The sequence below is a fragment of the Acomys russatus genome, chromosome X (assembly GCF_903995435.1).
Source record: "Acomys russatus chromosome X, mAcoRus1.1, whole genome shotgun sequence".
In the NCBI taxonomy this organism is placed as follows: Eukaryota; Metazoa; Chordata; class Mammalia; order Rodentia; family Muridae; genus Acomys; species Acomys russatus.
Window position 1 is genome coordinate 9658371 of NC_067169.1, and position 144179 is coordinate 9802549.

A 144179-nucleotide genomic window follows, 5' to 3' on the forward strand; every position below is an offset into this window, starting at 1 on the left:
TGGGGGAACTTCATCTATGTGGCTATGATGAAGCCACCATTCACAAGTGAAGACTTTCCTGTGCAGCAGCTGTAGCAGACCTTTAGCCAAGGTCTTTTTTAAAAAATCCAGTAAGTGTATAGGTTTCCCAGAGTGAACTTTGGTGAGACCTACTTTGATTTGTCATTGGGATCTTATAAAGAAGAAGACAGACATAGGAAAGGGCTTCTTGAAATAATGTCAGAGCTAGAAGCAACAGTAAGTTCACAGCCAGGAACCTAAGAAACAAAGAGATAGGTAGTATTGGAAACAGATGGGAAATATTAAATATTAAATAGTCTGAGGCAAATTCCCAGAACAAGAGCTATCATTATCTATGGCTTGCTTATAACTGGGGTCAAGTTCCATGCATGATGTACGGTTTGAGTTATTGTTCAACTTTTGTGAATACTCCCTTGTTAATATTCAGAATTCCATCCACCTATGTCTTCTGCTTCCTGGTACTAAAACTCCAAGTGATAGTCAGTGAGCTGAATGTTTTCTACACTTGGTGAAAGTTCTAAACATTTCTCAATGGTGTATATTGTTTATATACTATGGCCTAGTATGCAAACAGTGTTCTTTGTCATAAGTCACCCTATTGTATAAAGCTTGTCATTCAGGAAGAAATGTTTTGTATCTGCCTTTAGCGGCTTATAATCTTCCAAGATGACTATAGCTACTGAGCATACAAAATTCTAAAACACTGTTGTCTTATTCAGTGTTCTGTTGTTGGGAAGAGAAACCATAACCACGTCAATACTTATAAAAGAAAGCATTTAATTGCGGCTGGCATGGTGCTGGAGAGATAGTTATTCTACATCCAGATGGGCAGAAAGAGAGAGACACTGGCCCTGGTTTGAACATTTAGACCCTCCCAAAGTCCACCCCCAGTGTCACATTCCCTCCAACAGGGCCATACTTCTTAATCCTTGTCAAGTAACTCCTCTCCTTAATGACCTGGCATTCAAAGTTATGAGCCTGTGGGAGCCATTGTTATTTAACGCACCACAACCATGAAGAAATTGTGTGATTCACTTAGTGCTCAAGACACATTCTGTACTAGAAACATGAGGAAAGAATCACTTCTATTGATCTATTATCGTTCTATGACTTTTGAAACTTGGGCATCATTTTTCCTCCTCCACAGACTATGCTAAGACTCTCCTTCCTTTATCAGTATTGTTGTACCGTCATCACATAAGTCTTTTCTGAATCAGGCCTTATGTCTTATGTCATGTTCTTCAAAGCATGGGCTAGAAGGAAGACTAATTTTGGTACATGCTAATCACAAAGGAATGCTTACAGAAGAAACCAGTAAGATGGTCCAGGGAAGCCAAAGCTGGGGAGTTCAGGTGGTGTATGAATCCCTACCTCATTTCCTGGTGTATTAGCTTTCTAGTTGCAGTGCCAAAATCGCCAACAGGAGTAATTCAAGGAAGGAAAAGCTTATTTTGACTTACATTTTCAGAAAGACTTCAATCTATCACAGCAAGAAAGTCCTGGTGGAACAGAGCATGGCAGTAGGAGCCTGAAGATCCTCACACTTTGCTTGACTAGGAAACAGATATCAGACTAAAACCAGGCCTGGGTATAACCCTCAAGGTTTGGCCATCTCCTAGTGGCTTACTACCTACATTTAGGCTCCACCTCCTAAAGGCTTCACAGCCTCCCAAAATAGTACCACCATCTAGAGAAGAAGCATTCACACATGAGCCTATAAGGAACATTTCAAAGTGAAACCATAGTATACAATTAGATTAGGACTGTTAATTTTACCTGAGATTTTTTTCTCTTGGGATAAGGGTTTGGAGCTTTCATAATTCTGTAGCAGCTACTTATTTCTTAAAAGCTTCCAAGGATGGGAGGGGGCATGGGTATGGACATACACCCATCTTGAACTGAACACACAGGTTCAGTGAAATGAAATAGTTCAGCAACCCAAAGGTAGTTCTCCAAAGAAAGCTATAGGTGTGAGGCATTAGAAGCAAAGCACAGGTGCACAGAACACAATAAAGAGAGTCAAGGGCAGTGTTTCTCAACCTCTGAAGGCAGGATGACTCTTTCACAGGGGTCTCATATTAGATAATTACATTATGATTCATAACAGTAGCAACATTACAGTTATGAAGTATCAATGGAAGTAGTTTATGTTTGGAGTTATCACAACATAAGGAACCGTATTAAAGGGACACAGCCTTAGGAAGGTTGAGAACCACTGGGCTGGGGAATCTGGCTAGAGCAACAGCAGTACCCTCTATGCAGCCCTTACTAGAAGCACACTAAAACCCCGAGAAAAAGAAGCACGTAATGCTTTCTACAAATATCTGACTTCATATGCAGGATGTGGCTGCAAGTGAAATCCAATGTCAAAGATGAGTGATAATATTCCAAGAAGCTGGGTTTTCAGATGGTCCTAGTCAATTTCACTTCTTGTATTGGAAAGACCACACCGTAAACAACTGATCAGATAGTTTCATGGAAGATCTAGGTCAAGCAGAACCTACCAGCTGAGACTATAGAAACATGGCAAACTTTCCCTGACTTAGTGTCTACTGGTTTCCAGGAATTTGAATCCTTATCTGGGAAGAAACTGAGTCTCCATAAGAGAGAAAGGAGAGAAGAAAAGGGGGCTTCAATGATCCAGGCATAACCATGGCCTTCATAACTCAGGGCAGTATGGAACAACTGAAGATCTTAGGTACTACAAAGTGAGTGGGTAGACAGGTTCTCTAAGATGTAATGAGTGTCAATTGTGAGACTTTCTTTCAGGTAAGATTGCCAAAAAGTGTACTTGATTTTTTTTTTCTCTACTGCTTAGGAGAAGAGGAAGCAGGTTGACAGTAGTTTAATTTTTCAGGTATCGTCATGAATTCTATTGATGTGATAATAAATTTACATTTAGAAATAATTCTGTTTAGCTCTATTTCCAGTTTCATGTCGATGATGACTAATAAAACTTCAAATTATGTCAATTTTCTATATGTGAAAATATGCCACTTTCATGACATTTTTGTTTTTTAAAAAGAGAACCAAATGGTGATTCATGACTACATTTTATAACTTATGTATGGGTTGAAAAATTTTCTAAAGAATGTTGTCATGATGATTTCACCCTGGGGAGGCTGAAAATGTTTCAAAGTGAGGGATCTGAGTTATTGCACTAGAGTTAAGTTTGGATGCAGATGTCAATTGCAATTGTAAGAAGCTTTTGTATTATATTTTTCCCTGTGCTAAAATCAAGATTTTGAAAACTAACTGTATTAAAAAATATTTAGTGAACCTTAACCATAGTCATGACCAATACATATTGAATTGGGGGAGGGGCGGGCATGCAGGGCTGGTTTCACAGGCCAGAAGCCTGTGCCAGGGTCCAATTACAAGGGGCTCTTCACTTGATTTAATATTCTTGTGTCTTGAAATTCCCAGTGATTTTTCAGCAAACAACCCCACCTTTCCATTTTGCACTGGTCTACTTAGGAAATTGTGGGTCTGTTAGGCATTTTTGTTTTGCTTTGTTTTATATTTATTTTTTGTTTCTTTCTTTGCTCCTTTCTTTGTTTCTTTGTTCTTTTCTTTCTTTCTTTCTTTCTTTCTTTCTTTCTTTCTTTCTTTCTTTCTTTCTTTCTTTCCAGAGACAAGCTGGTGTTGAACATGCTTTGTAGCTCAGAGATAACCTTGAAACTCAGGACATCCTGTCTCCACCTTCCAAGCACTGAGATTGCAAACATAAACCACCATGCCTTTAAAAAAATAGTTGTGACTCTTCATTCTGGGCAGTTCTAAACTCACTATGTAGCCCAGGTTAACCCCAAACTTGCTTTGATCTCGCAAGCATGCTTGTTTCTTAAAGCATCTCAGGTAATTTTTGTGTAGGTAGCATTAATAAAGAGCTAAGGTTGAGTCCTTGGATAAGGCTACTAGTGAATGACAGAGGATGTCTGTGGATAAGAAGACCCAGAGTTTCCAAAGTCTAGAAGATTCCTGTCCTCAGTGATGTTGGGCTCCACTTTCCTAGAAGATCCTCTTGCCCTGTAAACCTGCCATTTCAATAGAGATTTGCCAAGGGCCTAGGTAGTGGGAGCCTTAATGAAGGCTGTACCTACCACCACATCTGCAATATAGATCCAAGGTTAGAGAAGCAGATGTTCACTGCCTTTTCCTGATTTGGTGTTATGTAGTACCTAGGCCAAGGGGCCAGGTGATCTTGTCTCTGCATAAGTGAGGGAGTTCTCCTAGTTGAGTGCTTAAAGCTAGGAACTAGGTGTTTGTTCTCTCCTCTGGGGGGGGGGATGGCAGCTTCTCCCATGTTCTTTGAGTCAAAGACTTCCTTCCCAATCTCTGTCATTGAATCATCTGGGTTACTTCACGGAGCTGGGAGCTCAGAGTATATAGACACTGCTTATCATTTGGACATTATCAGGTAGATCTCACATTAACATATTCTTAAATAAGAGCTAGTTGTGCTTGCCAAATTGCCTATGATCCCAGAATTTGAGAGGTAGAAGTAGGAGAATCAGAAGTTCAAGTCCTTCGTCAATATAGTCTGGGCCACATGAGTCTCTCTCTCTCTCTCTCTCTCTCTGTGTGTGTGTGTGTGTGTGTGTGTGTGTGTGTGTGTGTGTGTGTGTCTGTATCTCTCTTTCTCTTTCTCTCTCTCCCCCTCTCTCTGTATCTGTATCTCTCTGTCTCTTTCTCTCTCTCTCTCCTCTCCTCTCTATCTATATACGTATATATGTGGCAAATAAATGAACATGTAAAGAGAAAGAGAACACAAAGTGATCATGAATTTTTATTCTTTATTATCAAGTCTTTGTTTTGATAAGAAAATTAGACAAATTTATGACTAATTAAAATTAATCAAAAAATAAATTTGCTTTCCTTTCCATAAGTGGATGAAGTTTGAACATTCTTTGGCTCTACTAACTGTAAAATATGAACTTACTATATTTGTATCAGGACTAGTGAGGTAGTTCAGTGGGATAAAGTTGCTGTCACCAACCCTGACAATCTTGGTTTGATTGATGAAACCCATGGTGTGGAGGGAGAGAACGGAATCCCATAAGTTCCCACTGACCTGCACATGTGTATACCCACATATATACATTCACTAAACAAACAAACAAACAAACAAATAAATAAATATTTGTTCCACCAACACTTCAACAAATATTTATAAATCATCTAGAATGTATCAGCTACAATTCTAGGTGCCAGGTCATAATTGTAAACAAAATACACAAAATCCCTGCTCTGAGGGAATGGTTATTCTGCTGGGGAGAAATGGATGATTAATAGGAATAAGATAAAGGGCATTTGACGGAGATTCATACCACCAAGAAATAGAAAGCAATGAATGCATCTATTGGATATTGGAGGTTGGTGGATGTGGTGGTTTGAATGAGAAATATGCCTGAGAGTCTCCAACATTTGACTGCTTGGTCCCTAGTTGTTGGTGCTGTTTGGGGGCATTCTGGAACCTTTTGGAGGGCAAACCTTGCTGGAGGAAGTATATCAATGGGGAAGGGTGTTACTAGTCTCACATCACTTCCTGTTCAGTTTCTCTGCCTAGTGCTTGCATTTGAATATATGAACTCTCATCTTCCTGCTGTCATTCCTGCTGAATATATGAACTCTCATCTTCCTGCTGTCATTCCTGCTGCTTGCTGCCATGCTTGCCTGCTATGATGGAATCTTTTCCCTCTGGAATAGTAAACCTAAACCAGCTCTACCTTCTATAAGTTTTCTTGGTCATGATGTTTTATCACTGCAACAGAAAAGTGACTGATAGAGTAGGGTTTGGTATTGCAGACCAGCAACATCTAAGGATTGCTGTACTCTTGGGTGGTGGAGAAACTTTCTTCTGTCTCTTATCTGATATTGGCTATCATTACCCTAAGGCTATGGGAAATTTTATGAACTGGGACTCAATTGCTGGGTAACATCTTTACAGATGGAGTCAACGTCCCTACTGCGACTCTGATTGGTTGGTTGAATGGTTGGTGAAATTCATGTGCTTGGTAAAGGAGAGTTTTATAGTAAAGATGCCATATCAAAAGCACTGATCATATCCACACACAGTGGAACTTGCCCGTAATCTTAGCCCTTAGGAGATGGAGGCAGGAGGATCAGAAGTTCAAGATCATCCTTAAATTACATAGCAAGTTTGAGGCCAGTCTTGACTATAGGAGACGGTATCTGAAAAAACAAACAACCCTAAACAACACAAGCTTTAGCACCATGAGCAGACCACAATGTTTTGAATTTTGGACACTTTTCAAGATATTATTTGGGGGAAACCCCCCGATAAGCTAATATCAAATTTATTTTCATTGTATTATAACACTTTCGTGTGTGATAGCTTGAATACTTTGTACATTTTTGTGAGAGTACATCTGGTGAAGTTCTAAATGGCTCCTGACTCAAAGACTTTTCAAAAGTTTTGAAGAGTCTAGGTCCTAAGATCTAACAATGGACAGACAGAGAATTACTTCCAGCTTCTCTTTCTTCAGTGAATTGACACTTTCTAGTTTTCTGGTCACTTTGGTCTGAAAAGCCACACTATTCATCTTCAAGAGGTGCAGACTCCTTGCAAAAAGCATTTGGTTCTCTTTATGGGTAATAGACAAAGGAAATGGGTTTCAGATATTGCTTTGTGGATTATATTGGGGTTTATCCAAGGCATACATTTGAAAATAAATTCTCAAGTTGGGTGGTGGTGGCACACATATTTAATCCCAGCACTTGGGAGGCAGAGACAGGCAGAATGCTGTGAATTTGAGGCCAGCCTGGTCTACAAAGTGAGTCCAGGAAAGTCAAGGCTACACAGAGAGACTCTATCTCAAAAAACAAACAAACAAACAAACAAACAAACAAAAACAAAAAACAAAAAAAGAAAAAAAGAAAGAAAAAGAAAAGAAAATGAATTCTCACTAGCAATGGCAGCCCTAGCATTTTCTATTAAAGAAGAACATAGGACATAGGAGCTGCAGTGATTGAAGCTAAGAGGTTGGGGCTAACACAAGAAAGTGTGCTTCAAGTTGCATTTATATATCCTGCACAGGTACCCAACTAGATATTTTAGGAGGATGGCTGGAGAGGGGCTGGTGGAGATTCGAAGAGAGGGTAAAAGGCCCCTCGCTGATTCCTACACTATCATATCCACAAATGCTAACTAGACTGGGAGGAGTAAAGAGAATGACACTCCTAAGAGACCTGTTGCTCCCAATTCAGAGTCCCATGTTTCTATCAAAATCAGGTAGAATGTCACCTTTCTGGGGCTTCTTTTATATAAAGCTCTAGGACCAAGTCTGCCTTGGGTTTTCCTATTTTCCCATTTCTTTGTCTTCTACCCATGCATCTTCTATGGCTAAAATGCTGTCTCCTCCAAAATTCCTGTTGAATCCTAATATCCAGAGCAACACTATTAAGAGAGGAGACCTTTAAGAGGTAGTTAAGCCAGAATAGCTCTGCTTTCATGGGTCAGTGTAGTGTCTTATAAAAGGATTGGAGAGGGCTGGAGTTGTTCCTTAGTTGCTAGAGTACCTAGCATTCATGATGCTTGATCCCCAACACCACACCACACCACACCACACCACACCACACCACACACACACACACACACACACACACACACACACACACACACACACACACACACACGAGGGAAGGAGGGAGGGAGGGAGAGAGTGAGAGAGTGTGTGTGTGTGTGTGAGAGAGAGAGGGGGGGGGAGGGAGGGAGGGAGAGAGGGAGGGAGAGAGATGATGGTACACATTTGAAATCCCAGCATTTTGGAAGTACAGGCATGGGGATCGGAAGATCAAAGTCATCCATGGCTTAGTTGGGAGTTCAAGGCCAGCCTGAGCTAGAGTCCACATCTCAACGGAAATTAAAAGGGCAAGGGGGTTCTAGAGAGCTAGTTCATTTCCTCCCTTTGGCATTTCATCATGAAAAAGCACACAAAGTTTTGAATGAGGAACAGACCCTCACTAGATCCCTAATTTCTCAGCACGTTGATTTTAGGTGTTTTAACTTCCAAGAAAAATAAATTCAGGTTCTTATAAATGACCTAGGCTCGAGTATTTAGTTATTGCAGCATCAACAGACTACGGCATTGCTTACTCCACCCTTTAATCTAGCACTTGCTAGTCTTACTCCTCAGCTACTCTGGCAAATATTCATGGACTAGACAATATGTGCTAGACCACTTTCCTTATGTATTGAGAACCTTTGGGCTTCAGTAGTCTCAAATTGAAATACAAACGACTCTTGAAGACTTCCAAGACTAAACTAACATCAGTTCTCAATAAGAACAGTCCTCAGTTCATTGTTATATCTCTTATTACCTAAGAAAGAGGCTATCAGTGGGTGTAGTGATGCACACCTGTAATCCCAGCACTTGAGGAGGCAGGAGCAGGAGGATCTGTGTGAGATTGAGGCCAGCCTGGTCTAAAAACTCTGTGTAGACAAGGCTACACAGAAACTCTGTCCCAAACAAACAAACAAAATAAAAGAAAGGAAGGAAGGAAGGAAGAAAGAAAGAAAGAAAGAAAGAAAGAAAGAAAGAAAGAAAGAAAAGCAGAAAGAGGCTATCACAACCCAATAACTACAAATCAAATAGAATCAGTGAAGCAAACTTGGGATATTACACACTCTGTGAAAAGAACTTCATTCTACATCTTTTAAAGTCATAAGTCCCACCATGTGTCTCTAAAGAACACTCCAAAATCTTTGAAACATGTTAAGATTCTATGATTCTAAAATTCTAGCAGAGTCATATTTTGGTTTTGGTTTTTTTTTTTGTTTGTTTGTTTGTTTGTTTTGTTTTTCAAGACAAGGCTTCTCTGTGTATCCTTGGCTGTCCTGGACTCGCTTTGTAGACCAGGCTGGCCTCAAACTCACATTGATCTGCCTGCCTCTGCCTCCCAAGTGCTGGGATTAAAGGCATGTGTCACCAAGCCTAGCTCAGCAACATCTTTTGAAGGAGCCACTAGATTAAATACATTCTCAAGACTCTTTCCAAGTTCTAGATGATTTTGCCCTGCTGCTGTTCTTTGTGAACAAAATTGACACTGTCCCTCATTCTCTCTCTGTCTCTCTGTCTCTCTGTCTGTCTGTCTGTCTGTCTCTGTCTCTGTCTCTCTGTCTCTGTCTCTGTCTCTCTCTCTTTTATACACGTGGTCTGTGCGTATACATGTATGTGTGTGCATATGAAGGCCAGGCTCACCAACAGCTGTCTTCTTCTATTGCTCTCTACATTTTCTTTTTAAATATCCATTTCATCATTCACTAATTTATTCAATCATTTGTGTGTTTATGTATCTGTGCAAGTATACATGCACATGCATACAAAATCTGTATGCTCATAATAAGGTGTCCTCCTTTATCACTCTTTGCTTATTTTTATTTAGGAAAGGTCTCTCCTTCAGCCTCAGGCTCTCATTTGACTAGGCTGGAAACTAGCAAGCCTCCCTTACAGATAGTCACAGGATTTTCAGGGATTCCATTCTTATTCCATGTTTGTGGGGATGCTCATAATCATGGAACCTTCTCTATAACGCTTTTATTTTTGAGAAAGGGTTTTTCAATGAACCTAGAGCTCAACACCTCAGAAAGACTAGCTGTCCGATAAGTTCCAAGAATTCATGTCTCTGCATTCTGAGCCCTGGAATTATAGGTGCAGTCATGCCCCAACATTTTTTATGTTAGTGCTGTGGATTCACATTCAAGTTCATAAGTACTTCACTAACTGAGCCATCCTTCTAGTAGTTTACCTATAATTCTTGAATGTGATGCCCTTAAACACTTACTGCAAACTGGATATAAAGAGATGGACATGCATCACCAAAAGGTGATAATGATTCACTGATGTACTAGTTTCCAAGGGCTACGAAGTATCTCAGATTGGGAGGCTCAACTTAGTAGAAATGTATTGTTCTACAGTTCTAGAGACTGGAAGTCCCAAATCAAGTTTCTATCAGAGTTGTGTCCCTGTAAAGGCTCTAGAACAAGAGAATCATTTCTTGTCTCTCTAATTTCTGGTTATCAGGGATGTTTCTTGACTTGGGGCAGCTTAACCCCAATCTCTAATACTCCTCTGACTAGATATGGGCAACTTCATTTTGTTGCTTCTTCTTGGAAGACTCACAAGTAAAACTGAAGTAAGGCACATTTTATACCAGTGTGACTTCATTTTAATTTATGTTATAATTATAGTGATTATGTTATAATCATATCTTTAAAGATCCTCTTTTTGAATAGTCACAACTCTAATGTACCATAGAAATCAATTTCAGTGTATCTGAAAGAATACATACCATAGAATACAATTTCAGCTACTGAGAGACACAATTAGAAACTCAACACCTAGAGACCAGCAATACATTTGTCAACCATGGAAAAGAGTAAAGCAAAACTGTCCACGATGGAAAGAAATCATGAATGCACTAAATTGATAGGCTTCTCATTTGTCCCAAGGAGCCATATATGTAACCACAGTATTGCAGGACTTTTCCTAGGAAACATGAATAAACATGAATAAATGCCTATTCACCTTGGAGAGGACACCCTCTTGTTTCTCACAACTGACAAGAGATACAGTTACAACGAAATCTACCTTGCTGAATCAATGGATTGATTGGCGTTACTCATTAGTAGCATGTATGAGGGGTTAATTACAGGGGCATGGATGACTCAAAGGAAGCTTCATCACCAAAAAGGTCACCTAAGCCACTAAGAACCCCCATAAGATCTACCCTTCGGTAGCAGGGTCCAGCAGGAGTTAATATAACTTTGGGGAGGTTTATCTCATTCTTACTTTCTTTTTCTTCATTTAAAAAAACAATACAGGCGGTAAACTTTAAACCCCTTCCCAGATCTAGCCAATGGTCAGAACATTCTCCACAATTGAGTGGAGAATGTGATATGACTTTCTCACCTACTCTGGTGCCTCACATTTGACCATGTCCCCTGGAGGGGGAGACCTGGTGGCACTCAGAGGAAGGACAGCAGGTTGCCAAGAAGAGACTTGATACCCTATGAGCATATGCAGGGGGAGGTAATCCCCCTCAGGAACAGTCATAGGGGAGGGGAATAATGGGAAAATGGGGGGAGGGAGGGAGGAATGGGAGGATACAAGGGATGGGATAAACATTGAGATGTAACAAGAATAAATTAAAAAAAATTTAATATAAAAATTTTGTACATTTATTTTGTTATACATGTATAAAACAAACTACATACAGCAGGGAGAAAATTCACAGTGAACTGGCCATCTGCATTCGTCCAGTTTGAAGTAAGTTCTTTCCTGTCTTGTTGGGTCTAAACTTCTAAAGGAAATTCAATATCTATCCTATCTCTACTCTAATAGCTTAACTTCTTTTTCTTGATCTAAAACGACCTTATCCCCTAACCAACTAAACTTGGTTGTAAAACTATACTATCTTGTCTTCAATGCCCCCCAGAGACTTGAGAAGGAATAAAACTTAAATTCCTGAGTGAACCAGCAGTGTGAGTTAGCAGCTTCCAAAATGTACAAATTGACTTAAGACAGTTTACTGCCCGACCAGTCACCCAAAACACTTTATAGCATTGGAGCCTCATCTTCAGCTATCTGGCTTAATATCTCTGCCAGACTTGTTTGCAGGGCCGGAACTATTGAGGACTTGCTTACCCTGACTTGGCAGAGTGTGGCTGTCTACTCTGCCTGCATCTAAGTTGCCCATTTTTAGGCAGATTCTGTTTGTGGCAGGAACGAGGACATTTTGCCTTGTGGCTGGTTTGCCACCTTTGAAGCCATCTCCATCACCTTCTTTGAGGTCGGCTGGGTGTTGTCAGGACTTAACTTGTCTTGTTGTCAAAGAAATTTAGGATTTTAAGAACAACTTTAAATGTCATACTCTGTGTCTCTGAGGCTTTTGAAGACCTTATTCAACTATTTTTACCACATATATCGATAGAGTCATATTTATCTGTTAGACTTGGGATATATATTCTTGTGTTAAAATCTGCCAAGTATTTGACATGCCCATGTTTTGTATCGATATACTAAATTCTATAGCAATGACTTAGACATAACCTTCATTATAAGTAACAATTAAGGCCTTGAGTTGAAGAATAGGTTCAATCATGTAGCTTTTGTTCTATCCTCCCTCTATGTTCCTAAATCTTCCTTTCTTTCTTTTCAGCTCCCATCTCCTTGCCTACATATGCAAGATAAAGGCAAAGAGAGTCGTTCTTGCATTTCCCCTAATTTTTTTCTCTGTATAAGACCAATAATGACTTATGTCCACCTCCTGATGAGAATAAGCATCTGTAGATCAAGCGAGCAGACAGCAACCTATACAAGGCCTGCCCCCCCTTTGAGGGAATGGGGCATCGTTCTCTTAAGGTTTCTTCAGGTTCAACTGGGGCAAATAATACCTTGGAAAAGGCCCCCCAAAATTGAAGAGAATGGTTAAGCAATCTAGTGATTGCATATGTGGTTCAGTTTCTAAATATTGAGAGATTCCAGGCTTAGTAGGAGATTGAAATGGTGGTCCAAATTAGATCAGAAGTTTTCTACAATGTTGTCTGAGATGCTGTCCAAATCTGATGGGTAACAGCAACAGAATCATCCGGGCCTGGAACTAGGAGGATACAGGATATCAGTGTCCATTGTGCTAGGAGGAATGATTCCTCTCAGGTCTGACCCAGCTGGTTATTTTGTTCTGAAAACATAATTTCTCACAAGCATTATACACTTCTAACATTATAATTGTATGAGGTGTGTGAGATGCACAGAACAATTAAAGCTAGTTTTCTGGTCATTATATGGGTCGACGTAAGGCGTTTGCAAATCTTCCTTCCTGCCTTACTAGTAGTGGGCTCTAATACTAAGTCACAGAGAATCTGTGGTCAACATGAGACCTCTCTGTGCCTTTACATTCATAGCTCTGCCAGTCTCAGAACTATTCCCATGTAGTGGGATTAGGAATATAAATTACCTGCTTGTTCTGCAGTTTGAATTCTTTACATCTCAGTTGTAGCCCCCTCTCTCATCCTTTCCCATTTCCACCCCCTCCCTCATCTACCCCCAATCCTATCCCCTCTCTCATCCCCTTCCCTCCCTCTCCTATCCCTTAGAAAGGGGATCCCTCCTCCCCTAACGTCTGACCTTAATTTATCTAGTGTCCCCTGTAGTACATACGTCTTCTTCCTCTGTGACCTGACATGGCCACCTTACACTCTTAGGACTCTATCCAGTGTCCAGCTTTAAGTCTTTGTAAGTGTCCCTATACCCTGCTGGGTGGAGTCTCTCCTAGGATGCCTATGTTGGATTAAAATCCACATATGATTGAGTCATTCTTACTTTCTGAGCTTCTAAATTGTAAGTTTCCCTAACTCCGTGAGCATTTCGACTTTCTGATCTCCTTCCAGGAGATGACGTTTTAATTTGTAACAAATTGCTATACAATGCATACTAGTTCTTATTGGTCTCTTTCATTTTCTTTGGTCCCTTTTTCTTCTCTCTCTCTCTCTCTCTCTCTCTCTCTCTCTCTCTCTCTCTCTCTCTCTCTCTCATTTTCTTCAAAGCCATGGAATAATACATTAAATGGTTGTGGGTATTTATGGGATCTAGATTTTAAGGAATACTTTCATGTGAATAAGATAAATAGTGGCATATTATTTAATTTACAATGTGCCTCAGAAACAGCCCTCAACAAAGAGAAGGAGGAAAAGGAGGAGGAAGAGGACAAAGCAGTAGAAGGGAGAAAGAAAGCACTTACCAAGGGTTTTATAGGTGAAGTATTTCTCACAAGTTTTAAGGTTTACATTTAGCTATTATGTATGTATGTATGTATGTATGTATGTATGTATGTATGTATGTATATTCACTCATAGGCGCACATTCATTTTGTCCTTTAAAGTTTTTAACTTATTTTTTGAGAAATTTATGTGAGTATTATATTTACATTATTTTCACCACTCCATCCTCTTTGTGTCCAGCTCTTCTCATGCCTCCCTCATGCCTTTCAAATTCATTAACCCAAGCTGACCATGACAAAACCATACTTTAATTCTAGCATTAGGGAAGCAGAGGCAAGAGAATCTTTATGATTTTGAAGCAGGTCACATCTACAAGTTGAGTTCAAGGTGGGTCAAACTACACAAAGTGAAACCCTGTCCTCAAACCAAACAAAACTATGGTGGGTGCAGTGGCACATTCCTGTAATCTCAGCACTTGGGAGGCAGAGGCAGGTGGGTCTCTGTGAGTTTGAGACCAGCCTGGTCTACAAAGTGAGTCCAGGACAGCGAAGGCTACAGAGAGAAACCCTGTCTCAAAAAAACTCTAAAAAATTAAATTAAAAATCACGACCTCGACACACACACACACACACACACACACACACACACACACACTGATCATCTGTAGCTCTTCATCTAGAGGTGGGATCTTGTGAGATTTCTTCTATCTATCCATGTTTGAATGGCAACTGGTGCCATCATTGTGCAGGTCTTGCTTGGGAGACTATATTGTTGAGACTTATGGGTGTAGCTTCCCTATCACATATAGAAGACACTCTCTGGCAATAGAGTTCCCAGTCCTTTGGGCTTTATTCTCATTCTACCCCCACCATACAAGAGGCTTAAATACAGGGGTTGTAGGGTAAATGTATCAACTGGAGACTTGTTTCTCCATGGTCAGTTGTTCTCCACATTTTGACCAGTTGTGGATCTCTGCAGTAGTCTCCATCTGCTGCTAAAAGAAGCTTCTTTGATGAGAGGTGAAAGCTACAGTTATCAGTGAGGATAAGAATATGTATTTAGAATTTAGGTAGAGAGAGTCTACTGGCTTAGGAAATGGCCATGCTAAGTAGGTCCTACTCTAGGGTTCATGACCTTAGCAACCATTAGCAATTGGCTGGGTTTACAGTGACAGGCATGAATTCCTTCCTGTTGAGTGGGCTTTAAATTCAACTGCTGGCTGTTGGATATTTTAAAGTTACTTTAAAAGCGGTAACATTTCAATTTGAGAATTAGATGGGTGGTATTGTCTCTATCCTCATTGTCTTCTGTGATAACAGCTGACTTATTTCCCTAACACAAGGAGGAGACCAATTAAAGTAATTGACATTCTGCAAGTGTAAATCAACGACATTGCCCACTAATCTTAATCAGCCAAAGTAAAGAAATTTAGTGATTTAGTGCTTTCCTCAGAGACAGAGTGGCAAATGGCAAACAAACAAACAAACAAAAAAACTGTGCCACTATGGCTTAGTAAATCAATTCTCAATTATAGAGGAAAAAAGAGGGAAATTTTTACTATGCTCAGGCTCACAGCCTAAAAGGTAAATGGAGAAAATTTACTAAAATAATTGTCGTTTGACATCTTCTCAAGTAGGGAAAGCTAACATACTTAACAACCGTTTTGCTGGCATGAGAACGAGAATGAGAAGACATCAGGGGGATTGATCTGTCAGCACAACAGCTCATGCCTTGTTTTAACCCACTGTTTTGAACAGGGACTTCAAGAAGAATGCTCTTTCCAGGGCTTTAAGAGGGATGCTCACATTTGTCCTCACCTATGTTGCAGGTATGTCAAGAACACTTCTGAAACCAAGTGGAGGATGGAATAGGATTCCTGGAGAACAGAGGAGGTGAGTGTCTAATACATACTCTTATTTGAAAGTCAACACAAAAGATTTCAACTGCACAGGGACTAAATAAGAGACAGAATGGTGCTCGGTTAATGGGGGCAAAGGATTCATCCCAGTGAAAGAAAACACAGGAAAACCTATTTGAATTGTAGTCTTTACATATCATGAGGTCTGAAGCTTAATTTTGGACAGAACACAATGGATCTGCTGGTTTGTTTTGTTCAAGTGAGTCACGCCCTCCTGGTTTTGAGAAATTCAACTGTTATTTCTGAGAACTATGCTTAAAGTACTCTTTCCAAATTTCGATGCTTAATCATTCCATTTTTTTTTTAAATCACAGAACTCAGGGGAGACTCAACCTAAAGGACAAAGATGACCTTCAAGTGAGCTATATAGAACAGGGGATGATGCTTGGAAATTCCATGGAAAGAGTGGAGACAAAGATAGATTCAATAACGTAGACAGAAAGAAATGAAATGCTTTTCTGGAGACTAGACAGAGCCACACTGGAACTCATTATAGAAGCAGCCAGAACAAGTATCTGATATATTACTTAAGATACAAAGGTCACTTAACATTAACTTTCACCAAGCCACATCCAACCAAAGAATCTATCTGGCTTGCAATTGCTTTTAGTTTTACCTTAGCTGTTTAGCTGTTTATATTTCTTGAAGGGTTTTTTTTTTTTTAAGTGGGGGCAGAAATAAATGTTAGAATAAAACTGAATTTATTGGAGGCATTTATGTGGATTAATTAGGTAATAAAAGCATTTTCAAATTGCTAATTTACTAAGCAATGTCACTGGAATGCTGAATTACTTTGTTTTTATTATGATGATCAAAAGAGATAAATGAGAGCCTAGCCACAACTGGAAGAGAGAAGAGGCGGCAGTCACTCTTGATATAATTACTGGCATTTGTCACGCTTTCCACAAAAAGCGTATCATCAGTTTTTCTAAAGACCATTTTCTTCACTTCAGAGTCTCTTCTTTAGGACTGTTTATCACTCATATTGTCCTGATTTACCCAGAAACATGTATAATACTAATATACTTTTCATTAGTCAATTTAATGAATTTAATTTTGGTTCATAGTGTTAATTAAAAGTGTACAGTTTATTCTTATAAGAAGAAAACTTAAACAAACAAACAAACAAACAAACAAAAAACAAAGCCAATTTTTGGTTCTCCCAGGAGTAGGAGAAGCCAGAGTTCAAACTCAGGCAGAGCTACATAGTCAAAACCTGTCTCAAAACAATTATAACAGAAAAACCTCGGTTCCCAATAAGCAGGTTAAATGAATGACTAAACTCAAAGTTAAAAATTTAGCACCATGAGATTCAGATGGATTTTTGATAATGCATGATAATGAGTTTTCTTATTCTGTGTAAGAAGAAAATGCTCAAAAATCATGTTATGTTTGGGGAGACATTTCGGAAGGAAAATGTAAGAGAAAAAGAAATGAAGTTTACCTGAAAGGGAAAGAATTACAGAAAAACTACCAGATCAGATATTCCATCACTAGAAAATGAGTAGGCATTGTATTTTTTCTTGGCTTTAAAAATAATCTGTTCTTTGCCAGATATAAACATACCATTAACCTGAAAGAAAAATAATTCATTTTTCTTTATAACTACATTCAGTAATCTCCATGAAACTGGCATTTTTTAGAACTAATTCCAAAATTCTGACTCTGTTTAAGAAAATACTTAAAATATAATTAATATAATTATAGTGGGTTTAAATAACACATATACACTGGCTCTGTTTCTGTAAAACAACTGTTCTGTTTTGCTTTTTTTTTAATGAGAAACGTGGCATATATAATGCATATAAGAAATTCAACTTTTTTAAACGAGGGAGGCTGTTGTCTTCTGCCATTTCGCGTGCAGACACACACACAGACACACATACATGCATGCATATGAGCACACACAGAGCCAACAACCCAATGCCAATTAGCATGTAAATCTTTAGATTGAAGCCTCTGAACATTACTGTGGTGTAACAAGGACAGCAGCATATCCAGGTAGTTAATGTAGCAGAAATAGGGCGCAGGCAGCAACTTGTATCCTTTCCCTGGCAGTTGACATGGATATTTCTTTGCCTCCTCTCACTGGCTTATTCTACTCCACTTTACTTGATCCACCTCCCCCTCCGCCCCCCAACCACACACCCAGCGCCCTCCTTCCTACGAAGCGTGAGGCAGTCACCCTTCTGGGCGGTAGAAGGTGCCTGGCTGGGAATGAAGAGATAGCTGAAGAACAGAGCAGAGAGTGCGGGCGCCCTCAGCCTTGGAGGCAAATGAGTGCGGGAGGGTTAGTAGGGCAAGGGTCCAGGAGGGTCCCGGGGCTGCCCTGAGTCTTCCCGGGTGCCCCGGACCCAGGAAAGGCCGCACAGAGGCACTGGCCAGGCTGCCCCGGGCTGGGCCCTAGCAGCTTTGGGTGGGCGGCCAGGGGGCGGAGCGCAGCGCAGCGCGGGTGGCGGGAAAGGGGCGGGGATGAAGGCTCGGGTTGGGCTGGTCTGGTCTGGGGACTCAGCCACAGAACCTGCGGGCTAGGTGAGCTGCTGCTCCTCCAGGCTCTAGGGAAGCTCTGCTGGCTTCTGTGAGGGAGCGAGGCCATGTGTGGGGTCCTGCGGTCCGTTCGTGGTCGCCTTCTCAGGCAGCTTGGAGACCGCGCAACGAAGGGTGCACCCTGCGTTCAGGTGGGTCCCCCGAGCAACAGTGGTGCCTTGCCCGCTTCTGGGGTCGCCGGGGCCTGGGAAGAAGGGATACTGTGACCCCGTAGGGGCAAGGGCTGGCCAGGTCCCATTGCCAGAGGAAGGTGCTGGGACCCGTAGGGTGCGCGCTTACACGCGCGTTCCGGCTAGGTGGGGGAGATCTGTGGGAGGACTGCCTTCTGTAGGATTCGCTCCTTTTAGTCCCTTGGGGGCTGTCCTCACCTTATCTCCTTCAGAGGAGCTGAGCACTCATGCGACTTCTGGGGACTGCGACTCTTTTACCCACTAGCGATCTGGATGGTGGTTGCTTGTGGCCCCAACCTTCCTGATCCCCACCCAACAGCCACCAGGACTCTCCCTGCTCCCGGCCCGCAGGGACTGGAGGGACTGGGTGAGGAGAAACTGGTGGCACCATAGGCCAGGGAATGTGCAGGGGAGGGCTGGAGTTGCTAGAGTATTGTGTGCCAGAGCGTCGTCGCCACACCCGGGGGCTCCCTCTTGCTGTCCGAGCTGGGGTGGGGGCTGGGGCGATGGGTGTGCACAACTTCCCTCAGAGGGCTGGCCGTGCACACAATCCTTGGGCGCTCTTGCACGTTTGCAGAAGGGCTTCTTGGAGGCACGTGGGAGCAGTATTGGTCATTGGCGGGTACTCAAAGACCTTCTTTGGGATGGCCCAGCGCACAATTTGGCTTGTGAAAGGAAGGGAACGGTGGGTTTTTTTTTTTGTTTGTTTGTTTGTTTGTTTTGTTTTGTTTTGTTTTTTTAATCTTGGGTGAGTGAAGTCCTAGGAAGGAGGAGGCAAGTGTCTCAAGGAGACTTGGTTTTCCAGGATTTGCGCAGTTTCATAAAACAAAACAAGCTTTCGGGCTTTAAAGTAAATTATTGGTAAGTGGGATGCGTCTCTGGTATGGGCAAAGAAGCAAGGGCTTGGCCAGGTAGCGAGCAATCCTGGTTCTATGGAGTCTTCTTCTGTCTCAACAAGGGGTGGGAGCGGGAAGTGCTTCTTGTGTCTTAGGCTTAACACGTTGGAGCCAAGGGGTGGGGGAAGGATGTGGCCACTTATCCAGCTAAGACTGTGGCATTCCCTCAGAAGAGGCGCAGATCTGGGATTCAGCAGCAGGAGCAGCCAGGCAAGGTGCGTCTTCTTATTTTCAATTAACCAACAGAATTCCGAGGTTTTCTTTCTCTTTTCCTCCGACAGACACAAACCCTTCTTTTATCTTATGGCTGCTTGGACTCTGGCAATTGCTTTTGTATATTTTATTTCCGTGTTCGTTCTTTTTTTTTTTTTTTTTTTTTTTTTTTTTTTAAGAAAAAAGGATCTACCTGGATTTTAATCAATAGGCTCTAGGGAAGATCTTTTAGGATTTGTGTTCTGAGCAGAGCACCATGATGAAGACAACCCACCGAAAATCTGTATAGATTTAACTAAGCTCTGTTCCTACTGGAATTATAATTTTAAATAGACATTTTATGACCTTGTGATAAAGTAACCTTAGCATGGATCCCTTATTTCTTTTTATCTAGTTAATTTGTGGAATTCTTTACACTGGGCAAGTTGTTTTCTCATTTTAAATGGTAGGTCTTGAAATGGCTGTAAGTTACACTGGCACATTCTCTCTCTCTCTCTCTCTCTCTCTCTCTCTCTCTCTCTCTCTCTCTCTCTCTCTCCTCCCCTCCCTTTCTTTGGCCCTCTCCCTTTGATCTCCTTCTCTCTACTTTTTCCTCTCCTTTCCTCCCTAGGCTACCCTGGAACCCAGTAGGTAGCCCAGAATGGTCTGGAATACAGAGTACTTTTCCTTTTCAACCTTCCTGTGTGCTGGACTCTCATCTCTCTTTTTTTATTAAACTGATGAGACGGCCATTTGGTTGATGACCTGGGACTTAGGTATATTTTAGTTTCTGAGCAACTACTTTATCAACTCACTGTGGAAGGAGATGCCTTAGGTATGTTCCTTTGGGAGAAAGAACACTTTGGTCTTTTGGAACAAACATTCTTGTCACTTTTCCTCTTGTTTCCTCTGTTAGATGCCTAGGAAAGATGCATTGCTGATGAATAATACATGATTTATTTCTCTTTTATGTCTACAGGTGGCAGTGTTGAAGCCAAAAGCTTCCAGAAGTGGTTTCTGAAAAATAAAGGAGTTGAATGTACGTGAGTAAGCAAACACAGGAATCCGAAAAACCACAGGTATGTAGTACAATTAATCCATCTATCTGGCTTTATAATGATTTCATTCCAGTAGTGCTAACCATTTGCTCTTCTGTTATATATTTTGGCATTTCTATAGCCTTAGGAAGTGAAGCATATTTGAGGTCCTCTCAGAGGAGAAAGCAAGACTAATAAAATCTATTTCAGATAGTGCCTTTAAATGAAAATACGCAGCATGCCATATTACTCCAGTTTACTGTTCTAAAAGAGAAGTATTGTTTTTCTACTCTGTCCACATGGTATAATTTTAGGAGGGGTCTGAGCCTTTAAAAAATTTTTTTTTCCTGAAATTCTCAATCTGCCAGCTACTCCACTTTTTTTTTTTTAAAGTTGCATTTCTGACTTGTCTTGTTGAGCACATATAAAAACTGCTGCTGTTCCATATCACATTGGCCAGAATACAACTGCTTCAGGAAGCTTCCTTGTGCTTCCGATCCAGCTGCCTCTGCCTCCCAAGTGCTGACATGATAGGCATGTACAACCACTACTGGTTTATGCTGGGGCATTGTGCTTGCGAGGCAAGCACTCTACCAGTTATCCTGGGCCAGGGGGTTTCTTTTATGCCAGCCTTTCTGTGTTTAATATTTTCTCATTGCTTTGCAATTATTACCTGACTGCTTTTCCAGCCCAACAATTTGCCTGTTTGACTAAAGTAAGGACATGTTATGTGCAATGTAGAGGCAAGCTTATAAAATTATGACAGCAAAAGGATTTGACTCTGATTATTATTACAATGTAAGATTTTGCATATTAAGGTATTTAATATTCACATTATCACTAATGGCAGGAGCTGGGGAAAGACACTACGCTTTTTTTTTCTGTCCTGAAAGAAAAGCTGATGTTACCTGTGCTAATTGAATGTTTAGAGCTAGGCAGTAAAATATCCTTTTATAAAAGAATGAGTGTTTCTCTTCTTAGAGTAAGTAATGGTAGGAGGAAAGGATAGGTATGGCAGAGGTGCCACACATTTATTTAATGCTAACACTGAAACCTTCCTGGCAGAATTGAAGATATTCTAAAGAGACATGTGTGTCTCAATCTGATTATGAGAAAATTAAAACAATGGACCTCAAAGAAATGGGAACTTCCCCCAGGAATCTCATGCTGGGAGAAAAAAAAGCCATCAGTGAGAGGGAGAGCTTATTTCTGTGAAAGAGATGTCATACAGTTATAACAACTTGTCAGAACACCTCACAGTCTAGATAATGATGAGTCATTGGTAGGTGGGACCATACCTTGACTAGGACTGTTCAGATATGCAAATTCTTGGCCAGGTATTGAAACTTTGATCTCACATCAACATCCTGACTGGCTCTGGGATACTAGATCTCTGTGCCCCTCTTCCTACTGTGGCCACATTGAATAAAATTCCCCTTTTCTGCTTTCCATTCTTCATTTGACTCTTTTAAGTTGGCTTTTTGAAGGTAGGTGGCAAGACCTGACTTAGCACAGGTATGACCCCCCCCTCAAGCTTGAAAACACCTTATGATACACACACACAGTTTTTTGGGGGTGGGCTGGAGGATCTTCTGGAAATGAAACCCAGGACCTTGAATCCATACCAGGTAAGTGTTCTAACACTGACGATTGCCAGTCCAACATTGGGATTTTTGATGGTCTGTCTTTATAGCCGGGGGAGGCAGGGCATGAACTAACAAAAATCTAAACTAAAATTCCATGGTGTTCTTGAAAATGTGAAAGGTCATAACTATCATGGTGGTGCATGCTTTTACTCCTAGGTCTTGGGAAGCAGTAGCAGGTGGAATCTGTGGTATGTACTGAAACCTTGTCACAAAACAACCAACCAGCAGGGCAGGATGTAGTGGCTCACATCTTTAGTTCTAGCACTTGAGAGGCAGAGGCAGGCAGATCTCTGAGTTCAACGTCACCCTGGTCTACAGAGCAAGTTCCAGGACAGCTAGGGCTACCCAGAGAAAGCCCCAAACCCAACCAAAATCCCAAAAGATAAACAATGTAAAGGTGGGCATTTGACCAGTAGAAAGCAAATAGGAGATGTAGATTCCAAGTATAGACTAAATTAAGTAAAAACAGGTTATTATAAAAACCCAAATCGATAAGGAGTGAGCGGTTTTAGGAAAGGGAACACCGACAGAGGAACTTGCTCTGAGGGCGACTTCAGATTCGTCAGGTGTACCAGGAAACTGGGAGGTCTGGGTAGAAGAGGGTTCAAACTTCTAAGTCAGAAAATAAAAAAAATAAAACTAAAAGAGCAAGATTGCAATTTGTTAACTTTTGGATTAGAGATTCCCAAATGAAAGACCTGAGGTGCTTTGCATATACTTTACCTTTCTGTGAGTATTCAGGCCATGACAGATTAAGCCTAGTGCATTTCCAGCACTTCAGATGTATTCTTGCCTCGTTTGTTTACTATTCATCTGAACTTCATCATGAAGATAAATTAAATTGCCATTAAAACAACAAAACTTAACCCACTGCTTTGATCTGGTTTTAAGATTCTTAGAAATAATTTCACACAATGGAAAGTCTCTGGTATATATTTTCTTTCACAGGTTGTGGGATCAGTAATTCCCTTGAATATATTGAGTGATAATTTACTTGTTTCCTGTCACATCTTTGGATGGTGTCCAGGATTTGGCTAAAATGAATAAAGCATCTTTGAACATTCTTGCTTGTGTCCTTTGGTGCACATTTCCACTCGGTTCTCCAGAAATACACTTAGGAAAGAGTGTGGTACTCATGGCATTGAGTTTTAGTAGAAGCTGCCAACAGTTTTCCAAAGTGGTTGTACTATAATGTATATTATACCAGTGGTGTGTCAGAATTCTGGTTCCTCTGGTACATTTTAAGTGACACTTTTTTTTTTCATTTAAATTAAAATTTATTTTTTATACACAAACTTACAAGTGGTATGAATATTTTAGGAAGTTACTTTTTTGTTTTCTTCAGCTTTTCTTAAAATTTATTTTTAATTTATATATTCCCTTTACATCTTTTTTTTATTAATTTATTCTTGTTACATCTCAATGGTTATCCCATCCCTTGTATCCTCCCATTCCTCCCTCCCTCCCATTTTCCCATTATTCCCCTCCCCTATGACTGTTCCTGAGGGGGATTACCTCCCCCTATATATTCTCATAGGGTATCAAGTCTCTTCTTGGCAACCTGCTGTCCTTTCCACGAAAGCCTTCACTTACCAGGAAACTGGGACAGAGGGGAGGGCATCCTATTGGGACTCTAAATGAGAGACGCATGGGAGAACAGCAAAATAAAAGGATCCAGAGGGTCCTAGAAATCTACAAGTAGAACAATATGATAGGCAGATTTGGGCCCAGGGGTCCCGCTCAAACTAAGGCACCAGCCAAGGACAATACAGGAGGTAAACTTTAAACCCCTTCCCAGATCTAGCCAATGGTCAGAATATTCTCCACAGTTGAGTGGAGAGTGTGATATGACTTTCTCACGTACTCTGGTGCCTCACATTTGACCATGTCCCCTGGAGGGGGAGACCTGGTGGCACTCAGAGGAAGGACAGCAGGTTGCCAAGAAGAGACTTAAGTGACACTTTTTTGATGCACGCTCTTACTGTATTCTTTGTTGCTGAGGCTAGTCTATAATAACTGAGCTAAAGTGATCCTTGGCTCCTCAAGCCAAAGACTATAGTCACACATCATTTTTATTTGATTTTTACCTATTTTTTTTAATGAGGGCACACAATAGTATTTTTGAATTGTGATAAAAAATACATCCATGCAATTTATTATTTAAGCTATTTTCCAGTATATAGTTAGTGACATTAATCACATCAACATTGTTACACATAACTATTTCTACTATTCATCACAAGACTTCTTAAAAAACCAAAGCTTTAATAAACTATAATGCCTTAGTCCCCCATGTTGTCATGGCAAGTAATAGTCTAGTTTCTGTCTATGAATTTTATGCTGTAGGTACTTCATGAGTGGAATCTTTTTTTTCCAAGCTAGTATAGCTATTTTAATATCTGATAAAATATATTTCAAACCAATACTAATCCAAAGAGATGTGGAAGGAAACTATGTAACCATCAAAGAAAAAATCCAATGAGAAGATATTGCAACATTAATATAAATTTGAATTTAAAAGACCATAAACTTCAGAGTATCTTTAGAAATTTTTAAATGTTGGTATACAGTTATTCATGAGTAGAATCATGCAGTGCTCTAGACTGTTTTCTTTTTTTTTCTTTTTCCTCCTCTTTCTCCTCCTCCCCCTCCTCCTTTTTATAATAGTTTATTTCAGTTAGAGTACTTCCTCGAGGTCTGCCCATATTGTAACTCTTGCTTTATATATATATATATTGTGTGTATGTAATATCATGGCATCCATTCACTTGTCCATAGACCTTTTTTTAATTAATTAATTTTATTTATTTATTCACTTTACATCCCAATTGTTGCCCCCTCCCTCCTCTCCTCCTATAGACTCTTGAATGGTTTCACCTTTTGGCTGTTGTGAATAATGCTGCTGTACACATAAGGGCACAGATAGCTTTTTAAAACTCTATTTTCAGGCTGTGTGTGGTGGCGCACACTTTTAATGTCAGCATTAGGGTGGCAGAGGCAGGTGGATCTCTGAGTTCAAGGCCAGCCTGTTCTACAAAGTGAGTCCAGGACAGCTAGGGCTACACAGAGAAACTCTGTCTCAAAAAAAAAAAAAAAAAAAAAAAAAAGAGTCTCAGTTGTTGCAGTGTATATAGACACAAAGTAGAGTATCTGGAAAAATGGCATTTTTACTGTTTTATGGAACAGTCATACAGTTTGTATAGTGTTTAGGCCATTTTATACAACTAAGAGTAGTGTGAATGTTTTGATTTCTTGACAGCCTTACCAAAGCTTATTAATTTATGTCTACTCCCCAGTAGTGCCCATTGTAATTAATGTGAGGGGACCCTTGTGGTTTACAAGCCATTCTAGTGGAGTAGTGATGCTGAATGCTATAGATGCCATTGACATGTATATATCTTTTGTGAGTGCCTCTTCAAATATTTTGCTCCTGTTTTGTTTTTTTAAGACAGTAGCTAAGGCTGGCCCTGTATTTGGTATATAGCTCAGGCTGGCCTCTAACTATCCAACTGGTGATTCTATTGCCCCAGGCTCTCAAGTGCTGGGATTAAAGGCATGAAGCACCATGCCCACCTTTTTACTTACTTTAGAGCTTTCCTTTGTAAGAGAGATCATATTCTGCATGTAAGCCCTTTATCAGGTAGGTACTGATACAGATATGTATCAATAATTATGGGTTTAGTGGCATTCATCTACAGTCCTATCACTCAGGAGCTAGAGGTTGGAAGATTGTTAGTTCAAAGACACCTGCTTCAGAAAAAAAAAAAGAAAAAAAAAACAAAAAAAACAAACAAACAAACAAACAAAAAACCAACCCAAAAACCAAAGAACAAGCACTCTTTCTTTTAACCCATGCTTTGCCTTTTGGTTTTTAACATGTCTTTTGATATGATTAATAAAGCCCATTACCTTTTTCATTTTTTTCTATTATGACTATTGTTTTTTTCTCTATGTAGGAAATCTCTGTGGATTTCAGAGTTTTTACTCTTATTTTTATTTATTTTTTTTGTAATGGGCACTGATGGTATAGTCCTGAGTTGAGTTCTAACTTGAGCTGATCCTTTTGCCCTAGCTTACTTAATGCTAGATTTACAAGCAAAGACTTCTGTGGTGGCTGTGTATTGTTTGTAAAGCATCTCATTAGCTATGGCTACTTGTGGTAGGAGGAGCTGGATGCCAGCTGCCGGGGTCAGCTGGCAGACCATTAGGAAGAAGTCTCTGTTTAGTTTTGAGGTTCCTACACATAGAGTGGAGTTCTTTGATGATCAGGTGACAATCCTCTCATGTGACAAGCTTGTTCCAGCACATTCTGCCCCCATTACTAGTTCCTGGTTCATAGAAGCTGTACCCCTAAGCACCTGTTTTTGTTGTTTTGTTTGGTTTTTTTCTACTGCTGTCACCAGGGTCTGGCTACTGGCCTGAAACCCTCAGGGCTGTTTTTCTTTTTTAATTGCTAAGGTATATGAAAATAATTTATTTGGTAGATGTCTTCTTCAGCCAGCAACAGAGTTAAGTTGACCTTTATCTGAAACGCCTGAGTATACTTTGGATATTTTGAGTTTTAAAATATCTGCCTCTACCTAATGGGACCTGAGTTTAAGCATGACTCTCATTTATATTTATATAAATTATTCATACTTCTTGGTTGCAATTTTGGCTGGGTCACAATGTGAGCTGAAGCATGAACTTTTTCAGATTTTGGAGCATTCTGGTTATGGATCGGAGCTGATGAAGTTATATAAGCACATTTCCAATATGTGCTCCAAGAATCAAAGCTAATATCCATATCTGTAGTAGGTGGGATAAAAGTGTTTTTTAATGTTTAAACCCCTCCCTTTTTTCTTTTTGGTTAATTGAGTTTATTTATAATCCCAGTGCTCATGAGGTGGAAACAGGAGGATTAGCCCAAGCTCCAGACCAGCCTGGTCTAATGCGTGAAGCTCTATCTCAAAAACCAAAGTAAAGTAATTGAAAATGATCAGTGTTTTTCCCTGGATATAGCCACTGTTACTCATGTAGTCCCCATTACTGTTACTGATTTCTTCAGGTTCTGGTTAGAGTGGAATCCACCGGTAAGACTGATAGCTACAGAAGAGAATGGGCCAAATGGATGATTCAAGGCTTCTCTCTGTCCCCACTCACTACCACTGATGTTTAGAGCTATTTTCCTTTAGCCCCTGAGATTTTAATTGCCCCACCCCCACCCAAGGATTTTGTCATCTATTAGCTTTTTGTTTTCTGTATCTTTATCATATTTTCCTTGAACGTTCTACATTCACATCTTCACTCTCATGTTTTGAGCTGTCCTTTCCCAGTACGTTCCCCCAAAGCCCAATGCTAAAGAGGCTGAGGCAGGCAGAAGAGAAGTTTGAGGCCAGCCTAGGCTGTGTAAGAAGTCTCAGTCTCTCTCTCTGTTTCTCTGTGTCTGTCTGTCTGTCTGTCTGTCTGTCTGTCTGTCTGTCTCTCTCTCTCTCTCTCTCTCTCTCTCTCTCTCTCTCTCTCACACACACACACACACACACACACACCTACACACATTTAAATTTTGTTTTTTTGAAACAAGGTTTCTATGTGTAACAGTTCTGGCTCTATTGCATCTCAGTCTATAGACCAGGCTGGCCTCAAACCCACAGAGACCCACCAGCTTCTGCCTCCCAAGTGCTGTAATTAAAGGCATGAGTCACCAATGCCCAGCTGAGACCCCATCTTTAAAACAAAACAATAAAATTCAACCAAGCAACATAACAGAAACCCTAAGTATTTTCTACTATCTGTTTTCCTACTCAGGGTCTGGACCACTCATTAATGGCCTCTTTTCTATCTCCCTGAGGATGTGTCACACATAAGTGCCTTGGTATGAAACATGGGCATTCCTTTCTAGTCTACTCCTTCTGCTCTTCCTTAATTAATCTACTTGCCATGCTTCTAAGGTTCCAAAGTAGAGACTTCCCACACAAGTTTTCTCACCCTCACAGCCCATATAATCTTGAACTTTGCTCTTGTCTCTGAAGCATCTTTCAGAGACATCTTCGCCCTGCCCACCCCTTGTTCACTGCCACTTGAAAATATAGTAATGGCTTTCCAACTGGTTTCCTTAAATTGGACTCAGGCCTCTAATCTGTCTTCCACTTATCATCAGCTTTCTTGAAACAGATCTAATGCTTCCATCCATTCTTTTAGGACAGTTTGTAGCATGCGATTTTATAAGAGGGATTCAAATTCCACAGCAAGATGTACAATATGAGTCCCTTAAGTATTTGCCTTCCATCTGTTTTCCTGCTCCATCATCTGCCATCTCCTCCCTACACTCCATCTGTCCTAAACAATTTGCCATTTCTAGAACATTCCTTGAGTTCTTTCCTGTATCTCTGTTTTGTATCTCTGTTTTTGCTCTCACTCTTTATTCTACTTTGTCTTCCTTTCCATATGCTGGGGAAGTAACCCATGTTGTGTATGCTAGGCAAGTGCTCTACCCCTGAGCTACTTCCCAGTACAAATTTCCTTTTCAAAATGGTATTTGGCTTTTTAAAACCAGCTCAAATGTAGCCTCTTTTTAAAAGTCAAAGAAGGTCTCACCTGAAACTAGTTATGTAGCTCTAGCTAAGTAGCCATCATCTTCCTGCCTCTACCAAGTGCTATAATTATAGGTGTATAATACTATATCTATTTTAATATGATTTTTTGGGACCATTTAGTCCTCCAAAGTAGATCATGTTACTGCTACCTCTTTGTGTGGTTGGAGGAAATGACTGGAATTGCAAGCACTGTTGTATGTTAGTCTTTGTATCTCCAGTAACCACCTTATCAGTCCTTGAAATATTGAGGACTTAGTTCATGTTTATAATACGACTTGATGAAGAATCCATCCTTTATGATCTGAGTTAGATTTTACTGCTTAACAAACCACCAGACTACCAAGTTTAGGATGTGATTTTGAAACCACAACCCCTTAGTAAGATCTTGATTTTAGGAGTAGGCAAGTTGAGTAGGCTGCAGAGGCTGAGGGTTTCTTTGGAGCTAGGCTTATCTTCTGATGTTCACTTGTGACTAGGATGGTTTGGATGATGGCTCTTCTGGCATCAACTACTTGTGCCACATGCTCTCCAGTCTGTAACCAGGCATCTCAGGCTGTCTTCACACTTTGTGTGGTGGGCAGGGTTTTATGATAGTACCAAGGCATACAAGGCTTCCTGTACATGAGGTCTAGACTTGAAAGAGATTACTGCTGTCTGAATGAAGTCTGTTAGCCAAAGATAGTACTGATAAAAAAGGTGAGAAAATAGATCGCATCTCCTGATGAAGGGAATTGTGGTCCTGTTGCAATCAATCTGATTAAAGAGGGAATAGTGATGGAAGCTACTTATTGTAATCAATCTCAGGAATAAGATTAAAAGGTTAGATCAGGCTGGTGCCAGATGTTGTATTTCACTGCATGGTGGGCAGTTTGACCTGATTCATGGGCCTAATTTTGCCTAAAGTGAGCCCAACATGGCCTCATGGTGGGCACTCCTTTCAAATTCTCATCTTTTGATGTGAATCTTCCACAAAAACAACTCCAGTCTCATTTGGCCTTGATATCCTAGGCTGAAGTGGAAGTGCCATTGATGCTATGGTGTGAGGAAGGAGTTCCTTAGTGATGCAGAAAGGAACATCAACTTTTTTCTTGCCTCTACATTCTGGAAGCTACTGTGCAGTCTCAGGTAAAAAGAACTTTGCTCTGGTGGGTTGTCCTCTAATACTGACCCTGGATTTGTTTTGTTGACTTTGATGTAAAGGTCGTTCCCTGGGAAAATGTCAGAAAAACTTTACTTGTATGAAAATATCTGCTGATTTTATTAGTTTATTAGTCTTAAACTGTTGTGTGTTTTCCAGCCACTAGAAACTGTTGGAAATTGAAAATGTGAATTTAAATGTTTCTGATTTGCCTGATACTCATCCAAGAATCCATTCGAGGTCTAGGATAAGTCTGTATAGAGCTACAATAGGAGCCTTATATGATAAAGTATACATGAAGTTACTCTAGTTTTGCAGAGAGTAAACTGGCCCTAGATAGTTTCTTCTAGGACTTGGCTTCAGTACTCAGAGTTTAATTCCCAGCAACTACATGGTGGCTCATAACTAACTATAGTAAGATCTGGTGCTCTCTTCTGGCATGCAAGTGTACATGCAAGCAAAATACTGTATACTTAAATAAATAAATAAATCTTTTTTTAAATTTTTATTAATTTATTCTTGTTACATCTCAATGTTTATCCCATCCCTTGTATCCTCCCATTCCCCCCCCCCATTTTCTCATTATTCCCCTCCCCTATGACTGTTCCTGAGGGAGATTACCTCCCCCTATATATTCTCATAGGGTATCAAGTCTCTTCTTGGCTACCTGCTGTCCTTCCTCTGAGTGCCACCAGGTCTCCCCCTCCAGGGGACATGGTCAAATGTGAGGCACCAGAGTACATGAGAAAGTCATATCACACTCTCTACTCAACTGTGGAGAATGTTCTGACCATTGGCTAGATCTGGGAAGGGGTTTAAAGTTTACCTCCTGTATTGTCCTTGGCTGGTGAAAAATTATTGGACATAGTTAAAAGAAAGAAGATGCTGGACTGGGATGTAGCTCAATGGTACAGGACCCTGGATTCAACCTGTTTTACAGATAAAAGGCTGGGCATGTTGGTACATGAAAATAATCCAAGCAATTGGGTGGAAAACATGCAAGAATAATAGGCTTGTGGTCAGCCTCAGCTGTATAGAGAGGACCTATTTCAGAAAAATGAAAACAAAATCCATATGAAAATTTACCTCATCCACACCCATGGAAGTCATCACAAGGCATATAGCAATGAGAGCCACAAAAAGGGAGGGCAATTAGATCCTCCATCAGATGTTGACCTCACCACTCTCCACTGCCATAGTGGGAGCCGAAACAATCCGTAGCCTGTGTATTCTACCCAAATCCAAATGGTGTTGCTTATGAATACATGTAAAATTTTAGTCATGGCACCTGAGTATACATGATTAATCCCAGCACTGTGGAGATGGAGGCAGGAGAGTGATACATCCAGTTTATGTTAAGGTGAGACTTTGTCCCAAAAAGCAAAAAAAAAAAAAAAAAAAAAAAAAAAAAAAAAAAAAAAAAAAAAAAAAAAAAAAAAAAAGTAACTTATATTAACAACATCAGTTCTCAACATTTATTTTGCTTTTCAGGCAGGAGCTCAGATCTCGGCTGGCTTCTGACTTGCTATATAACTGAGGATGACTTTCAACTGCTCCTCTCGTGTCCATCTCCTGAGTACTGAGAGTCTAGACAGGTATCACTATCCTTATTTTCTGTGATTCTGGATATCTGAGCCAGGGCTTTGTCCATGCTAGTTAGGCAAGCAGTCTATTAGATGAACTGCACCCCCAACCCTAAACAGTTTTTTTCTTTTTTTAAACATAAAATATGCTTTTAATTTTATTTTTTCAGAGAACAAAAATTTACTACTTAAATCGCCCTGTGCCCATTTACAGATCAGTTTTGATTGGACCTCTCATTAGCTTTTTTTAAGATTATAAACTCACATGAGCATGATTCAGTATTTCTAGAGGACCACAATAATTCAGTTAAAAGATCACTATTTTAGTTGATAACTAATAACAAGTAAAATCAAAGTCCTTTAACAGACAGGAAAATAGGATACTAACTAAGATAGTATTTGTAGGTACCCATCCTTTCTTTTTCTGAAAGAACACTTAACATGTTGCTTAATAAGAACTCTTAAGTTATTTACTGACATGAGTACATAGTGTATATGTACCTGTTGATACTCACTTGTGTGGTCTATTGGTACACATATATTATATGTACAGTACACACATGATTGTGTCTGTGTACAGTTTCATGTCTAGGTCATTCTTTGTAATTGTTGGCTTATTTTTCTGTGGTGGGTAATGTAAAGAAATGTTTGTTCACCATGGAAAGGGCACCAATGTTTTGCATGACTTAGAAAAAAATAGCTACATCATAGGTAACCACTCACAGGAAAAAAATGTATGTAGTCGCACCCTCAGTTAATCTTCTATCCCATATATAGTCCTATACATCTCTAAGATCAGACACAGCTTGGGTGGTTTAATGGAGTCTTAGTTGATGGCCAGGTTATTCCATTATCATTACCTTAGCCATGGATGTCATTGTAGTCTATTGGTTTTATTCTCATGTGTTTGAGGCCAAGCCATTTTGTAGGTTACTACAATAGTCTCTTCCTGCTTAATGACAGTCGGCATGTAATGTCTTGAAGATAGCTATAGCACAATAGTAACCTTATCATTCTAGCAGTAGCTATGAGAAGACAGATGGAGAGCTGTTTGTTAATATACACATAGAGGCTCAGGACTGAGTTCTATCAGATAGAGGGGAGGGCATCCTATTCGAACTCTAGGTGAGAGAAGCATGGGAGAATGGGGAAATAGAAGGATCCAGAGGGTCCTAGAAACCTATAAGAAGAACATTATGATGGGCAGATCTGGGCCCAGGGGTCCTGCTCAAACTATGGCACCAGCCAAGGACAATACGTGCAGAAAAACTTCAAACCCCTACCCAGATCTAGCCAATGGACAGGACATTCTCCATAGTTGAGTGGAGAGTGGGATCTGACTTTCACCTGAACTCTGGTGCCCCATATTTGACCACGTCCCCTGGATGGGGAGGCCTGGTGGCACTCAGAGGAAGGATAGCTGGCTACCAAGAAGAGACTTGATACCCTATGAGCATATACAGGGGAAGGAGGTCCCCCAGAGTCACAGTCATAGGGCAGGGGAGTAAGGGGAAAGCGGGTGGGAGGGAGGAATGTGAGGATACAAGGGATGAGATAACAATTGAGATGTAATATGAATAAATTTATAAAATATATTTTTGAAAAAATTTAGTTTTATAATTAGTTGTCTCTTATGTACCACAGCCTTCCTTAAAGGTAAATATAAGAGACAATTAATGAGTTTACTGAATGAAGGTGGTAGTTTCAGAAGGCACCTTTGTTAATACTGAGGAAAGTTAACGGACATAGTGTTGGTTTTTACATAGAGATTCAAAAATACATATTTAAGATGGACTGTATGGTAATTGCTCTTCTATAATTACAACATTACATTAGACAACATTAAGGATGATTCACATGTTCGGTGCTCCTGTTCCTGATTAATGATGCCTACAGTGAATTGTACTCCTTCCATAGTGCTGTGCCTTTGTCAGTGTGGTGGGTTTCTGGGCAGAGGTTTAGGCCTAAGGCTGTCATCTGTGGCTATTGAGCTGGCTTGTCTACCCAGCAGCCCAGCTGTGTGTGTGTGCAGAAAGTTCTTATATTGTATTTTGGCAATAATGGCAAAACCAAAAACGAGCAGATATTTGGCCTGGAAAACAATAGTGGAGGAAAGACAATGGAGTCTTAATGAATTTGCTCTAGAGGAAGGGATTGGTGGTTTCAGCCAAAGCCAAAGCTTCAGGCTTGGGTAGGATAGAAAGAGAAGATGCTATCTCTTCTGGCAACAGCTGTGTAAGGTCAATTGCTATGTGCATGAAGGAAACAGCTTGTGTCCTAATGACCGGATCCATGCAAAAACTAGGTCATTGGTTGTCTTTTCCTTCCATGATGGCAGAAATAATTTGACTATTGGAGCTCATATGATAGTCCCAGACCCCACCTTTGTCTGCGTCTTGCCGCAGGTTTCTTGGCCTGTGAAAACCACATGTAGTCTTCTATGTTTATATGCATTTCGTAGCTAAACAAATCACACACACACACACACACACACGAGAAAGGAAGGTCATAGGAATTAAAGATCTGGGGCTTTCTGCTCTCCTTTCCTCCAGGAAAAGTGTCACGCTGTGCGTGTGTGGTCACATGCATTCTCTTAGTGACAAAGGAAGATACTTATGTGACTAGGGCGAACACATCAGTGGAAGAACATCCACATTTGTTGAAATGCTTCATTGAGAACTTGGATCCTGGGAGAGATATGATCATGGATTTGTCTGCTGCTTTCTTTGGTTCCCAGTCAGGTTTCTATGTGGCTCTGGTGGCTTAGCACATCATTTTTATCGCTTTAGGCTTTGGTATTACCATTTCTGACACAGAGTTATATGCTCATCTCCAAGGGCTCTTCTAATTCTAAAAAATGCCAGTTTTAATGCTGTTTTTAACGTGTCAGCAGAAAACTGTTACTGGGATTCAAAACATGGTTGTGGAATAGATAACCTCAGTCAGTAAAGTGCTTGTTGTGCTAACATAAGGACTGGAGTTTGATCACTAGGACTCATGTAAAACAAAAAAAGCTTGTCTCAAAGTTTAATCTCTGTGTCAGCACCACAGATATTAGTTATCTTTTGTTCTATTTCTGGTGCATCTTATACTAACACTAACATTATTAGCTTCAAATTATGTTATCTAGCATGTCCTCCATTTCCTCTGTTAGGTGAATGCAGTGAACCTTGCAGCGTTGGACTTTTGATGCCATTAATACACTGGGGGAGATTCATTGCTACATTTTTGTAGCTTCCTGCCCACTTAAGTATTTGATTCTTTCAATCGGTCATGGGCTTGGGCGAACACTCTTAGTAAAACCTTTCCTTGGAAATATTGTGCAGCTGTTAAGAGACTTCACATTGCCTTCCAGAAACCCTTAACCTAATATAGATCACACTTTTAGGGCAAAGGATTCTCCACTTTTCTTTTTTTGAGACAGGTCACTTCTCTCTCTCTCTCTTTTTCTCTCTGTCTGTCTCTGTCCCTGTCTGTCTCTCTCTCTCTGTGTCTCTTGTCTGTCTGTCTGTCTCTCTCTCTCTCTGCAGTTTCCTCTCCCTTCACTCCTCCCAGTCCCTTCCCCTACTTCCCCTCTCTTCCCCCAGATCAACACCTCTTCTGTTTCTCTTCAAAAAGAAAATCAAGCCCCCCAGGGAAATTCAGCGAGCATGACCTAACAATGTACAGTAGGACTGGACACAAATCCTCATATCACGGTTGGACTTGGCAACCCAGTAGGAGGAAATAGGACCCAAATACAGGCAAAATAGTCAAAAACATTTCCCTTTTCTCCACTCCTACAAGAACACCAAGATCTCAAGCCATAAGGTATATGCAGAGGACCTAGCTTAAACCCCTATAGGGTGTCACTTGCCACTTCAGTCTATGAGCCCCTATGAGCCATGATTAGTTTATTAATGGGCCATGTTCTCATCATATTCTCCTCCCTCTGGCTCCTGCCATCCTTCTTTCACCTGTTCTGCAGGGTTCTCCTGGTTACGCCCTCTGTTTGGCTGTGGGAGACAGGGTCTCTTACTGGCCTACAACTTGCTAGGTAAGCTAAGTTGGCTAGCTAGCGAGTCCCAGGGATCTTCCCATTTCCACATACTATAATACCTGTTGTTTTTAAAACTGGGTTCTAAGGGTTGAATTCAGGTCCTCATGCTTGCAAAACAGTACTTTTGCTAACAGTAAACTGTCTCCCTAACCCTTCACTTTAGCCTCTGTGTACTATAAAGTTTCACTCATTCTTTTCCTTGCTGTATGTCTTCCCTTTTTTTGGCAGACAGCAGTGGGAGCCTGGAGTTCCCATATGCTCCGAAGGAAGGAGATGGAATCATCCGGTAGTCCCCGGAGGGCTTCCTTTTTCTGATAGTTGTGCCTTTGAGTCCCTCAATAGTCTTATGTCAACCTCAGGATTTTCCTGCATAATTTTTCAGATGGGATGTGCAGTTTCCTAATAGACATCATTTGTATGTTCTTATCCATCCCTGAATCTTATGTTTAAACATTAAGCCATTTCCAGCTCCGTAATATCAAGTAATTTTGGTGGTAAGCACCTGCTTGACTCATTACAGTATTTCCAAAGGAGGAAAATGGGAATAGCTAGATGGTATGGCTCACTTCAAAATATTTTCTTTACATGTTTTTCAGTTTCTCAGTTTTAATTTGTTTAGAAAAGCCAGCTGATGAATTCCTTATTGCACACATTTACTTCTCCTTGTAGGAAAGCGAGTCATGATTGTCATTACAAGTGCTCCCATTTGGGAGGGGAATTTGCTCTTGGCAATTTGAATACTACTAACAGGCAATATACCTGGTTTGCATACATGTAAAGCCAAGCACAGTCCCCTCAGATTACTTAAATCTGAACCACTTCATTGTTGAGGAACAATTATTCTTTTCTGTCCGGAGACAGGGTCTTGCTGTGCAGTCCTAGCTGGCCTCAAACTGGAGAGCTGTCTTTCTTAGCTTCTGGAACACATAGTACCACATCTGGATGTTAAGGAGCATCTCAGTTATTTTATTTGAGACTAGGTAAGAGTTGGCCAGGCTAAGAAATGTTTAGGATTGGTGCGGGTTCTGTGTTCTGGCTTTTGGCTGTTTCCCATAAGCCTTTTTTCCCTGAAAGGAGCTCCTGCTGTTTCAAGACTATATACATTCATACATTTATTGCTCTATAAGTAAGTTCTAAGAGATATGTCATTAGGTTACTTTCATTCTTTTTAAAAACATTATGTTACTTTACATAAAGCAAGGTAATCTAGTTAAGTATGGTATCATACATGGATGTATGCACTGTACTTTTAGACTGGCAGCCAGTGGTTTGCTTACAGTAGCATTGCCACACATGTGAGTAATGCTTTCTGTTAAATGGAAGACTGGGAGGAATTTTTGGCTCCATTTCTTTGATACAAACTTCCTTGTAGGTCAAGTGATTGCTTGATTCCTAATCTTGTCTTAGTCCTTCAGATTTCAGTGAACATGAAAATTATCACTTGGAAATTAAGGCTGTTCTTGGATTTCAATAAAATATATGGTGAGTATCAAATCACAGAGTATTAGTACACAAATTTCTTTAATTCATTTAAATTTTGTGTGACACTCATGGGAAACAGGACAACTTAGGTCAGGGTCTTAAGAAACAACATGAGCCTGAATAAAGTTTAGTCGCACCAAGATAGGAAAGATGTTTTCTTCAAAGTTGTCAAATACAAATAGCTTAAACACTAAGAATGTAACATTTATATAATTTCTGATTGTGTCATGGTTATTCTTCCTATAGGTAGTTTATTGTATATATGTGGAATAATGTATATGTAAAAATATATTAAAAAGGAAAAAAAGAAATAGTAATGAATTTTCCATACTTGGATTTAAGTCCTGGCCTTCTTATATTCATCTGCTGTGGGATCTTGGGCAAATCTTCCACTTTTTAATTTTATTTTCTGTGTTTGGGTGTTTTACCTGCATGTATGTCTATGCACTACATGTATGTCTGGTGCCTACAGAGGCCAGAAGAGGGGGTTGGAGTTTCTGGAATTGGAATTACAGACATCTGTGAGCTGCCATGTGGGTGCTGGGAATCAAACCCATGCCCTGGAAGAGCACCAAGTGCTCTTAACTGAGGACCCAACTCACCAGGCCCTATTCTCCATTTCTAAAAGCCTTAGTTTCTTCAACTGGATGAGGGATGGACTAGTTATAACCGTCTTTTGTTTCAGTGCTGCTGTGGGGATCAAGTGGAACCTTCTCATGTGTGAAGTCTCTTTAGAAGCAGAAAGCTGTAAAAACATCAATTATCATTAGGAATAATGATGCAGTCCTTGTCAGCAGCAGCCATCTGTTTGTTGTGGCTGTCACTGTCAAAAGCAAGATGTGAAAATGGCCCATGGGTATTTCAATTATATACACCTTGACTTTCATTCACACCTCAAGTTTTTTGTTATTTTGTTTTGGTAATCCAACTGACATGATTCAAATTGTGAGCTGTCTCCTGGAAACCACTGAATTAGAGGGCCAGACCGGAGAGTGAAATCATACTTCCCGTTTTTTTTCTCTTCAAAGATGAAACTTACGAAGTCTAACTGACTTCTTTTAACATGTTGCAAGGCTTCCTGATACCAGGTAGCAAAGGGCTGTTCAATGCAAGGCCACCACTAAGGCTCCAGTAGCTTCTGTTCTTAGTGGAAACCCTGATTTGTGTAGTTACTTAATAGTTTTGTGTTGTTTAATAGAGCATCTCTTTAGGACTCATGGTCCTCTTGCCTCAGCATCCCAAGAGTGTTAGGACTTATAGAGATATACAGCACTTACACAATTTTGATCAAGACCTTCTTGCTCCCCCCTCAATTCTTTGGTGTTGAAATAGTAAGGTCCTCTGTCCTTCTCTTCCTTTCTACTTCACAGCACTCCTCCTATTCTGATAACAACACTTTTCTCCAAAGAAGATTGTCCTCTTCTTTTAAAAGACATTATCCTATATACACTAGGTGGGACCAGTGTAATCATGGGGGTCTTTAAAGATGGTCTGTGCTTTCACAGCTCTCCTGTCTAAGAACTGCTGAGAATCTTAAATTGCCTTGACTATTATCTCTAGTTAATGAATGCCTTATTGATGTCCTTCCTCGAAGTGATATGATTACACCTGCTTTCTCTGATATTAGCTATAATGAAAGAAAGCTTATATGAGTCAGGTGCTCTCACTATATTGCCCTGTTTAATGTGCTAAATGGGTCAAGAAGTAGATAGTAAATCCTTTTATGGATGAAGAAACAATACAGAGTAGTTGGCTTCCACAAGGTCATGCTGCTAGTAACCAATGACCCTGAAGCTTTATTGCACAATAAAGAGGAAGGTTCTGAGGTGTGGTATTTGCACTTTTGTCAAGGCATGCTCACAGTTTGTATGGTCTAAAGCTGTATTTTACAAAGTGACCCACAATGACTGCATTTCAAAAGTTGAAGACAAACGTGTATATAGTTGAAACAGTATGACTCTAATACGCTTATAAGAGAGAAGAAAAACCTTGTTTCTTTTACTTGTATGTGCATATGTGTGTTGCAGTTGCCCATAGCTATAAGCACAGTGGCCTGCTTTTTAAATCTTACATTGTGTATTTTCTCATGTTGCTACATGTCTCTGTAATTATTTTCATAAGTAGCCCATAGGTTATTTCAGTTTTATCTTGTTAAAATAACGCTGAACAAACAGCTTCTTTCTGGGATTTGCCATTTGGCAAAGAAAAGAGGGTGTCAGGAAGAGTCAATTCAAGTCAGGAAACTCAGTAATGAAATGAATAATTTCATCTGCTACCTGGCGGGGATAAGATAATCAGAGACAGAAAATAACAATATAATTGAGTGATGCCTGAGAGTGTAGTGGCATGCTATCAACCCTTGGGATGATTAAGCAGGAGGATGGTGAGCTTGTGGCTAATCTGAGCTACAATAGCAAAACTTGTCTCAAAAGCTAGTAAGAGTAGGGAGCCAGCAAAATGACTTAGCAGTAAGCCTGGAGACTTACATTTGACCCCCTGAACCCTTGTAAAGGAAAAAGGAAGGAACTGACTCCCCAAGGTTATCCTCCTGCCTCTACACACATCATGACCTCACATACACAGGCACAAATAATAATAAATAAAACAAAGTGCTTAGGAGGTGCCTAGGAGGTGTCTCATCAGTAAAATGATTGCTGTGTAACCCTGAGGACTGATTTCTGTCTCTGGTACCCTCATAACAAGCTGAGTGTGCAGACACGTCTGGTATCCCAATGTCAGGGAGGCAGATTTAAGACGATTAATCCCTGGCGGCATGCTAGTCAACCAGTGTACCTTAATCAAGTTCCCATGTTGAGAGAGACCGTATCTGAAAATACAAGATGGAAAGGGACTGAAGAAAACACATTCATTTGAGTGTGCAAGTATACCCACTTATGAATAGGCACGCACACACACACACACACACACACACACACACACACACACACACACACACACACTAACCAATACAAATAAACTGTGTTTGTGTTTTGAGGCAAGGTCTCAATGTGTCACCCCAAGTTTCTGGGCTTGGGGCAATGCTTCTGCCTCAGCTGTCTGTTCAGTAACCTGGAGTATAGATGCTCACATCACACCTGGTTTGGGCTAGTTGGTTTTGAATCCAGATTCTGACCTTGAAACAGGGCTCTCTGTCCACAGGCACTTGCTCCCTCTGAGATGGAGGAAACACTGTGTGGGAAATGTGCTCTTTGCCTCACACACTGTGATAGACAGACTGCCACCAAATGCTGGTTCCCTCCAGAGATGTGATTTTGCCATGGAATTGAGTGTGCTATTTTGGTACTGCTGTTTGGATGAAACTAGGCTTTCTTAGATTTTTAGTGCTGTGGATTTTGTAATAGTGAAAGAAAAGATAGGATGAATTTGTGGATTATACTCATTAAACCCTTTTATCATATTTTATTTTGCTGTGTTTTTGGAAATGACCTAGTGTCTCACACACACTGCTAGTCAAGCCCTCAACCATTGAACTATACTCTCAGCATAAACTCTTCTACAAAGTGCGTAATAACTATTTGGGAACTTATCTGAAATCTCTGGCCCTAAGTTCCAAGAACTGCTAACAAAATCCTGAATGTTGGGATAGCAGAGACAGGTAGCTCCCTGGAACTCATTGGCCAGACAGCCAAGCTGGTTTGGAGTACTCCAGGTTCAGTGAGAGACCCCATCTCAAAAAATACAGTGAAAACAATTGAGAAGGATACCTGGCATTTTGTCTTCATTCCACATGCACACTCACAGACTTACATACATACACACACACACACACACACACAAGAATACTGGGAATTTATAAATAATAAAAAATGACAGAAGTCTAAAATCAAGGTACTGATTGATCATCTTGTAAAATTCTCTCTCTCTCTCTCTCTCTCTCTCTCTCTCTCTCTCTCTCTCTCTCTCTCTCTCTCTCTCTCTCTCTCTCTCACTCTCCCCCTCCCTCCCTCCCTCCCCACCCCACCCCAAGACAGGATTTCTTTGTGTAGCACTCCCTATCCTAGACTTGCTTTGTAGACAAGAGATCCACCCGCCTCTGCCTCCTGAGTGCTGTGGTTAAGGGCAAGTGCTGAGGTTAGCTGGGCTTAAAAGCGTGAGCCACCATGCCTGGCAAAGCATGCTGTCTTTCTCCTTAGTTGGTGCTCTCCCTCTTCATCTCAACATGGCTAAAGACAAAAAGAGACAACTGATAGTATACGTGATGACAGTCTTATCAATGGTTTCGTCATTTTAAAACTGTCCACTCTGAATTCTATTTTCATTTGGATCAAAGTTTGGAGGAGCACAGCATTGAAACAATCTCAGATAATTATTAGAGTCTTTGTTATTTAAAAGGTGGTCTAGGAATCTGATTTTCCCAGGAACTTGTTAGGTTATATTTGTTGTTGTTGTTAGATTATTTTTGTGTATGGCCCCCCATCTCAGAATTCAATTTTCTGCATCTAAATAACAACCAGAAGAGCATCATATGCATATTAAGTTTGAGTAGCATGGTTGTAGGAAACATTTTAATTTTTTTGGTGTAGGAATTTGAACCTTGGCCTTGGATGAACTCCAACATTTTGGTTTGAGTATATTGCATCTTTGCCTTTTATAAACTTGTCTCTTGCTGTTTTGCCTTGACTGGCTTGGGATTTGCTGTGTAGCCTAAGCAGATCTTAGAGTCACTCTCCTGCTTAGGCACTCACATGTGGGATATGTCATCACCTGCCTCATTAAATATGACTGTAGTAAATGATCTAGTTACTACTGTAAAAACGTGATATCGCCAATATTTAGAATCAGGCAGTTAGAACAGTAAGAATTTAGAAGCATTTTTAAAGAAAGTTATAAGAAAGTGTTACTTAGAAGGTTTAATGTAGAATTCATACTGGTAGTCTGTGGTAGTGTTTAGTTTACTGGATCTTCACTTTTATAAGAATAGAGTTATCAGTCGAAGTAGATTAACTCAGAATACTCTGGGCCTTTGAAACAGATCTAATCGTAATCTTTTTTTTTTTTTTTTTTTTTTCGAGACAGGGTTTCTCTGTGTAGCCTTGACTGTCCTGGACTCACTTTCTAGACCAGGCTGGCCTCAAACTCATGGCAATCCACCTGCCTCTGCCTCCCGAATGCTGGGATTAAAGGTGTGTGCCACCATGCCTGGCCATCTGATAGTAATCTTGTTCTTGTTTTCTCTGTATTGATCTGTGCCAGGGGACCTGAGCTCACAGAGGACAGTATGAACACTGAATAAAGTAAAATTTGAAAATTCCTTGAAATTTTTCAGATATGTAACCAACAACAACCTAAAGTGTTTGCTTGGGTTTAAGGCCAAATCAGTATGTGTTTGGAAGCAGCAGCCCACAGGTAGTTTTGTGTTATAAACACAGAGCTCCCAAGGTACCAATAACAATGACAGGAAGCTTTTTGTAGGTGTACTGGTATAGTTTAGAAAGAACTCTCTACATCTTGGGTCTTTTCTTTCTTTCTTTCTTTCTTTCTTTCTTTCTTTCTTTCTTTCTTTCTTCTCTCTCTCTCTCTCTCTCTCTCTCTCTCTCTCTCTCTCTCTCTCTCTCTCTCTCTCTCTCTCTCTCTCTCTCTCTTTCTTTCAAAAGGAGTCCATCTAACATTTTGCCAAGTTAAGTCCTTTGCCATTGGTTAAGTGACTTTCACTGCTTTGTGCATCAGTTTCGATTCTTCCAACCAGCCAATCCTTTTTAAAGTTCTGAAGGTGATGATGCTCTTACCAGATACTGATTTTATCGGACAAATGTGTAATTTTATCAGGCAGATGTGTATTGTTTTCCTTTTTAAATCCAAGTCACTAGGAATTGAACCTGGGGGCCTCGTGTATGCTAGGGGTGTACTCTATTCATGAATTGTGCCCCATTCCCAGGGCATATTTTTCTATATCTCATAGATACATGATACTTCCCTGTAACCCAGCCTAATGAGTATTTCCTAGAGAACTCTCCAAACCTCACACTCTTCCTTGGAGTGCCTCCTTGTGGTGGGTTGTGAGCACTTCACAGAAAAACAGCACAGGTTCCATACTGAAATCCATGCTGAATACTGACCCTGCCCAGAAGAAACCCTGTCATATAAGTTAAGAGCTCATGGGTCCTTATACTGGGAACCTGTTGATGGATGCAACTTGGGAAACGGCTGTTCTCATACTGGTTGGCAGCCTTCCTTTTTACGCTTCACTGTCAATAGACCCTAGTGACCATTAAAACATGAAGAAATAAGTCATAAAAGTTTGGGAGACAGTCTTAAGTTACAGTTTGGGTCATTCACTATTCAGGTTGTATGTCTGTATATGTTTTAGGATATATGAATGTATCTGTGTGTCTAATGTGCTCACACATATTAAGACATTGTAACTCATTTCTCGGGTCATTCCAGGAGTTCATGAGCAGGAACTACTATTGTTTCTTTATTAGCACTTTCTATATTTGAATCTCTCATCAAACTGATAGTTTTCTCTGGATAGGCATTAATCCATTACTTAAGAATTAGGTTATCTTGCTGGGCACGGTGGTGCACGCTTTTAATCCCAGCACTTGGGAGGCAGAGAGAGGTGGATATATGAGTTCAAGACCAGCCTGGTCTACAAAGAGAGTCTAGGATAGCCAAGACTAAAAGAGAAACCCTGTTTCAAAAAACAAAACAAACAAAACCCAAAACTACAAAAATAGAATTGGGTTATAAGCAGAATTTATAGACAAGAAAACCTTTATATAAAGAGTCACATATATTTTCTTGATTTTCCACTTACGTTATTTCTATGTAGAATATGCCAATAAAGCATACTCATCTACCAAAAGTCCATTGATTGGAGTAGCTGTTACAGTAATAGTGAGTTTTTTTTTAAAGATACTCTTAAGATCCAAGTAAGGAATATACTGTTTATTTGTAACTGTTGTCAGGAGACAAAAACAGAGGCACTTTAGGTATATAAGCAGGGAATTAATAATGTTAGCTTCAAAATCCAGGGATAACAAGCCCATTTAACAAGCTAAATGCTGAAGCTTTCTGTAGTCTGTTTGGATGAGGATGAAGAGATGTATTACTCTTTGTGAATTGACAGATATGGGATACAGGAAGCATTAATAGTACTTAGAGACATTCAGAACTGTGCTATTCAGCTAACTGTTCGCATAGCTTTAAAATATGTTCATTCTCTAGATGTTGCCAAGGATCCTGCTGCTTTGAGCAGCTTGGAACAGATTTGTGTAGTTGCTATGTGCAAAAACCCCTAGAACAAATGAGTGGGAAATGATACCAGGGTAGGAAAATATTACTATAGTAACAACTTATTCTATAGGAAAAAAATGGAAAATAAAGCAAGAAGAAATGAGATTGAGAAGAAATGTTTGTTTTTTTTTTTTTCAAAAAAAAAAGGGGGAATGGAGAATAAGGAAAACAAAAATTACGTGTTTGATTCCTTTCTTTCTTTCTTTCCTTCTTTCATTCTGAGAGAGTGTCTTGTAGCCTAGGCTAGCCTCAAACTCACTAGGTAGCCAAGGATGCCTTTAAACTTCCAGAGTGATAGGATTATAGACATGCACCTCCATGGCTGTCTTACATGGCACTGGGATAAGATCCAGGCTTTAATATACTCTAGATCAGTACTCTACCAAGTAAGTTTTGAGCCTCAGCCCCTGATACTGCTGTTCCTTAAGGGTAATTTAAAATGTTATGTCTTGAGTAATTTTTGCCTTAGGAAGTTTGGATAAAATCACTAAAGAAGTTGTAAATCTCAGAGGAAGCAATGGCATTCTGTTTCTCCTATAACATGTCATTTCCGTAGTATATTCTTTAGATGAAATATAGCATTAATTGTATTCTTTTTTTTCACTTATATTAAATAACATTTTTGAGTACTAGAGATTTGAATCCAGGGCCTCAAATATGCAAGACAAGTGGCACTAAGTTACAACCTCAGCCCTCAACTAGCTCTAGATCATGATAGTCTTTAAAACAAACAAACCAACATCAAACTGAATCTTGGGTTGTCTTTCACTTGAGTTTTCTTTCTCTTTTTAATAGACTTGGGGAGAGGCTGCATAATCACTTTTGATTATACAGCATTATGTTTTTGTTTGTATGTGTATGTATGTGTGTGTGTGTGTGTGTGTTGCTAATGATTGAACTCTGATCTTCATACCATGTAAGCAAGGGATTGGGATCACCACTGGAACCACATGCATGCTCCTTCCCCCCAACACCATCCACGCCTAATGTGCTAGTATCAAATAACTGTACATTAGCATCACCTAGAGATTTTGTAGCCTACTAAAATACAGATACCAGTGCTGCTTTTTGCAATTCTGATAATGTTATCACCAAGATAAGACATAGAATGTGTGCTTCATAGTGCACTAAAAATTGCCTGTGTCTTTATAGTGTACAGTTAAGATTAAGACTCCATCTGTACTCTTGCTACTTAGTCTTAAGTCACTGTACTCTTCTAAGAGGCATACTCCATGTGGTGTGCTATAGGTGCGTTCTGGTCCCCAGCACCCACATAAAAAGATTAACATGGCACCAGGAAAATATAATACCAGCAACTGAGGAGGCTTACTGGGGCTTCCTGGCTAGCTGGTTTAGCTGAATCACCCAAGTTCTTTAAAGTTAGCAGAGACATTTGGTTAGAGGTAGTTTGTATGGATTCTAGTTGGAAACCACAGAAGAACATGAATACAAGGAATCCTAGAGTAGTATGGCTGCCTTTGGAGGTAAGCTCCTTTCCTTTTTTTTCTCCTTTTTTCCTGCTCTTTTGTTTAATTCCTATGTTTCCTTCTAACTTATTCTGAATATATTTTCTTCTTGACTTATCCAGTACTTTTTCATCCATTGAGTTTCTGAAGTTTTTTTTTTCATTTGTTATGTTTATTTTTAAACATACACATTTATATTTTTACACATGAATAAAATAAACTACATACAGTGAAAGAACAACAAGACAGTCAGGAATTATATAAATGTTACATTCATAGTGATTTGGCTATTTGTATTTGACTACCTTGAAGTAAATATCTTTCCTATTTCTGAAGAAAATAGATATCTATCATATCTCATCTCTATTAACTTAAAACATCTATCTTGTTTAAAAACATCTTAACCCCTAACCAACTAAGTTTAATGGTAAGACTAAACTCTCTGGTCTTCAACCCCATCAGAGACTTGAGAAGGAATAAAACTTAAATACCTGAGTGAACCAGAAGTGCAGGTTAGCAGCTTCCAAAATGAAAAAAAAAAAAAAAAAAAAGACAGACACAGTTTACTGCCTGAACAGTCACCCAACACTCTCTGTAACATTGGAGCATCATCTTTGGCCTTCCAGCCCAATACCTCTGCCAGACATATTTGTGAGGCAGAAACTATTGAGTTTCTGAAGTTTTAAAAAATTATTTTTGGTTGATGTATCTGGCTAAGAAAAGGAAGCTGCCAGGCTGAGAGTGATAGATGTTTGAGCTGTGAACAGAGAGAAGTTTCATAGTTCAGCCAGTAAAACATAGGGTTGTCTGGTCAACACCTAGTTGACCAGTTGGCTCATTTGAGGCCATAAATATAAGCAGTAATTGAAGTGGCAGTGTTGGTCCCTCACTGTCCACAATGCTGACTTGGTACCAAATAACTGGATTTCAGTAAGGATTGGGTATTAGCCAGCATGGCTTAAAAAGCGAGAGAAGCCAGTTTGACATTGAGAACTGAGAGGTGCAGGAAAAGGTCCCACTGTATCAAACAGTGGGTGCTTTAAGGTTTTTAAAATCACTTTCACATGTAGAAGAAGCAGAGAAAAGACAGATGGCAAGTAGAGTTGAACACAAGACAGACCAGCTCATCTCTTCTTCAACATGAGAAGGTTTCTTGTATACATCCATGTTTATATCCTATGTCTGTTTAGTCTTTGTTCTGATGACCTTCTTTTACTTTTCCTCCTTTCCTTTCTTCCCCTCAGGTACTTCCTTCGAAATGGTTGGTCCCTGCTGTCAGTGGTTAATTTGATCATGATCCCTTTGGTGCATTCTTGATTTTCCTTCTCTTTTTAAATCATAGTTGGGTTAGCTCTTCCCAGAAGGTGAGAAGGGAAGAGACAATGAGTGGGAGTAGGTTAGTCACCACATCCAAGTTGGCTTGGGATTTAGATCTGTAAATCCTAAGTCACCCAGCAGGAAAAGTAGCCCTCACTGAAGCGGAAAATACTGATGGATGGCCCTGGGCTGGTTGGGGACTTGTAGTGATGATCAAGGATATATGATTAGATAGGAGGAATAAGGTAAGAGGGTCTATTGTAGATGGGATATTGTATTGCAGAATTCAAACAGCATGGATGTTAATTAAGTGCTCTCACCACAAAAGTGCTACTAGCTGCATGAAGTAAGGCATTTAGTAACTAGCTATACAGTTAACCATTCCACAGGATGTGTACTTTAAAACACATGATAGATAACATCATGATAGATAACATTAAGAGAAATAAAACATATGCATTATCCCCCAGATAAACTGTAGATGCTCTAAGCTTTAAGTGAGGGAACTGGAGGTTTTTTGACAGGAAAATGAAGAATTGTCTCCAACTCCTTATCCCCATTAGCTTTTGCTTTTTCTTTTTTTTTCTTTTTTTTTTTTTTGAGACAGATTCTTAGGCTATAATTACATATATATATATAATTATATCTCTAGACCAGTATATAATGGCTCAGGCTGATCTTGACTTCTGTAGTTTTTCTACCTCAGCCTCCCAAGTGCCAGGATTATACCACAGCAGACTTTGCTCTTTCCCTTTTCAGAGCTTTAGTCCTCATTTCACACATTTCCCTTGCTTTAAGCAGCAGGGATTGTCGCAAACCCTTCTAGTCAATTTTATGTGCATAGTATGTTCTTGAGTAGTGTCTCTAGGGACACAAACTCAAAGCACCTTCCTCTATGCCACTTCAAGATACACATAACTCGCTCTTCTTAATTCTTGCACTGTTTATCATAAGGTTTTACTTGTATGATGTACTTTGTGGTGCTCGAGAGTGAACCATGTGCATGCCATGAAAATGCTTGCCCACTCACCCACATCTTCAGCCCAAATTTAGGGACTTTAAGAGGCTTGCTCACTTCATCTTGCATCCCTAAGCCTTGTTCTCTATGCCTTTGTTCTTTATTCTTCAAAGCCCTGACACTGTGATCCATGATAGATAGCCTCTGTAGCCTTTCCTAGGCCATTGTCCCCACTGAAGGCTTGCCAGGGTCACACCATCTGACACTTCTCTTTTTTCCCCTCTCTTGTACCTCTGGGGCAGTGCTCCATATGTGTGATAGTGGAACCATTTATCCCTTTACTGACATTGAAGCAGAGCCTGAAGCAGGAAGAACACAGACACACACACACACACACACACACACACACACACACACACACACACACACACACACATCAGAAGCAAACTTTGCTTTGTTTTATGTTTTTACAACAGAGTGTAGTTTATGGAGAGATGTGGAGATCACAAACTAAGCAAATGCATTTTCTGCCTTGTTGTTCATGGCTTTACATACATGAATAATACACCTGGAGAAACATGCTGGGGAGTGTGTTTGTGATTCAGAGGCCTCCAAAGCCAAGGAGTCCCGAGCTACTGGGAAACTGACTTATATAGCACTTGTTTTATGATCTCTAGACCAGTATATAAAAATATACAGCACATTGTTGTTACAGGAGCAACAACGTTAAGCAGTCCAGTATATCCACCTATGTATTTTTTTTTCTGGTGGAAGGTTGAAATTAGGAGCTCTAGCAAACAACTTGAAGTCTCTTAGAAGGAAGGATTGGGTGAATTTGCTCTACTTTTTTTGCTCCATGAGCCCAAATGCATTGTTCTTACTGACCTTTTCTTAGAGTGACTGGTATAATTCAGAGGAATGGATGTTGGTTCAGAATTGACAGTAATTAATAGAGAAAGGTGTAGTAGAGGGGAAACCCAAACTGAAAGCAATAAAATAGTAAGACTGTGGCTAATAATGTTTGATACACCCTCCCTCTCTCCACCCATAAATGAATGAATGAATCACTCTGCTGCCTTCATTATAATAGACACAGTGTTCAGTTTCTAAGACTGTCTTGTTATATATCCTTTTGCTAAAAGCCACACTTGATTTAGAAGCCAATTTCAGCATACCATGCATACCATTTGAAAAGGATGTCAGGATCCTTCTTGAATATGTGAAAATGTCATGCATGCTTAAAATTGCAAAGTTTGTCCCAAGCAGTAGTTTCATGTGTTTCATAATGATTTGTTTTGAGTCTTCAAAGCAACTTAATTCTCACTGTTTCATTTTCAAAAGTCATAACTAAATATCTGTTTTATTTTTAAACATCAAAATGTTGAACTGCAGGTTTAGTCAATCTATAATGGAGAACAAAGATGGTACTTTATTTTTCCCCCATGACATAAAAATAAAAGGTTCAAGTTCTCATTTAAACCAGAGTGAATGCATGCTATAGTAATATTTTGTGTTCACTTTGATGTGCCGTGGATCTCTAGAACTTTCTCTTCTTGGAAAATCAAGCATGTACTTTAAATAAATCCCCTTCCTCCATTTTCTTGGCAACACGTTCTACTTGAATGTCTACTTTAGATTTCTCATTATAAGTGGACTCATGCGTATTTGCCTGTTTTTCACTTGCTTGTTTTAATTGGCATGATTTTCTCTGTGTTCATCTGTGTTACTGAAAATTATAAGCTTTTTGCTGTTTTAAGGCTGAGTGAATTCCTCTACATACACTCTGTGCTTGAGTACATGTGTGTGTGCACAAATGCACACGTGTACACACAACCACATTTTCTTCATTTGTTTGTGAAGTTATTGTTGTTTTTGTTTTTGCCAAATATTCCTATGGAAGCTTTTCTTGGGAAGTAAAGCAACCAAACCTCAAACAAAAAAAATAAAACAAAATCAGATTCACACATGATAAGAAATGGAATTTCCATGAGTGATATTTAATATCAGACATTCACGCTCGGAAAATATGGAAGTCACTCAGCTGAAACCCTAGAATAAGTGGTTTAGGTTTCCACTGCTCCCATACTCAATTCCTCATATATCCATTGGGTTTTTCTTAGAATTACATTTTTCCAGACTGTCCCCTGTCAGTCTGGATTTGGGTTGGGGGTGTGGAGGGGGTGGTACAGATAAAAGCAGTTCAGTTGGTCACTGGAGAGCATGACAAATGGTGGCATTTTCTCCTCCAGTTTTCCGACCTTCCCTAGAATGTGTTGCAGGCAAATGGGGCAAAGGGACAGGGTAGGAATGGAGCTGTTGTGCCAGTAAAGGATGAATGGCCTATGAGCTCACTGGGGTTAGTACTGGGTTTTCCCATTGGGTGCTGTGGGGGTTTCTTGCTGATCTATATGGATTCTAGCTCCAACTCAGAGATGAGGCAGTCCTGGCTCCAGTGAAAGTGCATGAGTAATAGACTCTGTGATCTGGTTTTAAGTCTGAGAAGCACTGTTACAGAACCAAAGACAGGGTTTGACTTCAAGGAACATACCTTCTGGGAAAGAGCTGGAATGATGTGGTGGTGTCACTTTTACTATTTCTTTGTTGCATGTTATAAGTAAGTTGACTAGGCAGGCTCCTATAGCAACTTGAGTCCCTATTCTCACAGCTGCTTCAGTGACTGGTAAATAGAATCTGTGAGAAAAAAACCCTTTCTCCTTCTCTATCTCTGGTGTTTGGGGATGCACATGTGGTGCTACCAGAGTGCTGGAGGCCTCAGTTTTCCTTGTGCCTTGCTCCTTAATAGGAGGGCTCTGAGCTGGGATTGTGCTCGCCCTGAGAATGTCTCCCTGCTGCCTGGACTGCTCTGCCTTTCCTTGTTTCTTCTTTGATGCTCTCCTAGGGCCTCCCCCTAGTCAGTGAGGGAGGGAAAAAAAAGCTGCAAAAAGTGTCCAGGGTTGACAGGTACGCCTAAATGGCCTAGCTTTAGTGCAGTCAGTAGAAAGAGCAGGTGATACTGTCACACCAAAGACAACATTCTCTGGCCATGACACTTGATTTGGTCCTGCCTCAGATGACAATGAGAAGGAGGAAATGCTTTCGTACAGCCCTGGCAGCTGATAGGCTAGTCAGCTGATTCTTACTCTTTAAGTCAAGTGAGGGTTGTGACCAACCATCCTCCAAAGTGAGTGAGATGGGTGGGAGCCATGGGCCCTATTTACTGATGTTAGTGTGTATTCCAGAAGAAAATTTCTTGAGGCAGTGTCTCATTATGTAATTCAGGCTGACTGTGAGCTCTTAACCATCATCCTGCCTCAGCTCCCAAATGCTGAGACTACAGGCATGAGACACCCCGCCCAGCTCAGAAGAAATATTTTAAAGATATTTTCCTTTTCTTTTGGTGCAAGGTCTTACAATGTAGGCTAGACTGGCCTCAGACTTGATCTCTGTGTGTCAGCCTCCTGAGTGCTGGGATTACAAGTGTGTGCCATCTCCCTTAGTTTGAAGAAATATTTACCACGTTCTTTTGTGTTGATGTGTGTGTGTATATATATATATATATATATATATATATATATATATATATATATATATCTTTGTTGTGTTTGCTTGTTTGTTTGTTTGTTTTTTGTTTTCGAGACGGGGTTTTGCTGTATAGCCCTGGTTGTCCTGAAACTCACTCTGTAAAACAGGCCTGCCTAGAATTCAGAAATCCACCTGCCTCTGCTTCCCAAGTGCTGGGATTAAAGGTGTGTGCTGCCACATCTGGCTAGTTGTATATATCTTTTTTTAAAAAATACATTTGTATGCTTGTTCTTTACCCTAGCATTGTGAATCTTAACTGAAGTTTGAAAGAATTTTATGAATATGAATATGCCCACCACCTAGATAACTCTCATTTTAATATACTTGTTTTAATAAAATGCCTGTGTATTTCACTGTGAATTACCTGCCCTTTTTCATTATCTTACAATTGACCCTCATTTTGGCTCTTAGAAAGAAACTAATTGAATGTTTTCCCAGGGTTCATGTGAAAGGACTTCTTGCTTTTGTCTTTTGCAGATTATTTTTAAGATCTAAGACATATAAGGAAAAAGGAGAAGCTGTCCTGTCATACAGCATTTCATAAGATGCAAAAATCCTCCCTTGGTTCAACATAGCATTTTTCTAAAGCCTAATTTACAATTCCATGGCAGTTAATGGTGGTATTTATCCAGGTAGTATTAAATGGTCTCCTAGCAATAGCAGATTGCCTTAGTATTATAAACGTTCGGAAACTGGGGAGTTCTCGACAGTCCTTTTTATTTATTACTGCTTTCAGTGGAGAAGTTTCATTGCATCATTTATTTTAATTGTCACACCTTTGCTGTGCCAGGCTGCTTGAAGGATGGAAAAGGAATCTTGGGTGTAGGTAGGTGAAGAAGCTGCTCCCAGTCTGCCTGCTGAAAGGAAAGGTGGGGGCTTGGAGGAGATAGGGTTTTGCAGATCCTTAGTGTGTATATCTGAATGCTAGATGCTGTGAGTACAATACCTAACCTTAAGGATGGGAGTCTCCAGAAAGGAACATTATAATTCCCTTAGGAAGAGAAGATACAGGTGCAGGAGGGCTTAGGAAGGACAAGGTCTCCAAAGAGCAGGGAAGCTGATAAGTGGCCTCCATCTTTAGAGGGGTTTTCTTTTAACATTTCTACGTCCTGTGAAGTGTCTGCTTTGAAGTGCATATACCCCAGAGAAGGGGCACTCTTAAGGTCTCTAGGGATTACTCATAGTGGTAGCCTTTTTTCATTCAGTCTAGTAAGCTGGCTATGGAGATGGCAGGTTTGGGGGAGGCTCTACAGATGAAAACCTTAAGTTGGGGCTGATTTTGGTGGACCTTACTTCATGGAAAATTTTAACAGGAAGGACCTATATCTTGGGTCATTTTCCATTCCCAGAGTAGGACTATTATATTTTTCCTTTTGGAAAATCCTGTACCCATGTACTTCCTATGTGAAGAAAGTAATAAGCCATTTGAATATGTAAGTGGTTGCTAGTAAGCTTACCAGAAACAAAGGCTGAGCAAAACACAATGAATAAAGTCTTCCACATGAAGGTTACTCCCTAAAATCCAGGTGCCCTCCTTTCCATGGCAAAGCAACGTGACTGCAAAGAGTGGCATTCCTTATATCAATAGGAGTTAGGTTGCTGTTTAGACCACAGAGAAACAAGAAAGGGCCAGCAGTATTTCTTGGGTATAGTTACTCATCCTCTCAAATGTTGCAAAATACCAGAGGGAAAGGAAAAGCAGAAAGGGGAGGGGCTGGTTGGTGGTTTAAAAAACTGGTGACTAACCCACTTGTGCTGACTAATACTGGTGAACTCATAATGAGTAACAATAATGAATTTAGAAGGGCTATAAGTAGAAGGAAGCTATTTAAAGGTTGATTTTTGTTTAAAACGCAGCCAAATTGTTTGTCACAAGAAAGAATTTTCTTTGGGGGAAATTGGGAGTAATTCTCCCCTCTACTGCCAATTTCTGTTTCCTTAGGAATTTTTACAAGGCTAGAAATTATCATCCTCCTGCCTCATTCTTATGAGTGGATCGTAGTTTTGTACCACCATGCCCAATTTCCGGTTCATTTTTTAAAAATTATTTTATGTATAGAGGTTTAGCCTACATCTGCCTAGTACCCTCAGAGGCCAGAAAATTATGTTGGATATCCTTGAACTGGATTTATACAAGTTTGTGAGCCACGACTTTGGTGCTTGAAATAAAACATGGGTCCTCTAGAAAAGCTGATTCATGTCTTCCATCCCTAGTTCATTTTAAGCCCTGTAACAGCTTATTCTGTAAAATTAAGAGATTAAACACTTCGTCCCACTTTCTCCAAGTTTAGGACTTTGAAAATAGGTAGGTGAGCAGCGTGGCTGTTTTCCTTTTGATTGGTACATCCTGACATGGTTGCATGTGTTTTTTTTTTTAAACATTATTTTCAGTAGTAGAGATTATTTTGGGCAGGGAGAAGTCTTCCGCATCCTGAAAGACCTGTAAACAAGATAGAAAGAGCCTGCATCCTGCTTTACATGGGCTTGCTGTTTGGATGGGGTAGGGTTTTAAAGTCTGTAGAAGGACTGAGAGTTCTCATGCTGATAAACATTACAAGGAATGACTCTCTTCAAATCATACGAAGGATGCTAGCATGAAGGAATGGCTTGATGGGAAAAGTGACTGGGTTGATAAACCTCATCTTAGCATTCTGGAATGATAATGAAGCTTGCATCCTGGAAGAAGACATTTCTAGGGAATAAAGCAGAAGAAACCTATTTTGTATAGCCAGTGATTTCATTGAATCTATTATATAAAGAAATGTGCCTATTTAGTGTGCCAAGAATAAGCTAGAGAAAAAACATTTCTTTTGCTATGAATGAAGCCTTTTGGTCACTGAAGAAAATAGAGTGCCATCTAGTGGAGTAATTTTACTCATGTGCACTGCCGTGAGCTCTCTTAGAAGATAGAGGTTCTTTTGTTTCGTTTTGAGATGGAGTTTCACTGTTTAGGCCTTGCCTGGAATTCTCTATGTAGCCAGGCTGGCCTTGAACCTGCAACACCCTTCTGTCTTTGCCTCTAGAATATTAAGATTACAGACATGTAGCCTTACACTGCCACGTGATTTAGATTCTTAATATAGCATGAACTATTTTATTTTTTCTCTTGCAGTGTTTGTTTTTAAAGATTGCTTATTTCAAACTGATTTTACATTTTCAGAAGAGTTTAAAAAATAGTGGAGCATTTCTAGCTTCCTCAGTAAACCATGATGTACATACTTATCACAATCAGGGAATTAACATGGTACAAAAGTTCCAACTTTCAGACTTGATTTGGACTCACGAGTTTTTCCACTTCAGTCTTTTTTCTGTTCCAGGCTTCTATCCAGGATCTCACAGTGTTTTTACTCATGTCTCCTTAAGCTCCAAAACTGAAACAGCTTTTCATCATCTCAAAAGCTGTTTACTAAAAATTCTTCTAGGGGTTAGGACTATTGAAAAATTCATTTGAAAATTGCCCAAACATAGAAAGATACAAAGGTGTAGTAATGAAGCAAGATTTTTTTTAACCTAAAAACATTTATCTGGTTTGTACACATTTCTTATGGCTTTTTATATGTTTGCAGTGGGTTTTCTGAGTTTTGCTTGTCTTGAAAAGTTAAGTCACTTATATTTGAAAATTTTATCACATTACTTAAATAGAAAATTGAGCCTTTGTGGGAGTATCACTGGTCTCCTGTACATCATCAGGTAAAAAAGGATGTCACAAAGCAATTACAAAGTTAACTTCAGTTGGCCATCAATTTTTGTTCTGGTGGTAACCAAAATTGAAAAATAAAAGAGAAATCTAAAATGACAAAGTCTAATGAATCAAATAGCTTCTTTTCAAAATTAGATTTATTCTTTTTTAATTTTATGTGTGAATGTTTTGCCTATATATAGGAGTACTGCTTGTGTAGAGGGCAGAAGAGGGTATTAGATCCACTGAGATTAGAGCTACAGATGTTGTGAGGCCATTGTGTGGGCACTGGGAATGATACCCCAGGTCCTCTGGAAAAGCACCCAGTGCTCTTAACCACTGAGTCATCTCTATAGCTCCAAAATATTTTTTTAATACTAAGGTATGTGTTTCAGATATCTAAAATATTTATAGCCTTTAAACATATACACTGATCTAGTTTTTAAATAGTTTGGACCGTCAGTTCCAATCATTCCTAACTTTTACTATAGCATGTATTTAAACATGTTTACATAATAATTTTTATTAAACATTAGAAATTACTTTTGGCCTTTGGCTGTTTTTGTTGTTCCCAGGCTATATTTCAGAAAACAGAATAGTAAATCAGGTAAAATACAGACTGAGGATCATTTTAATGGTTTGTGGCTTCATTCTTCACAATCGACATTTTATAAGACTTTAAGTTTCTACTGAAGACATTGACTATAGTGAACTCTTATGTACCTGAAAGCTGTGCGAAGGGCCTGGCATTTCCCTAGGATACACCGATTTCCTTTATTGTTCCTCGCCCACCTTTTCAAGCTCATTTCCATTAAAGGTGGTTATGCTGTATGAAATGAAACTGCCTCCCAGATAAGGAATGACTCAGGAAAGGCCTGCACTAGTAAAGACAACTTTAGAAAGCTTGCCATCAGTTAATGACTGTGAAGAGAAGGATGGACACTCTCTGGTCCAAGATGCCAACAGGCTTGGAGCTCCGGACGGTCCATGAAACAGCCAAACTGTGGGGGCAGAGTGGTTTTGGCAGTTCTTAGGCCTGCTTTTTCCAAATGTTTTTCTTGACTAGCAAAATAAAATGTGTTGTTTTTTTCAGAACTGGTATTTTTTTCTTAGTACATTTTAAATTTGTCTTAATCTATACACATAAGGACAGAAAATACTAGGGGTAAACAGTTAGAACTCTCTGGAAATGCCCTCCCCCATATGCCCAGATGTATGTCTCGTCAGTGACTTAAGCCTATCCAAGTACATAATGAAGATGATCACATCCACCCAATTTATGACTCCTCCCTCTCTGCCTTCTCTCTCTCTCTCATTCTGTCTCTGTCTCTCTCGTTTCTTTGTCATGCAAGCAACCCAACTAGGTTACGTTTCTTGCCACCTGCTTTTACCTTTGTTGGTATTTGTGACTGTTAACCGTTATTCCTGTCAGCTAAGGTGGAAGTTCACTGAGGCCTTGGGGTCATTCAGAAGCCTCAGTCAGGTCTCACTGAAGGCCAGGGTCTTACTGTAGGCTTTTGCACACGTGCCCCTTTTGCTGTTACTCCTCATACCAAGATTGACCCTGCCAGTGCTTCTAATGCCACAAAATAAACCTAGAAAACTACGCATTAGAAAGATGGCTTCTTGGAACACAAGAAGCAAGCACTTTGTAGGCGTGGGTGTGAAGGGCAGCCTCCCAAATGAATCCATTCACACGTCACACTAGGTCATAGTCCGTCTTCTGAGCTTATAAGAACATTCTAAAGGAATAAGAAAAATAAAAAAAATCTGCCTGTGCTGCTTGATCCTGGTCAGACTTTAAATGTTTCAGTCTGAATTCTTGGGAAGATAATTTTAACTCCAATGTTCCACAGGGATGTGATTATTTTTCACAAACCTCCATTTTATTTTGACAGTTGGAGTTTATCATTAAGCATTTCAATAACATTTTTGGCTCCCTCTGTATATTTCTCTTCTTCCAGTAAGTGGAAATTCTTATTAGTTCTTCTTGTGGTTGTCTATAATTAAAAATGGCTTCATGTTTTTCTAGGATAACCTTTTTGAAATGTGTAACTTAGACAGTTTAGAGACAGTGTTGAGGACCTAAGACAGGAGTTAAATTAAGAAAATGACTTTGTGTTTCTCCTCTAGAAATTTAAAAGGTGAAGTTTCGTGTATTAATGTAATTCCTCTTAATGAAGTTTTTCTTCTTGACTCTTAATGTGGGTGTTTTATTAACCTTTGATTGTAGTTATTTTTCTCCAGTCTTCAGAAATGGACCCTTAGCACCACAAAATGAAATCATCATAGAACAAAACTGTTAGGTGGAGTTAGCTCTCCTTAGATTGCTTGTTTTGATGTGCTTTTTAATTTTTGGTTTTTTTCTTTGTTTGTTTGTTTGTTCTATAAGACAGTAGGTTACTTCATTCGCTCTTCTTTGCAGTTCTTAGTACTTAACAAAGGTTATATGCTCTATGGTTAAGTTGATTTCCTCAAGCATGTGATGTTAATCTGAAGACCTATGGGATAAATTCATATAGTATTCAACAAACCCTAATGTTTTCTCTAAAGTACAGAATGATTTCTTAAAATTATCTGGTTTTATTTAAGTACTATAAATCTGTTTTTCTTATTGACTCAAAAATACTTCTACTTTAAAAATAGACTGGTTTTGCCTATACTTGATTTTCATGACCTTTCTTCCATTGTTATTTGAGAATGTTCTAGAACAGGATGTTTGTTGGTTTTGTGGCTTGGTTATAATTTGCATATACCATAAACATACTAATTGCTCATCAATCGAAAATGATTCTGTAAATCCTCAGATGTCGTTTGTCTACATTTTGCATTCCTTAGTGTGGGCTGAGCAAAGCTGTTGATAAGCTCTGGGTTCCTTTTCCATCATCTGTTGTGTGATGCTATTCTCACTTTAAGTGATTAAGAATAATTTACTCAGCAAGAGAGTTCCAACCTCTAACTAGACTCATTCTAAGACACTCTGCTAATAGTATGAGCGGTTTGGTGCACTTGAGAAATGGAGTTAGGAGACATTCTGTTGAAAGGACCAGTGGAGTATTGTAATTGACTGTCTTGTTTAGGGTGAACGAAGCATCTAGAAAAAGTTCCTTTTGAACTTGGCTTATTGTGTGTAATTTTAAAACCCATTCCTTCTCAGGAGCTACATATTTGAGGACAACCATATTTGGTAATAAAATAGCTGGCTTACAGGAGATACCAATGTTTCTTAGCTAGACCCACCCTTGCCTGCATCTTGATAAACAGATGGAGAAACTGAGACCAGAAAGTTTTCAGCTTCCTTGAAGTTACCCATGGAATTAAGTAGTAAGAAGCTGCCTGAGAAATCTTTTCAAGGATCCAGTGCTCCTCAGCTTTGTGAGTATCAATCTTTTGATTATATATCACTCAGGATCTAAAAGCAAAAACCATGTTAAACTTGCATTGAAAATGTACATGTGTTACATTTTTTTTAAATGGAGGGATTTTAGCAGCATTTTCATCTATCCATATGTTATGGATTGGGGCAAATTAACTAGTGACCTTTAAATTTCCTTTTGGCAATCTCAGTAATGGATGCATTCAAATTTCTGGTCAAATGAGTGTTTGCAGAAGCCACCTAAAAGCTTCTTTTTCTTTACTGAATGAATGATGAATGTTTCAGTGGAGCTGAGCTTGCATTCTCAGAGTTCTCAGGTGACCCTCCTTTGCTTTGCGTTTCCCAGGTACCTGAGCTCCTGGGGGATCTAGGTGCTCCAGGCCAGGTGAAACATCCTATTGGGTACCTCCTTCCTTTATACTTATCACATGAGGGTCACAATCCACAAGTCACCTGGCTAGAAAGCTCCCTTGTGTACTGTAGTCACAGGCAAATAGAAAATTCTTGCTTGTAATGGGCAAAGAACTTCCATTTTAGAAAATAACATATGTGACAGATGACTTCATGTACTCCAAACACATGTTCTCATGGAAGTTCACTTATTAGTATTTCTTATGTGATGAACTCTAAAAAATACTTACTGCATTTCATTTGTTTCCCTTGACACAGGAAAGAAGATATTTTGGCTTTGTTTTAGAAATAAGGCCATAGCTACATACAAGATATTGAAGGCATGTCTTCAGGTTACTTTAGCTAGCAAGCAATAGGAGGCATATGTTTTTCTCAAATGTCTAACTTCACTAACCCCTATCAAGAAAAAAAATCTGAAAATGGATGTTGTGGTTGATGTTTTCCTTATTTGCATATCAATATGAATTAATTTCTTTCAAAGCATCTACTTTTCTTTGTAAGAGACAGGTATCACTAAGTTAACCAGAATAGCTTCAAATGCTTGGGCTCCTACCTCTGTAGATGAGACTGTAGGTATAATTTCCTCTGCTTGACAAAACTGATTCGTAGTGTTGCAGAATTTTTGTGTGATAAGATTATATATATTAACATGACACTGACCCTGTTATACAACTTGGGAATACAACAGTGAGAATATGTCAAAACTTGTCTTTTTACCAAATTCTGAGAATAAAAAAAATGAAAAGCTTTGTGTAGTGCATTTCATCAGTTTTTTCATTATAAATGCTTTAAAATGGGGACCCAGATTAACCATTGTAAATTTCCTGCTTATTCTTTTTTCCCTGAAGAACTAAAGTATTGGGTACTTTTGAGTTGTCTTAGCCAGTTTCTGAGTGGGAGTGTCTGGAAGAGAATGGAAACCAAACCCATTTTATGAGTAATAATTTACAAGGGAAGAGATGCTATTCAGTCACTGTGGTAGTTGCACCTTTAAGGGTCCTTACCGCCTATAGTGATGGTAAGTTGTTTCTACCCTAGCAGTGTTACCTGGAGCAAATGTGTTTTTAAAGGTGAACACATGGAAAAGGAAAACAGTTTTGTTGTTGTTGTTGTGCTGAGGTGGGACCAAGAACATCATGTATGCTGAGCTACCAGTGATTAAAATCCCAGCTCTACATTAAGATAAGCTTTATTAGAGGTTAAGAAAGGACAAACCAGTAATCTAGGTGAATGGTCATAAACTTTTTTGGTACTACTATGGTTTGAATGCAGTACCAATCTGTTTAACAAGGTTTTGTTTGATTATTTGTGGTTTTTTTTCTTCCTCAGACTGATAGATGTTAGTTTACTCCAGTTTGTAGTATGCTTTAGAAACTTCTAAGAATTTATCTTTGAGTGGTCGCCTCAGCCACCTTGTGGATGACTTGATCATGTTTTTCTTTCTTTCAGAAAGCTCTATGTTTCATAGAGAGTTGTGTGTCAACTTTTGTTTTTCTGTTAATAGTTGTGGTTAACAAAGCTGGACCTCTTGTTTTTGTTTGTCTGTTTGGTTGTTTTGAGCCAGGGTCTCATGGAGCTCATGTTGGCCTCATTGTCTCTGTAGCTTAAGGGTAACCTTAAACTAGTCCTAGTCTCTCTCTCTCCAGAGTGCTGGGATTTAAGGCCTGAGGCACCACTCCCATCTTTGGATTGCTTGTTGTACTAGAATTATTGGCTTATGGACTGCAGACTGGAATCTTATGTTTTTTTTAAGTCTTCCATGTAGTAATTTGCCATATGTAGGTCTTTAATGGCAGCCCCTTGCATCTCAAATGTCAGATTCCATGATGGGTTTGTTCCTTGAAAGCATAGGGGAGCATGAGAGAGCTGGAATGTTTTCCACTGGGAGAATGCCTATCACTGAGAGCCCCTCTAGAGGAATAACTTGTTAAATCTGGGTAGAAATTTTCCATTGGAAGTGCTAATTATGTTAAGATTTAGCTAAAAATGAGATGCCTTATCTTTGCACATTTCATCATGTTCTTTCTTTGCTCTTCCTGTGTTTAAGTAGAGAACTGTTAAGAGTCCTTTTTGTCTGGACTGTTGTGCTAGTGCCTTGGCCCTATTCTGGGGCCTTCTTAGCTCTAAGATGACCTCCTAAGCAGTATCTGGGCCATGGTTGCTCTTGGTCTTAAAACCTTGTCCACGCCTAGAATTATTACTTCTTTGGATGGTCATTGTTTTTTTGTTTAGCTCCTTATTATACCACTTTAAGGTTCCCCCTCGGATTCTGTTTTATATGTGGGGCAAAAGTGTTCAGTGGGGTATAGACTTTTAGACAGAATGATTTTCTACTTGATCAATAAAAGGAAGGGCATATGTGTCCCTTGTTCCTAATGTGACTTCCTGATTGGGATCACTATGTCCGTAGTGGTTGTGGTGGTGAACTAAGTCTTGGGAAGATTTATATTGGTAATTTATTTGCACTTTGCATTTCTCCTTTCATTTCCTTTTTAGTTTTGTGAGTAGTAGTTATATATTTTTTTTCACTAAATATATATATATTCAGTAAATATATATTCACTATATATATTCACTAAAATTCACTAGTGAATATATATTCACTAAAATTCAAATTCTGTGGTGGTAGCATTTTCTCCCCCTCAGCATGTTGCCTCATATTTAGTAGCTGTCCAATCAATGCTTGCTTTGTAGCATAAAGGGTACTGTGCTGAGATCCTGGGACTTGGGTTCAATCTCATTTTTACCTCAACAACGTATGCAGCTTTGGACTAGTCACTTCCTGTAGCTAGACCACAGTCTCCTCATCTGTGAAGTAAGGGCATGGGCAGGGAGATTTATGAGGTTGCTTTCAACTTTATGAGTCTCTATTTGTGTCTGACTAAGTGAGAATTGTAGCCAGTCAGTTGGATACCATGATTTTATTTCAAAACCTCAGCTGACTCTATACAAGTCCCTGCCTTGCATTGGCAATGGCTGGCCCATAGCTTTCCTAAGGAAGCTTTGCCAGAATCCCCAGTTACCTCCTTTGGGACATCTGAAAGCAGTGCTTTTTAAACTTCTATAGCAGCTGAATTCCCATCAAAGGATTAAAAAATTCAATACATTCCTTGATATGTATATACAAATACTAAGGGCTGGAGAGCTGGTGCATGGAAAATGGAAAAATTCCAGGAGAGTCCCAGAAGGTGGTTCAGAAAAGCAGTTTCTCTGATATGAGAAGGTATAGAGAGACCTCCTTGGCCTTTTCAGCCTGTTTTTTTTTTTTTTTTTTTTTTTTTTTTTTTCTTTTTTTTTTTTTTTTTTTATTAATTTATTCTTGTTACATCTCAATGTTTATCCCATCCCTTGTATCCTCCCATTCCTCCCCCCCCCCCATTTTCCCATTATTCCCCTCCCCTATGACTGTTCCTGAGGGGGATTACGTCCCCCTATATATTCTCATAGGGTATCAAGTCTCTTCTTGGCTACTTGCTGTTTTATTCTTAGAACTGTACCTCTTCTAGCATAGCCCACTCTTGTTCCTACCTCCAGCCACACAGATCCCTTTTCACTTTGTAAAACATTTTCAACATTCTGTAGGGATTTGGATGGCTATGGTAATAATCGCAGTAGTACGTTTCAGTCCTCTTACCTTTTTCAATTCCTCCCACCCCCACTGTCTGGTTGCTATTAAAAGACTGGAGACTTTTCTGTGATAATCAAGAAGATACCAGGTCAGGAAGTGTCTTCAATTAAGGTGGCTCTTGTGGCTGGTTTTTGGGTTTTTTTGTTTGTTTGTTTATTTTTTGTAGTTCCATCTGATGAAATAGTGTTACAGCTAGTTTTATTATCAGTGTGATTACTAAATTCCTGACAAACAACATCAAGGAAGGAAGGTTTACTTTGGATCATCAGTGGACCAGTAACATGAATGGGCCAGTGCAAGATACTGCCCACAGGACACAAGGCCAATGTTATATGTCCTCCAACCAAGTCCCACCTTGTCCAATCCTACCACCTCCTAGCAGTTTATTTAGATTTTAAAATCCATTAATAGATCAAACCATTGGATCAATTTCAAAGGTCTCTGTATATCTGTCCTCACAGACTCCCCTAGAGCTGTGCTTTGTTTTAAACTAGTGAGTGTTTCTCAGTTCATCCAAGTTGATTAGTAATCAAAATTAACCATTGAAAACAGCTACCATAAATTATTATAGCCACGAGTGGATTCATGGTAAAAAAAAAAAAAAAAAAAAAAAAAAAAAAAAAAAAACTCTTAAAAAGGGGATCTTCAGATTTTGATGTTTGTATTGACAACATCTAAGGAAGCAAGAACACCTATTTTAGGCAGTCTCTTCTAAAAAGAAAGGGAAAATATCCCGATTTATTTTATAAGGGCTGCATTAACCCGACTCTGGTCATTTAAAAAGAACACTGGAGACCAATGCCTTTCATAAACATAAAAAAGAAATCATCAAGCCGTCTTAGTCAAATATATGTGTGTAGAGCTGTTTATAGTATTCCATTTTTAGTATCTGTAGTGTTATTGCCTCTTTTGGTATTAATAGGTTGTGGGTCTGTGGTGTGTGTGTGTGTGTGTGTGTGTGTGTGTGTGTGTGTGTGTGTGTGTTTGAATCTTTTTTGCAAAAAATATCATTTTTGCTAGATGTTTGACCACTATATGTGTATTGTCAAACAGCAAGCTTTTGGTTTCATTACTTTCACCCTATTTTCCTGCTTTCCATTTCATTGCTCTCAGATTTTAGTCATTATTTGATTATTTCCTTCCTTCTATCTTTAACCATATTTCTACTCTTTTCCTTGTTTCCTCAAGTAAAATCTTGGGTCACTGACTAGCGGGCCTTCTTTTCTTTTAAGTAGAAAGATTTAATACTATACATATCCCTATATGCACAGTTTCAGCTGCATCAAATTTTGATGTGTTACAGTTTTTATTTTGTTCAGTTCAAAACTGGGTGGGGTTTTTTGACCCAAAGGTATTTAAAGAATGCATATTTTGCCAGGTGTGGTGGCCACACCTTTAGTCCCAGTACTCAGGTTCTCTGTGGGTAGGAGGGCAGCCTGATCTACAAAAGTGAGTCCAAAATAGCCAGGACTGCAGAAACATCTTGTCTCGAAAAGAAAAAAGAAAGAATGCACATTCTGATTTTGTTTAGAATATAGTATAAGTATTTATGTTCAATTAATTGGTAATTTTCTATTTCTGTATATTACTAGGAGTAGAATATTGACTTGTTCAAATACCATTGTGCAATAGAAAACTATCAGTTGTTGGCCTTATCTAATTTTCAACTTAATTTTCTTTGGGATTATTCTACATAAATTTCATTTATGTTTTGAGATTACCTTGAATAATGTTGATTCTATTTTTTGAAATTGTGAGTTTACAAAGCCTGCGAAATACATGTTTTCAACCAATATGTTGTCAACTTTCCCTTCCCTGGACTGCACATTATCATTTCTCCTCATCTCTTTCTGGTGCAAAGTGGCAGACCTTCTGTTATTATTTTCTTGACATCTGAGCCTCTATTTTGCTTTGTTTCAGATCTTTTTATCTCTTCACTGTTGAAATGAGCAAATGTTTGGATCTATCTTTAAGTTATGTTTGTTAAGTTCTCAAATTTCCAACAGTTCTTTTTTGATTAGCCATTTTGGCATTCGCATGTGATATCTTTTCATGTTGAATAATACTGATTATATCGGGAATATTTTGAATATTGTGTTATGAGACTAAATCTTATTTAAATCCTATGGAGAACTGTGTTTTCATTTTAGCCTGCAGTTGGCACAGTTAGTTAGGCCCAGTGAGCAATTACCATTTTACCTTCAGTAAGCTGTGGTCGCAGTGTCATCCCTTGCCAGTGCCATTTGTGTGTCTACTCCAGATGGCCAATCTGGAGTCTCAGCACTTTCACTGCCAATTCTTTGGTGGGCTATTTCTGATGAGATCTACATGTCCAAGCTTGAAAGGCAAGCATGAGAGTTTATAAACAATTACTGGGGATGTTCGTTTCCTAAGGTCCTCCTTTATGATTTTTTTTTTCAATCCTTCCAGTTCTATAGGGCTTCTTTTTTGGCCAGAAAGCTTGGACTTTAGTTATCATCTCCTACTATGAGCTACACAGCCATGCCCAAGTTTCTGCGGGTAAATGATGGGACAACAAACCACAAAGGGACTCAGCCCCACCTTCTTGGAATCACAGCTCTGATGAACCCAGAGGAAGGTTTTGTTTTAGTGTAGTAGGCTTCTCTTGCTACTGACTGCCATCTAAAAGCCTCTGGGATACGGGGGTGGGGCATAGTTTGAGACAGCACCCAGAAAGAGGGAAAGGGAGGCCGCCTGACCTCTGTCTACAAGCATCAGCCATTCTCTTTCATGGATGGAGCCAGAGCTATGGACATCTCCTGCTTCTCCCTCTGCCAGGAGCTAGTGTCTGGCAACAGCCTATTAAGCCTGGACTTGGGCACTGTGGAGGAGACTCACTGCCAGCTTGCTGGTATTTCAAGTTCTGGCTGTCTTTCCTAGGCTGTCTGCTACTATTGACTCTTCAGAATCCTCATAACTGCTCCAAGTTTTATAATTGTGAACTCTGGTTAAGATAGGGGACAGGGTGTCCTACTGCATGCATGTCTGATTGTGAATTTGATGATGTTGTGAGGCTAAAGGATGGGGGGTGGCTATGAACTGCTCCTTGACTGTAGCTTTTCCAAGCTTTACATCTTTGTTTGAAAAAAATCATTTCTACAATCTACATTAAAATATTTGGAGAAAGATGTGGCTACTATTGTCACTGAACAGCCTCAGTTCCATCAGCCCATGAAACAAAACCTTAACCACAGCGGAATGGAAAATTTACTAAGTTTTTTAAATGTCATTTACCTGTTTACTAAGACAAAGGCCTGGGAGGAATGTAGTTCGTGGTAGGTTGTTGGGTTTTTTTTTTTTTTTTTTTTTTGCCTACATGCAAAAAAAACTTTTTCCTCCATCCCAATCACACACACACACACACACACACACGTGCGTGCACGCACACTCACAAATACAAAGAGAGAAAGATACGTTTCAAAGAGAAAGATTATTCAGAGATTTTTCCCTTCCTTTCCTTTCTTCTATCCTTCTGCCTCATTGAGGACTGAACCACTGAACTATATGCCCATCCCTACTTTTTTACTTTTTTGTTTTGAGATAGGACCCTACTCACTCTGTAGCCCAGGCAGCCTTTGAATTCAAAATTTTTCTGACTCAGCCTTCCAAGAGCTAGGATTAGAGGCACATACAATGAGGCCCAGACAAACTCAAGAATTTCTGAGATCTTTTCATTCCAGCTTAGAAAAAGAGCGTGGAGCTAATGCTTCTGTAAATCCAGTCCAGCAGGCCCACTTTGCTGAATGAACAGGCACCTCCTTCATGAGGAGAGCTTTTCTGTAGCTCAACATTTGGTACATGAAGTGTAAAATACGCCCATTCTTCCTATAGAAGTGGTTACTGTGGCTATAGTTCAAACAATTTAGTGAGGATCTGGAAACTAGCTTGTCTGAAAAATCTCAAATAAGATGGAAATGTGTTTCTTAATAGTGGATAGTGAAATGCTTTAAGGTGTTCTCGGGGTGGTAAAGGATACTCAAAAGACCTGTTGTTCCTGAGGGGTGGGGAAGGGAAGTCCTGTTGTGGAAGTGAGAATGGAATGTCTTAGTGAGTGGGGCTTTGAATTTCCAGGACTAGGGCGGGCTACATAGGAGAAGGTCTGGCTCCAACTTGAGCCCACTCACAGGAAGTCAGGGGAAGTGTGACTAAGGTCATGGCCACGCCACGTGGCAAGCCAGCTGGATTCAAATCAGGGGCCTCTGGCCACCACACATCCTGAGTTTCCATGGTCTAATGTAGTAGGCTTGAAAGAAAGGGTGGATGCAGGATGCTGGCAGGGGCTGTGCAGTGCGTGGGCAGTAAGCCTTAAGTGGCAGTGGGTGGAGATCACAGCATTTCATATGCTTTTCCTTTGACACCTTTTAAAGATACAACCTACAGTATGTGAAGGCTTATGCCAATGTCTGCTACAGGGATCTTGCAGACCTTCTAAATCCTTTGGCGTTCCTAGGTGCACAAAGGGAACTTTATATTTGGGCACCATTTACAAGTATGGAGATGTAAATTTAGGTTGAGAAGTTACAGTCCTGTTCACATTTAGCAGTTTCATTGGAGATGATTTTGTATTTTTCAGATGTGGATGGCTGGAAAGGATACATTAGATTTCCTTCGACTTTTCCTTGGAGAAGGGCATCCAGAATGTTTAGCAGGTTTAGTTTCAGAATTCAGCAGCTTTATGGTGTTGTCATGCAGTTTGACAGATTAAATTTGCACTTCAAGGAAATTGAATGTATTTTTAATCATGGAAATATATTGTACCCAAGGAACATAGGCAAGTGTATGTCAGATTTCAGCTGCAATTAATATTTCACTGGTGACTTTTCAACTACACGGCATGCTTAAACTTGGCTTTCACTTGAGCAAATTCTAGTTTCCTGACTGTAAAAAGTGAGAAAATCAACCTCGAATTCTTATCTTTCCTTTATCCATTTAGGATCTTATAGAGGTCTCTGGCCTAAATTCTTAATTTTAAGAGAAAAAATATATTATGAGAAGCTATAAATGTTCAGTCTTTTACATATCCCCAATAAATTATACAATCTGCTAGAAGGAATGAGGGAGAGGAGTGAGAATCACCATAGAAACTTGGGTGGGAGGTTCTAAGTACCAGGCGGTGGGGGGGGGGGGTTATGTGAGCTGCTATTATTAGACATCTTTGTTGAGGGTGCTGTGTTTTTATGACTGCCTGGGAGGATTCATTGAAGTGGAAAAAGCACTTGAAGTATTTATTTAGTTTGGGTTCTTCCTAAAACTGAAGGATCCTATTCTTTCTATGAAGAGAGATGATAGAAGATAGCAGCATGGTCTTTAGTTGTGTTATTTTGGATGTGATGTCATAGTTGAAATTTATGAGTGTGTCTTGGAAATCAGATGACTGGAAGATACATCTCAAAGAATAGAAACTGAAGTTCACTATTGTTAAGGATTTAGCTATAAACTGCCTTTAAACAAGTTTTCATGTTTAAGATACACGTATTCTCTTTTTCTCAAGCTATTTTCCTGACATCATTTGGACTTCTTCCATTTTGTCTGGAGCTCTTTGCCATGGTGGTGATAATGAGCCTGTGACCCCGTCTGCATGCACCTATACTTTGTCCAAGGTATGTAAAGGCCATTATTAAATAGGCTCTGAGTTTTAAATAACAGAAAGCATTGAGAAGCACTGCATTGGATTAATAATAAAGAGATTTTTAGTAAGCATAAAAATCAGTGGGATGCCAAAGACAGAAATGCATCATACTGTTAAGGACACTGCTTTGTGAGCATCACATAGTATTAATATAGGCCAATTGTTAAGATTTCTTTTTAAAATATTTACTTATTTTTATTTGTGAACATGTGTGCCCATGTGAATTTATGGCCAAAATGTGTATAGGTACTCAGAGAGCGTAAGAGAGTGTTGGATGTCCCAGAGCTGGTGCTAAAGGTGATTGTATACTACCTTGATGCTGCTAGGGACCAAAACTGGGTCCTCCGGAAGAGAAGCAAGTGCTCTTAACCACTAAACCACCTCTGCCTCCCCACAAAGTTCTGTTTTAAGTGTTTAGAAGGTACCTTGAGTTGCAAGGCCATAGCAGCTTAGAGGCTCTGTGTGTTCATCTACCCCCACAATACTTTCTCTTCTCTAGTCTCCTAAGTGGCCAGAGAGCTGTAAAAATAACTAACCATGCCATCTGGCACAATGTTGTCATTCTTGGACATTTCAGAATACTTAACCTCAAGTTAAAACCTCAGTAAAGAGGTGAGGCAGAGCTTGTAGAAGAGGAGAACCTTAGAATGCAAAGAAAGGTGAGATTTGCAAAGAATGGAACAGCAGGGAAGAGGCTCTCATGGTGGTTTATTCTACATGCCAGAAATAGCTGTCAGCAAGTAAGAGCTCACTGGAGATGTTGCAGAGTAGGATCTTGGGAGCATTCTGACAGGACGTATCACATCTAGAATGTTTAAGGAAAGTAATTGCATTTTTTTATACAACGTGCAGTCATTTCTTACATGATACCATTTATTTATGTTGCACGTGTTTTATGACGTCATCTAAAGATGATTGAAAGTGGACAAGACAAAGAAATAAGCATGAGTTTCTTGGAACCCATTATTCAATGTAGGGATTTTGAGCATCAGAAGAATTTCTCTCTGCAACATGCTCTAGATACATTGTCCTCCTTGGGTAAGAGGAGGGACTGTCACTGATTGTGCTGAATAAAGACTAGGGTGAGAAGTGGTTAGTAAACAGGACATTAGGAACTTTAAGGAAAGTGACATGGAGGTAAAGGAAAGGTGAAATTTAGTTAGAAGTCAAGGTTTTATACAAGGAGTTCATTTTATTCTAGTCTTTGGAAGAAGACAAGGTATCACATTTTCAGTTGTGGCATCTGTTTTGACTATCTGAAAAATGATCTGTTCTCCCTTCAAATTACATTTAAGAAGATGCCAGCCTGACTTCCACCAAACAGCTAAACAACCAAAACAGTATAGGAGGCTATAAAAGTATTTATATCTCATTTAAAAACAAATTTTTCTTGGTAACCTGCTGTCCTTCCTCTGAGTGCCACCAGGTCTCCCCCTCCAGGGGACATGGTCAAATGTGAGGCACCAGAGTACGTGAGAAAGACAGCCGGTTACCAAGAAGAGGCTTGATACCCTATGAGCATATACAGGGGGAGGTAATCCCCCTCAGTCACAGTCATAGGGGAGGGGAATAATGGGAAAATGGGAGGGAGGGAGGAATGGGAGGATACAAGGGATGGGATAAACATTGAGATGTAACAAGAATAAATTAATAAAAAAATTTTAAAGATATCTAAAATATAAAAAAAACCAAATTTTTCATAATATCTTTTCAAATAAATTTGGAACTTGGACCTAGAGATTAATGATGTGGTTAATTGTATATTAACTTTCATCTGATACTTTAACTCCTATAGAGAACCATAAGAAAACAACCAAACACCCTAGAAAATTATGTCTTAACATTATCTCAGGTTGGTGGTTGCCTTATGCCTGACAATCTGATTATGCTCCGATAGAAGGCAAGAACCAACTACCACATGTTGTACACTGACCTCCACGGCATACATTCATCTATATCTATATCAATGTCACAATAAATAAGTGCAATTACAAAATAAAAATCTCCCACTGGGTGTGGTGAATTCATGCCTATAATCCAAACACCTGTTGGGGTAAAACAAGAGGATTTCCGTGAATTTGAAGCCAGCCTGAGTTACATAGTGAGTTCTAGGATAGCTGGGGCCACAGTATGAGACCCTGTCTGATAAACAACAACAACGACAAATATAATCTACCTGTTGGCCTGAGAAAGGTTTATATATTCACTTGCTTATTGATTTTTCTACCGAGTTTTTTAAACCATTTAAAGGCAGATTATTATTGTTATTATTATATGAAAAATGAAATTTAAGATATACCTATAACTAATGTAGTATTCTCTTAATTTTTGTGTGTACTTAGAAGTTTTCTACCATAAACTGCTTTTAAAAGAAACAGCAGAAGCCAGGTGGTGGTGGAGGCCCATGCCTTTAATCGCAGCAATTGAATAGCAGAGGCAGGAGGATCTCTCTGAGTTTGAGGCTAGCCTGGCCAATAGAGAGACCTTGTTTCAAAAAATGCAGGGATAGAAAAAATATTCTAGAGAAACTATTGGTGTTTGAAAGGTTATAGCAACATGCCTGCAGCATGTAGAACTGGTTCAGTGTCCATGTGGCAGGCATGGAAAAGCAAGGGGATAGAAATGAGTGAAGAGGAAATCCATTAGCTGTAGTAAGGGAATTATGATTCACTTTGACTTTGCTGCCAGAAATTCTTCACTGAATGAGCTTGTCTAATGTAGCCGATCCCTATTTCATCTCATTCAGCTCCATTCTTTTCCTGTCCCCTAAAACTTAGCCTACACTGGTCATTGTTCTGCTGTAGTATCAACTCCATAGTTGTGTGTGCTTTGAGCATGGCAAAAACAAACAAACAAAACCCCAAGACTTATTTATATTTAGTCCTAGCTTTCCTAGAATCTCCTCATTTCAGGGACACTGCTCTTTGTTGAGAAGCTCCAATTAAAGTTATCACTTAATGGTTAGAGTCACTGTCTTTATTGTTTTCCTTTAGATTTTAATTTTATGTCTATGCATGGTTGCATTTACATTTGTCTGTGAACCAACATTTATGTATGCCTGGTTCTTGCAGAGGCCAGAAGAGGGCATCAGATCCCATGGAACCTGTGTTTGTGGGTGTGTGCTGTTATGTGGATGCTGAGGACAAAACCCTTGCTCTCTGAAAGAACAACAAAGTGCCCATAACCACAGAGCCATCTCTCCAGTTCCAAGGAGTAAGATTAAGGTAAATTTCTTAATACTTTCAGAAATTTGTTAACTCTCCATATGTAGGTCCTCCTTTGAAAGAAGTGTCACTCAATCCAACTCAGTAAACTTGAAACGTGAGCTAGGAAGGTGGCTCAGTTGGTTAAGTACCTGTATCATAAGTTTAAGAACCAGAAAATGGATCTTCAGCATCCATATAAAAGCTGGGCACATCAGCACATATCTGTAACCTTGGTACTAAGGAAACAGAGACAGGGGCTTGCTGGCCATCCAATATAGCTGAATTGATGGGTTCTAGGTTCAGTGAGATACCCTGTCTCAGAAAATAAGATAGAAAGTAATCCAGGAAGACACTTGTCATTAAACTTTGGCCTTTCACTCACATGTACACCTGCATGCAGTATATAGTAAGAAATGCCCCCAATAACTCAGGAGCATGTTTTTGCAGTTTTCTCTAAGAGTCGAGGTTCCAAAAGGCAAGAGGCATCCCAGCCCACATCTTAGCACTTCTATGAATCTGGGGACACATGTTGTACTCTGTTACCTTGACTTCAAACTACATAAACATTCCCCATTGACACCAGGGGGTTGCTTTTGCTGGTGGTGATTATTGGTAGTTTGTTTGTACAAACAAGTGTTTGTAGCAAATTGTGCTCCTGTTGAAATCCAAGTCCTTGTGCAGAACTCTGCTGCAGAGTTATATCTCCAACTCTTGCTGGAGGAAGAATGAGTGTCATTGCCAAATAATTTGCTCCCTAATTTAATATCTGACTAGTTTACTGATTTTATGCTATATTTGAGCTCATACATATGTTAAACCATGGGCAAGAAGGTATGAGCAGTGAAAGAGCTCTACACTGGCTTACTAACATGTTATTTTACTCTATATACTTTGGAATGCTACAGTGTGTTTCTTGCTTGGAAAACTGGGAAATTTGACCCAGCATGATGGAGAATGCGTCCCTTTAGTCTCAGCACTCAGGAGGTAGAGGCAGGTGGATGTCTGTGAGTTGCAGGCCAGGTTGGTCTACACAGTGAGCTCCAGGATAGCCAGGACTACATTGAGTGACTGTGACTCAATAAAATAAAACAAACCAACAATTATCCCTCCCATCCAAAAATCCCAACCCGAGAAATGGGAATCCTTGGAACTGTGTCCCCATATGACTAAGTTAGGAAGATGGGGCTGTGGAGAAACAAGTGCCTTTCCTGGTAAACAGAGTCCATATTCCATTGTCAGGCCTGGCTTGCTTCCATCTTTTGTCTGTATTAGTGGCTTTGGCCTTTGGTAAGGGGTCTTGCTTGGGATCTTCCTGTTTGACAAGCCACTTCTCACAGATCCCTGTGGGATCTGGTGTCTTGAGTGATAGGTAAGCCAGGATTCTGACTTGAGATGGGGAGCAGCTTGTGTGTGATACCTCTGAGATGTGCTCTTTATGGAGCTCTTCCTGGACCACCACTGCTTGGCTCACTGGCCACAGCTGCAGCTCCTTTATTCTGTTTAGGAATAGAAATGTAGGCAGAAAGTTTAAGGCATTCCTGGCTTGTGGAGAACTTCATACCTGTAAATCCAGCAAATGGGGGAGAGGCTGAAGCGGGAGAATAGTGTTCAAGGACAACCTAAGTTATAGAGATGATCTGTCTTTACAAGGGGGCATGGGGAGAAGGAAACAACAAAAATAAAGGAAGTAGTCCTTGGGTCTTCTATCCCTGCCCTTCATGTTCTTTTACTCTTTCCAAGTCCACCTGGGGCATTGCACTTGGCTCACCATTGTGTTTTGGCAGTCCTTGCTACTCATTCAATTGCTGCTCACTTTATTCATCCCACACTTGAGTATTCTGAAGGATGAGCACTATGGGGGTTTGAGGCTGGAGGAAGGCAGCAAAGAATGGAGCTGCCAGCAGGGCTCTTCTAGCTTCTGGTAGAAAGTTCATCTTGGTCCATGTTACTGTGTTGGGCTATCCGTCCTCTCCCCCTCAGTGACCTGAAGAAAGCATGAAGAAGTTCAAGGTGTTCTTTCTGTTCCTTTGGAGTCTACACATTTCTTTAGATGTATAGTCTTCTCTACATAAAGTACCAGACCTATATACCCTGTTTGATCTTTCCTCACTTTTGCAACAAGTCTCTATGAATCATGAATTCTGAAGGGCAAGGTCTCCATCATGTATGTTTGTCTTGTTCCGCAGCCTTGCTATGGGACTGCACATCGTAAGGTTGTAAGAAAATTATCTTTGTCAAGAGCAATCCAATATTTATGTCATCTTCAGAGCATATAGTGTATAGGTGATACAAATATATAGTTTCATATGCTAAGACATTATCTCCCTTTGTTTGGGCACATCTGTTCCTAGTTCGATACTAGGGTTTTGAAAATGGAAACCAACTCATGCCATCCTGTTCTATCGCATTTCTAACACCTGTTTTCTTCCATCTGTGGCTAAAAGTACAGAACAGCTAGGGACAGGCCTGGGTGGATTATCACTAGGAGTTCTTAGTCATCTGAGGTGGGGAAGTCACAGAGGGTTGGTGTGTTGATAAGGTTTGAGTAGAGACCACCTTCATCTTTAAATTCTCAGGTTATAGGGATAAGGAGGTATCTCAGTGGTCAACCACTTGCCCAGAATATACCATCCCCAGCAAGGCTATAGACACATACCTCAAAACTCACAAAAGCAAAACAATGAACCAAACAAAAGAAAAGAAAGATGAGAAGCAAGAGAAAAGATACTGTGCCTACACAGCAACACAGTTTCACTGGGTAGCTGTGTGTCACTCCTTGTTCTTGCTGAGCTTGCTTAGATCTAGCTTTTCTCCTAGTGGAGAGCCCTCACAAGGCCATTTCTCTTCAGGGTAGTATTTGATGTCCTCAGTTCCTCCCTGCCTATCCTCCGACCAGGAAGAACTCTGGTCAGATTTTGTTTTATGGCTATAGATAGATCCTACCTAGTGCTTGCCAACTCTCTGGGAGATACCTCTTGGTTATATTCCTGCTTACTGGAGCCATTGAGGTTATTCATGGAGACATGTTCAATCTTCAGTTCATGAGACAGATCTGAATAGGATATATAGTTAGGTGTTTTCAAGCAATGTGTGCTGCTACTGATGCTGTAGCTTTGGAGTAGTATCCAGTTATTGACGTACTTTTGCTCAGAGTTTTGTGTTTCTTAGCAAAATTGCTAAACATCATTGATTACTCTGCTGAACAGTTGAAGTTTAAGGCTTACTAGATACTTCAGTCTATAGCCACAGTGTATTGGCTTATTTTGGGTTATATCATCAACAAACTCTTTTGTTTTGTTGCCTTAAAAAAAAATGTGGATTGAGGCTGTGGCCAGTGTGGCAGCAGCAACAATAAGCAGCCAGACAATGGATCAAAATAAGTCAAGTCTGAAGAGAAGGAGCTTGGAAGAAAACCAAACAGGCTATACCAACATACCTCCATAGGTGCTCTGAATTAGCTTCCTATTGTGCATCATTAGAAGTGAAGACCATGCTTTTTTTGGGGGGGAGGTTCTGCAATTGACCTATTTTCCCTTGTCATCTTTTCTACCACCTGCTACTCACTTGCTCCTTGAAGCTACTGTGCCATTCCTTTTTGGCAGAGTTGTCTTTTAGGATTACTTGGCATGCCTCTTCTTCTGTGCTTTGTAGGCCTCACTACAGTTAGGAATTTTGTTTCCTTCTTATCCGGTGAAGAGCACCCAGGACCTCCACAGTTGAAATTCAATGTGATGTACTAGTCCTGGTGTCCATCAGCTTGTCAGATGAGTACTAGCTCTTCATTTTGTCTTGTGTTGCCATTGGCTCCCTGAAGGGTACTCCTTTTGTCTTAGGGTTGTTTTCTTTCCTTCTTTTTTTTTTCTGTGATGAAGCACCAAAACCACAAGCAAGTTGGGGGAAGGACAGGGTTTATTTGGCTTACCCTTCCACACTGTAGTCCATTACTGAAGGAAGTCAGCACAGAAACTCAAGCATGGCAGGAACCTGGTGACAGGATCTTATGCAGAGGCCACGGAGGGACATTGCTTACTGGCTTGCTCCCCATGGCTTGCTCAGCCTATTTCCTTGTAGAATCCAGAACCACTAGCCAAGGGATGGAATGGGCTACATCTGGATCTTATAGTGGCATTTTCTCAATTGAGGTTTCCTCCTGTCTGATGACTCCAACTTGTGTCAAGTTGTCATTAAACTAGCTAGTTCTCCTTTCTTGAGCTCCGTGCATTTGCCCAACCTCAATATTCAAGGGCCTCAGTATTCCTCCTGCCATTTAGTTCTCTGACTGTCCTTACTCTCAGCACAGACCCAAAGCAATGGAACAAACCAATTGTGGACCAAAACAATTGTGAACCAAGTGAAAAACCTGTCTCTACATAAGTTATGTTAGTCTGCCATAGTAACTGAAAGAAAGCAGTCATAAAACACCCTCTAAAGATCACTGGATAGCCCACTCTTATGATCAAAAACTTCCTACTGCCTAGGAGTTAGGAGATGTTTGGTAAGGTGTTGTTGAATGACTGAATGAGTGTATGCCAGTGTGATCAGAAATAGATGATAAGGAATGTAGATTCACCCTGTTGGAGGGAAAAAAACAGCACCTGTATGTCACATAGTCCAAGGGGTTAGTCTTAGACATTTCCTGAGAGCTTACTATTTCTAAAATTGGGGTACATATGGCAGTGCATGGGACTTCAATTGTTATCTGCCCAGCACTGATTATCATACAGCTGATGTTTACCCTGGCATCCACAAGTTGGCAGTACATGATCATACATGTTCACCTGACTATGTTGTCTGCATTCCTGGTTCTGGATAGATTGAGTATGCTTGCTGTGTGACAGGCTCTCAATAAAACTATTTTGAAAGGGAATTTTGTTGTCATTGGAACAGTGCCCTTGTGTATTCGGTTAGACAGCTTGGTGGTAGGGATTTAACTTAATATTAGTAAAGTTGAGGGAATGACTGGGACTTTACCTTTCAGAGCAACACATTGGAAGGTGGAAGTAGTTGGAGCTGTATTATGCTCTGTTACCACATTACATATAGACTTACTGATCTATTGCAAGCAGTGAAGTGAAAGCACATAATAATTCTCAATTCCTCAGAACGAAGTAATGCAAACCTAGCTTAACCATTACTGATGTCTGTCTTTAAGGCACCATGTCATAGTTAAGGGGCAAAGTTTGTTTCCTTACTAATGGTAATCTGAAAAAATATAGTTTCATTAAGTAACTGGTGTTTCAGCGTGGATGAAATTGAATCTTAGAACTACAAAGTGAATTTATGAATTTTAATTTTGTCAAGTTTTTTTGCGGGGTTAGGAATGTTCACTTTTCAGTTTCTGTGAAAGAAAATGTTGCTGTTGTACATGAATTGCTCTGGGAAAGATGAGGTCTAGCCAGGTGTTTATTACGGTTTCTCGGTTTCCCCAGTCAACATCTTTTTCACTTTCATTGGGACTAATTATCCATTGGTGAGATTTAATTTTTCTTGTTGTGATTGGTTTAAGGATAACTTTTTTCAGACAGCTGTAAATTTGCTTCTCTTTTTTTTTTCTTTTTAAAGAGCTATAGGTTCCTAAGATCAGAGGACATTGCAAAGAGATCTGGAGTTTCCAGCAGCCAGGTTTTGACCTGTGGTGACATCCCACACAAATGTTAGTAGCTGTGGTTTTGAATTGATTATCTCATTCTTTTCTAATGGCTTGCTGGGGTGCAACAGAGAGAAAAGGGTAGCTCTTTCATAGCCAGTAGCTACATCACATTAGGAAACTTCCTGGTCTTGAGATGAGGCTAGAAGTAGATGTATTATTGTCATGACATACCCCAGCTAATTGGGCTGAAACTGGAGAACTTTTTGATCCTAGAGTGAGAGACCCTGTCTCAAAGGAAAATTTTGGAAGGAAGGGTTGATTTTGGCTCACTGCTTATTTGTTGATTGTGTGTGTGCTGCTGACACGGTAGAAGCTAAAGGCACTTGGTCACATTCCCTCCCAAGGCAGGTACTCAATTCACTTTCAGTTTTGTTTTTATTAAGGCTGTGACCCAAGTTCATGTGGTGGAGATGGGAGAGGTCTGTTTTGCTTTTTCTTCTCATTGTTTTCTCCTTGAGTCAATATTTAGAGCATCTGCATGTGTGTGTTTATGTGTGTGCAGGTGCATGTGCACGTGCTCATGCATGTGTGGAGGTCAGTGAGTGGCTTTGTCATTTCTCAGACACTGTTCATCCTTTCTTTTATTTGGATACAGGGCCTCTCACTAGCCTGGAACTCACTAAGTAGGCTAGACTAGGATGGCCAGTAAGCCGTGGGAGCCAGTTGCTCTGGCTTACCCAGCCCTGAGATTACAGATTTGTGCAATGACAGGACTTTTTTTTTTTACATGAACTCTGATGATTGAATTAGGTCCTTGTGCTTGCAAATGAAGTACTTTCTAGCTGAGCCATCTCCTCAGCTAGAGAACCTTTTATTTATTTTAAAAAGAGAGAGAGCTAAAATATGAATTGGAGATTTCTTTTAGCCATTTACAGCAGGCATAGAACAGGATGTGGCAAAACTGGGCTTTAGAATATTGTTTCTGTTACATAGGAAATTTGAGATTATGAGTTTTGGAGAATTCTGACTGAAGTATAAATCATATAAGCTTGGTAGAGAACTTGAAGGCTGAGGGTGTAGATAGCTAAGTTGCCCAATCTGAGAACAGATGTGGCTCATTTTGTATAAGCCCAACATTGATAGATAGTATGTCTTGGCTAAGATTTGTTACTATTATTTAGGCAGATTTGCAGCTAGGTAAACTGGGGTGTACAAATGTCATCCACAAAGAACTCGTTGTTACTAATTAAAGTTTCCAAAATGAGGGCTACAAAGAACCCAGGAAACCTAAAAGCCTTGGCATATTCAAAGTTGTCTTGAAATAATTTATTAGAGACCCCATTAATGATACTAGTACAAAATTACTATCCTATAAATAGAAATGAACTTTGGAAAACCTTACAATGTGATAAAAGCACTGTCTTCTTTGATCTCTGTGGATCATGCTGTAAGGAGCTGAATTTGTAGAAAGCACTGTCTGGTTAGCTCCAGGGTTTAGCAAAAATAACAACAAACATAACTGAGAACACTTGCCTAACATGAGTGCCTGGGATCCAGATTCAACACTGGAAAGTTGAGGAAAGTACCCCTTTGACTCTCCAATATCTATATTTTCATAAGAACAGAAGATAATTTGGTTGTTTAAAACTTTTTCTTCAAGCTACCCACTTTTCCTTTAACAAAGATTATCACAGGGTATATTCAGGCTGACTTTGACCTCAGCAGTCATCCTGCCCTTGTTGTCCAGGTGCTGGGATTATAGGTATGTGCCTGAAGAAGGCTGATTCTCCTCCTACATAATACTTCTGCATACTTTTTTATTTTTTAAGTCTTTTATTATATATGTTATTATTTTTATATATACATTTATATTATGACACATATATAAAATAAACTACCTATAGCAAGAAGGACCACCTGCATGCATTTTATTTTAAACAGGACAACATTTATTCCTTTTCCAAATGTTACAGTAAATTCAGGTGGCAGAGAACGGTTTTAGCAGTTAGAAAAAAAAAGTACAAATCCAGGGTTTGGCCATTAGAAATTTACAATGATGGGAGAGGGGGCCGGGAAAGACAACAAGAAGTTGTTTCACATTTACAGACCTCCTTCCGGCCCAAAGCCTAATACTTGTTTATCAAGTCAGAGACATGGCTGAGTCAGAGACATGGTTGCTGCATACATTTTTAATAGCTTGATTTTTATTTGACTTAGGTCCATCTTCTTCTAAGTATTCCTAGTAAATTCACTCATTCGGAAGGATTCATGTATTTCAGTCAAAGGCACTTAGAAAGGTTCACTTAATTACTTTCTTCTTCCTACAAACTAGTAAGATAGTGATGCACTCTTCCTCCTGAGGGTTTGGTCCACTTGTGCACTCATCATTTCCAGTGGTATGCTTTTGAGATGTTGAACTCATTTTTTGAGCAATGGTTCTTGTAAATTTTGGATTTTGTCTTGACTAGATAGTATGTAACCTGATCTCTTCCCAGCATTATTCTTGTGTGTTTCTCACTAGCCTACAAAGGCCAAAGCCTATCTCATGGTGGGATCTAAAGTAAGTTTTGTTATTGAAATGTATGTGTAAAAGGAATTTCATTGTTTTCATAGAAGAGGGCTTTAACTGAGTTCAAACTTCAGGAATTTTTGTCACTGATTATATTGATTAACGAGTGCTCTTACATTTTCTGTACAACTTGTGAGAAAGTAGTGATTGTAGTTAATTTTTAGTGAGTGTCACAATTGATAATGTCTCTGATTCATATTATTATATTCTCTTTCCTTCACCCACAGCAAAACAAGCTTAATTTGATTTATATCCTTAGAAGAAAAAAAACCTAATATTACTCACATGGTCATGATTCAGCTTTTGGCTCGTTCCCGTTCCTCTTTCCCTTCTCCTCCTCTTTTTCCTTCTTCTCCTCCTCTTCCTCCTCCTCCTCTTCTCCTACCCTGCCCACTACTGTATTTGCTCCCACCCACGATGTTGTTGTCATCAAAGAACTGAGTCAGTTTGTTCTTAAAAATGGGTGGGGTCAGGAGACAAGTAATAAAAAAAATTTTCTGAGTGAAGTGTTCGGCTTCTGTGTGAAACAACTGCAAGAAGACAGGCAGTTCCTTCCATGACAGGAAATGTTTAGAACACAGTCCAGTCCTCATCAACACATGCTTCCAACATCTTACATAAATCTGCATGTAGCTCATATGCATGTTTGTAGAGGGATTCATATAGCATTGTCATGGAGGCATGTTCCTATGAGATAATTCTAATACTGGAAATTTTATATAAACTATATATAAAGCTAATGTGCTCTCTGAGTAGAGTACTTTGTTAAACAGTATATGATTTTTGTTGTTGTTGTTTTGTAGACAGGATCGCACTCTGTAGCTCAGGGTGGTATTGAACCTTTGTTTCTCCTGCCTCTGCTTACCACAGCAGGAGGTTATAAGCATGTATCATTAGACCTGGCATTCTCCAAAGATTTTTGATTGCTACAAAATACAACTGATGAAGTCACTTTATTTGCTTTCAAATAAACAGTGTGACTGGAAACTTGAGACTGTTTTTCCTACCCTTGGAGTGGAAGAAAACTATTGGGGGTGTCTGGCTCAGCCTTGATGATGTGGTAAGTAGTACTAAAACAGAGATTTCTATTTCTTCCTTGTATTTTCTTGTTTATGCTTATTCTCCAGGTGATGAAAAATAGAAAGGAGAAAGTCTCTCAGGTTCCTTTAGGCAATACTATCCCAGGGCCATTATTGGTTCTTGGGCTGTCTGTGTTCACCTTGACTTATAGTTGGGGTTTCTAGAACTGAAAAAGATTATTTGGTCTTTTGAGCTGCTGGCAGAGAAACAACACTTGGGATGTTTCCCCAAACCAACCTTTTAGCTTTGAGTGGAACTGGGTCTGTGCCTCTGACCCAAGCTCCCACACAAAGGGGTGAGTCCTGAAGCCTTCCCGACCATTCATTTGTAATCCCAACCATTTTGCCAGCTTTCCCCATTATGTTAAAGACAAGTTGGAACACTTGCTCGCCCTTGAGCAAAGCACAGTATTTGAGGATGTGCACCTCAGAGATGTCTTCTTGCTATCCTTTTTTTTAAAAAAAAAATCATTCTTCAACTACATCACATGCTAACTAGAAACTATTAGCTTTTGTTACCAGAGGGCTTGTGGAATGGATGAACTGCTTCATAGAGATTTCAGATGGAACCAGAGCTTCTTGTACTCAGAGCAAGTAAAATTTCTTAATGAAAGACAATTTAACAGAAACTGTATACTGATATTCTTCACTGAACTGCCCAGGCTTTCCTTAGGGTAAATGTAGTGTGCTTTTATGTTGTGTCCTTATGGAGGAAAACACAAAATAAAACAAAAGAGTAGACCATGAGTACTTTTTTTCTGGGTCTGTCCTCTTCATCCCTCTTATTAGGGGCCATCAAGAGGAAATAGACAGTGTTCTGCCCTGAACAGACTATAATGCTCCTCCAATTTTTTGACTCATTTATCTTTCTGGCTGTTGACAGTTCTAATGTCTTGACCTACCTGGGCCAACAACATGACATTTCTGTTTGTTGTTTGTTGTTTGTTTTGTTTTATTTTTATTTTGAGGCAGGGTTTCACCTAGGCTGGCCTTGAAGTAACTCCTTATTCTATTGCCACAAGCGTCCAGGCTCCTGCATGTGCTAGGATGGGAGGCTTTTTGTCACCATGCTTAGCCATGATGGGAGTTTCTGAATGCCCTTTCCCACTGCTTCCGTCTGATTATAGCTTCCTTCTGCACTGACTTTAGGAGACTCCAGAAAATGTCCTGGGGAAACCATAAATATAAGTGCTGTGAAGAAATTATGGCTTGGTCAGGTGTTTGTCATCAATAGTAAAATAATTTTAAGTGTTATATTTAAGTGATAGAGTAACTTCTGGGTACGACTGAAACACTCATTTCACTCCTTTCACTTCGGGTACACAGCTAGGAATGGAGGGACCAGGATTGAAACACCAGACAGTTTCCAGACTTTTAAAAGATGTTATAGGTCTCTTCAGATGCCAGAGTTTTGGCTGTTTGATTTTACTAATGTCTGTTTCCATACTCTATGTCAATTTCCACTGAAAGCTAAGTAATTATAGACTTTAAGTTCTTCTGTACCATGGGAAGGTAACTGTCTTTAAACCAAAAAATCTGTACTCAGAAAATGTCAGTGGCTAGATTAATACATACTTGTTGAAATATGACCAAGTTTTAATAACTAGATAACAAATATGTACATCTAGTTAGAATAGAAAGACTTGAAAAGTGTCATTTGGAACTGTACTTCCAAGCATTCTATAAATTTAGTTTCTGAAAACTAATTCTATGTGAAAATTCAGAGTGGTGTTTACTCCAGTAAAACCTTACAGGGGAATTTTTTTTATAAAGTGAGGGATCAACTCCTGAATCAGCTTTTTTAAAAAAAATACTATTTCAATGTGTGTATTTTTTCTTTGTCTTCATCTATAAGTTGGAGAATTAGCTATTTGGATATCACTTTATGTTGTAAAAATAGAAGGTATGTCTTACATTGTAACGTAACTTGTTACAATGTTTAGTCAACAGTCAAACCAGTCAAAGCAGTCAAAGCAATTGCTGACTTTGCTCAAGATTAAAGGAAGTATGCTGGAAAGAGATAACTGTAGTTCACTGCGTGCCTGAGCCTTTCAGATTGTGTGTGTGTGTGGAGGGGTTGCATTTATTATTCCATTTCTTCCTGTCTGTGCAATACCTGTGAACAATTGATTCCATGTATGTAATGCCACTCCTGTCATGCTAGCTGAAAGTTTTACAGAAAAGGAGACTTCTAAGCAATTTATTTGATCAAGATTTCCCGAGAGAGTGTTTGGCGAGTTTTAAGTTGTTGTCTTTAGCTTTTAAACAAGTTGACATTAAAAGGCTATCTGATGTTGGGGTAGGGCAGGGTCATTGTCAAATGTGTGCTTTTATGTGAGTCACTCAAGATAGAGTTTAAATTGCAGTACATGCAAAAGTGAAAGCCTGTTACATGTCTGTCATGTCCTTGCCCACTTCCTGAAGAACCTGCCACATGGACCCCAACACGAAATTTAAACTGGATTCCTCCCATCGTAAAGATTTGTGGCATACATGCATGTGGAAAACCTTTCCCCCACTCTTGTGTGAACTTGATTGTTCAGTGACCTTCCTTGTAAATTTTCCAACCCGTGGTTCTGAAATAATTATATTAAACACTGAAGCCAGAGTTTAGCTGAGGCTTAAAAAAATAATCTTGGAGCTTTCTATGTTTTTTTGTAACATGATAAAATGCTTTGAAACTCATTAGGACACACATTCTGACCCTTAAATGTACAAGCTAGGAAAGAAAAAAAAAATGTGAGCTTGTCAGATCAACTACAACCAGCAGTCTAATAAAACTGAGTCACATCCAAATGGGCTGTGCTTACACTACCCCCCCTCCCATTCTGGGGAAAATGTGGCCGGGGGAGGTGGTGTGAGTCATCACCTGGTTTGTTTGACATATGCTTCCTTCCATAAATTGGGAATGGCAAGCAGCATAGTGCTCTGAGCTTGCCTCGGAGAAAGAGCTATTGCAGCTTTGCTTTAGCAAAATAGGGCGTCTTTTTTGGAAAGGTGAAGCTGAGCCCATGTTTTGACTTTAGATGTCGGAGGAGGGGGAAGAAGAAATGGACAGATCCAAACAAGGAACAATTGTAAGTACCATTTTCAAAGAATGGAGAAATGGTAGGGGTGTTTGTGGTTGAATTTCTTCCTGAGGCATGGTATTTTTTCTTTAAATGGGGCGTGTTAAAAGTAAATTGGCAGCTAGTTCATGAAGTGGGATTGTTTGCTTAACAAGAGTGTTCTTGACACGGACAAATGAAAATGAAAGGGGCACATGATGTGTAGTTAACATAAAGATTTGTCCCGCTAATGCTTCAAGTTGCTTAATTTTTACAACTGTTTTTAGAAGAAGTGTGTTTGACTTAGGAATCTTCTCTTCGGGCCCTTTAAGGGAAAAGAAGAAAGGCTGGTGCGCACCTCTTCCATTTTCCTACAGTGGCTCTGCGAGGCTCTGTGGAGCTGCGCAGAACGAAGTTTCGAGTGTAAAATAGTCAGAACTGGGATGAGCAGTACCGAAGTGAGTTCTTAAACTTAGCCTCTGCTTTGGGCTTATTTTTTAGTACATGCCAGACATTCTTCTTATTTCCATCCTGGATGGGTCTCGGCTCATTCTCTGCCTGTGTGTCTGTGTGAGGCTTTGATGTTACTTGTTTTAAAGCTCGCTGTCACAGCCAGGGCATTTTCTGTTTCGGCTTATGGCTCTCCTCGCTCTCCCGCCCCCCCCCCCCCCGGCTTTTCCTGAATGAGTGTCCTTTGTATAACCCTTGTAATTCAGAAATCCTACAGTCATAGGGACTGCCTTGTCATGTGACTTAGGTACTAGGTGCTGGCTGTGATTGGTCAGCAGCTAATTGGCAGGTCCCTATAAGAAGTCCCCGTTAGGCGACTGTCCACTCTCCACTCTTCTGCTGGCTGCTGCTCAAGCAGGGCACGGTGGGGGGTGGGGTCTGCTCGGTGATTCCTCCTGTGATAGATGACCAAGTGACTGCTGCCTTGGGGGGGTCTGCACACCAGTGGAAGACACTCAGGTTACTTGTGGCTGATTTGATCAAACTCTGGCTTCTTGAACTGGTAACTGTCACTTTAATGCAGCTTACTGATTAAACAGAGAAAAATGTAGCTGCAAACGTGTGCCAAGAACTTGTGTGGACTTATTCCCTGTCCCCCTTTCCCCTTTGTCTGATTCATTTTGTCACAGGAATGAAACGCAGATAACTCGTTAGAAAACTTTTGTAGGAAAAGTGCCTCATGTGATCAGAACAAAGGCGTTTTGTAATCAGATTTAAGCAAGCGGAGAAGAGGGAGTTTCAGCAACGGAAGCTACAGTGTTCTGTCACCAGGAAACACTGCGTTATCCAGAATCGGTAAGTGAAAAGTGTCATTGTCCCTAATAGAGATCATATGATATGTGAGAGAATTGAAAATTGTTCACAGACCCCCTTCTAACAAGTGTGTGGGAAAGACAACATATAAACAAAGGTAAGATTTTTTTTAAAACCAGACAACCCCCATAGTATAGCATAAAAGCTGAGAAGGAGGCAGGTAATTAACAAAATGAACTGGGTGTTACTAGTTCCGCCAAACATATGTGCTAGAACTAGCTCTCACTTTTCGAACATGGGGCAAAGCAGAAGATCAAAATGGGCTGCTTGCTTGAATTGCTACATTAATTTTCCATGGATAGAGATTTGCATTTAGTCTGACTAACAAGATGAAATTTGACTAGGAACTTTCAGAATCAGTCGGCGCCTTTGCCTCCCTGTTGTGTCGAGTATTTTATCTAGATCTTTTCAAAATGAAAGTTGAAGCAGTGCACCCAAAACATCTGATTGTGAGCACAGATTATGATGGTCGTAGATTTTTGTTTTGCATTCATGTCATGATTTTAAGATTGTTCTGTTTGATTACATTAGTAAGGCAAAAGGGCTCCTATTTCCATATAGTCCATAGCATTTTCAAGATGGTAATGAGGAAGTAACTCTTTGGAATGGTGTGGTGCCTATCTGTGTCTGCCTATCTTCCTTTCTCTGAAAAGTGAAATTCGGTTTTCTGATTTTTGATTCTGAGCTCCTTCTATGCTTAAGGTTTCTAGAAAAAGACCGGGCAGCTTTGAATATCTGTGTTCCAAAGGACAGTGAAATAGCAGTTTTGTGTTAAGTATGAATGTATGATTTCTTGACTTTGCTGAATAAAGACTGTGTGAAGGTTGAGCACAACAAGAAAAATGAGGATAGTTAGGTGGCTGCTTGATTGTTTCCAGTTTCTTACTGGTCAGTAGAAGTAATCATATGATATATACTTATGTAGTTTTAGATGGAAAATATTTTAAGTGTCAATAATTATATAGGTGTGCTGGGCAATCTCCATTTATGGGTGCAAACATGCAATAACGACAGGAACAGAATTGTGCTTGGAATGAAAAAGGGTGTAACATTGTTTATTTTGCTTTAAGTACCTCTAGCTAAATTAAAAGTTGGATGTGCATTCCTGGCCTTCTGGTTCCCATTCTGTTGCTTTTGCAATCATAAAATCCTCAACTTAAAAAAAGAAAAGAAAAGAAAAAAGAAAAAAAAAGAAAGGAAGGAAGGAAGCTGTAGCAGGATAGCAAAGCTGCGAGTTCTCCGTTAGCTGAGTGGGCTGCAGATGGGGAAAAGGAAGATGAGTGTTTTGGAATCTGTAAATTGCCCCCCACACACATACTTTTAGCGACTGAAGATCCTTTTTCTTAGGCTAATAGCTCCCACCACTTCTGTCTAAATTAAAAGGCAAGCATGGCTGTGGAGTGAAGATCCAGCTGTGACTCAGTACATTGGCAGTGCACATTTGTGTGAATGTCACAAGTCATTTGGCTTAATCAAGGTATGCCCTCCTGACACACATGAATTTATAGGTTTGAGAGAAAGACAGAAGAATGGTTACCAATCATGGAAGATAATTTATATCCTACTGCTAGTGTATATTCAGTAACTAATACTTATTTTCACCTCTGTATTACATGTAAATATTTGGATTAAACATACGGTGATTTAATATTGGGTTGAATACATGCTGGATAGGAAAAAGACTATATAAAAGCTTTAGATGTTCTTCAGGCATTTAGAAGCCATTGTCTTGAGTGACAAAAATGAGATAATGTAAATTGGCAAATGGTAGAAAGTGTGTTCCAGAAGAATTATCCAAAAGGTTCATGTTTTAAAAATCAGTTTGTCATGCTTTGTTCTGACCTTATTCTTTTTTAAATCTAAATGCATAATTTAGATTATGCATCTAAAAGCATTACTCTGAATTCTCTTCTGTTAATGCCATGTCTTTTTGGGCTTGCAAAACAGCAAAGTGAAAGGAAGCCATTTGAGAGACATACCTGAAACATTTGTCCCTAGTAGTATTTGTAAGTGTACTGTCAACCTTTGTCTGGTCAAATTTTATTGAGGGTGTGTGTGTGTGTGTGTGTGTGTGTGTGTGTGTGTGTGTGTGTGTGTGCGCGCGCGCGCGCGCGTGCAAGCATAAGCTTAATTTGAAGGGGGAGCTGTAATCACCAATGGCAATTTGTTAGAGCCCAGTTAAGCCTCCAGATGTTGTTTCTATGACAACTGAGTAGTTTGGTAACTTTAAGGTCTCAGCTACAGTCTCATCGAGTAGGAGGATAACAAGATGGGGAAAACTATGAAGCATCATAATGACGTCCATTCCTTTCATGTATTCTTGACTTGCTTTTGTGTACAGGATCACCATAGAAGTGGTAAGTATAGGTCTTGAAGGAAGCAGTACTTTAATACAAAAATCAGTATGTGAAAAGTTGGGAGAGATAACTACCAACATATGGAGTAATAAGGAGGAGTCAGCTTCCATGAGGTTGTACACATCCTTTATCCAGTGCTGACCAGCAGTGAGAAGAACATCTTGAACTAGTTATTGTAGGCTCTTCAAGAGCTGCAAATCTTTCCTTCAAGTGCAATGTGGAGAGAATTCCTTTAGTAGCAGCTGGAAGGCTTACATTGGTAGAACATTTATTCCTCTCCCCTATGGTAACTACGGAGGCTTCTGTGTTCTTGTGAGATACATGCTTTTCAACCAACTGTTCGTTTGCCATTTCTTAGCTTTTCTCTTTTTTTCCTATGCAACACACAGCTTTATCTTCCTAAACAGGCATAAGCCCTAAGCATTTTCTTATATTAAAACATCACTTTTAATATTATTTAAAAAGAGTCTTTGAGACCTGTTTATGTGATGGATTGGCAGGCCGGGAATCTAGAAAATACTGTATCAGGGCAAGAGACTGTTTAGACTAATAGGTACCATAGATTAATTATGCATTCTTGCACTTTCCATGCTTGAAGGCATTTTCTATTCCTATTTTCTATTCCTCAATGGTTTCAGCAATTTATTTTGTTGCTCACACCTTGAGAATTAGTAAGGAAAAGATTTCAGTGAGGTTTGTCCCTTACTTAACAAATACAAACCTGCCATTTCTTCTGAAATTCAAAAGGTTCTAACATTTTTTTTAAATGTTCATGTCACAAACTGGCAGCAAGTCCTGACCTGAGTGTACATGAGGCTACTTGCCTTCTTTATTTAGCTCACTAGGTCTGTATATTTTATCACAGAAATATTTACATACTTGATTCCAGAATAGAGTACCAGATCTCCCCTGGAGTTACATTCATATGTATGTATGTTAAATAATCACCCTTTTAATAAAAAATTATAATCATCTGAGTGTTGGGATGCCAGATAAGGGTTTTTTGACTCAAATGAACATTTATTGGACTCACTCCATGTGTCAGGTACTTTTCTACATATATCCCTGGCATCTACCTAAGTGCCTACTAGTTCCTGATAGTTACTGAGGAGATAGATTTTAGTATAAAATGCTTTAAATGTATTAGCTAAAAAGCCAGTGTGGTTGTTATTCCATTTATTCAGAGAAAACAGTGGACAGAGAGGTGAAACAAATTTCCCAAAATGACACAGAAAGGAAATAATGAAGCCAGGATATGCAAGCACTGAAACTTGGCTGAGTCAGAGGAGTGTGTCACCTGGTTCCTTCATTCTTGCTTACCCGAGTCTACTGTCATCAAAACGTGGTGATTCTTCAACCCTATCAGAGATTTGAGAAGGAATAAAATTAATTACCTGAGTATACAGGGGGTGCAGGTTAGAAGCCTCCCAAATGAGAAGATGGCAGAGACAGTTTGCTGCCTGAACAGTCACCCAACACTCTAACGTTGGAGCATCATCTTCAGCCTTCTGGCCCAGTATATCTCACAGACATTTTTGTGAGTCAGGAACTATTGAGGACTTGGTTACCCTGTCTTGGCAGAGTTTGGCTGTCGACTCTGCCTGCATCCAAGCTTGCCCATTTTTAGGCAGTAGACCAGATAGTTTAGTTTTGCAATAAGCTTAGTTGTTTAGGGGTTAAGATATTTTTAAGTCTATATAAATGTTCTAAGTTGATAATGATGTGATATGATAGACATTGATTTACATTCAGAACTTTAAATTCACCAAGATAGGGAAGATGTATTCTTTAAGGCTACCAAATCCAAACAGCCAAAACACTATGAATGTAGCATATATATATATATATATATATTTCCTGATTGTTTCATGGTTCTTGCTGTAGGTAGTTTACTGTATATGTGTGTAATAGTATAAATGCATTTGTAAAACTATGTAATAAAATTCTTTTTAAAAGGTGGTGATGTCACCAGCAGGATCCTGTGTGGAATGTTTGTTAACAGGTCTGTGGTGGGACTATGGGAGTTTCTGGGATCTAACCTCTCTCTATCAGTGAATTAACCTGACTATTTTAATGGAGAAGAGCTAAGACAAAAGGAATAACATTTTTTAATTGCAAAGGAATTTTCTTATACACTTGGAAAAAGTCCTTTCATAGCTATTTTCTGGGACTTTTTTACCCAGAAGGAGGTCTAGGCTATCAAGGGAGAAAGTGACACCTCAGAAGGGCTGACTCTTTAGCTGGGCACAGCAAGGGCCTTCAGGAAATCAGGCAGGCCCAGCAAATTGAACTGCATGACTGAATCCAGAAAAGGATAATTTTAACAGTGTTTCTCAAAAACATGTACAAAGTGGCTCTTTTGTCCCTATGTGTTTCTAATGATAAACACACACACACACACACACACACACACACACACACACACACACACACACCAAACAAAAAATGCCACAAACCTCCCTGGTTTACTTCCTTGTCCCTCCTTTCCCCTCTTAAGTTTTCATTTTAGCACTTACTTCCTTTTGGCATATTGTGCAGTTTATGTCCTTGTTTGACATTTTAGTCAACCACTCCTGGTATTGTTAGCTTTGAACAGAGTTAAAGATTTCTAAGGCTATATTTGGATCTCTGTCTTCAACTTAATCCCCCTTATATCCATTTCAAACTACTGTTGATAAGAACAGAAAAAAATCTTGGCTGCCGACTATTCCTTTCTTTTTTAACTGTTACATATTGTTTTCATAGTAATAGTTCTGAAAGCTTATTTCCCCTAAACGCATTGTTTAGATTGCATGGTCAAAATTTGGAAAATAGACATTTTTATTCAGAAAAGAAATGAATCATTTTTGAACAGAGATACTATCTCTCTGTATACTTAATTTAGAAATGAAATGACTGGCCATTTATTTTCTTGGTGTCAGAAAGAGAAAGAATTAAGGAGAATATGCAAAGTAATGTCATTTTATTAACTACTTTCAAAAAAGGCAGCTGAATTAGAACACGTATTTTAGCTAAAATATCTTACACTTATTAAATTGTTCTTGTGCCTTTGAAAAAATAGTCAATAAAACCATTGCTGTACAGACTATATATTAAAAATGTAAGTGATTTAATTTTAACATATCCTGGTTCAAGTTCTTAGAGTTTCAAGCTATAACTTTTTATCTCTCACTACTCCATTTATTCTAATTTATACATTCTAAAGTATTTAGGCTAATCTAAGATAAGGCACAGCATACAAGCTATTAGCTGTAAACTGTGTTATATAACTAGAGCATTATAGCTCATTTCTTTTAATTTTTCTGAAGGAACAGATTCAGTGCATACAAAAGGTGGATTTGATGTTTTTGTAAGTCCATATAACAAAGGAAACATTTCCTTTTCTTAGGTATCATAAATAGCAGTTATGGTATCTGAAATCACTTTAAAAACATTAGTCTAAACATAGTGATAACTCCACATATAAAAAGTAATGCAGCTCTTCTAAGGTACAGGGTTCAGTCTTCTGTAGTGAAGGCCAGGCTACAGGTTTCATTTTAAAGAACATCTCCTCCTTGCCATAAAATATATATATATATATATATATATATATATATATATATATATATATATTTCCTGAAGTACCTGCCTGTCTGCTGAGGACCTTATTAATGATCTTATTGGGGATTTTCTGCTTTTATCATTTTTTAATTGTTAAATTATTTTTAAAGAGAATCCATTGATCCCCGCCCCCCACATGCACGCACGCACACACGCGCGTGCGCGCGCGCGCGCGCACACACACACACACACACATATCCATACATACAAGGAACTAGAGTTCTTTTTTTAAAATTTTTTATTAATTTATTCTTGTTACATCTCTATGGTTATGCCATCCCTTGTATCCTCCCATTCCTCCCTCCCTCCCGTTTTCCCCTTACTCCCCTCCCCTATGACTGTTCCTGAGGGGGACCTCCTCCCCCTGTATATGCTCATAGGAACTAGAGTTCTTAACAAAGAAAAATGTGTTGACTTTATCTAGGCCCAGCAATGCTTTCTCTTTGCTGTCATAGTTCTGATTGCCTGCATACAAAATCATCTCCAAATGTGAATGATTTATTCTGTAAGAGGCTCCAGCTTGGGGAACAAGTGTGCTTGTGCTTTCAACTTATTTTCCCCCTTGGTAGCTGAGTGACTCCCATGGTTTTTCTAAACCACAAAGCTTGGAAGAGAGCTATGTGATCTTGTCCTTGATCATGCATTAAAAAAAAAAAAAAGCACATTAGGTACCTAGAGTAACAGTCCTCCACTCACTTGTATGTCCCAAACCCTTGCAGTTTAGCTTCAGGCCTGTGACTTTATGCTCAAGTGTATGTGACTTTGAGCAGAGCAGTTTAACTAAAATAGCAATGACTTGTCAGCTACTATTTGTTGTTGTGCCCTTGGTATGTTTTGGATAGCTGTTACTGTAGGTACTCCACAGGCAATGACCTGCTGATCCTCATAGCAAGCCGTTTGTATCACTGTTGTGTCTATTTCACAGATGAAGGGCCTAAACCACAGAGAAATGAAGGAACTAACTTCATGCCACTTGCCTGTCGTAGAAACAGAATCTGAATCCAAATAGGCTGCTGTCAGCACAGATAGGAAGTGCTTTGGGTCGAGAGGCAGAGTAAAAGTTGACTGAAGCTGAAAGTTTCAGTAGTGATCTTCTCAATTGGGTTCTACAATGTGGCACATCTTTCAGACCTGGCCCTCTCAATATTGAACTACCCAGTTGACTTTCTGCTTCTTATTTCACAAGTCAGTGGGAACAGACTTAGTCACTGGGGTTTTATGAGTTTTAATTAGGCCACTGAAGTCCAGGAGGGGAATTCCTTGTTTTCAGTTGCTCTAAGGCACTAAGAAATTTACTCATCTAACTTCCCCTATTTTTTCCTCTCAAGTTTTCACTTGAAGGTGGGGGTGGAGGGAAGATGTATGCACGTACTTGAATCCCCTGGATGAACTTTTGGTAGGAAGGTAAAGTGAGTGAGAATCTGTCTTCATGAATATACTTTTCCTCTATGTCTATTTCTGAAGGCTTTCTGTAGGAACAGCTTAAAAGCAGTTACCCACGCCCATTAAAACAAAACTTTGTGTCTGCACCAGAAGTTAAGTTTCTGATTATAGGAAAGCAGCTTGAAGGTTGATATCTTCCTCTTACTGTAAATGCTGAGAATTTGACTTAGAAGGTAGGTGAGGGCAGCCTACCCAAGTTTATGAGTTTAAAGTACTTGAAAATCTCTAAAAATTCTCCTTGTTCTTGAACTGAGCCTGCCCTTGGGAAGATATGCTAATAAGGCTTGCCTTCATTCCATCATTTTTTTTCTGTTTATTCATCCATTCTTACTTTCAGTCACTCAACCTCTTCCTACAGACAGAGGGAAACAAAAAGGACAGGCTGAGAGTCCATGGGATGGGGTTGGAGAGAGGAGCAGCTGTAAGCTGTAAACTTACTTTGTCCTTTTCCCCTCAGTAAAAATCTTTTGTTTGATACTTGTTATTTGGAGGCCAGACTGACAGAGTCTTTAAGCATCTTCTGCCAACCAAGCTGCTTGCTTAAACGCAGAAGAAAAAGGTTGTGAGGCAAAACTATGCAGCAAAAGTGGCTGCATGGACTCACTGGCTTCTTTCCTTTATGGCCAAATTGTAAATGATTTTATAACACCTAAACTTTCAAATCATTTATGTAAAGACTAGTAAAGGTTAACAGAAACTTCCGCAAAGAGATCTTGGAAGATAATTTAAAATAGACTAGAACTCTGATTCTGACCTCAGTTAAATTTCAGGAATTTTTATTCTTTTTTTTTTTTTTTTTTATTGTGGCTTGCTTGTTGGTTGGTTTTCAATCTCCAAGTGAAGCTGTGAAAACTAAGGAGGGGTATTTTTGTCCTTGTGTGGACAGGAATCGGTAACACCACTAACGCAGCAGAGAAAGTGTTACTTGTCACCCCACTGCAGTCAGAAATACTCTTCTTGAAGGCAGGGTTTACCTTCACTTGTAATTCAGTAGTAAGTTCAACCTGGATTTCACTGCCCCCAGGTTCTTCTTAAATAACCATCCTCGATGAAACAGACTGACCTGCATCTTTTAGCAGCCAAAGCATTGCAGATACTATGTACTTCAGTGTGACTTGTGAGGTCTGCAGTCCTAGTAAACACATGGTCCTAGGAAGTACTTCTGGTTCAGAGTTAAGCAAACAAATTGATCAACACAGGGTTTCTTATGTTCCCACATTCCCTTTGGCACCCATATGCCAATGCCCCTCTTGTCCTTTCTGCTCCTGGGTGGTGGGGAATTTATAGAGCAGTGATTCTTTCCTTTTTACACACACACAAAAAAATCTCTTTATACTGGGCAAATAGATAATTCATTCACCCCTTACTCCTAACCCTTAAAGTTTGGGGTTTTTGGTAAGATGTTAATAAAAGTTGTCTCAGGTTCCAACTGGACTTGGTAAATAGGTAGGAGAATTAATAGGCAAAGATATTACATGGACACAGGTTCGTGTTACTGTTCTGTGTCTGAGAATGCAGCTGTGGGCAAAGTGCTTGATCACATGGTAGGTGGCAACTAACAAATGTATGGCAGGTGTTATGTTATGGCAGAAAACACAATGAACCCAGACAGATAGGGAGTGCTATAGGGTTAGAATGCAGCTGCTTCTCTAGACCTAATGCAATGACATTTGTGCAGAGAAACTCACAGAGAGACGGGAGACAGGTATGGTGGTAGCTGGAGGAAGAGAATTCTAGGAAAGAAAAAAAAAAGAGCTGCAAGGGACACATCAAGGAATCTGTTTTAGGGATGGTAAGATACTGGGAAGGTAGGAGGTAGTAACCAACTACAGGGAAGAGGTAATATTTCCAAGGATTTATGTGATTGGCAACCTGGAGAGGCAAACCCCTTTGCAACTTAAAAACCCGGGGTATGTACAAATTGTAGAGAGCTTTCTTTTGGTAAAATGCTACTTTTGCAATTCTAATTATGATGCTAATTATACACCTCCTAGTAAAGAAAGATGAAGGAGCTCAACATGGGTAGTTCTTCTTGTCCCATGTATTCAGAGATGTGATGGGCTTGAGTGTTTAATAGTGGCATATTTTGATTGATTTATGTTTACCTGTAATTCTCTTTCATGGAACATGTCTTTGCATTTTGTTTAGAACTAGTAGCAGCTTAGATTGTTCACTAATTCTGTTTTATATTCAGTTATTTAATAAGTTCCCTCTAATCTATAGGAAATTTTTGTTTGTCACATGTTAGAAATTGTTAAATCATACTGAATTTACAACTGGAGAAAAAAAGGGAACCTAGGAAAATAAAAACAGTTTGGTGGGGGGAGGAATTCATATGTCTTTTCCAAGTTGCATTGAAAAACAAGTACTTGACATTCCTGAAGGAAAGAGTGATGACTGCTATAAATTCCCCCTATTGTTCTTTCCATAATCTGGTACTGAAAGTCTTGATGTATGCATAAAGTATGTACAGTTACTGTCATATGGGACTTTTCATGTTAAGAGCATGGCACGGGTGAGAACAGACATAAAACATATACATACCATCGTATAGACAACTAGATGAGATCAGGCCTGACAACAAATGGGGCTTGATTGCTATTCATAGATCTTACCTGAGTGGATCTTATTTCATGATACCTGAGCCCATATCCAAACTTCTTATCATCTGGCCTGACTAGTTAGTGATGTGTTTCTGTTCATCTTTATATATTCTTTCTTAGCAAAGGGCCCGCTTGCATAAAAGTTACTGGTTTTGTTGTTTATAGTTGGGTTCAACCAGGCTGGATAGCATCATTGCCTTTGGCTGAAACTGATCTGTTTCACTTCTGGCGAAGGAGAAATGAATATTTGGGAACAGTGTGGTGTGGGGGAGAAAGGCCACAAATTGCCACTTTTCATCCTTCCCTGACCTGACTGGGGAACTCAGTTTGAAAACAGGGAGAGGCTTGGAACTTTATGAGCACATTGATCCTTTTGGATGAGCTGCATAGGGAGCCAAAAGGAAGATGGAGAAATGGATAGTGGAGGAAGTATGGGAGTCAGTAAGTCTCTGGTTCCAAACCCAGATGTCAGCCCTTCCTTCTTCCTGGTGTCTGGGACATGCTGTCCATTCCTGCTTAAACCCTATGAAGCAAGGGAATGCTTATGATTGAGCATCACTTTGCTGAGGCCCTGAGGAGAATGAGGAAATTAAGAATGGCCTTTCAAGGTACCATTTTATATGAGTCGTCCTGTGTACATCTCTCTACTGAATCTACTTTCTACAAATAGAGTTACTTTCTTGCCTTGAAGACAATAGCACACATTTTGTCTGTAAGCATTGTGTTCTGCTCAGTCTTTCCTCCAAGGCCTCATCTTCTGGCCTTAATCATTCTAGTTAGTTCTCTGTGCCCTGGGATTTCCCCCTCTGCCATGTAAATCCAGAAAACTTTCTGCCTGTGTTCTGAAACCTTGGTGTTTCTGTCTTCAACTTAAAATGATTGTGTGGTGGCTGGGCACTGCAAAATGAGTCAGTTCCTGCAGTTTGGTTACAAGTTCTCAAAAAGTATTTCAGAATGTGGATGTGGTCAGCAGAGTCATTTTCCAGGCATCTAAAAGGAAACCCACATCAACTGTAACAATTGAGCTACGACCCGGTGGAGACACAACAGAACCAGGCCTGTTTTCCTTCAGAGCAATGCCTAGGACCGCTGCTTTCCAATTATCTGCTGAGAGCACATCTTTGATGGCAGTTCACATTCTTCTTTGCCTGTCACATTGTATCTGCCGTAGTGTGCACAAACAATGTGACACAGGTTTTAACCTTCTTTACTTTTAAATGTTTTGGCTAGTTTCAATGAAAAAAAGTCTTTTTGTAAAACAGAACTGGTGGGACTAGAGTATAATTAGGAGAAGATTTGAAATGTGACTTATGGATGAAAGTTGGGTAGTTTTTCTGAGGAATAACCAAGGGATTTTCAGGTGTCATATAGTACCTAGGGTTACCTCATTCACTAATTAAATTTTGAATCATGCAGCAGTAGTTACATAAATAATTAAATTCTTTTCAAGCTTTGAAGGAGTTTCAAGCTCATCATAAACAGAACATTTTAGTTCAGCAGGGGCTTTAGAAAATATTTTGTATCTATTTTTATTTACTTGTGTACCATAAGTTCTGTAAGATCTGACTGAGTTTGTTTCTACATTTTCAATAATAAGAAGCCAGCAAGATTAAAACATAGGCAAAGGATCTCAATAGACCTTCACTGAAACAGATACCCATATTGTAGATATGATAAATACATGAAGGGTGCTCTGCATCATTGGTCATTAGGGAAATGTAAATGAAAACTACACATTATTTGAATGGCTGAAATGTAAAAGGCTGACTATTGAGTGGAAGTTGAGGGTGCAGGAATTTGGGGCTCTCAGAGACATTTAGAAAGGAATATGAAATGGTAGAAATATTTTAGAAGACAATTTGGCAATTTCTTAAAACATCAAGCACATACATACCATGCGACACAGATGTCCCACTTAGAGCAACAAGAAAGCCATTTGTACTTGAATGTTCATACAAATTTTCTTTGTTTGGGTCAACAACTTAGAAAAACACAAAAGTCCAACTGCAAGTTAATGGACGAAGAAATCACAGTGTATATGTCAATGGATACTGCTCAGTAATGGAAAAAGTTCCTACCTTAAATAAAATGGGTCCTTACTCATGAAAATACACTCTATGTAATTGTGTTTACATAACTTTCTGGAAAATGCAAGAAATTCTTAATGGCAGGAAGTAGATGAGTGATTGTATGAAATGAACAAAGGGGTGGGCAGCAAGAGGGAAGGATTGCAAAAGGACAAAAGGAAACCAGAGCTAGTGGATAATTTCACTTTAGATTTATGTTGATGTTTCATGGTTGATTCCATTTTTTAAACTTCCCAATCATATAATTTAATTATTCGTGGTTTATTGCATGTTGGTTATTCCCTTGATTTTAGAAACATCTGAGGAAAACAAGATATCATCATTCCAGTAGATGATGGAGGGTTTGAAAACATCCCTGTTTGGTAAAATCAAGATTACCCTCTTTTAGGAAAGGAAAACTTGATAGGGTTTTAATGGGTTTTGGTATAGAAATATAGAGCTTTCTATCATAGATAAACAACAGAAATTGAACAGGGAATGTAGTCTATAGCCATCCACATCTCTCACCACCCCCTTGTCATTAAAATTAGTGCCTTTTTTCAGGAAGGGTTTTTGCCCCCATATTGGTAGGGCAGCTGTCTGCTGCCTTTATAAACATGAACTTACACACAAATGTAGGGCTACCATCCAGCAAAGCTGCAGCTTCAGAAGCTGGTCTCAAGTTGTAAGGTACCTAGCCTAACTCATTGTGTACAAGCCTTTCCTTGGTCACATGGATCCGTGTTATTTCCTTTTGTTTGGAGAAGAAAGGTTCTCAGAAATGCCAAGCTGTTTCCTGGATCTCAGACCCTTGGTCTGTTCCCTTTCTCTGTTGAGAAAGGTCACCATTCTTCATTGCAACTTGCTACATACACTATGGTACTTTCCCAAACTCATCTCATTGACTATTTGATCAAGACTCTTAGCACACTGATCTGGCAGAGTTTATTTTATGTTGTAAAAGGCATCCAAGAAAATGATCCCTTGTAAGCCCCAGTTTCCAAATCTGTAAACACAGATAATAACACAAGTGCTTAGGTTTCTAGGGTTATTCTCAGGGCCAGAGATCTAGAGAAAACCCTGCTCCATGTACCCAACAGGTGTTGCCTGTGTAATTACCCCCATCATGTCTGTATTACTGGTATGGTACTGAGTAGAAACTAGAGTAGGTCCTCTGAGACACAGTGGCAGTTTAATTCCATTTGGTACCCTATAGCTTCATTCAAAGCTGGAATGTTATACAGTGAATAAAATCCAGTGCATTTCTTTCCAAATCTTCCTAAAAGGACACTAAATTGTAAAACAATTGGTTTCCAGTGACACACAAAACCATGGGTAAAGGCAAGTGTTGTTGAGGTTTTGTACCCGGGCTGTGTTGATAGCTTATTTCTTCTCCAAGTACCTGTCACTTTCAATGTCCTTCACTATCTCTCTTACTTTTTCCCCTTGGTGGTTTTGAGGAAATTGCCTCCAGAGCATGCCTTACATAATTTGCCATCCAAACTTGTCATGAGTTTATGCGAAAAACTCTGGAGGGTCCAAGTCTAGCCTTCAGTACTCCGTGAGACGGTACTTAACAAACATGTTTTGAGTGAGCATGAGGAGAGGTCTATGAGCAAGGAAGTTTAAGAAACTCTGAGAGGAACAACATCAAATGGACTCCCTGCCTGCTAGGCTTCTCAGAGCCTTTTACATTTGTAGGGAAATGGTACTGTGTGCATTTCTCAAGTGGAATAGAGTCAAAGAACTACGGCATTGCTTTTTGTGTTTGTTTCTGTTTTGTGCCTTGTATCCTGGTTGAGGGCTCCAGTAGCCACACTGTTTTGTAACTTGTTTGGTGTATTGGTAAATGACAGCTTTCCTAAGAGCTTTCTGTCTGTCCTCACTCACACGTCCAAAACAAAACATGACTTGTTTCCTTACTCAGTCTTGAGCGTTCTTGTCTCTAAATGTTGTACTCATGGTTGGAGAACTCACTCAGCTGTAATTTAACTTTTAAAATATTAGGGACTATAGTTAATAAAGATGAACCAAGAATATAAGGTTCTGCCTGGAAATGAAACTCAGAAAAGCCTGTTGCTGTGTTTCATTTTGGCCTAATCATCTGCCGCTGTTCTTTTATGACTTATGATTCTGGTATCTGCCAGTTTTCATAGGGACAGAAAGAAATGTGATGACGGATGGCTCCCTCCAGTCTGTTTGGGATTTCCATATTAGCACTACCACTGTTAAGGTGGGAAAGTAAAAGAATGACCATGTCTGGGATTTTTTTTCCCCACTTTGTTCCCCAAACAACAGAGAGTTTGAACCTATCTAGGTAAGGCTTCCAAGAGAGATCATGTCATAAAATGAATAGTAATTTCTCATAAGAACCCAAAACAGTCTTGATACCATAGGAAGCAGAAGTATAAGCATGGGGTTAGGGGCTTGGAGCCTGGGGCTCAGGTGAATACAGAAACTTTTCCTGGGAGAGAAGTGGCTTGATAGGGAAGCCAGAGCCTCACACATGATATGTAGACACTGCCACTGAGCATTGCTCTTAGTCCTCTCCCTTTTTTAACGGAAAGTTACATTCCTAGGGTACATTGGCAGTCTCACCCAACCCCACCTCACTTCCAGCTAAGTCTTTCAAGGCATACCTCTCCTGACCCTTTTTTCCCCCTCACAGAAGGAAGAACCAGATGTCCCCAGTCTTGCTTACCATCAATATAAACAGCAATTTTATTCCTGTCATTTCCCCTTTCAAACTAGTCATGAAGTTGGCTACTGTTTCTCTGTACAGGAAGGAAGACTTCCTTCCTTCATTTCTTGCCTTCTCCCAAGCTTAGGAATAATGATAACTTTCTTGTGGATTCTGGACTCTAACCTTTTCTAACTTTTTAATTAAACTCACCAAAGTTACTTCCTCTCCCTTCCCAACCTCTCATATTTTCTCCAGCTGCTAATCCTCATGTTCTATATAGGTAAGAACAGCCCTCCAAGAAGCTAATGTCCCTATCGAGTGTCTCAGTGCCTTTCATCTCTTAATCATGTTTTTGGTTTTACTGCAGTGCCTGTCATCCCTCCTCATACTTTGTCACTAGTAGTGACCCTTTTTAATACTGCATATTATACAGTATAAAATAGATGATCTCAGGTTGAAAGCAGATTTCTTGACTTTTTACGTTTTCCTCTCTTCTATGTGGTGCATAGGGAAGAGGTCAACTACCAGTGATGTCCTTGGGTGTTTTAAGACAGATTCTCTTGTTGGAACTCGCCAATTAGGGGAGGCTGGCTGGTCAGCAGGCCAAAGGAATCCAAGTGTCTTTATTTCTTTCTCCATTGCTAAGATTACAATCAAATACTGCACCATACCTGTTTTTGTTATTCGTTTGTTTGTTTCTGAAATTTTGGTTCTGTGGACCAAATTCAAGTCCTCATGCATTTATGGCAAGTACTTTAGACATTTTTAAACTATCTTCCCAGACCTACTTTTCTCAAATTTTAATCTTTGGCGTTTTAACCAGCATCATGGTGTTTCTATAAATATTTGGTTTTTTGCTCTACAGAACTGGCCGTGCACTGTGAAAACCCTCGCACCATCAGCATGAGCACAATCCAGCTTCTACAACTAAATGGCAGAGAGAAGGAGAATGCTGTTGTCAAGACGTGGAATGGTCCTTGGTTTGTACTAAGCTGCTTCCAACAAAATGCTTGTTCCTATAACCAGCTGAAGAAGTGAATTCATTTTCACTGTGTGACAACCAGCTTCAGCTGGTTTGGCAGCAAATACCTGATTGTAGGTTAGCACTGCATACTGCTGTTTTCCTCACATTCTCTAAAGGTTATAAACTATCAGTTCCTCCACTGCCTTTTATGCACTACCAGGTCAGACCACTCTTTTTTATTTAATTTGTATTATAATTTATTCAGATTACATCCTGATTGTTATCCCCTCACTTGCATCCTCCCATTCCCGCCTTCCCTCCCTCTTTCATCTTATTCCCCTCCCCTAGACCTCTGACTGAAGGAGACCTCCTCCCCGACCTTATGACCTCAGCCTATGAGGTCTCTTCCAGAAAGCTTGCTTCCCCTTCCTCTGTGTGCTGCTGGGCCTCCTCACCATTCTTTAAAATCTCACTTACCTTTTCCTTTTTCTCCTTGCTACACTAGTAGAATCCACATTTTCTTCCTCTTTGATGAGCATTGCATGTTGTAGCTGGCAGCTTTTAGCAAATAGTTTCTGTATGTGTGGTGGTATACATTTGGCCTTTTATCCTTTTCAAATTATCTGAATTTGGCAACTCCAAATCTTCACACTCCATCTGTTAGCTCGTCTTTCCCTCTTTTGCTTTGTTGTAGGAGCTGTTTGTATAGACTTTGTTTTAAAAAAACTTGTCATACAACCATAGAACTATCTGTTGGTACACAGTTTCTGTTTAGTCTGGTAGATGTTCATGGTTGTGCGGCAGGCTGTAGTGAAGGTCAGGAGTCTGCCTGAGTGTACCCCTTGCCTTACCTTAGGGCCCTTCAGTGCTGTTAAGTGGCTAAAGCTACACACAGGTGTAACTGTGAATGGAGATGTTCATCCATGGGGTTTCAGGGTTTTCTATGTATCTTTTTAAAGTATAGTATTATAGATGCCCTGACATTTTAGAAGTGATTGACCTCTGATGGATTTAGGTGACCATTGTTTACTAAGTGCTGCTCACACCTAACGAATTACAAAAGTGTGAGACTTGATTACTATGACTACTGCAAAGGACCTGTGTTCTCACACATTTCTAATGAGTAATGTCAGAGCAGTGTGACTTTGTTCCTGGTCAACACAGACTAAGCCATCAGGATGCCAGCCCCACAGAAACATCCTTCTCACTTGTGAGGAGGCCTACAGCTGGGCCTTCCAAGGGCAGGAGGAGCTGAAGAGCCAGCAACTGTAGGGCCCACGGCTTGCTTCCTCTTTAGATTGTCTGAGCTGAGTATAACTTGTCTGGGAAAATTTACAGAAGAACTACAAATTCAGTACCATGAAAGTACTGTATGGCACTAGGAGTCGGACAGTATTATAAATTAGGCCTGCAGACTACGATGTTAGGCAAATGTTGATATCTTCAGAAAACTGTACATGGCTCAAAAGTGAGACCAAACATGGAAAGACCAGTAATGGGTTGTGATTAAACAAAGCCCACGCTAGCATTTTTGGAGGAACTGACTGTGTGTTTTTGTTGTTTGCAAGTTCAGATAACAATTATTTGATATCCTTATTTTCTTGTCATTAAGAGGATGCAAATACTTTTCTTTCCCTTTTTTAAGGACAGTAGTTCTTCCCTGCCTTGCACACTGTTGACACTGTATCTAGAAAAATGCTTTAAGTGTTTCTTCCAGAGAGGAAGGAAAGGGGAGGAAGGGAGAAAGATGAATTTCAGTCAGTTGATTTATAGAATTTGTCCACAAAAGACTGTGTGTCACTCAGGTTAAAGCTATCCGTTTTTTCCCCCTCTGAGTGTATTTAGTAAGCAAAATGACTTAGTTCTTATCCAGTAATTATTTTAAAAATGAATTTTTTAAAATTCAGAAGTATTAAAGGCATGTATCTAATTGCTAAATATTATTTTCCAAAACTAGTCTGAGTCTGTCTTTATTAGCTGGAGGAGGTTTCACCCTCAAAAGCATGTTTTAGGATCCTGTGCCAACCTGATCTCTTCCCAGGCCTGTTCAGGCTAGAATTATTTGGCAGAAAATGGCTTTTTAAAAGTGTCTTGAACAGGAATGTCCCAGAAAATGTTCACCTCCAACTTCAAGTTGACATGTATGACAATTTACTAAATAGAGAGATGTGAGGATCAAGTGACCATCAGCTGGTATAAATGTTTTTGGTCCCAGTAGTCACAAGACCTCAGGTATGCAAGAGTTAGACCAGCTGCCACCACGTGCCTGGTTATGGTGATAGCCTGATTCCAGTGCCCTAACGTAATGCAGAAGGAATCCAAGTTCACAGGAATGTACTGTAATTAGACACCTGTATTTAAAAGGTTGGTTTCTCTCTCAGCATAATTTAACCCTTTGACACACATTTGGTATATGAATGCATTACTTTCCTAGTCTATACTTAGTATTAATTAATCTTTTTGTTCTTCACCATCTGAGAGGCACGTGTTTTTTTGTTTTTTTGTTTTGTTTTGTTTTGTTTTTTAACAGCTATTGAAGTATAGTTGATAAACAAAGAACAGCACATACTTTATGTGGACAGTTTAATGAGTTTGGGTATGTGGAAATACCTGTGATGCCATAATCCCAATCACCCATAATCAAGGTAATCCCAGGCCTAGTGCCTTCCAAAGTTTGTTTCTCTTGCTCTTTTCCCACTCTGTCCCCTCCCTTCCTCCTCCATGCATATGCCTATTTTTTAAAGAACGTTTGACATTAAGCCTACCTAATGGGAGACATTTTTTATTCACTTTTAAATTAATTATTGCTGAGTTAGTTAAATCCATGATCTGGCTTGTGGTCTTTCAGATCCATAAATATGTTTGTGAGTGAAGTTGACTACATTCTTTAGTAGGCTGCTGGCATATGAATTAGAGACCCACTCATTCACATATTCATGAGTCCCTTAAAAACACTAAACCTAAAGCTATAATATACATGCGGAGGACCTGGTACAGATCTCTGTAGGCCCTGTGCTTGCTACTTTAGTCTCTGTGAGTTCATATGAGCTTTGCTCAGTTAATTTAGAGGCCCTTGTTTTTCTGGTGTCTTCCATGCCCTCTGGCTCTTACATTTTTTCTGCCTCCTCTTCTTCCGGGTTCTTTGAGCTCTGAGGGGGAGGATTGATAGAGACAGCCCATTTCTAGCCATGTGTTCCAAGATGTCTCATTCTGTGTGTAATTCCTGACTGTGGTTCTCTGTATTTGTTTCTATGTGCTGTAGGAGGAAGTTTCTCTGACAATGATTGAATAAGAAAGGCATTGATCTTTGAGTATAGCACAATGGCATTAGGGGTCATTTTATCACCACGTCTTTTGTTTGCTTTTTTAGACCAGGAGAATTTGGTTTTACCCTAGGTCTCTGGGCTATCTAGTCTCTGGTTCTTGGTCGCTCAAGCAGGGTTGGGTTTGGGTTTCATCTCATGGAGTGGGCCTTAAGTCAAATCAGTCATTGATTGGTTAGTCCCACAACCTTTGTGCCACCATTGCCCTAGCATATTTTGCAGGCAGAACAGATTGTAGATCAAAGTTTTATGGATTGGTTTGGTGTTTACATTTCTCTTTTGGTAACCTATAGAATAACTTTGTGACATAGCCACTTGAACATGTAGGCATGAGCTTTACCTCTCCATGCTCAATGAGTTATGTGGGTATTTTCTTAAGTAGTGGGGCCTTGCTGTTTGAGGGCAACCTATATTCTTGACAAAAGCCTGGATTGCTTTGTATGGGGATTTTCATGGGACTGCTTTGGCCATCAATTCAGTTGCATGTAACCCAGTCCAAATACTGAAAATTTCCTTTGATGACAAGAGATGGTCTCCCCTATTAATTGAAGACTCAATTCAGATATTTTATATTTCTTGATATATTTTAGAAAGTTTCCACTGCACTAGGTTTCCATACCACCCCTCAAATGCTCCTCATTCTAAATGTTTCTGTCCCCATTTTCCCTCTCTCAATTCCATCTCCCCTTTCCTCCTCACCTGATCCTCCTATTCCTGCCCTCCTTGCCCCTCAGACAACCCATAGAATCTATTCTGTTTCCCCATCCCTGAGAGACCCATATGTCCCCCCCTAGTCCCTTCCTCCATACTTAACCTTTCAGGGTCTACAGATTGTAGCTAAGATGGACTAAGATTTATAAATAAACATGTGTTTAACCTTGGAATTAGAAATAACCAAACTAAACCCTTGCTTCACTCTGTTAGCTTTATCTATCAAAGGTGATTTAGGAATAGTTGTAGAGTGCTCTAAGATATGTATTTGTATGTTCCATAAATGCTTTATGCTTAAAATAAAGGGTAAAAGCATGCCAAACCAGAGTAAATGTTCCCCCCTCATTTAATTATGCATGCTCTTTTTATAAAAAGAGAATGCTAAAATACACCTAATGGATAAGGTTAGTTTATCACTATTAAAAGGGGGAAACAAAGAAAAGCCTATATCCTTTGTCACTCCCACTCCTGTCTTCTCACAAAGAGCCAAGAACAATGTGACTCCCAGAAAGCTGCTTGTGTTTCCTTACCACAAACAGTTTTGTACTGAGCCAGTTTTCTTTGCAGTGTGCATATATTTGTTTATCACTGTATGGTCCAGCTGCATGTCCATTGAACTTATACTGTTTGAAAGTTGTAAGCCTTTGAGAGCTTGCTCCCTGATGATAACCCTCCTAAATTTTTCTAAGTGAATGCTGCTGCAGAATTTTAAATCATAAGAAGACAGAACTCTAAGGTGCGAGTGTGCTTGAAACAAAGTCATAGTGAATTTAAATTTAAAAATGATTCTAAATGTAGAAAAAAGTGATTGCTCATGGTGGTCCAATACTGAGATAATAGAGTTTCTTATTTCAAATCATTGGACATTACCTTGCCTTGATGCTTTTGACACTTGCCTTTTAGACTCCTCTACTGTCTTTTCTCTCCCCCAAGTATGTGTATGCTTATTGCAAGCTGCATGAACAGCAGGCCTTCAGTCACACATTACTCAACTACCTTGAAAACAATACCATTATTTTCAATTATTTATTATGCTATGAAATGACTGCATGCCTGCTGGATTATTTTCTTGTTTTTCCCTACCCTCCTTGTCGTCTCTGATTCTCAGTTCCAAAAGTCAGCTGACTTTGCTCAGGGTTGTACTCCAAGCCTGGACTAAAATACAGAAAAGTGTGCCAGTAATTATTTTTAAGTATTTCTAGGATAATTGAGTGACTTGATCAACAAGGAGCTTACCTAGCTAGTGGTTTAGATCTGTATTATTTTATAGGGGGCAGCTTAGAACTGATGAGGTGTTACTTTGGATAGTAACTTTCTTTGTTTTAGACATTTAGCAAGTAAATCTAGAGATAGTTAGGATATATTCACAACCTATGAAAAATATGTGACCGAAGAGTTAGTATTGTTTCATTAATGTCTATAATTGACATCTTTTCTTTTCCTTCCAGAGTATCTCCTCAGAAGGCCATGAATTGTCTAGCTCTCAGAAGGACTAGGGTGCCCTCAGTGGCTCAGTAGCCAGTGTAGATCCTGTCTTTGGTAATCAGCAGCTACATCTGGCTACTGGGTCTCTGGTGGCATCATCTAGCTTCAGTCATGGTACCCAGAGCAAGGTTATTGTGAAACAATAGCTTTGCCTGGAGCAACACACACATGCATGAGCATGCACACCCACAGGTTTTAGAATCTGATCTTCCATTATTCATTGGCTTCTGGAAGTTAGCCAGAGTTCATTAATGATGTGGTCTCTATGTTTAACACTATAAAGAATATTTGATCCATTGACTAGTTTTCCTCCTTGTCCTCCTCTTTCCCCAATGAAGATATCATTTTCTCTCCAGCTTAATGTCTGTCTATGTTATCAGCTACCTAACTTGATATCAATTCATGTACCTATCTGTACTTCCATACATCTCTTGGCCTTTAAAGGTTGTTTTAAAAATAGGATGATGAATGACAGCTAATAGAATTATTTGAGGAAATTTCACCTATAGGTAAGCAACGGCAATAGTGACTTCTGTTTTCTTTTCTCTATGATAACTGAGACACATACCAGCTTTGACATGTTAATCTGTGTGGATGATTTGCAGGCTGGACATCCAGGTCTGAGGCATGAACCTGGCATACAATGTAGATTTCTGTGTTTGTTAGGCAACAGCTACATTGTCTGCTGGGTTTCAGGCTACCTGGAAGCATTTCTCCATTGGCCGTCTTATCAGTGCTTTATCTCTAATATTTCTAAGTCACTTTTCTAGGAACCATAAATGAGTGTAACTTACCTCATTGGAAAGAAGAAAGGAAAAGAGCTCCATGAAGCTGATCACCTTAGCAATTAATGGTTTCATTGTGATGTCATGGTTTCACCCAAAACGGTCTCACGTGCCAGTCTTTTCAAATGAAGAAACCAAAAATAAGATGGAATGCCATCCTTCCTCTTCTTGCCTCAACTTTCAAAGATGCATCATGCTATGATGAAATGCTTCTATTTGTTGTTGCTTGCAGGAAGTAAAGTCCCTTACCACACTGCCCCCTGTCTCACCATTCCTCCTCCCTTTTACTTCTCTTCCACCTTCTGCTCTCCCTCCATCATTGTCCCAAAATTTGTGTGAAGAACTCTCCAGTCTCAATTAGATCTGAACCTTTTATTACGTTCCGTCATTTCACTATACCATTTGTTCCCTGAAAGCATACCCAAGTATTTAATGGACAGTCCACTTCTGCTGGCCATTCTTCATGAAAGCACAGGAGCAGCTTTGTGATAGATGACAAGACGCTTATAAAAAGCTCAAGAATGATAAGAAGAGGAAAAAGAGAACAGAAATTGCTCCTCAGAAACAAAAGTTTATAATGTGGTTTGTCTACTCTTTTGAAAAATAAATTTTAATGTAGAGATACTTTTTGAAAGTAGCATTTCAGGCTAAAATTCTCAGTGAACTAATAGAAGTTTTAAAGGGGAATGTTTTACTTGTTAGTTATATAAACTTGAGGTTTTTAATAAAAAAAATTATGTATTTTACATTAATGTGACTTAACAAATAAAGCACAAAACGAATACAAATGTCTGTATGTAATAAATAAATTAATAGCCAATGATGGTATTCATTGTATTTTTGTTACCTCATGCTGAATTCAATGAAAATAAAGCAAATGACTTAGAGTTTTTGGAAGATTATACTTTCTGTTCTGTATGAGTTCTGTATAAGTCCTACCTACCAGTTCATGCCATCCCCTACTTTGTGTCCTAGCCACTGGTCTTATAAAAAAGGTCTTATAGTTCAAGTATTTGAAAATCTTTGAAAATGTGGTAGATGGCTCTGTATAGCATGGGTGCCTTTAGTTAAACTCATAGTTATCAAGAGGACAGTGTTTTCTTCCTTCCATCTCTGCACCCATTAAGTTTTTAAAATTGCTTTGCCTATCACTAAACAAAGTGTTGACTGTAGAGCCAACTATAAAGAGTTTCATACCCAAGATTTCAATTCCTTCTCCAAAGTGACACAGCAATACTGGATGGATCTCCAAAGCATGGTCAAATATAGTGACATAACAGGAAATACATATACAGACTTCGTGTATAGTCCCCATGGCCCTTGTATTTTACTGAGTAGGATATAGGAGCATCTTTTGTTACAGTATGTGGTCTATTCATGACACAAAAACACTAGAGTCAATCCTTTATATGCTAATGAATGGATGGTGATGAGGATGGTTAGCTGTCAGAAGGTGGCTAGATGTCAACACTACCAAGATATGGTTAGTGCGCTGAAGCCTCATGCCCCTGTTCTTCAGACTGAGTAGGTGACTTTATTTTTCCATATTTGTAATATTGGTTGTGCAACCCAGGTGTGCTCCCAAAGTACATTGAGCCATTATTATAATCCCCGCTAGTGCAGTAATCTATTTGTGCAACTGTTACAAAATATCAATGGCTTGACAACTCTTGAACAAAAATTATTTTCTAACAACTCTGGAGGATAAGTCCATGTTTAAAACATTGACACTCATTGTCTGATAACCACCTACTTGGTGTTTATTTATGTGGTAAAAGGGCAAAAGAGTTGAACACTGTTTTCATATAAAGAAACCTATCTATCAAGACCTAATCATGTCTATAAGTATGGAATGCTTGTGACATAGTCAATATTCTGAATACCCTACCTAAGTATTTCACATTGAATTTCAACACGAATATAAAAGTTACATATTTACTCTTCTCTTGTTTCCCTTCCCTATTCATGTCATTTTTACTTGTGAAATATACTTAATTTAACCCCGGGAGCCCCTTGAAATCTTGTTCCAGCAAATCTAATCTCTTGTTTAAAGCTTTACTACTGTTACACTTCTGATCACAAGTTTCAACATGAATGGAGGTGGGGTACATTCAGATAACAGCAATCATTAGTGCCTGGTTAATCGTGAATATAATGGAACATCCTCCAACTCTGAGGTTCAGAAAATATCTAGGTTAGTACATAGATGTGATGTTAAGTATGTGACCTAGGGCAGAAAGCCAAGTGTCTTCCAAGACATCTTAACACATCCATGATTTTGGCTGCACTGTTCCTCACTTTGATCCCTTAAGACAAATGAATAATAGTGAGTAAACTTCCCTGGGCTCTGTGAGCTATATAAAAACTCCCCCACTTGAGGGGTTGAGGGAACTCTTGATACATGGCTAGACAGGCAAGTGTAAATTGCAACAATCAATTGACATTTGAAGTAGGAATTCTGAGATTAAGCTCTTCTATAATGATTATAGCTTCAAGTAGAAGGTATCAAAATTGACCAGCTGGTGTTATGAAACTCCTAGACATTTGGTACATTTAGCATAATGATGTGAGTGAAAATAGGATTGAAGGGTACATATGATTAGGGACTCACTTTTCTCCAACTTTCCCCCCTTATCTCTCTGAGATCCCTGGAAAAATAGACCAATATTTATTGGTCCTGTCTAGAATTGGGAAGGAGAGGAACCTGGAAATAGATGCATCTATGTATAACTATAAAATGTATTTAAAAAGATAATCATGACATAGTTTGAAAGTGCTAGCAGGAACTTAAAATGGTACACCTTTGCCGAAGTGATTCTTTAAAATAATGAGTTAAGGATTCACCACTTATAGGTATATGCCCAAAAGAATTGAAAGCAAAGTCAAACACATGTATGCATCTTAACAGTATTGTTAGTATTTACTATAGCCAAGTGATGGAAACAACCACAATGCCCATCAACTGAAATATTATTTAGCCATAAAAGAAAGTATAAACTGTGTCTGATAAGGATAGTGGTGGAGACAAGAGAATGAGGAGTTCAAGACCAGCCTGGGCTATATGGGACCCCTACCTCAGAAAACAAAAAGAACAAAACATTGGACTACAATATAGGTGAATTTCAAAAAGCCACATAGTATACAATTTTGTTGACAAAATGACCTTAACAGGCAACTCTTAGGGACATAGGTTTTGTCAGGAGCTGAGGCTAGAAGGGAGTGAGGGAATGACTGGTCTTGGGAATAGAGCTACTTCTTGTAGTGATGAAAATGCTATGGAATGTTCTAGCAATGGGTGGAAAGCTTGGTGACTATCCTAACCTTCACCCTTTATCTCTGTTTGTTTTGAGATGGTCTTGCCATGTGTCTCAGGCTTGTCTGGAACTTGACAGCCCTTCAGCCTCAGTGCACTGTGTTAGATCTCTCTCATCCTGTTTCTTACCATTTTACAAACTAAGCATAGATTTTTGTGTTTATTCATGTTGCTTCAAATTCTGTGTTGGACACCATAGTAAGCTACTACCACATTCTACTCATCCCATTTCCAGTGATGGGGACTAAATCTCATTTCATGTATCACAAATAGTGTTACAGTGAACATTCAAACATATGTCTGTTTATGGCTCTGTGTAGTAAATGGTTTGGAGCTAATATAATAAAGGATGAATTTGTTGTCCTCTCTATTGTGGCCTCATCATTCTGTATTCCAAACATGGTGAACTTCCAGAGATTGATACATAATCATGCTGTTTAAAACAACCTTTATGGATATTCCCAAGTAACTGCCATCTGAATTCTAGAATTAAGACTGTTAGTGAAGTTTCTGGAAGTAGATAGAGTTACATAATCTTTTTATTGGACTTATTTTTTCTGGAAAACATTTGTGAATGGGACATAATGTTGGAGGCCTGTCATCTTAGCTACTTGAGATAGTGAGCCAGGAAGATTGCAAGTTGAAGACCATTCTGGGAACCTTAATGCGACACTGTACCAAAAATAAAAGTAAGGGTTACTAATTTAGCTCAGTTGGTAAAATACTTGTCTAAGCATGCAGAAAGCCATGGGTTCTATCCCTAGGACTGTATAAAAGCAGGCATGGCAGCCCACTCTTGTAATCTCAGCACTAAAGAAATTGAGACAAGAGAACCAGAAGTTGAAGGTCTGATGCTATGCAGACCTCTGTGGTAGAAAAGTGAATAGATGCCTTAGTTTGAGCGGGACCCCTGGGCCCAAATCTGCCTATCATATTGTTCTACTTGTAGATTTCTAGGACCCTCTGGATCCTTTTATTTTGCTGTTCTCCCATGCGTCTCTCATTTAGAGTCCCAATAGGATGCCTTCCCCTCTGTCCCAGTTTCCTGGTAAGTGAAGGCTTTTGTGGGACATGCCCCTTGGGCTAGTATGCAGATATAAGTGAGTATATACCATTTGATTCTTTCTGCTTCTGGGTTAACTCACTCATTATGATCATTTCTAGCTCAATCCATCAAACTAAGGCACCAGCCAAGGACAATACAGGAGGTAAACTTTAAACCCCTTCCCAGATCTAGCCAATGGTCAGAATATTCTCCACAGTTGAGTGGAGAGTGTGATACGACTTTCTCACATACTCTGGTGCCTCACATTTGACCATGTCCCCTGGAGGGGGAGACCTGGTGGCACTCAGAGGAAGGACAGCTGGTAGCCAAGAAGAGACTTGATACCCTATGAGAATATATAGGGGGACGTAATCCCCCTCAGGAACAGTCATAGGGGAGGGGAATAATGGGAAAATGGGAGGGAGGGAGGAATGGGAGGATACAAGGGATGGGATAAACATTGAGATGTAACAAGAATAAATTAATAAAAAAAAAAAAAAGAAAAGTGAATAGATCTTACCCAGCTGTGAAATATTTAAGTTGCCATAACAACCTAACAGACAAGAAGTAGATACTAGTATAGTAGTAAGCATGGCTGTTATGGGGGATCATAAACTGCTTTTTGTTAGGATTTGAGGCCCACTCCCAAAAACCCCTCAGGACTGTGTCTTTAAATTTGGTCAAGTGCCCATGGCTTGAGAATTCATTGGCCCTTGGATGGAGTCTACCACCATTGTTTCTGGCTAAAGTGTAGAAAATAAGTGATGCTGGAGAGTTTGGTCCTGAAAAGATATCTGTATCTCCTCCACCAAGGACCAAGAACCATATCAGAAGAAGGCTTGGGATAAAAAATTGTATTCTAGACATGGCATAGGCATTGCACTTGTGAACTCTTTGCAGCTGGAATAGGCTCTTCCAAATTTTATCATGCATAGGGAAGGTCCCAAGAATCCTCACCCCTCCCTGAGAGAGTACTGATACTTAGTGGTTGTTCAGGGAGGGACATCATTTTAGTTAGTCATGTAAGCACAAATTAGTTGGCTGTGCCCCACTAAATAAGCTCAGGCAAGCAACTCTAATTAAGTCAATGGATCACACAAAAAGAAGATATGTAAGTGGTAGGAGGAATTGTTAAGAAGAAAAATTTCAGTGAAAAAGGCAGGGAGAACAGAGTTCATGTCAGAGAATGCCCCTGCTCCCCTTACTAGAGGACCAGCATGAATCCTGAGCTGCTCATTGGCTACATATAAGGGAGCCTAGGTCCAGACCATGCATGGTCCTTGGGTGATGCTTCAATCTCAGTAAGCCTCTCTGTGTCCCAGTTAGTTGGTTCTGTTGGTAGCTTTTCTATCACTTCCCCTTCATGAGACTGCCTTGCCAGGCCACAGGGAAAGAGAATGTGGTCAGTCTCAAATGCATCCTGATGAGCTGGAGTGGATTGGAAGTGGGGCTCCCCTTTTCTGAGGAATAAGGGAGGGGGGAGGGAGGATGGGATAGAGAGTTGGAGGGTGGGACTGGTAGGTGAGGAGGGCTGGGGCTATGACCAGGATGTGAAGAGAATAAATATGTTAATTAATTAGAAAAATAAAAAGACAGAGGGATAAGAGAAGAGAATTGAGGGGTGTAAACAACTAAAATTCATTATATACATGCATGCAATTGTCAATAAAAATGAGAAGAAAAATTAAATTAATTAATGATCATCCTTGATTATCAATGATCAGCATAAATTTCATGAGACTCTGTTAGAAACAAACAGCAAATGAAAAGAGGTGGGGGGAGAGAGAGAAAAAACTAAAGAAGGGTTGTGGGTATAAATCAGTGTTAAAGCATGTGCTTAGCATACTCAAGGAGGTAAGCACAATACCCAAGTATCATAAAAGTAGTTTAATTTCAAAGCATCTGTGAGGTTTAGTCATACTGTGTGTAGGCATAGATTCTTCGTTTTTCCTGGCTTTATTTTAATCCATAGCACTAAACTTCTACTTAGTTTTTGGCAGTCCTGGGGATGGAATGCCTCACACACACTAGGTAATTATCTGCCACTGAGCTACATCCACAACCCTATGTTAGTAAGCTCATGTTTTCAATTGTGTGCTTTTATGGAGTAATCTAGACACAAATATGATTTCAGTTGAAACTTGATGGCACATATGCGCTCTTTGTGTTGTATTATATACCTGGAGGCAAAATTGTTAGGTTATAGGCTATGGAGAAATCAGCCTTAGTTGTAATTCCAAATAGTCTTGCACGATGAGTTTTGTTTCACACTCCCACAGGCTGTGCATGGGAATTCCTATTGCTCCACATCTTCATCAGTAACTAATATTGCAAATATTTTTAATTTTAGCCATTTTGCTAGATGTAGTGGCATTTCATAGTATTTTTAATATGAGTTCTTTTAATATGTGTTTTGGGCATTTAAATATCCACTTTAATAATTTATTTGTTCAACTCTTGCTCAATTTTTATATTGGGTTGAGATGTTACATAGGCATTCTTCATAAATTCTCTGGATATAAGCCTTTTGTTATTTTACTTCAAATATCTTTATGAATTCTTTTTTATTCTGCAATAGTTTTAACTGCAAGACATTTTCAATTTAAATGTAATCTAATCTATCAATCATGTAATAATAAATACTAATTTAGCATGTATCCTATAAAATATTTCCCTACTTCAAAAGTTTTGTTATGTTTAAATATAGAATGTTCCTGGGAACTGAATATTTTAAATTGGGTGTTAAACACAAAATTTAATGTTCAAGTTTAATTCAACAGTTTCTCCAGTATTGTTGAAAAGATTTTACCACCCTCTGCCCCCCAAAAAAAGAAAGAAAAGATTTTACCCATTGCTCTGCAGTACAACTTTCATAATGAATCTAATGCTTCTGGCTGTTTATTTCTGTGATACCTATTCTATCTTCCTAGTCTATATTTGGACTTTTTGTGTAAATACCACATTGCATTTATTACCATAACAACAGAAGTTTTGAGAACAACTACAATCAATATTTTCTGGCATTGCTTTGGCTATTCTAGGCTTTTTGCACCTACGCTACAAATTTTAGACTCAATTGTCAATTTTGATGGGAAATTAGGACTTTAATCAGAATTTCAGTAATTTATTTGAGGAAAATTGGTACTCAGATTTTATTGGACCCTGATGTGCTGCTATTGGGATCTCTCTACTGGTGCAGTCTTTAATTTCTTTCTTTTTTCCCAGTTTTCTGGGAGCTTTTATACCTTATTCATTAGGTTAACTTTTAGGTATTTGATCTTTTGTGATGCTGTTGTAAATTGCACTTGTAATGCCTTTTTCCTGGCTTAGAAAAACACTGAGATGGGGTAAAAATTTGCATCAGTGTTGTTAAATTTACTTATAAAATAAACTAGATCATTTCTACAAACACAAATATATAAAGTTTTATTTCTTCAGTTCTAATCATTTTTATTTTCTCTCTTAATGGCACTGAGTTGGGCATATAGTACAATATCAAACGAAAGTGGAAGATATCTGCATCAGTCTGCAAGGGGTAGTCTTCAACAATTCACCAGTGTGATGGTTACTCTACGGTCTTTGTAAAACAGAATTTTCAGTGCAGCTTACCTGTTTTCTGAGGCTGATAATTTTTACTATGAATCAATAGTTAATTTTATCTAAATCTTTTTCTGCATTACTGAAATAATTTGGTTTGGGTCCTTTGTTTTGTTAATATAGTGAATTATATTGAACTTAAAGAGAATCAACTTTATTGAGGTATAATTTGCCTATATTAAAGTGTAGCCATTTAAAGTACATGATTTGAAGGGGTTTGATCAATAGTTACCACAATCAAGATACAAAGTTCTTTATCATTCTGGCAATCTCCTTATGCTCTGTTTCAATCTGTTCCCCTTCTCCACCTCCCTACACACTTACAGGACATACTGGCCTGTGTTCTATGCCTTCTAGCAGTTTATGTAATTGAGGTTTTACAATATGTAAGATATTTTGAATTAAGCTCCATTGACTTGCATTTTATTTTGAGATTCATTCATGTAGCTTGTGTCTGCAGTTTATTCATTCTTCTTGCTGTCTAGGACTGTGTGTATGGGTCTACCACAATTGATTCACTTATTGCCATTCCAGGAGAAATTTTGATTGTTTTAAGATTTGATTATTATGAAGATTTCAAGAACATTCATTATCTTTGGATATATATTTCCTTTTCTCTGGGGAAAGTGTCTGTGAGTCATAATTAGGTAGCTTGTCTTGTCCACTTTATGTTCTCATCTACACTTTATGAGCAATTTGTCTGTTTGAGCTTGGGTATTGGTATCATTTAGGCTTTAGTTGCACTAGTGGTCATGGGTAGTTTTTAACTATGACTTAAAAAATTATTTTTATTTTATGTGTGTAGGTATTTGCCTGCATATATGTCTATGCATCATGTCTGTTTTATGCCCACAGAGACCAGAGAGAGTATTAGATCCTCTGGAATAGTAGTTATTGATGGTTGTTGGCAACCATATGGATTCTGGGACTTAGGCTTGGGTCCTCTGTAAGAGAAAAAACCCAAACAAATAAACAAATAAAAAACTAAGCAAAAAACAAAACAAAACCCCCAAAACAGAACAATAACAAAACCACTCTTAACAACTGAGCCTTCTTTTTAGCCATTCGCTATGATTTTAAGATACATTACTATAACAGTTCAAGTTACCAATTTTCTATTGTCTGTCTGTCTATCTATCTATCTATCTATCTATCTATCTATCTATCTATCATGCATGCACACAAACATATATATATATATATATATTATAGTCTTTCTTTATATCTTTTTCCAATTTTTAATTAAATTGTTCTTCTTCTTGTTGCATTCTTCAGGAGCTGGAGATACAGCATGCATGGAAACCTGGGTTCCATCCTTAGTACCACAGAATTGTACATACTTGTGATTATAGTACTTAGGGAACTATGGCAAAAGTTATGTAGCCTGAGCTACATAGCAATACTCCAAAACAAAAGGAAAACCCCAAAACTCAAGATCTAGGAATTCTGCTTGGAAACACCTGTGTGACATGAACAAAGCTTTAAGTTCAATTACTAATACTGCAGAAGAAAAAACTGTGTGTGTGTGTGTGTGTGTGTGTGTGTGTGTGTGTGTGTGTGTGTGTATCTTTACATGTTTTGAACACAGATATTTGAATTTTGGCATGTATTTTCCTCTGTTGCTTCTACTTTTTCTTTTCTTTTCCTTCTATCATTTTTTGAAATTTTATGTATGGCCTTACTTTGTAGCCCAGGGTAGTTCAAACCCATAGCCCTTCTGCCTCAGCTTTCCATCTATTTTTTCTTTTTCTTAACAATATTCAAAAGAAAGACATTAGAAATTTTTATGAGATTATGCCTTAGATGTATTTTCAAGTTATGTTTTGAATTGCCAGATAGTAACTGAATATATTTGTAGGTTACAATGTGGAATGATCATATCCAGATAATTAGCAAATTAATTGTTTTGCATATTTATGTTTTTACTGTAAAAATATCTAAAATTCACTTTTATTTTTTATACATTTATTTTATTACATATGTATAAAACAAACTACATACAGCAGGAAAAACCATGTGACAATCATGAGAATAATGAGTTCTATACATGTTACATTCATAGTGACTTGGCCATCTGCATTTGTCTCGTTTGAAGTAGGTGTCTTTCCTGTCTTGTTGGGTCTAAATTTCTGAATGAGATTCAATATCTATCCTATCACAACTCTAATAGCTTAACTTCTTTATCTTGATCTAAAATGATCTTGTCCCCTAACCAACTAAACTTGGTTGTAAAACTATACTATTTTGTCTTCAATACCCCTCAGAGACTTGAGAAGGAATAAAAATTAAATTCCTGAGTGAAGCAGCAGTGGGGGTTAGCAGCTTCCAAAATGCACAAATTGACTTAAGACAGTTTACTACCTGACCAGTCACCCAATACACTTTATAACGTTGGAGCCTCATCTTTAGCTTTCTGGCCGAATATCTCTGCCAGACTTGTTCTCAGGGTCAGAACTATTGAGGGGTTGCTTATCCTGACTTGGCAGAGTTTGGCTGTCGACTCTGCCTGCATCAAAGTTGCCCATTTTCAGGCAGATTCTGTCTGTGGCAGGAATGGCATGTATAAAGGAACGAGGAATTGGCCAGTGGCTTGTTTGCCACCTTTGAAGCCATCTCCATAAGGAGGTTCTTTGATGCTCATCATCTTTTATGAGGTCGGCTGGATGTTGTCAGGTAAAATTCACTTTTAGTGTTTTTTAAACACATGTTATTTTATTGTATCCAATATTCTTGACAATTGATTTGTATCCTTAGATCAAAACCTCTGCTTTTCACATCCTTTTGTCTCCACTGGCCTCTATTAATTGCCATTCTACTCTACTTCCATGAGTTCAGTGTTTCATAGTTCACATATGAATTGAGTTGTACCTGTATTTTCACTCGTACAATCTCATCTTAGTACATTTCTGTTGTTAAAAGAAACAGTCCCCTTTAAGGAGTGGATAATATTCTACCACATACATATACCACATTTTCTTTATAGGTCCACTTCTTTCTTTTAAGAATATAATATTTTAAATTATTTTATTATGTTTATTTTTAACATATACATTTATATTATTACACATGAATAAGATAAAATATATAGGGCAGGAAGAATCATGAGACAATCATGAGTTATATGAATGTTACGTTCATAGTGATTTGGCTATTTGTATTTGTCAAGCTTGAAGTAAACATCTTGCCTACCTTGTTGGATCTAAATTTCTGAATGGAAGTTAATATCTATCATATTTCATCTCTATTAACGTACATCATCTATCTTGATCTAAAAAGATCTTAATCCCTAACCAACTAAACTTGATTGTAAGACTAAACTATCTGGTTTTCCTTCAACCCCCATCAGAGACTTAAGAAGGAATAAAACTTAAGTGCCTGAGTGAACCAGAAGTGCAGGTTTGCAGTTTCCAAAATGAAAAAAGTGACTGAGACAGTTTACTGCCTGAACAGTCACACAACACTCTCTGTAACACTGGAGCATCATCTTCAGCCTTCTGGCCCAGTATATCTGACAGACATATTTGGCAGGCAGGAACTATTGAGGACTTGCTTACCCTGTCTTGGCAGAGTTTCTGCCTGCATTTAAGCTTTCCAGTTTTAGGCAGAATTCTGTCTGTGGCAGTAACAAAAACATTTTTACCCAGTGTCTGGTTTGCCACATTTGAAGCCAACTCGATAAGGAAGTTCTTTGGTGTTAATTATCTTCTCTGAGGTAGGCTGGGTGTTCCCAGGAGTTAACTTGTCTTGTTGTCAAAGAATATTTAGGATAATGAGAACATCTTTAAATACCATATTCTGTAGGCCTCTGAGGATTTTGAAGACCTTTTAAACTATTTTACCTTATGTATCTATAGAATCATATCTGTTAGACCTAGGATATATATTCATGTGATAAATCAGACTAGTATTTGACATGACCATGATTTGCATCAATATATAAAATTCTATAGCAATGACTTAGAGATAACTTTCTTTGTGAGTAACAATTAAGACCTTGAGTTAAGAAATACATTCAATTATCTACCTTTTGTTCTACCTTCCCTCTATATTTCTATATCCCCCTTTCTTTCTTTTCAGCTCCTATCTCCTTGCCTATGAGACAAAGATAAAGGAAAAGAGTCCATGCTAGTTTTCTTTCTATATAAGACCAATAATAACTTATAACCACCTCCCGATGAAAATAAGAATCTGTAGACCAAGAGAGCAATCAGAAACCTATCCAACCTCCCTTAGAGGGAATGGGACATCATTCTCTTAAGGTTTTTTCAGGCTGATTTGGGGCAAATTATGCCTTGGAAGGGGCCCCAAAATGGGAAAGATGGTTAAGCAAGCCAAGGATTGCATTTGTGGCCCAGTTTCTAAATGTTGAGAGATTCCAGGCTTAATAGGAGTCCTGTGTGGGACAGACTGAAATGCTGGACCAGTTGGCATTAGAAGCTTTCTTCCAAGCTGTCTGGGAAGCTGTCCAATTCTGATGGGTAAGAGCAACTGTGGCGCCTGGGGCTGGAACATGGAGGATGCAGGATGTCAGCATCCAGCATGCTGAGAGGAATGAATCCTGCCAGGTCTGATGCAGTCAGTGTCCAGTTCTTTTGTTCTGAAGACATCATTTCTCACAAGCACTATACAGTTCTAACATTATAATTGTATGATGTGTGTGGGATGTACAGAGCAATTAGGGCTGACTCTCTGCTTATTGTATGAGCAGAAGTAAGACATCTGCAAATCTTCCTTCATGCCATACTAAGACTGGCCTCAAGCACTAAATAGCAGAGAATCTGTGACAAATAATCTTTTAAGATTATAATATTTTTGTGTATTATTAAAGAAATAATGTATTATTTTTCCTTGGAAAATATTTTAAAGTTTTTTATGTCAAGAATTTTTTGAGGAGCTGGAGAGTTGGCTCAGTGGTTAAGAGTGCTGCCTGCTCTTCCAAAGGTCCTGAGTTCAATTCCCATCAACCACATGGTGGCTCACAACCATCTGTAATGTGATCTGATGCCCTCTTCTGAACTGCAGGTGTACATGCAGGCAGAGCACTGTATACATAATAATAAATAAATAAATCTTTTTTAAAAAAGAATTTTTGAGATTATAATATAGTTACATTTCTCTTTTCCCCTTCTTTCCTCAAAACCCTCCAATATACCCCTCCTTGATCTTCTTCAAATTTCATTGTTACTGCTTTCACATTTGTATATGTATGTGGTAGTTAGAATAAGAATTGCCTCCAGATGCTTCTAGATTTGAATGCTTGGTCACTTGAGAGTGATGCTCTTTGAAAGGATTAAGAGGTGTGGCCTTGTTGGAGAAAGTGTGTCACTGGGGGTGGGCTTTGAGGTTTCAAAAATCTCATTTCAAGTCCAAAGTCTCTCTCTTCCTACTGTCTGCAGATCTGGATGTAGAACTCTTCTCAGTTACTTCTCCAGTACCATGTCTGCCTGCATGCTGCCATGCTCCCCACCATGATGATAGTGGACTAAACCTCTGAAACTGTAAGACAGTCTCAATTAAATGTTTTCCTTTATAAGAGTTGTCACGTTCACAGTGTTTTGTCACAACAATAGAACATGGACTAAGACAGTGTTGATACAATATATATGTGTGTGTATATATGTATGTGTGTGTGTGTGTGTGTGTGTGTGTGTGTGTGTGTGTGTGTGTGTGTATCCCTACATATATCCTCCTCAGTCTGTATAATTTAGTATTGGATAACCAATTCGTGTGCTCTTCCCTTGAGAACACAATTTCTCCCATTACCAGCATTTCTTAGCTGCCTATGGATTTTTGTGTAATGTTACAGCTTCATATGATTTTTCCACTTTATCATGTCTGTTGGTGTTGTCCTTGCTGAGTTCATGTTATGGAGCCCATAATCTAATTTTTGTGCATGGTATGAATAAGAAATGAGGTGTTTTGTTTTGTTTTGTTGGGTTTCTCTATGTAATACAGTCTTGGCTGTCCTGGAGTTGCTCTCTAGAACAGTCTGGCTTTGAACTCTCTGAGATCTATCTGCCTGTCTCTACCACCCAAGTGCTGAGATTAAAGGTGTGCCCCACTACGCCTGACCAAATGAGGTTATTTTTAAATATATTTTTATTTATTGTTTGGCATTTCACACATGTATTATTTTTATCTCCACTGAGTTTTCAAATTCTCTAAACAAGATTTTCTGAGAAGACTATCCTTACCTCTGTGTGTGTGTGTGTGTGTGATATCTCAGGTGTTATCATCACCTTTAAATTTTTTTCTAATTTGGGGCTTCTCATTGAATATAGAGCCTGCCAAGTAAGCTATCTGATCGACCAATGAGACCCAGGGATCCATCCAGTGTTGGGATTACATCATGTCCAATGATGGCAAGCTTTTTAAAAATTAATTCTGTGCATCAAACTCAAATCCCCATCCTTGCAAATAAGCACTTTACTGAAAACTGTCTCTCCTCCCACTTTGCCCTCTTTTACAAAATGTCAGTTAATCATATACTCAGCTGTCTATTTCTTTGCCTTGCATTGTGTGTTATGGATGATATGGCTATATTCAAGCCATGATCATATTCTTGAGTACTGATAACTCATTGCGCAACTTAAAACTGGTAGTTTAAATCTGTAAACTTTATTTTCCCCTTTCAAAACCTATTTATTTCGTGTTTTGGTTGACAGATTATTAGATACACTCCATATATACCTTATTTTGTAGGATTTAAATTAACAATTAGTAAAAATGTAATTATAAGAAAGCATCTGCAATATTAAGGTGGCAATAAGAATGCAAATCTTGTGCATATATTAGGTAAACTGCTTAAATGTTAAATTATTTTAAGTTCATTCACACAGGTGTTTAATGAAGAAGATCCTGGGCTATTAAGTGACTAAATTTTCTTAAGCCTAACAACAAGGGCTGGAGAGATGGCTCCATGGTTTAGAGCACTGGGTGCTGTTTCAGAGGACCTGGGTTCAATTCCTAGCACCTACATGGAAGCTAACAACCATCTGTAACTCCAGTCACAGGCAATCCGACATTCTCTTCTGGTTTCTGTGGGCTTATCTTGCATGCAGTGCATAGACATACATGCATGCAAAACACCTGTACATATAAAAAGAAAATCTCAAAACAAATTAAACCTGAGAACAGTTCAGAATTTCAAAAGTGCTAATACTGAAGAGTGATGCAAGAATACCTAATTAGAAAACCGTTAAATCACTCTTACCTCTCTACCCCCTTCCTCTCATTCTTACTTTCTCTTTCTCCTTCTTCTTCTCTTTCTCAGGGGTACCCCTTTCCCCCTTTCCTTCTCCCTCTATGCTCATTTAATAAACTCTGTATTATATAAAAAAGAATGCAGTTAAATCTAAAAGTGTTTGAGAAAAAGGTCAGATAATTGTTTTTCTTTTACAGATGGTTTTTTGAATCCCATAATCTCTGTATGTGCTGTCCCACTCAAAATTAGTTATGCAGAGTGACGAGGCAAAAACAACAATAAGAAAATAAATCCTATGAAAAAGACTAGATTTCACTTATAAAATCCACAGGAGGAGAGTTCTTGTAGTAGGCATTACTGATATGAGATAGGGCAGAATTTAGATATGAGGTTATATCTGTGCATCTAGATTTTGTAAGCATCCTTGAAGCTGCAATTAGAGTGTTCTCATTCCAGAAAGAAAGACAACAAAGCATTCTCACACACATGCGCCCTAATATAGGATATGTAACCTAAAAAGACCTGATGTTGTTATAATATCACTTGCATTGTAGTTTTGAAAGGCACTATTTGGCCAGATCATGAAAAAAATTACCATAAAAGGGAGATCTTGCCCATCATGATTTGGAGAATAAATGGATTTCTTTACTTCACAAATATGACACAAACCTCATAAATATTCATAAACTTTTCTATGAAATGCAGAACACAGAGCCCAGTGGGTGGCTTCTGACTCTGGGGAAGTCCAGTCTATTCTCTTTAGAGTTTTTGTTAGCTTAACTTTTCTGAATGAATTGCTAAAACTACAAGCCTTATGACTAAATTCTTGCCTTCAAGACAAGAACTGGGAGACCCCTTTAATATCACTATAGAACTAGTCCAAAGTAAATATAGCTGAGAGACAGAATATACTTTCATAGCCCGCCTCTTCCCCACTTCCTGGAAGAACTGCATTAGCAGGCATTGACTGGAGAAATGGCATTAAAAAGCAAAGGCAGACGTTCCCTGGATGGGGAGGCCTGGTCGCCCTCAGAGGAAGGATAGCAGGTCATCAAGAAGAGACTTGATACCCTATGAGCATATACAGGGACAGGAGGACCCTCTCAGTCACAGTTATAGGGGAGGGGAGTAAGGGGAAAATGAGAGGGAGGGAGGGAGGAATGGGAGGATACAAGGGAGGGGATGCAATATGAATAAATTAATAAAATACATTTTTTTAAAAAGCAAAGGCAGAAACAAGGAAGAAGTTTGCAAGCTTTGTATTCCTAGTTGACGTTAATGTTGAGAGCTGAGGTTGCCTCTAGCGACGCAGCCAAAGCCAGGTGTTCAGCAGCCAGAGGGCTACACTTATTGAGTATACAATCGTTTCCCTTTTGGCACGTTCTTTGTTCTCCTCCTCTAGATGTTGCAAACGTCTATTCAACTTGACTACCTGTCGTCTCAAAGAAGCTGCATCCATGGCAGGCATCTCCTCCACACTTGTTTCCAGTGATGCCTCGAAACTGGAAGGGCTGTTTCTTAGGGTGTCAGGTTGAGGAGACACATTACTCGGCAAAGGTCTGGAAGTGTGATCTAGCATACCCACAATCTGGTGGTACGTCCTGTGAGTGGAAGACTGGATACGAGACAAAATGCTTCCAGCTGAGGAAAGCCTGACTCTGTTTTCAGGAAACATTTGGAAAAGATCGATGGGAACTTGGCTCTGATAATACTGGTTCAAGTGGTAAGACTTCTGGCTAACTGTCCATTTCATGAAATACAGCTTGACAGCTACATGAGTGTCTTCATTTTAAGGTGTCAGAGATCTTATGAGGTTTCACCTAACCCAGAGACATGAGGTGTAGTGCCAAGGGTTGGATGTAGTAGACTGAGCCTGCTGGTCTTGAACATAATGGGCTGTCACTCTCTGGAACCTGTGTCATCACAGTTGCATTTGGAATTCTGTCAGGAACCCTTTCATTCTTCTTAGAACTTCTTTGGATGACATCAGTGTACTCTGCTTCATCCTCTGTTTGATTAGTTTCTGCCACCTCAGCAGAAGCATTAGAAGGAAATGCTATCCCATTTCCAAGGTATGCACCAGCTCCTGCTTGCTGGTTGATACCTGTTTTATGCTTCACTTTGAATTTTGTGACTTGATTCAGTGTAAACACTAATTTTAGAGGCATCCACTGTACGTGTGGAGGGTCCCCTGGCTGGGATGGAAATGAATGTTCTCCAAGGATATAGGCCAAGCAAAACAAGCACTTTCTAGGCTGATGTGTAGCAGTCTGTGAATGTCTTATTTGGTTACTTTATAATTATTTTGTAGGTATATTGCGTGGTTTTGTGTGTGTGTGTGTGTGTGTGTGTGTGTGTGCACGCAAATGAATGTAGAGGCTCTGTGATGAGCTTTTGTAAACACAGTTTTCCATTTGGAGAAAGGTTCTGGAATTGTTTTTATTAGTGATGTTTACAATGTTGTACTCTTCTGTTTTCCTCGACTTTGTGCTTGATTATTACAAAAACAGAGCAGAAGGACAGCTGTTGCTCTTCCACTAAGTCTTAATAACTTATTTGCCCTTTAAACTGCCTGTATCCCCCTACTAATAATAAGTAACAAAACTATAAATTTTTTTTAAAACTCTGTTTTTCAAAGGAACAACAAGTGATTTAAGAGACTTTAGTTTCCTTACACAAAATTAACACAAGTTGTTTAAATCTGGGTCATCTGAATCAATTCTCTTCCTCCCTACTATTTTTAATCCCTAATGGTTTTGGTTTCAGTTTGTATTTTCTCAGCTTCTATTAAATTTTAATTTTTGCTCCTATTCTTTTGTATGTGTGTATGAGGGTGGTGGTGATGTTGTGTGTGTTTCTGCATATGTGTGGGTGCATGTTCATGTGTGTATGTCTACAAGTTTACATGTGTAGACTAGAGTGGATGTCAGGAATCACCCTCAATTGCTCTTCCTCCTTAGCCATGGAAGCAGGGTTTGTCAATCAAACCCAAAATTAGCTCATGTGCTGTTCTTGCTAGCTGGATTCCTCTGGGAATCCCTGTCCCCATCTGGATGGAACAGTGGTTAGGTGGCCAAACTCAGTTAGTGTTTATATAGGTTATAGGGATCTGAACTCTTTTCCTTATGCCTGTTTATATATCAAGTTTAACATTGACAGGTGCCAGGAGAGTGAGCAGAAAAGGTAGTCTCCTTATTTGCAACAAGATTCTGTGTTCTTAAACAAAGAGTTAAATCTCCTCTCTCTCCTCTCTCTCTCTCTCTCCCTCTCTCCCTCTCTCTGTCTCTCTCTCCCTACACACACACACACACATATATATATACTGCTTATTCTTTCAATTGCATCATCACTAACAACTGTAATTTGCAACATTATATAGATATTATGAGTGAAACTTAATATTAAAGGATACAAGTGATGGGATAACAATTTAGTTGTAATCTGAATAAATTAATTAAATTATAAAAAATTGGAATAAAACAGTATCTTTCCCCTTTTAGGGTTGAAGTAAAGAATTTTAAAAAAGAAATTTAATATTAAATACATGATTAAACTAAAGAGGATCATAAAAGGGGAAATAAATGTATCAGAAAACACACGAGGGCCTGGTATGGTGGCTCACAAACCCAGTGCTTAGGAAGAGGAGGCCAGAGGATAGTTCAAGTTCAAGGCAAGCCTGCCTGTATACAGAGTGAGACCCCTTATAAACAACAACAACAACAACAACAACAACAAAAACTACATGAATATTATAATGAGTGTAAGTTAAAGGCAAGGCATAGAACATGGAAACAACCTAAGTGTCCCTCAGTAGAAGAATGGATAAAGAAACTGTGGTACATTTACACTATGGAATACTACTCAGCTATCAAAAACAAGGAATTCCCTAAATTTGTGGACAAATGGATTGAACTAGAAATTATCATAATGAGTGAGTTCACTCGGAAGCAAAAAGAGTCAAACAGTATATACTCACTTATATCTGGACACTAGCCCAAGGGGCATGTCCCATGAACGTCTTCACTTACCAGGAAAGTGGGTCAGAAGGGAGGACATTCTATTGACACTGTAGGTGAGAGAAGCATGGGAGAATGGGGAAATGGAAGGATCCAGAGGGTCCTAGAAACCTACAAGAAGAACATTATGACAGGTGGATCTGGGCCCAGGGGTCCTGCTCAAACTATGGTACCATCCAAGGACAATACATGCAGTAAACTTCAAACTCCTACCCAGATCTAGCCAATGGACAGGACATTCTCCACAGTTGAGTGGAGAGTGGGGACTCACTTTCACATGTACTCTGGTGCCTCATATTTGACCATGTCCCCTGGATAGGGAGGCCTGGTGGCACTCAGAGGAAGGATAGCAGGCTACCAAGAAGAGACTTGATACCCTATGAGCATATACAGGGGGAAGAGGTCCCCCTCAGTCACAGTCATAGGGGAAGGGAGTAGGGGGAAAGTGGGAGGGAGGGAGGAATGGGAGGATACAAGGGATGGGATAACCATTGAGATATAATATGAATAAATTAATAAAATATTAAAAAATAAAGGCAAGGCTCTGTTCTGGATACTGATAAACAACTGAATATACACATTTATGTTTGCTAGAGAGTCACAAGAACAAAAGAAGACAACAGTAATAAATTTATAAAAGCTGGAAAACAAATGGATAGATGGTAGCTGACTCAAAAGCTACCCAACTCAATTGAACTCTTAAGTCATCATGACAGAAAAAAAGTCTATCTGTACCATATCTGTACCACATAACTTGCTTAAGAATTTAAAAATTGATGTAAGCTATAGAAATAGTGATTAAAATAAGGCTAAATTCCCCTCCCCTATGACTGTTCCTGAGGGGGGAGGGAAAAATGGGAAGATACAAGGGATGGGATAACCATTGAGATGTAACAAGAATAAATTAATAAAAATTTAAAAAAATAAGGCTAAATACAGCGGTTTTCCTTGAAAATCTTTGGAAAAAATTGGGTTCAAAATATCAGCATTCCAGTCATGAGACTAATCCTACTTCACCTTATTGAAAACTGAAGGTTTACTGATTATATTGAAGTAAAAAGAGCTCTAAACTGGGGGCCAAATTCAGCTAATGGCAGAGATGTATAGTCAACAGATGGAAGGAGATTGTAAATTGTGCATATTAAGTCTTGATGCAGTCATCTTTCTTTTCCCATCTAGCTTCCCAAATGTTTACAAAAGAATATGATGTCTTTGTTCTGGTGAATCTAATCAATCCAGTGGGGAGGAAGATATTACTAGCACCTGAGGTTTCCTAGTAAATCAATCAGACAGATCTCTTTCTAATGCCTCCCATAGCCAAACAGCTCTACTCATATACACCAAGCTGCATAATAAAGTCAAGTGAGGGTTTCTTTAATATGGGAAATATGAAACACTGTACAAAACAAGCAAAGAGAAAAAAAAACAAGAAAGAGACTTATCAAAGGGAAAAATACTTCAACACAAAGGTTTACTCATGTCTTCAGAGATAGTATCATAACCATAAAACAGGAACTTTGTTTAGGTTAGAACACAGAATCTTGTTGGAAACAAGGAGACTACCTTTTCTGCCCACTGCCCTGGCACCTGTCTATGATAAACTTGTCTATAGGCAATTTGATGGGGGCATTTTCTCAATTGAGGTTCCTCTTTCCAGATGACAAAATAAATAAATTAAATTAAATCAACCTGGCCAGGACACTATGATACTGCCTTGCCAGGCAAGATTTGTCTACTAGTACAATAGTGACATGACTGTTATGGAAGTAACCAATTCCTTTTTGGTTGGATTTGAGGCCTGCAGTAAAGAAGGGAATTCATGTCAGGACAAAAGTGTGGCTAGGGAGGTCATAGGCCCTAGAGGGAAAACTGTTTCAGCTGCCTTGCTAAATGGACATGTGTCTATATTAATCTTCTATTTATATTTATACATATATATTAGTCCTGCACTTCACTGCTTTTTACAGTGTGGGTGTTTAATGCAGAAATTAATAACTTATCAAAATGTTGAGAGTAAGTAACCTTTGAATGCTCAACCCTCCTGTATTGTCCTTGGCTGGTGCCTTAGTTTGAGCGGGACCCCTGGGCCCAAATCTGCCTATCATATTGTTCTACTTGTAGATTTCTAGGACCCTCTGGATCCTTTTATTTTGCTGTTCTCCCATGCGTCTCTCATTTAGAGTCCCAATAGGATGCCTTCCCTTCTGTCCCAGTTTCCTGGTAAGTGAAGGCTTTTGTGGGACATGCCCCGTCCCAGATCTAGCCAATGGTCAGAATATTCTCCACAGTTGAGTGGAGAGTGTGATATGACTTTCTCACGTACTCTGGTGCCTCACATTTGACCATGTCCCCTGGAGGGGGAGACCTGGTGGCACTCAGAGGAAGGACAGCAAGTAGCCAAGAAGAGACTTGATACCCTATGAGAATATATAGGAGGAAGTAATCCCCCTCAGGAACAGTCATAGGGGAGGGGAATAATGGGAAATGGGGGGGGGGAGGAATGGGAGGATACAAGGGATGGGATAAACATTGAGATGTAACAAGAATAAATTAAAAAAAAAAAAAGAATGCTCAACCCTAAGTAGGACATTTACAACCACCACCTAAGGGTTAGGGGAAAATTGCAAAAGAGGAAACAAAAAAATATATAAAAGAAAAAGAATGGGAGTGAATGCTGTCTAATGCTGGCTTTCGGACACGACATGGTCATTGCATGCATGAACTCAAAGCAGCTATAAGTTGCTATACTTATAAGTTGCTATACTCAGAGTAGCTATAAGCAGCTATAAGTATTAGAAACACAATAGTTGCACAAGATCAAGCAAATCAACGTCCCAGCATATTGCAGCAGATATCTGTGAAAAGTGGAAGGAGGGATTTGGGTTGAATGTGATCAAGATACATTATATGCACGCATAAAATTGTCAACAATAAATAGATACATAGATACACTGAGTCACATCACACTTTTTATTTCTATGCAATTATTGATTCATGTGAGTGGTACAGAAACAAGAAGTTTGTGTGTTGTCAAGATATATATGTGTATATATATATATTTCATTCATAAAAATAAGAGAGTATAGTAAGTCTAACAAAGAAGATTAAGTTTAATATTTTCTAGGTTTTAAAAACAACTTCCAGTACAATATAAATAATACCTCCTTTAGGATTTATTTATCTTTATGTGTATGTGTGAGCACCTGCATGTATGTATGTGTACCATATGTATACCTTGTGCCTGAAAATGTCAAAACAGAGTGTCAGATCTTCTGGAATTGGAATTACAGGTGGCTGTGAGCTTCCATGTGAATGCTGTGGACCAGAACTCAGATCCTCTGCAAAAGCAGCAAGTGCTGAGCCATCTCTCTAATCCCCAAACCTTCCCCCTTTAAACAGAAAATTTAAACCTAGCTATTTCTAGTGCAACTGAGATAGGTGAACTAGCCAGGATGAAACTGTGATCAAAGAGGATGTTTCCCACAAGTCAAGGAACGCTGGGCTCACATGCCCTAAATTTTGTTGCTTGCCCTGAAATTCTGTTTATCAAGTTTAGATATTCTGTATATTTAGCACTTGAAACAAAGTCAAATAATCGTCAGTATTGTGGATTCTTGAAGTATTTTTCCTGTTGGAATTTGTTTTCTTTTTTTCTTTATTAGCTCAGATAGTCTCTCTATGCTTTCGTATTAATTAAGAAGGGGAGCCCCTTCTATGCTTTTGTTTCTTACTTGATGGTTAGCTGTTACCAAGTTAAGCTTTTTCTTTCTTTTAAAATTTATTCTTTTTAATATTTTTATTTTTAATTATATGTAGGACTATGTCTTTCTCTCTGTCTGTCTGTCTGTCTGTCTGACGGTCTTTTTCTCTCTCTGTCTCTGTCTCTGTCTCTGTCTCTGTCTCTGTCTCTCTCTCTCTCTCTCTCTCTCTCTCTCTCTCTCTCTCTCTCTCTCTCTGTGTGTGTGTGTGTGTGTGTGTGTGTGTGTGTGTGTGTGTGTGTATGTGAGTGTAGGTGCCCATAGAAGCCAGAAGTGGGCATCGAATCCCCTGGAGCTGGAGTTATAGATGTTTGCTAGCTGCCTGAACTAGGTGTTGGGAACAGATCCTGGGTCCATTGAAAGAGCAGTATGTGCTTTAAAAAATATTTATTTGTCACTTTACATCTCTATCTCAGCTGCCCCCCTCCTCTCCTTCTGATTCCACCCTCTCATCTTCTTCCCACTATCCCCCATTTCCTTCTTCTCAGAAAGGCAGAGCTCTCCCCGCTCCAACTCAGCCTGGCATATCAAGTTGCATCAGGACTTCCACTTCTTCCTCCACTGAGGCCAAACAGGGCAGCCCAGCTAGGGGAAAGTGATCCAAAAGCAGGCAACAGAGTCCATGTCATAGACAGCCCCTGCTCTAATTGCTAAGTGACCCTCATGAAAACCAAGCTGCCCTTCAGTTACATATGTGTAGAGCATAGAAGACATAGGTCCAGTCCATGCATGTTCTTTTGTTTGTGGTTCAGTCATTGTGAGCCCCCATGGTCCTTGGTCAATTGACTCTGTTGGTCTTCTTGTAGAGTTCTTGTCCCCTCTGGATTCCTCTGTCCTTTCTCCAACTCTTCCACAAGACTTTCAGAGCTCTGCCTATAGTTTGGCTGTGGGTGCCTGCATCTGTTTTGATCTGCTGCTGGGTGGAGCCTCTCAGGGGACAGTTGTGCTAGGATCCTGATTGCAAGCATAGCACAGTGTCATTAGTGGTGTCAAGGGTTGGCTTTCTCTGATGTAGTAGGTCTCAGGTTGGGCCAGTCATTGTTTGCCCCTTCCCTCAATCTCTGCTCTATCATTATCCCTGTACACTGTGTAGGCAGCATAAATTTTGGATCAAAGATTTTGTGGGTGGGTTGGTGTCCTGCTCCTTCCACTGGAAGTCCTGTCTGTCTATAGGAGGTAGCCAGTTCAGTCTCCATATCCTCTGCTGCTAGAAGTCTCAGATAGAATTACCCCCACCTACAATATCCTCTCAGGAGCGTAAACCATCGCAGGTCTCTAACTTGTTCTAGAGAAGCTGCCCATCAGTTTCCCTTCTCTCTCTCAGTCCTCTCACCACTCACCACCACTCTCCTCCACCTTATTCCTATCCTCATTCTCCTTCCCACTCCCTCTCCCACCCAGTTCTCTCTCTTCATCCACTTATTATGTCTATTTCATTTCTCCTTCTGAGGGAGATTCAAGCATCCTCCCTTGAGCCCTCCTTGTTACTTAGCTTCTTTGGGTCTGTGGATTGTAGATTAGTTACCCTGTACTGTATGGCTAATATCCACTTATGAGTACGTGTCATGTGTGTCTTTCTGGGTCTTAGTTACCTCACGCAGAATTATATTTTCTAGTTCCACCCATTTGACTACAAATTTTGTAATGTCCTTGTTTTGAATAGCTGGATAATAGTATTCCATTGTGTACATGTACCACAGTTTCTTTATCCATTCTTAGGTTGAGGAACATTGAGGTTGTTTCCAGGTTCTGACTATTACAGAAAAAGCTGCTATGAACATAATTGAACAAATGTCCTTGTGGTATATGCAGTGACTTTTGGATATATGCCCAGGAATGGTATAGCTGGGTCTTTAGGTAGTAATATTCCCAATTTTCTGAGAAAGCACCAGGTTGGTTTGTAAAGTGGTTGTACAAGTCTGCACTCCCACCAGCAATGGAAGAGTTCTCTCCTTGCTCTACATCTTCACAAGCATGTGCTGTCACTTGAGTTTTTGATCTTAGCTATTCTGAAAGGGTATAAGATGGAATCCCAGAACCTTTCCAATTTGCATTTCCCTGATGGCTAAGGAGCTGAGCATTTCTTTAAGTGCTTCTCAGCCATTATAGTTTTCTCTGTTGAGAATTCTTTGTTTAGCTCTGTAACCTATTCCTTAGTTGTAATATTTGGTTTGTTGGTGTTTGATTTCTTGAGTTCTTTATATATTTTGGATACTAGCCCTGTCTCAGACGTGAAGTTCTTAAAGATCTTTCCCCAATCTTCCATTTTGTTCTATTGACAGTGTCCTTTTCCTTTTAGAAGCTTTTCAGTTTCATGGGGTCCCATTTATTAGTTGTTGATCTTAGAGGCTGAGCTGGTGGTGTTCTGTTCAGGGTTGTCTCCTGTACCAATGAGTTCAAGACTCTTCCCCCATTTTCTCTTCTATTAGTTTTTGTGTATTTGGTTTTATGTTGAGGTCTTTGATCCACTTGGACTTGAAATTTGTGCAGAATGGCAAATATGGATCTATTTGTATTCTTCTACATGTAGACATCCATTTAGACCACTACCCTTTGTTAAAGATGCTTTGTTTTTTCCATTGTATGGCTTTGTCTTCTTTGTCAAAAAATCAGATGTACATACTTTAGAATTAAGCCAAGATACTTTATATTATTATTATGAAGGATGTTACGTACCTAATTTCTTTCTCAGCTTGTTTAATGCTTGTATCAATTGAAGCTATCAATATTTTTTAGTTAATTTTGTGTTCAGCCACTTTGCTGAAGATGTTTATCAGCTGTAGGAATTCTCTGGTAGAATTTTGGGGTCACTTCTGTATACTATCATATCATCTGTGATTTGTGTCCCCTTGTACCCTATAGTTGTCATATTGTTCTAACTAGAACTTGAAGTACTATATTGAAGAGATATGGAGACTGGGAAAGCGTGTCTTGTTACTGATTTTAGTAGAATTGCTTTAAGTTCCTTTCCATTTAATTTGATGTTGGCTATCTTCTGTATATTGCCTTTATTCTGTTTAGCTATGGGCCTTTTATTCCTGATCTCTCAAATACTTTTAACATGAAGGGGTGTTGGATTTTGTCAAATGCATTTTTAGCATCTAGTGAGATGATCATGTGTTTTTTCTTTTAGTTTGTTTATGTGGTAGATTACATTGATGGATTTTTGTGTGTTGAACCATCCCTGCATCCCTGGGATGAATCTTACTTGATCATGGTGGATGATGTTTTTGATATGTTCTTGGATTTGGTTTTCAGATAGATTATTGGGTATTTTTGCATTAATTTTCATAAGGGAAATTGGTCTGAAACTTTCTTTTTGTTGAGTCTGTGTGTGGTTTAGTTATCAGTATGGCTGTGGCTTCATAGAATGAGTTTGGCAATGTTTGTTTTGTTTTTACTTTGTGGAATAGTTTGAGGAGTGTTGGTTTTAGCTCTTTGAATGATTGGTAGAATTCTGCACTAAAACCATCTGTCCCTGGGCTTTTTTGCGTTGGGAGATTTTTATGACAGCTTCTATTTTCTTAAGGGTATAGGTCTATTTAGGTTGTTTTCTTGGTATTGATTTAATGATGGTAAGCATTATCTATCAAGAAAATTTTCCATTTAATTTAGCTTTACAATTTTGTGGAATACAGCCTTTTGAAGTAAGACCTAATGATTCTTAGGATTTCCTCACTGTCTGTTATGTCCCCCTTTCATTTCTGATTTTGTTAATTTGGATATTGTCTCTCTGCCTTTTAGTTAGTTTAGCTAAGGGTTTGTCTATGTTATTGATTTTCTCAAAGAACAAGCTTTTGGTTCTGTTGATTCTTTGCTTTCTTTTCTTTGATTCTAATTTATTGATTTCAAATCTGACTTTGATTATTTCCTGTTGTCTACTATTCTTGAGGGTGTTAACTTCTTTTTCTTCTAGAGCTTTCAGATGTGCTTTTAAATTGCTGTATGGTGTTCTGATACAAGTTGTTATTTCAATTTTCTTACATCTGTTGAAGTTTCCTTCATGAAAAACTATGTATTCAGTTTTGGAGAAGGTTGCATGATGTGCTGAGAAGGTTTATTCTTTTGAATTTGGATGGGATGTTCTGTAGATATCTGTTAGTTCCATTTGATTTATCATATTGGTTAGTTTCATTATTTCTGTTTAGTTTCTGTCTCAATGACTTGTCCATTGGTGAAAGAGGGGTATTGACATCTCTACTATTAATGTGTGGTATTCAATATGTGATTTAAGCTTTAGTAATGTGTCGTTTATAAATGTGGGTGCCTTTGGATCTGGAGAATAGATGATATGCTCAGATATCTTGGTGGATTTTTCCTTTGATGAGTATGAGTATCTTTCTCCATCTATTTTGATTACTTTTTCTTGAATGTCTATTTTGTTAGATATTAGAATTGCATCTCCAGCTTGCTTCTTGGATCCATTTGCTTGAAAAATCTTTTTAAGCCCTTTACTCTGAGGCAATATCTATATTTATTGCTGAGCTGTGTTTCTGTAGGCAGCAAAATGGTGGATCCTGTTTTCTCATCCATTCTATTAGCCTGTGTCTTTTCATTGGGGAATTGAGTCCATTGATATTGAGAGACACTAATGAGCAATGACTATTAGTTCCTGCTATTTTGATTTTTGTGGTGTTAATGTTTCTGTGTGTTTCTCTTCTTCTGTTTTTGCTTGTGTGTAATTATTTTTTCCCATGTTTTCTTGGATGTAGTTACCCTCATTGGAATGGAGTTTCCCTTCTAGAATTTTCTGTAGGGCTGGATTTGTGGACATATATTGTTTAAATTTGGTTTTGTCTTGGAATATTTTGCTTTTTCCATCTATGATGATTGAGAGTTTTGTTGTGTATTGTAGTTTAGGTTGGCATCTGTCATTGCTTAGAGACTGCAAGACACCTCTCCAGGTCCTTCTAGATCTCTGTTGAGTAACTCGGTGTAATCCTGATAGGTCTGTCTTTGGAAGTTATGTGGCCTTTCCCCCTTGCAGCTTTTAATATCTTTTCTTTGTTCCATGGATTTAGTGCTTTGATTGTTATGTGGTTGTAGGATTCTCCCTTCTAGTCTAATCTAATTGGAGTTCTGTATATTTCTTGTATGTTTCTAGCCATCTTTTTCTATAGGTTGGGGAAATTTTCGTCTATGACTTTGTTGAAAATATGTTCTGGACCTTGGTTCTAGGCCTCTTCACCTTCTTCTATTCCTCTTATTCTTAGGTTAGGTCTTTTCATTATATCCCAGATTTCCTGAATGTTTTCTGTCAGGAGGTTTTTAGACTTAACATTTTCCTTGACTGTTGTATCAATTTCTTCTATTGTATATTCTATGCCTAAGACTCTGTCTTCCATCTCTTGCATTCTCTTGATGATGAGAATAAATCATTTGTATCATCTTCTGTTGCGCTTGTTCTCTTCCCTAGGTTTTCCACCTCTAGGATTCCCTCAATTTTTGTTTTCTTTATTGCTTCTACTTCCGTTGTCAGGTTGTAAACATTTTGTTTATTTCATTTAACTGTTTAATTGTGTTTTCCTGTATCTCTTTACGGAAATTATTTGTTTCTTCTCTAAAGGCCCTTACCTCTTTGATTGCATTTGCTGTATTTCTTTTAGAGATTTATTCACTACCTGTTTAAAGACCTCTATCATTGAGCTGAAGAGATGGCTCAGAGGTTAAGAGCACTGGCTGCTCTTCCAGAGGTTCTGAATTCAATTCTCAACAACCAAATGGTGGCTTACAACCATCTATAATGAGATCTGGTGCCCTCTTCTGGTGTGAGGTAGACATGCATGCAAAACATTATATACATAATAAATAAATAGATCTTTTTAGAAAGACCTCTATCATCCTTATAAGATTCTATTTAAAGTCATCTTCTTGTGCTTTAGCTATATTAGGATATCCAGAGCTTGCTCTAGAAGACACTGCCTTGTCTCTTATTGATTGTATTCCTATGCTGGCTTTTATCCCTGGTTGTCCTTGGTGTTGGCCAAATATTTCAGATGCAGGACTCCTCAGGGAGTCAGGCTTAGCCTTGGGCCTGACTGTGGAGCTCAGGGAAGAACCTGATGCTCACCTCTGGTAGCTGTGCCTCAGGTGGACCTGAATCTTGCTGGAGTCCTGCAGACCTCTGCTCTGTTGGCTATGCCCTAGGGGAATCAGAAAGATAAGGAATATGCAAGAGAGCTCTATGATGAATGTTGCTGGAGACCCCCCACAGGCCTCCTTGTCATGGCAGGGATGGAGATCAGGGACAACATGTGTCTCAGGTGGATCAGGAGGGTAAGGATTACTTAAACGCAGTTCATTTCATGTCTCAACTTTGGAATTTGCCTGAATTCCCCTCACAGCACCAAACAGATATGCTCAAACCACATCACACAAACCATTGAGGCCTGCTCAGATACAGCACTGAACCTCCAGGATGTACTTTTAACCACTGAGTTATCTTTTGAACCCCAACACTTTGTCATTAATAAGTAGCACCATATGTTTTAGAAGTCTAATTCAGAAGTGCAAGTATCAAATCCAAGTTTTTCAAACTTTTGCAAAAGAAGTATGATTCATGACTGAAAAAAAAAAGTTTTCACTGTAGGAATTTGGCAATCTGTTTACTTCCTGTTCTAAATTATGCATGTTAGAATATGTTTAAAATCTTGGGCCTCTTTAGAGTCCTGTTTTGGTAGTTCCTCTGTTTATTTTAAGGTCTCATTTTCAAAACAATATGGTAGCTTGGAAAAACTTTAAAAATTATATTTTTAGGCCTAGAGTATATTATATATTACTCCTTTAAAAGAAACTCTTTCTTTTTGAACTCTTCTAGGACTAGGGATGACAACAACGTACAGATATCGATTATTACCCTCCCTCTCAGTAGCAGGTAATTTGCTTTGGGCAAACCAATTTAAAAGTTATAAGCCATACCATGAATGTAGCAAACTGATAAATCTTAGGACACAAGAAATGGGAATACAAGAAAATATATTTACATATCCATAGCAATAAATTTTGCACATGTGGATTTAATAAACCATATCCTGAAAATTTTATGTTTCCAGAAACAATGTACTGTAGGAGGATATGTGTAGTTTCTATGAAATTATCACACTCTTTAATGGAAGATAAATAAATATCTACTAATTCCTAAAGCCATTTCTATTTTGTCTTCATCCTGATAAGTGATTGTATACATATTCAATTTACAGACAATGATATTTAGACTATTTAGATTCTGAGCATTTTTAATCTGCAGTCTTAAAGTAACACCAACAAATGGACATGAGCATTGATCACTGAATTCTGTAAATATTTAGCAACACCTACTAAGTGCAAAGAACAATGCCAGGTACTAAGGAGAAATTAAGTTTCCCTGAAGAAAGTCTCTTACTTAAGGTTTCTATTGTTGCAAGAAACACCATGACCAAAAAGCAAGTTGGGAGGAAAAGGTTTATTTGGCCTATACTTGCAGACCATAGTCCATCATTGGAGGATGACAGGACAGGAACTCAAACAGCACAGAAACCTGGAGGCAGGAACTGATACAGAGGACAAGTAGAGTGATGTTTACTGACTTGCTTCCCATGTCTTGCTCATCCTGGTTTCTTATAGAACCCAGGACCACCAGCCCAGGGATTGTACCACCCACTATAGTCTGGAACCTCCTCCATTAATTACTAATTAAGAAAATGATTTACATTTGGATCTCATGGAGACATTACTTCCATTGAGGCTTCTTCCTATCTAGCTTGTGTCAAGTTGACACACAAAACCAGCCAGTACAACTGACTCCTTGTCAACTTGACACACAAACATCACTATTAAGACTCAACTCTCAATGGATAAAGAGACCATGGCACATTTACACTATGGAATACTACTAGGCTATTAAAAACAAGGAAATCCTGAAATTTGTGGACAAATGGATGAGACTAGAGATGGTCATACTGAGTGAGTTAAGCCAGAAACAGAAAGACTAACATGGTATATACTCATTTATAATTGGGCACTAGCCCAAAAGGCATGTCCCATGAAAATCTTCACTTACCAGGAGATTGGGATAGATGTGAGGACATCCTACTGGGGCTCTAGGTAAGATAAATATAGGAGATGGGGAAATACAAGAACCCAGAGGGTCCTAGAAACCTACAAGAAGAACATCATGATGGGTGGATCAAGGCCCAGTGGGGTCTGCTCAAACTATTGCACTCACCAAGAACAATACAATAGTAAACATCAAACCTCTACTCTGATCTAGCCAATGGACAGGACATTCTCCACAGTTATGTGGCGAGGAGGGACTGACTTTGACATGAACTCTAGTGCTCCATATTTGATCACCTCCCCTTGGTGGGGAGGCCTGGTGGCACTCAAAGAAAGAATAAGCAGGACATCAAGATGAGACACGATAGCCTATGACCATATAGTGGGGGAGGAGGTCCCCCCTCCATCTTAGACCTAAGGGAGAGGAATAGGGAGAAAGCGAGAGGGAGGGATGAATGGACAGATACAAGTGATGGCAATTGAGTTGTAATCTGAATAAATTAATAAAATTTTTAAAAAGACTCAACTTTTCCTTTCTTATTTATCCCCAAGATATCACATTAAAAATATAAATAACTAGTTCCACAGTCTTTACAAATTCAAACACGTTAAAATTCCAGTCCCTTTAAAAAAGCCAATCTCTTAAAATCTATTTTTTAAAAGTTCAAAGTCTCTCAACTGTGTGCTCTAGTAAACCACTTTCTTACTTCAAGAGGGAAAAATCAGAGCACAGTCACAATCAAATCAAAGGAAATTCAAGCTCCATGTCTCCAATGTCTGTGATCCACTCATGATCTTCTGGACTCTTCCAAAGGGCTTGGGTCAAGTCCCTTGCTCCATTCTCTGTAGCACAAACAGCTTGGCTTCTAGGCTTTAGCTGGTTCCATGCCACTGCTGACAATTTTTTGGGGTGGTCACCACATGATACTGGCATCTTGAAAAACTGGGTTCTTCCTCTGCAACTGGGCTATACTTTCACCAATATGCCAAGGTGCCAAGTGCAAACTTCTCTTCAGGACCCATTTAGTCTTGAGCCTTCAACTGCCACTGAGGCTGCACCTTCACCAATGGCCTCTCCTGGCATCTCCCAGTGCCAAGCCTCAGCTGCTCCCTGTGCCCCCTCCTGCCTTCAAAACCAGTACCACCTCATGATTCTTACACATTACCAAGTCTGGCTGCCAGTATGAGGTACAACATTGGCTGCCTTGTGCTCTCAGAAAACACTTCCCAGAAGATTTTACCTCAGTGATCCAGGTCTCTTCTTAATCACTGCTAATTTCTTATCTCCAGCTCACCAGCATCAATTGTCCCCGTAATGTGAAGGTTCCACTTCAGTAGTTCTGGTTTCATGATAATCACATCTGATTCTTCAGCCTCCAGCTAACTAGAGCCACATAATCTTGTATCAAAATAGTAAACATCCCTAGTAGAGTCTTTAAACTTCCCATCCTCTGCACTGCTCTTAACATTCTTATCTTCCAGGCTCCCACAGAACACCCCACTGAGCTCTCAACATGCAATGGCTCTTTAAGTTCAAAGTTCCAAAGTCCTTCCACAATCCTCTCCAAAGCATGGTCAGGTCTGTTGCAGCAATAAGCCTCTATGCTCCCACCAACTTTTGTCTTAGCTAGAGTTTCCATGACTGTGAAGAGTCACCATGACCAAGACAACTGTTACACAGAAAACATTTAATTGAGGGACAAAGTTCCTTTTCCTTTCTCTTCTTTTTTCTCTTTCTTTCTTTTGTGTGTGTGTGTGTGTGTGTGTGTGTGTGTGTGTGTGTGTGTGTCCCTATAACATGGTAGAGCATCTTTTGGATATATGCCCAGGAGTGGTATAGCAGGGTATTTAGGTAGCACTATTCTCAATTTTCTGAGGACGTGCCATCTTGATTTCTAAGGTGGTTGTACAAGTTTGCACTCCTACCACCAGTGGAGGGATGTTCCCCTTTCTCCATATCCTCGCTGGCATTTGCTGTCACTTGACTTCTTGATCTTAGTCATTCTGATGGCTGTAAGATATCAATATTTTTAAATGAGCAAACAGCATACAAGAACAATGAAACAGAAGCAAAGCTCACCACTACCAAACCCCACACATTGCTTCTGCCTCACTTGGAGCTTGAAGTGACTGTGGATGATGTTGATGGAGGTAAATCACAGCTGCTCCTGCTCTGTTCTGCTTGTTACAGCACTGCTTTGTGACCATCATAGCTGAAAAAGACATGTGTCAATGCACTTGGTGCTAATCCAAATGCAACCTTTGCATCAGATGTGTTCATTGACCTCCTTCACTCTGGTGAATACTCTGTGCTGATTCCAAAGTAAGGCAGTTTTAGATGAGGTCAAATACACCATGCACCTAGTTCCACTGGATATTCATGTGGTTTTGATTTCTCCTTTTTCTCAGGCCTACTCATGCCTTAGGGAATTAGACAAGTTTCTTTGTCTGCTTGTCTGTAAAAGTGTCCTGATTGTTTCAAATGAGAGAATATTCTGCGAAAAATCCTGAGATCTTCCTTTCAGAGGTGAACCAGTTGGAGTCAGATTTGGAGGTCACTTCCATTCTCATAGGCTGAAAGGAGATTGTGGAGGTAGATTGTCCTCTATCCTAGGCTTTTCTCTGCTATAAAAACAGCCCACCATCCATCTTTCTTCTAGATTATTCTTGTCTAATTGCCTGCAATGGATGCAGTGCTTACTTCTCAATAAAAATTTCTGTGTTGAAATTCTAACACCCTTCAGTATCTCTCCTTGGAATATACCCAGAAGATGCTCCACCACACAACAAGGACATATGCTCAACCATGTTCATAGCAGCCTTATTCATAATAGTCAGAACCTGGAAAACATCTAAATGTCCCTCAGTCAAAGAATGGATAAAGAAACTGTGGGACATTTACACTATGGAATATTACTTGGCTATTAAAAACAAGGAAATCCCGAAATTTGTGGACAAATGGATGGAACTAGAAATGATCATACTGAGTGAGTTAACCCAGAAGTGGAAAGACTCACATGGTACATACTCACTTATATCTGCACACTAGCCCAAAAGGGATGTCCCATGAAAGTTTTTACTTACCAAGAGATTGGGATAGATGTGAGGACATCCTATTGAGACCCTAGGTGAGAGAAGTGTGGAAGAATGGGAAAATAGAAGGACCCAGAGGGTCCTAGAAACCTACAAAAAGAACATCATGACAGGCGGATCTGGACCCAGGGGATATCTGCTCAAACTATTGCACCAACCAAGGACAACACATGCAGTAAACATTGAACCCGTACTCTGATCTAGCCAATGGACAGGACATTCTCCACAGTTATGTGGAGAGTGGGGACTGACTCTGACATGAACTCTGATGCCCCATATTTGACCACTTCCCCATGGTTGGGAGACCTGGTGACACTCAGAGAAAGAATAAGCAGACTACCAAGATGAAGTTTGATAGCCTATGACCATATAGTGGGGGAGGAGGTTCCCCTCAGTCTTAGACCTAGGGAAGGGGAATAGGGTGAAAGTGTGAGGGAGGGAAGAACAGGTGGATACAAGTGAGGAGAAAACAATTGCGATGTAATCGGAACAAATTAATTAAATAATAAAAAAAAAATTAAAAGAAATTCTAACATCCAAGGGGTTGATGGTAAGGCATGAAACATTCGGGCAGGGTATAAGTCTTGATGAGGATCGAAGTCTCAGAGACCCAGCTATCCTCATTCACCTTGTGAAGACATAGCAACACATGAGGAAATGGATCTTTACCAAATACAAAATTTGCCAGTGCCTTGATTTTAGGTTTCCCAGAGAAAGAAATAATAGCTATGCATAAGCTAGGCAGTAAGACCTTGCCCATGGTTTACTTTGTTATTTTTCAGTTATTATTTTTGTTAGCTCATTGGTCTTTTAAATTTTTTAGTCATTTGCATCTGAATCAAATACTGCTACAATAAGTGAATGGATATCTATCTATGAGGACTATGTACCATAAACTCTTCATTCTCAATGAAACAGAAAAGAATTTTTGTCATTCAGCATCCAGCAGGTGGCCTGGCTTCTGTGTCTGGTTGGCCAGTCCAGGCACTGCTTGCTTCCAGATGAGAATGGATAGACCTTGAAGTCAAAAGTCCCATCCATTTCTCTCTGGAGCTACTAGAATGCTTTAGGGTGGGGCTACCACTCTCATGGGACAAATGATTTTCCACTGGGTGTTAAAGTTTAGCTCCTTTTGATTGAAATTGCTAGTACCAGTTGGCAGTGAAGATTTTGGAGTTTCACAAGCCCATGATGATACCAAAAGTGTTACAGCCCTTTGTCAAACTGCTGTGCTAAGCATGACAGAGGAAGCAGGCAGATGTCTGACTGAAACTGGCTGGCAAGCAGGTCCAGTGAGATGCACTGTGGTGCCTCACTGGCAATCAACACAGAGCTGGCAGTGATGGAACAGGTTTCCTTCCCTGTCAAAGCAACTCTGCTATTGCTGCCTTGATTGCCTTGACTGCTGTGACTAGCTGTCAAACCCTGGGCATCCAGTGGTGAGTTTTCCCCAGAATAAATGGGGGCTCAAATGGTCATGGTGGACTAATGGCCTGAGCACAAGAGAACATGCCAGCCAGACTTTAAACCTTGGGCAGTGAGGAGGAGTTTGTGGGTAAATGTGTCTGATTAGCTGGGGATTGGGGTGCTAAGGATACTTAATCTACTTGCATTGGTATAGTACCTCACTTACACGCAGTAGCATGTGGTCCTATCCTAAGAGGGAAAACAGTACTTAACTATCCTATGGGTGGGGTAAGAACTTCTAGGTAAGATTAAAGGTCATTTACTTAAGGCTAGGAGCTCCTTAGCACAGAGTGGGGATACTTCCTGAAATCCCCACTTGTTTCTTGAATAGTTTTCTTGTCAGGAAAGGATCATGGCTGTAATTATCCCTCATGGCTATGTGACTTTCCTCAGGGGATCTGGGGGTCTCCAGATCAGGGGAACAGAGAACCCAACTGAGAAAGGGAGTCTGTCATAATATACCAAGCTCAATTGGCTATCTGGATACGCCGAACTTTAACCTTTATATATACAAATATAAATACAAATGTGTTTATATATATGTAGATTTTGTTTTCACATATGTATATAGCCATGAAACCAGCTCTGTACTCATAAAAATGGGCAAATCCATCATTTCCAAACTTTCTCCCTGTACTCCTAAAACTTAATTAGTGAATTTTTGGAGACAGTATCTCTGTATGTAGCCTAGCTTACCCTTAAATTTACACTCCACTTAACCTTGCTTTTTCAGTACTGAGATTCATTGCCTATGAACCTTGAAGACGGTTTTCACCACAACCTACATATTTTTATTATGCATGTGTCTATCAGTGCTCCGATGAGTACTCAATGAGAGGGGGCTTGCAGAGATCCTGAAGGTTCTATCTTTTCTCTTCTCAATGAGCTCTAGCTTCCTTGTTCTCTCCAGAGTCTTAGCACCATTGATTCAACAGAAAGAATCCTCTGGACCTCCTGAATTATTCTTCCCAGCACTGTAATCCTGACCCTCTTCATGCTGGTTGGTTTTTGTCAGCTTGACACAAATCTAGACATACCTGGAATCTTAACTTAGAAAATCCCTCCAAAGCTTGGCCTGCACATCCAAGCTAGGAGGACCAAGCCAGTAAGTAGCACTCCTCCATGGCTTCTGGTTCAGTTTCTATTTCCTGTTCTTGCCCTGACTTCTCTGAATGATGGAATGCAAGCTGTAAGGTGAAGTAAACTCTTCTTCGTGTTGTTTATGTTTATGGCATTTATCACAGCAATAAAATCTGTAACTAAGACAGGCATGGGTGGTGGAGGAAAGAGAGGAGAGGAGAGAGGGAGAGAAGGAGAAAGGGAGGGATAAGATTAAGATTCTATTATCCTTCCTCTGAGTGCCACCAGGCCTCCCTATCAAGGGAACGTGGTCAGAAATGGGGCCCCAGAGTTAGTACGAAAGTCAGACCTCACTCACCACTCAACGGTGGAGAATGTCCTGTCCATCGGGTAGGTCTGGGTATGGGTTCAAAGTTTACTATCTAT

The 144179-nt window shown here is 39.3% G+C and overlaps 1 long non-coding RNA gene across 6 annotated transcripts; it reads left to right on the forward strand.

The window, feature by feature from the left end:
• The first annotated feature begins 20446 nt into the window (after positions 1–20446).
• Positions 20447–100937, forward strand: LOC127185949 (uncharacterized). 6 transcript variants are annotated; one of them, XR_007830226.1, is made up of 5 exons: positions 20447–20567; positions 29755–29871; positions 80653–80737; positions 83783–83833; positions 84943–86531. It is a non-coding gene; the product is annotated as an uncharacterized LOC127185949 (long non-coding RNA). The 6 variants fall into 6 exon arrangements; XR_007830225.1 differs by lacking the exon at positions 20447–20567 and having other exon boundaries at positions 29686–29871; XR_007830227.1 differs by lacking the exons at positions 20447–20567; positions 29755–29871 and adding an exon at positions 68179–68283.
• Positions 100938–144179: the final 43242 nt, after the last annotated feature.